Source organism: Microcaecilia unicolor, chromosome 2 (assembly GCF_901765095.1).
Source record: "Microcaecilia unicolor chromosome 2, aMicUni1.1, whole genome shotgun sequence".
In the NCBI taxonomy this organism is placed as follows: Eukaryota; Metazoa; Chordata; class Amphibia; order Gymnophiona; family Siphonopidae; genus Microcaecilia; species Microcaecilia unicolor.
The window spans coordinates 466,992,856-467,137,034 of NC_044032.1; the positions used below are offsets into that span (position 1 = coordinate 466,992,856).

General features: G+C 43.7%; 1 protein-coding gene across 3 annotated transcripts; it reads left to right on the top strand.

Annotated features, from left to right (window-relative positions):
• Positions 1 to 16,120: 16,120 nt before the first annotated feature.
• Positions 16,121 to 109,963, top strand: LOC115461288 (pantothenate kinase 3-like). Of its 3 annotated transcripts, none has more exons than XR_003940682.1 (7): positions 16,121 to 16,429; positions 38,772 to 39,124; positions 51,205 to 51,458; positions 58,100 to 58,276; positions 80,122 to 80,245; positions 92,233 to 92,330; positions 106,364 to 106,439. XR_003940682.1 is itself a non-coding variant. In XM_030191016.1 (7 exons), the coding sequence occupies exons 1-7, from the start codon at positions 16,255 to 16,257 to the stop codon at positions 109,952 to 109,954; spliced, it is 1,260 nt and encodes a 419-aa protein (XP_030046876.1). In that variant the 5' UTR covers positions 16,121 to 16,254; the 3' UTR covers positions 109,955 to 109,963. The 3 variants fall into 3 exon arrangements, 2 of the variants coding, with proteins under 2 accessions (XP_030046876.1, XP_030046877.1); XM_030191016.1 differs by lacking the exon at positions 92,233 to 92,330 and adding an exon at positions 109,904 to 109,963 and having other exon boundaries at positions 106,364 to 106,489; XM_030191017.1 differs by lacking the exons at positions 58,100 to 58,276; positions 92,233 to 92,330 and adding an exon at positions 109,904 to 109,963 and having other exon boundaries at positions 106,364 to 106,489.
• Positions 109,964 to 144,179: the final 34,216 nt, after the last annotated feature.

Here is a 144,179-nt window from a genome sequence, read left to right on the forward strand (position 1 = left end):
AATTTTCAATATGACGTCCAAAATTCAAGTGGAGAATATTGCCATTTTCAAAACAGAAAAATGTCATTTTTTTTTTTTTTCAGAAGTGGCTATTTTCTAGACGTTTTTGTGTTCTATGCATTTATCTTTTTGGTCCATTTAAAAAAAAAAAAAAATCAAGTGAAAAATGCACAAAATCAAGCCATTGGGATGTAGGAGGAGCCAGCATTCTTAGTAGACTTGGCCACATAGCCATCCCAGGAGAGCAATGGGACACCCTAGGGGGCACTGCAGTAGACTTCAAATAAATACTCCCAGGTACACATCTCACTGTTGCTCCCTTAGCTTGTCTGCTGAGCCCCCCAAAATACACACAAAACCCACTACCCCCATCTGTACACCACTACAGTAGCCCTTATGGGTGAAGGGGGTTCCTATATGTGGGTAAAGTGGGTTTCTGGTGAGTTTTGGAGGGCTTACAGTTTGCACCACAAATGTAACAGGTAGAGGGAGGTATGAGTCTGCATCCACCTGTCTGCAGTGCAATCCACCCACCACTGGACTACTCCAGGGACCTGCATGCTGCTCTAATGGACCTGAGGCTGGCATAGTGGCTGGTAATTATTATTTTAAATCACATCTTGAGAGGGGGTTAGTGAACACTGGGGGAGTAAGGGGAGATCATTCCTGGTTCCCTCCAGTGGTCATCTGGTCATTTAGGGCACTTGTTTGTGGCTTATTCATTAATAAACGAGGGCTGGACCAAAACATCCAACTTATAGCCCTGGATGTTTTAGTTTTGTTCCATTACGGCAGAAAAAAAGTCCCAAGTGTTAGGAACGCCCAGATCCTGCCCTTAACATGCCTCTGACATGCCCCCTTTTGACTTGAACACACTTCTGATGGACTTCATAGAAAAACGTCTAAAAATTGGTCTCAAATACTGATTTTTACATTTTTGTGAGAAAAATAACCAAATGCAGTTTTATACCATTTTTTGATGTTTTTCTGTTTTGAAAATGAGACCCATAGTGTAGTGAAATAGTAAATATAAGCCTAAATTTAATTGAAGTGTTATATTTCACCATCTCGCTAACGTATGAATATATTAACAATGGACTATCAACTTAAATTTTAACACCAGCCCCTTCACAGTTCACTTCCCATTCTCTCCCCCTCCCCCAAAATTTATGAGCATACATATGATCTTAACATCTCTTATCTAGTGCCTTCTCCATCATGCACACTAAAAATATCCTCCCATGCTTTAATAACCAAGCTTTCAATGTCTTCTGGAATCACACATAGGTTGTGACAAATAGCTATTGATCATGAAAGCAAAAGAGAGCATTATATAAAATGTATGTTGTATGTTTCCTCTCACTAGCAGAGCTGCTTGGTCCTATAAACTGCTATATTTTTTTTTTCTTCCTCCTCCTGACTTTAAACCTGCTCTTTTGCCTTGTGTTTTTGTACTGAAATTTCCTGGCTCTTTTTGCTCTAGATTCACTGTTCAGTGGTGGTAATTTAGTTAAAGATCTGTGTGCGGTCTTCCATACTGCTGAGCTGTAATTTGGTTTCTGTTGTATCTGGTACTTAGTAGAGACTCTGGGACTGCTTCTTGGGGAGTTGGCAATTCCTGAGAAGTAGAGTTTGGGAGTGCACGTGTGATTTGAAGCAATGCAAGACTGAAAGCTAAGCTATTCTGAATTTATATATTTTCAGATTTTATGTTTGGTTTGGTTCATAGATCCTAAATTGCTCTCTTTGTGTTCTTCTCATGCTGCTGCCCTAGAAAGTTTGCTGCCTTTGCTTTCATCTATCCTATACAGGAGAGAAATAAACCTTCCTTTCCTCTTAGTAGTAGTAGTAGTAGTAGTATATAACCTGCTATAAACCACCCTCCCCATAGCTTGCATCACCTATAGAGACCCCATTTATAATTCAAATGCCAATCATGTACGCTTTCTAATTGGTACTCTTTCCATAACACAGCTGTTCTAAACTGTAACTAATTAACATGACTTTCATTCATTGCCATAACTGTGGTGCCTTTCTCCTGAGGCAAACCATGTGGAGGCTTAGAGCTTGTCCCTTCTGTCTACAACTATCAGCTATGGAAAGAGCTTACCAAGCTCAAACTGTAATTAGCTGCAATTAAAGCAACTTCTAGGACTACACAGCATCCAACCAGTTTATCCCCACTGCCAGAAATTAAAACAAACCAAACCAAACATAAATGGACTCCAGTAGGCTTGAGTCCAGAATATGAACTGTGACAAAGAGGCATCCACCTGCCCAGTTGTTGACAATATTAAATTCTTTTGCAGTGACTGAAAACCTGGTGTCAAGAAGCTTTAAATACATAGGAAGTTAAGGCAATGCGTGAAGAAACAAAAGGCTATACTGTAATGATGACCTATATCTCTCTGTGGCAGGAAAGAGGATCTTTGCTGAGAAATTCAGACAATTTAAACTAGAGGGTGGGGATGGCCAACAGAACCAGGTAAGTTGAAGAAATCACCCCCAGCAAAAGTAGATAATCAGTGGAAGAAATAATAAAATAAACTTTCTTAGCAAATCATAAGTAAGCCACACTGGGAAAAGACGAAGGGTCCATCGAGCCCAGCATCCTGTCTACGACAGCGGCCAATCCAGGCCAAGGGCACCTGGCAAGCTTCCGAAACGTACAAACATTCTATACATGTTATTCCTGGAATTGTGGATTTTTCCCAAGTCCATTTAGTAGCAGTTTATGGACTTGTCCTTTAGGGAACCGTCTAACACCTTTTTAAACTCTGCAAAGCTAACCGCCTTCACCACGTTCTCCGGCAACGAATTCCAGAGTTTAATTACGCGTTGGGTGAAGAAAACGTTTCTCCGATTTGTTTTAAATTTACTACACTGTAGTTTCATCGCATGCCCCCTAGTCCTAGTATTTTTGGAGAGCGTGAACAGACGCTTCACATCCACCTGTTCCACTCCACTCATTATTTTATATACCTCTATCATGTCTCCCCTCAGCCGTCTCTTCTCCAAGCTGAAAAGCCCTAGCCTCCTTAGTCTTTCTTCATAGGGAAGTCGTCCCATCCCCGCTATCATTTTAGTCGCCCTTCGCTGCACCTTTTCCAATTCCACTATATCTTTCTTGAGATGTGGCGACCAGAATTGAACACAATACTCAAGGTGCGGTCGCACCATGGAGCGATATAATGGCATTATAACATCCTCACACCTGTTTTCCATACCTTTCCTAATAATACCCAACATTCTATTCGCTTTCCGAGCCGCAGCAGCACACTGAGCAGAAGGTTTCAGTGTATTATCGACGACGACACCCAGATCCCTTTCTTGGTCCGTAGCTCCTAACGTGGAACCTTGCATGACATAGCTATAATTTGGGTTCTTTTTTCCCACATGCATCACCTTGCACTTGCTCACATTAAACGTCATCTGCCATTTAGCCGCCCAGTCTCCCAGTCTCGTAAGGTCCTTCTGTAATTTTTCACAATCCTGTCGCGAGTTAACGACTTTGAATAACTTTGTGTCATCAGCAAATTTAATTACCTCGCTAGTTACTCCCATCTCTAAATCATTTAAAAATATATTAAAAAAGCAGCGGTCCTTGCACAGACCCCTGAGGAACCCCACTAACTACCCTTCTCCATTGTGAATACTGCCCATTTAACCCCACTCTCTGTTTCCTATCCTTCAACCAGTTTTTAATCCACAATAGGATTTTTCCTCCTATCCCATGACCCTCCAATTTCCTCTGTAGCCTTTCATGAGGTACCTTGTCAAACGCCTTTTGAAAATCCAGATACACAATATCAACCAGCTCCCCTTTGTCCACATGTTTGTTTACTCCTTCAAAGAATTGAAGTAAATTGGTCAGGCAAGATTTCCCCACACAAAAGCCGTGCTGACTCGGTCTCAGTAATCCATGTCCTTGGATGTGCTCTGAAATTTTGTTTTTAATAATAGCCTCTACCATTTTCCCCGGCACCGACGTCAGACTTACCGGTCTATAATTTCCCAGATCTCTCCTGAAACCTTTTTTAAAAATGGGCGTTACATTGGCCACCCTCCAATCTTCTGGTACCACGCTCGATTTTAAGGATAAATTGCATATCACTAGCAGTAGCTCCGCAAGCTCATTTTTCAGTTCTATCAGTACTCTAGGATGAATACCATCTGGTCCAGGAGATTTGCTACTCTTCAGTTTGCCGAACAAAGTGGAAGGGGAAACTATGCAAAAGGTAAGCAAATCAAAATATAGCTGGAAAGCAATGAACATGAATGCTTACAGTCTAAGCAACAAAGTGAAGGATCTGCAAGCCCTGATCTTAGAGACAGAATTAGATTTTGTTGCTATCACAAAGACATGGTTCAATGACTTCCATGAATGGGATGCAGCCGTACCGGGCTATAATCTTTTTAAGGACAGAAATGACTGAAAAAGTGAAGGAGTGAAAAATGAAATATATGTGAAAATCAATGTAAAAGCAGCTGAAATTCAGGGCAAATGAAGAAAGGAGGGAGCAATATGAATTGTCGTAGTGAAGATGGAAACTCTGTTCAAATGGGTGTCATCTACAGTCCTCCAACACAAACAGAAAATCTGGACAAAGATCTTTTTATAGATATCCAAAGGCTGGGAATGAAAGGGGAAATGCTGTTGCTGGGAGACTTTGACCTGCTGGTTGCAGATTGGAGTGTTCCATCTGCAGAAGCGGAAATAAGTAGAGAAATAGAGGATTTTCTTATTTATTTGTAGCATTTGTATCCCACATTTTCCCACCTATTTGCAGGCTCAATGTGGCTTACATTATGCCGTGATAGCGCTCGTCATTTCTGGGTACAGAATTACAAATGGTATTGCATTAAGGTGCATACATACATGGTAAAGAAGAGTACATTGTGGTATTGCATTGACCTCCTTTTCCGGGTACAAAATTACAAATGGTTTTGCATTAAGGTGCATACATATACATGGCTTTCAAAGTGCTGCTCAAGCAAATAGTGATGGAAACCACAACAGAAGGAGCAACACTCCATCCCATGCTCACAAATGGGGAAAATGTATCTGAGCGGGTGCCTTCCTGGGCAATAGTGATCCTCACACCATATGGTTTGATATAGGAGCTAAAGCTGAAAGTAGACACACAAAACTCAGCCCTGGATTTCAAACATGCTGACTTAAATGAGAGAGTATCTGAAGAAATAACTAACAGGGTGTGAGCATATAAGAGAAGTGGAAAGTCAGTGGTCCAAGTTAAAAGTTATAAAAATGGCAACAGATCTTTATGTAAGGAAAGTAAACAAAAGCAAGAGAAAAAGGAGACCAATGTGGTTCACAAACAAGTGTCTGAAGGAATAAAAGTAAAAGAAGTGGCATTTATGAAATACAGAAGAATGCAAAAAGAATACTATATAAAACTTAAAGAAGTGAAGAGAAAAATACAGCTGGTGCAGTGGCGTAGCTAGGGTAGTTGACACCCGAGGCCGGTCATTTTTTAACACCCCACCTACAAAATCCAGTACTAGGCATACCGAAAATACAAAACACTCAGGATCTCTAGAGCAATTCTACCTTACCATAAGCAGTAATTTCTACTTTTTTATTTATTTATTAGGATTTATTTACCGCCTTTTTGAAGGAATTCATTCAAGGCGGTGTACAGTAAGAATAGATCAAATATGAGAAATAGAAAATTACAGCAGTAAAAATATTCAAATAAGAATACAAAGTATGGCATAGTATACTACTTCAAACTATATAAAGACAGGAACAAACTGGTACTACTAACACTAAACAAATTCACAAACCAGTTTATATTTGGACCATTTCACTCAGTCATATAAGGAAAAGGAAAGCATCTTAAACACTAAAGTGAGCACTAGAACATCAACCAGCTTATTTTCGAAAGAGACGGACGCCCATCTTCCGACACAAATCGGGAGATGGACGTCCGTCTCAAAAACAGGTATAATCGAAAGCTGAATTTGGACGGCCCTGACTGCTTTCCGTCACGGGGACGGGTGAAATTCTCGGGGCCGTGGCCGAACGGTAGCGAAGGCGGGACAGGGGCGCCTGATAATGGAAAGAAGCAAGACGTCCCCGATGAGCATTTAGTCCACACAAAGTTGGTCCTGTTTTTTTCACGACCAAGCTTCCAAAAAGTGCCCAAACTGACCAGATGACCACCGGGGATGATCTCCCCTGTCTCCCCCAATGGTCACTAACCCCCTCCCACCCTAAAAAACAAACTGTTTAAATATTTTTTCCAGCCTCTATGTCAGCCTCAAATACCATACCTAGCTCCATGACAGCAGTATGCAGGTCCCCCCAGCAATTTTAGTTTAGTTGGTGCTGCACGGGACCCATGCAGAGAGCAAAAATCGGAAGAAAAAAAACATGCAAATGCAGTCAGGGATGCCCAAATTAAAACAACAGTAATAGGGGGATTCAAACCAGCCACCTTCTGATTATAAGACTTGTGCTCTAACCACTGCACCACTTATTCAGTTGCTTAGATATTCCTTCCCTTTCCATTAAGTCCCTCCAAGTTTCTGTCACCCAATCACAGCTCATTTACTTGACATCGGTGTCAGCTAAACTAGCTGTGACTGGCTGACAGAAACTTGGAGGGACTTAAAGGAAAGGGAAGGAGCTCTAGGCAGCTGAATAAGTGATACAGAGGTTAGAGCACAGGTCTTGTAATCAGAAGGTGGCTGATTCAAATCCCACTATTACTATTGTTTTAATTTGGATGTCCCTGACTGCACTTGCATGTTTTTTTTTTCTTCCGATTTTTGCTCTCTGCATGGGTCCCGCGCAGCACCAACTAAACTAAAATTGCTCTGCCCTATTACTATTGTTTTAATTTGGACATCCCTGACTGCACTTGCATGTTTTTTTTTTCTTCCGATTTTTGCTCTCTGCATGGGTCCCGCGCAGCACCAACTAAACTAAAATTGCTCCGGGGACCTACATACTGCTGTCATGGAGCTAGGTATGATATTTGAGGCTGGCATAGAGGCATCTCAGGGGGACCAGTGCACTACGAATGCTGGCCCCTCCCACGACCAAATGGCTTGGATTAGGTCCGTTTTTGAGATGGCCGGCAGCGGTTTTGATTATCGCTGAAAACCGCGGACGGCCATCTCTAGGTCCAGCGATCTCACCATTTGTGTCGTCTATCTCTAGAGTCGACACAAATTATGGGATTTCAGCGGGCTGAACCGTATAATCGAAACCGAAGATGGACGGCCATCTCGTTTCGATTTTACAGTTCGCTCCGCCTCTTTGCGGAGCCGTCTCCGGAGATGGACGTTTTTACACATGGGCATTCGCGTTCGATTATGCCCCTCCAATTCACCTATTGTAAAACAAAACCAGACAGACTAGTACAGATCGTCGATCCTGCACAGTCAATGCCAACTGAAAGCCGTGTCTTTTTCACAAACACAAATAAACCCTAAACCACTATAGAATAAGTAATCATAAACTTAAACTTTCTATTTAGACAAAAATTAAACTGAACCTCCAAGAGGCCAGACTGAGCATACAATGCAACACCACAGAAACAGAAAATGTCCCCTAATACTGTGCGAAATATAAAGACAGCAGATGTAAATTTGAAAAAACTAACCAATACCAACCAATACCAATCACTTTACAAATTAACAAATAGAAATAAAACAAATATAGAAAATAAAATAATACCATTTTATTGGACTAATACATTTAGCTTTCAGAGGTCAAAACCTCCTTCCTATAGTGCTGTTACAGTATCCTATCCTGACCTGAGGAAGGGGGTTTTGTTCTACGAAAGTTAGTCAAAATATATTAAAATTAGTCCAATAAAGATTACCTTATTTTCATGGTCTATATATAAGCATTTATTAACACAGCTACAATACTACGTTATCCTAAAGCAAAAAAATAAAAATATATATTTTATTTACAGTTTGTTGTCTCTGGTTTCTGCTTTCCTCATCATCTTTTCACTGTCTTCCTTCCATCCAGCATCAGCCTTCTCTCTCTCCCTGCCATCCAGTGTCTGCCTTCTCTCTCCCGTCCCCACCACCTAATGTCTGCTCTCTCTCCCTGCCCCTTCCATCCACTGTCTGCTCTCTCTCCCATCCACATTTGCCCTCTCTCTCCCTTTCATCTAGCATTTGCCCTATCTCTGCCCTTTTCATCCACCCGGTCTGCCCTCTCTCTCTCTTTCTCCCCCTTCCATCCACTGTCTGCTCTTTCACTCCCTTCTATCCACTGTCTGCCCTTTCTCTCTGCCCGATCCACCATTTGCCCTCCCTCTCCCATCCATCCAGGGTCTGCCCTCCCTCTCACTCCCCCATCCATCCGGGATCTATCCCCTCTCTCTCTCTCACTGCCCCCTAGTTCCAGCCCCACTATCCCATCAGTCCCCAGTTTCAACCCGTCACTTCTCCCTGTCCCCGCTTCAGCCCCCAGTCCCCACACCAGTCCCCAGTTTCAGCCCCAGCCCTTTTCTCCCACCAGTCCAGAACTGCAGTCCCAGCCACTTCTCCCTGTCCCCTTTTCAGCCCCCAGTTCCCACGGTTTCTGCCCCTGCCCTTTTTCAGCTCCCAGTTCCAGTCCCCTTCATGCACATGCCTTGCATTAGGGTCCCCCTTTTCAGCTCCAGCCCCATTCTCTCACCTGCTCACCTTTTCAGCCCCAAATCCATTCTCCCACCTGCCCCTGCCCCAGGCATGACCCCATTCTCCCTCCTGCCCCCTTTTCAGACCCCAGTTCCTTCCAGCTCCACGCCCCTTCTCCCATCTGTCCCCCAGACCCAGTTCCCTTCTCCCATCTGAGTCCCCCCCCGACCCAGTCCCCTTCTCCCATCTGAGTCCCCCCCGACCCAGTCCTTACCTGCCTACCCTCAGCTCCGTCCAGAATCCGCTACTCCCACCCAAAGTCCTCTCTTCCTGCTACCTCCCGCAGCCTGCCTTTAAACAGAAACCTCCAAAGCAGTGGCGAGGAACAGCGCCTCGTGTCTCAGGTAAGTCGATTGTCTCATCGGGCCTTCTCTTCCCTCACTCTGTCCCGCCCTTGCGGAAATAGGAATTTGCCTCAGAGGAGGGCGGGACAGAGTGAGGGAAAGCCCAATGAGACGATCCACTTCTTTTACCTCCAGACGCGAGGCGCTGCGCCTCGCCATCGCTTTGAAGGTTTATTTTTAAAGGCAGGGACTGGGTGCGGGGGGGGGGTAGAATGAAGAGGACTTTGGGTGGGAACAGCTGGAGAGGCACCCGCCCTTGTGCTGGCACCCAGGGCGGACTGCCCGCCCCGCCCCTGCTATGCCACTGAGCTAGTGAAAGCACAAGCAGAAGAAAAAATGGCTAGAGCCATAAATAGAGTTAACAAGACTTTTATTGGGTAAATTGGGGAAAGAAGGAAGGCTAGACATGGAATTGTGAGAATGAAAGTGGCTGAGAACTGATATATGGAGACTGAGGAAAAGGTACAAATACTTGTGTGTTCATGGAAGAAAATTCTGGAGAAGGACCTCTATTGACTGACAACGGCATACATGGGAGTGGAGTAGATATTACACAGTTCATGGAAGAAAGTGTTTGTAACCAACTGGAAAAACAGATGAAGGACAAAGCCATGGGATTGGATGAAATATAACCAAGGATACTGAAGGAGCTCAAAGAGGTTCTATCAGCTCATAAGCTCGGGATCATCTTCGACTCCTCTCTTTCTCTGCACATATTCAACAGACTGCTAAAACCTGTTCTCTCTCTATAGTATCACCAAAATGCAGGGCCGTGCCGATGCGGTAAGCGGGGTAAGCAAGGCAGGGGGGCGCTGCTGCCCTGCCGTCCCTGCCTTCCGCTCACTTGCAAAATTTTTCACCTAAAGCTGCGATCCTGGAAGTGAAAGTAACACAGCAGAATTCACTGAGGTAGGCAGGCTCTTCAAGTTATTTGAGAGAATGCAACCAGATTGCTATATATGCTTTTGTTTGGGGATAACTCCCACTCAGGGTGAGCTTCAGAGCTTGAACAGCATTCAAATTAAAGAGAACCTGAAATTTTAAAAGTGCTAAAAATAAGTTTTAAAAGTATTTGCATTAAATCTAATTGCAGAATTCAGGTGCTGGGAGTCTGTACTTGGTTGTCATATGCTCAGATTTGCTTAAATCATATGCAAATTAGTCCGTTTTTGGGAAGTTCTCATTTGCATATTTAAGGATAAAAAAATGATGGAAATGTTTACTGCCTTAATGTTAGGTCATGGCTCTGATCAAAAGTGTGAAGTTTTATCCAAAAACGAAGGGTTTATCTAGTGTTTTTGACTAAAACTTCCCATTACAGTGTCTGTATGTTAATCTGCATTCAAATAGAGCTCACTGATTGGATGATCAGCTTCTGTTAGCAATCTGCCGGGAAGGGAACAGAGTGAGACAGTAACTGACCGTCGTTTGGCCAAGAGAGACATGCAGCTGTGAGTTCCTGTGTGTGTTGACTGAAATTATAAAAGAGTGCCTGATTATGTGGTAAATGAGAAAATATGAATGAAAAGAGGTTGGTGGAGATTTAAGTTTGAGGTATCTCTAGTGAGAAAAGGATCTGAATATTTCAGGATTACTTGAAGTTTATGAAGAATAGAAAAGGGTGAATTTCAGTTTAAGAGTGTTTAAATCCTATAAGCTATATAAAGGCTAGGTAGATTTAAGTGACTGTAAGCAAGGAAACCTTAATATTTGATCTGAGAGAGTTGATCAGAGATAAATGTTTGATCTGAATTATATCCTTTGGTGCAAAGGAGATTAGAAAAAGAATCTTTGGAAACTAAGAGGACTTTGCTCACATTTTGAATTAGCATTCCTATTTTGAGTTGGAAATCTTTGAAGTGTTATGAAAATACATTTTGCTTTAATGAAATTGCTAAACTTTAGAGTCAAAGACTTATCAATGAGGGATACATACAGTGCTATTTTTTCCTGAGGTCTGGCTTACTTGCAAGCGCCCTTCTGTTCCTGCTCTGCTAGACGGGGGGGGGGGGGGGGGGGGGGGGCACCAACTGATAGTCTGCAGGGGGGTACCAGAGACCCTAGGCACGGCCTTGCCAAAATGTGTCCTTTTCTTTCTGAGCACCCTACCAAAACCCTTATCACCTCTTGCTTAGACTATTACAACTTGTTTTTCACAGGTCTCTCACTAAGCCATCTCTCTCCCCTTCAATCTGTTCAAAATTCTGCTGCACGACTTTTATTCTGCCAGTGTCGCTATGCTCATATTAGCCCTCTCCTCTAGTCACTTCATTGGCTCCCTATGCATTTCCGTATACAGCTCATACTCTTCTAATTGACTTACAAGTGCATTCACTCTGCAGCTCCTCAGTACGTCTCCACTCCTATCTCCCTGCAATCCTCCTGGGAACTCCATTCATTAGGTAAATATCTCTTATCTGTATCCTTCTCCTACACTGCTAACTCGACTCTGTTCCTTTTATCTTGCTGCACCATATGCCTCCTGAGCCAGTACATCAAGCTCCGTCTCTGGCCATCTTCAAATCTAGGCTAAAAGCCCATCTTTTTTTAACTCCAAACCCCTATTCACTTATTCAGTACCCACAGGGCTGGTCTTAGGTAGGGCCGACAGGAGTGGTTGCACAGGGCCCCGCGCTGCTCCCTCCCACTCCCTGCCATTTCCGCGATCTGACTCCTTGCCTCCCCTCCCCTAAGCCCCCCCCCCCCAAGGACTCAACTAGACCACCAGCGGCCCCTTACCAGGAGAAATAAAAGTCTGTGCACGAATATAATACTACTAGGGTGTCCTTTTAACCAGCCCCTCCAAATGACACAGATATTAACTTTTTTTTTTTACAGTATCCTCCCCACCCACAAACCTACCTATTCCATACCTCTTCCCTGCTCCCCCGAGACGCAGGGTGCCCTCCCAGCACATACCTGAAGCCACCCTGGTGGTCTAGTGGAGTCTCGGGGCAGGAAAGATCCCCAGTCTTTCCTGCCCACTGCCGGTGCTGACCCCCTTGTTGCCGAATCGCTCTTAAAATGGCTGCTGAGACTTCCAGCGGTGGCCTTGAGAGACGTCCGCTGAAGTCTTGCAAGGGTGCCATTGGAAGTCTCAGCAGCCATTTTAAAGAAGATGCGCCAGCATGAGGATCAGTGCCGGCAGCGGGCAGGAAAGACTGGGGACCTTTCCTGCCCTGAAGACGCCAACATACCATCAGGGTGGCTTCAGGTATGTGCTGGGAGGGTACCCTGTATCTCGGGGGAGCAGGGAGGAGGTCTGGAATAGGTAGGTGTGTGGGTGGGGAGGATACTGTTAAAAAAAGTAATATCCGTGTCATTTGGAGGGGCTGGTTAAAGGGACACCCTAGTAGTATTATATTTGTGCTGAGATTTTTTTTCTCCTGGTAAAGGGCCACTAAACAGACATCATGTTATGAGAATTAGGTGCTCAACATTCAGAGTTTCTATTTATTTACTTATTTATGGCATTTCATCCCACATTAAACATTAATTACATTAAAACCTGGGAGCATTTAAAATTTGTTTTCCTGTGCTTACATTAAAAAAGATGGCATGTGGGAACTTGTCCAGATTATGCAGATAAGTGACTATTCATCTGCAAACACCATAAATAGTATAATACTTTGATGCTGATAGAATATTGTGAATAAAAGCAGAAAAAGTATAAAAAGAAAAAGTTAAAAATACTTTCAACGAGTTATACTCATTGGCTGAATTAGTGCACTTTTATAATTAAAACATAGGAGGTCGGGGGGGTTTGTCTGTGATTACACAAGTCACGAATGCTAAGGCTTGTCCAGATTGTGAGCGTTAATTGTGGACATAAATAGCCTGAGTGACAGTATGAGACTTTCCCCCTTACACTCAATGTGCAATTTATAGTGAACTACACAACTGCTTATTTATTTGTTTGGTGAAGCTTATCACTTATTGGGAGTTTCCAAGACATTTTATCTTTGAAGTAATAATATTAAACATTGTCCAGTTCAGCACACTATTAGCAGCCAAGTTCATATAAAGTTAATCGTGTTCAGTGGAAAAGAAATCTGTTGGCTCAGGCTGATTGCTATGTGAATATTCAATCACTGTTTCATTATTGTATCAAGTATTACATATTAAACGGATTTGTTTTAATTCATTTATCCAGTCCTTACATGCATATGGTTTTGCTTTTTAAACTCAAAGGTTTCCTATGATAGCATTGTGCATATTTGAATTAGTTTTTCCGTACAAGTTTTGTTTGATTTGTCTTTATTTGAAATAAAAAATGTATAAACGTTGGTAGCGCTATAGAAATGATTTATAGTAGTAGTAGTATAAACACACCTTATCAACAAGGGGCGGGGCTAAGTGAGACAGGGGAGCCCACAGAACTGGTCTGCACAGGGCCCCGCAATTGCTAAGACCGGCTTTGAGTACCCATGTCTGTTTTATCATTCCCACCTTAGTAATTCCCTTATACCTTATTTGTTCTGTTTGTCTGTACTGATTAGATTGTAAGCTCGTTCAACTGTACAGCACTGTGCATCTCTAGTAGCGCTATAGAAATGGTAAGTAGTACTACTACTACTTATCATTTCTATAGCGCTACCGGACGTACGCAGCGCCTCACACTTGAACATGGAGAGACAGTCCCTGCTCAATAGAGCTTACAATCTAATTATGACAGACAGACAGGACAAGTAAGGGATAAGGGTTAGGACAGACAGGACATATCAGGGATAGGGGACAGTTGAAGGGTTAGGTTTAGGAGTTAAAAGCAGCATCGAAGAGGTGGGTTTTTAGCTTAGATTTGAAGATGGCCAGAGATGAGGCTTGGCGTACCGGCTCAGGAAGTTTATTCCAGGCATACGGTGCAGCAAGATAGAAGGAACGGAGTCTGGAGTTAGTGGAGAAGGGTGCAGATAAGAGAGATTTGCCCAGTGAGTGGAGTTCCCGGGGAGGAGTGTAGGGAGAGATGAGAGTGGAGAGGTACTGAGGAGCTGCAGAGTGAATGCATTTGTAAGTCAGTAAGAGGAGTTTGAACTGAATGCAGAAACGGATAGGGAGCCAATGAAGTGACTTGAGGAGAGGGCTAATATGAGTATAACGACACTGGCGGAATATTAGTCGTGCAGCAGAATTTTGAACAGATTGAAGAGGAGAGAGATGGTTCAGTGGGAGACCTGTGAGAAGCAAGTTGCAGTAGTCTAAGCTGGAGGTGATAAGAGTGTGGATGAGGGTTCTGGTTGCATACTCAGAGAGGAAAGGGTGAATTTTGGTGATGTTATAGAGAAAGAAACGACAGGTTTTAGCAGTCTGTTGAATATGTGAAGCGAAGGAGAGGGAGGAGTCAAAGATGACCCCAAGGTTACGTGCTGATGAGACGGGAAGGATGAGCGTATTATCCACAGAAATAGAGAAAGGGGGGAGAGGAGAGGTCGGTTTAGGTGGAAAGATAAGAAGCTCAGTCTTGGTCATGTTTAGCTTCAGATGGCGGTGAAACCTCCAGGCACCAATGTCAGACAGGCATGCTGAAACTTTGGCCTGGATGCCTGCTGAGATTTCTGGTGTAGAGAGGTAAATCTGGGAGTCGTCGGCGTAAAGATGATACTGAAAACCATGGGATGACGTCAGAGTACCAAGCGAGGAAGTGTAGATGGAGAAGAGTAGAGGTCCCAGGACAGATCCCTGAGGTACACCAACTGACAGCGGGATAGACGAGGAGGAGGATCCACCAGAGTATATACTAAAAGTACGTTTGTAGAGTTAAGAAGAAAACCGAGAAAGAACAGAGCCTTGAAAACCATGCGAGGATAGCGTATCGAGGCGTAAGCTGTGATTGACTGTGTCAAAAGCAGCAGATAGATCAAGAAGGATGAGGATAGAATAAAGCCCTTTGGATCTGGCCTGGAACAGGTCGTTGGAGACTTTAGTAAGCGCCGTTTCGGTTGAATGACGGGGGCGAAAGCCAGATTGAAGTGGATCAAGAATTGCTTTAGATGATAGGAAGTCGAGGCAACGATGGTGAACAGCACGTTCAAGCATCTTGGATAGGGATGGGAGGAGGGAGATGGGGCGATAGTTGGAGGGACAGGTAGGGTCCAATGAGGGTTTCTTTAGGAGTGGTGTTACTACGGCACGTTTGAAGGCATCGGGAACAGTCGCAGTGGAAACTGAAAGACTGAGGATATAACAGATGAAAGGGATGACAGTGGGTGAGTAGATGAGGGTCAGAGGAGCAGGTGGTTAGTTTTGAGGAGGAGAGAAGGAGTGTAGTTTCATCTTCAGTGATTTCAGGAAAGGAAGAAAAGGAGGCGGGGGTTGGGGGGGTTGAGAGAATGGACTATGGACTAGGTAGTAGAAATGAGAATAACAGTAAAGGCATTAAACACATTTTTGGGCTACATTATAAAATTAGTATGAGCAGCCAGGGGCAGAACAAGCACTAACAATTAACTTAAACTTGTCCATTGCCCCAGGTACAAATAAGTACCTGTATACTATATGAAAGCCACATTGTGCCTGCCATGAGTGGGAAAGCGCGGGGTACAAATGTAACAAAAATAAAATAAATAAATAAAAATCAGCAACACAAAGGGTCTTCAACCACCTGTATGCGAAGCATCTTTCTTATGCTGCAATGAGCAGCCTGCAAAACCGATGTTCATATATGTCATAGTAAAGGCCAACGACAGGAAGGCCAGTTTGATGTCTGACGTGCTCTTCTTCAGCAACTCAGTCACCCAGGTATAAAAATAGTTCTTTCTCCTCCTCCCACCGCACCTCAACCCTCCACCACTGTCGCCTTGGTAACGAACTAGAGCAGCCATTCAGATCCTGTATCAAGTCTCTCTTCCTTCCCTCCCCCCTCCTTTTTTTTGACTTGACGAGCTGTATTGACCCGCCCGCTGGTACTCAGCCCGCCTATTCATTGGATAGCACTGCTGCCAAGCTCCGTAGCACCCGAGCTGATTCGACGAATATTCAGAATGTGGTGACGGGTTTGGCGGGGCAGGTGGAAGCGAAGGTTTAATTTTTCATTTTATTCTTCGTACGCACCGCAAGCTACTGAAATGCTGCGCATGCGCAGTGGCAACCAGAAAATCTGGGCAGCGGACGCGGGTCGAACGACGAACGGGTTATGGGGTTGGGTTAGCGGACATCGCTGTCTTGGAGATTCAACACTCTCTTCGCCCTGGTGCAGGCGCCAACGGCGTCTTTCTTTTCCTGTGCTGCCCTTTCCTTCTGCTTCATGGCGCAGATGGGCTCTCCGAGATCCTCCGCCGCTGCAGGGGGCGAACAGGGAGAGGAGAAACCACGGCGGAGGAGCTCCGGGGGCAGCAGCAGCACCACCACAACCAGGGAGCGACCACCCTCCGGCCCACTGCTCCGCCCACGGCTTGACTCCTTGAAAAAGAACAGGCCGCGTAAGTGATGCGCTGGGCAGGGGGAGAAGGAGGTACTGGGAAGGTCGGGACGGGCAGTTCTTCTGTCTGTGGGAAGCACTTAACAGAGACGCCTCTGAATTGATCCGGCCCTCCCTTTTTGGGTCGTGTTGAGGTGGGTAGGGCTACTTCCAAATTTGTACCCCTTGGTTTTGTCGGGTAACGCCGTGGTGTGATAAATCAGTAAGCCCCGCTCCCATAGGAGCCGGATTTGCTGTAACATTTTCAGCCAATCTCCTTTTGGAAGAATCGCAGCAGAGAATGACTTCATGCTGTAATGTGTGTATATTTATTTATGTATGATGTATTTTTATCTTGTGTATTGATGGGTGAGTGTGTATGTATGTATATATATATATATATTTTTTTTTTTTAATTGGGATTTATTAACTACCTTTATGATGAAGAGATTCACCCAAGATGGTGTACAGCAGGTACAGTTTAACATAACACTTAAAATTTTGTTTTGTTCAGAGCATAACAATACAATCAAGAATAAACATAAATACAATAAATGAGGAAAATGTGAAAACAGTAAATTGAAACAGTATCAAAAATATATACATTTTGTATATGCATATACACATTCTGTGCAGAAGAGGCATGGGTGCATATAGATATTGAGAGAAGACACACATAGAGGGGTATGTATAGGTAAACATGTTCGTGTCTAACTTGCTGTTTTTCTTTTTTTGTACTGTGTGTGTATATATGTAGACATTTATACACATGGTGATCTCTGGTAACACAGAAGGTATCCTCGCATTCTGCCTGAGCAGTTAACGCTGCTGCATGAATTAGCAGCATGATCTTCTTAATACATAAAGAACGGATCTTCTGTTTGGTAAATGTGCACATAAATGGTGGGTGTGTTCAAACATAATTTGATATATGCAGATGCTAATATAACTATATCTTTGTGTTGGCATAAGAATCCAGTGTAAAATGTTTGTTATATGCAGGTTCCTAATGTCCTTGGAGAAAATGCTGCACATTACCTGTGTGCCTGGTTAATATCATCAGATGGAGTCTGGGCTGGAAAATTTTTAAACATAGCTCTGTTTCCAGGTTAATAGAGCTTTATAGAATAGTAAACTACGCATGTGCAGGGCATCTCATGTGGCCATCATATTTCTTTATTTTGTTGAGCCCAGTGGTTGTACTTGTTTCTGTAGGTATGCTTGAGTACTTTCCTTTCACATTTAAAGCTGTTTTCTTTGTCAGGACCATCTTGGTTTCACCATTTTTCCTCTCTTAGAAAAGTCCTAGTTAGGTTCACCAGGTATTTACTGTTTCTTTGAGTTTTGGCATGACCACAATTTGTACTGGCTTTACTGCATGACATGTTGTACGATTTGTGGTGAGTTTCAGTGTACTGTGGCTTTTTTTTTGCCTTAAGTTTCAAAGTGAAGATTTCTAGCAGTTTCAAAAAGCATGAGCGATGTGAATATTGCCCGCCAATATGGTCCTGCCACAAGCTTTGCATATTGTGCTTCTTGCTTGAACAAAACATCTCCAGATGCATCACCGAAGATATCTAGGGATCTTCATATTTTCAAAAGGAGCAGGAGAAGCTGTTTGGTTTGGCCTAAGTATGTGAGAGTCATTGCCCCCTATTCCCAAAAACTCTGGAACTGCACCAGACTCTGGCCATATGTAACGGGGGTGTCCTAGACGTATGTGCGAGTGTGGTGGTGGTGGGTGTCTATAGATGGATTCCTATCCCAGGGACTCTCAAAACACGTTATGTCTTCCAAACCTCTTACTTGTTTGCTCAGTGTATATACACTCTTATCCAAGGGAGCAGATTCTCCACCTCAGCGTAGTAACTGTTTTGCACTTACCTTCAGTAAAGAGAGTTGTAGCAGTTTCTCTCCTGTGAAGCGAGGGGGGGGGGGGGGGGAGGAGGGAAGTCCTTTCAAAGCCCAGCCATAGAGGGTCCTTCAAACAATCAGAGACAGATATGGGGTGCTCCAACTCTTTACTAAAGATAAGTTCTAAACAGGTACTGCTTTGATGTAGTCTTTCTGTCTGAGGCTGTACAGCATTGAATAAATACTGTAATAACCCATATGCTTTCTTAATCTTTGTCATCCATTTCAACAAAGTGTTCTGTGGGGCAAAGGGCACCCTGTACACAAGTACAAACCTATTCTTTTATAAGTAAGACACACTGTCTCTTCTTTATGGGATCCACTTCCACACAGGGACTGCTGGACTGTTTGCAGCAGATGACAATATTTTGATTTTTTTTTTTTTTTTTTTGAAAAACAAGCAAACATGCTGGCCAGAGCTAGCAAAATTTGCATGAGGGATCCTGTACATTCCTGCTATCAGGACATCTTGTAAGAAGACATTTTCTATTGCAGAAAGGACTGTGGAAGGCAGGAGAGCTAGACTGAATCCTGAGATTGTTCATGACTTATGATTTTTTTAATCTGTCGATGAATAACAGGGCATAGGGCATATTTCTCCCCCGCTAGGGCATACAGGACTGTTTGTATTTTGTATGCCTAGTCATTTTAACAGGGTCGATTAGGATTCCTTGGGGTAGTAGAAATCAGCTGTTGTTGGGGTTGGAAGGGTAGAGGGTGGTGATGGGGGAGTTATAGTTGCTCGTTATTGTTTTCTGTTTGTGATTTATAAACAGTTGCACAGCATATTATTCCTTTTTATACTTCAATAAAAAGATTTAAATAGTGTTTGAGGCTTCTGCAGATGAGGACAGGGCCCATGGGGATGGGGACGGAGATAGGGGCTGACGGGATGGAGACAGAACCTGTGGGGATAGGGTGGGGACGGAGACAACCCACTGGGACAGACTTTGTCCCCGTGCCATTCTCTAATCGTGAACATACTGTCTCCTCCAGGGTCAGGCTCTTGACTGGGGCTTCTCTTCTTCAGTTTGAGAGTCAAGCTGCTACTCCACTCCATTAACAACAAGCAGAAGGGTGGGTAAAACTTCTCTTTTTACATTCACTTCACACTGAACACACTCAAAATTCATGGGTGGCTTTATACTGGATGCAAACTAAGTAGGCCCAAATAGAGGGTGACCGAAACTGGCTGAAATCAAAATCGAGTGGGGATCACTCCTCCCCAAGGAGGCCACTAGACCACCAGGGCTTGGGGAGTGCCTACAGATGAGAGGGTGGAGTTTCTGGTCATGGGAGGGGGGTGAGTTTCGAATTCAGGTGAAAAAAAACAAAAAGCATGACTGAACCTGGATTTTGGGCCAGTTTCGGTCTGAAGCTGAAACCAAAATTTGGTTGGCCTCTAGGCCCAGAGTTTGAGCCTTATGCGCACACAATCCAGTTAAAATTAAAAAATCCACACATGGATCGAGGGGTAACTGACTTACATAGGTGAAGGCAGCACCACTGCAGGCATCCTAGAAGGGGGTTGCTGTATCCAAGTGGTATAACACATCCCCTCTGCTCAAACTTAGTATAGTCCTGAATGCAGGAGCAAGCAAGACCATCATGTCATGTCCAAAGAATGTGGATTCCACTACATTGGCACCAGCATCAAGAAATTTCAGTGCAGTGTTGACAGGTGCTGTTCATTGCCCTAGCACCAACTATCAAAATGGATACTGAGGGGAATGTTCAGCCAGTCCTAAAATTGATAGTAATGTTTGGAGGCAAGGAATTGATGCTGAGGTATTAAAGGGCTTTGGCATCAGTAACAACTGCTTGACGGTGCATTTCTAGTGCGTTAGGGAAAGAAGTGTTCAGAGCGGCACTAAAATTCAGACACCAGCATACAAGAATCATCAGAGGCCTTGTCTGTTAGCCAAGTGTATGTCAAACTTGAATTAGGTTTTGGGGATATGCTTACACAGAAAATGTCTTTTGGAGGACTTCTCCAGCAGCGTTTGTCAGGGAAATGGCTAAGATCATTCCGTTTCTAGGTTAGAGAAGGGGTTAAACCTTGGGCTCTCTCCCTAAAACAGTGTTTAAGAACAAGAATAGCAATACTGGGTCAAACCAGTTGTCCATGTAGCCCAATATCCTGCTTCCAGCAGAGGCCAGTTCAGGTCACAAGTACCTGATAGAATCCTAGATAGTAGCAAGATTCATTCAGTTGGTCCCAGGGACAAGTAGCAACTTTCCCCATGTTTGTCTCAATAGCAGTAGAAATAAAAGGTCCAAAAATTTCCACAAAAGTTCAACACAAGAGAGAAGCAAGTGGAAACACAGTTTCAAGAGATCAAGCCAGGATCAGGGGTGAGATGCTCCAAAAAACTTTATTGAGGACCCAACACGGTCCGTGTTTCGGTTTTTAAAAAAACCTTCATCAGGGGTCTAAAAGATAACAACCAAACATATATATAATTAAATAAAAACAAATTGAATCAAATACATTACAACAAATATAGAAATGTAAAAACACACCATATATAACATACATAATGTATAAATAAAAATAATTTTTAAAAAAAATTTTTTAAAAAATTTTTCATTCTTATTATGAGTCAAATTCACTGATCAAGAATCTGAAATGTCGACTGAATCAATACATATATTGTTACTATACCATCAAATGAACATCATAGGGAACAAATGGTAAATCGATCATATATAATTAAACCAACATTATAAAACCCGTTTCCAAAAATATTATGTATTAAAATAATTTTATTAAATATAAATATGAAAATAATTTTTTAAAACCCATAATACAGTATGTGAATTGTGTATGATCTATAACAGAACAGATGTCTATAGATGGAAGAACAAAAATATATATAAATGTCATGAATTTAATAGAAGGCAATAATGTCATGTATTTAAGAAAAGGCAATAATATGCTGAATGAGAAGTAAATAACAGGTAAGTAACAGAAGGTTTACAGCAGATATTTTCTTAATGCATATATATTAGATGAAAAGGAAAGAAAAAATCAATTGAACATACCAATCAGTAGTAGCACAGGGGATATACTGACAGACAAAGGAGCTTGTAAAAATGTAGTCTCTATAAAAAATTTTGGGATAAACAGAAATATTAAGTGTAGCGATAGATAAAAATCATAGTAAATATCATAATAATAAATTGTCTTAAAACGTTTAACGACCAATATTATAAAAATATTATAAAAATTTTAGTTATGCTTAAAGGATACATAACTAACATATTTGTATTAAGTATAGAAATCTGTATCATGATAACAAAAAATTAATTAATGTAAAACTAATTATCAAAAGGTAAATCATATTAAGTAAAAATGTATAATTGAAAAATATAAATCCACCATCTATAAAATCATGAAGTGAAAATTAAAAAGTATTTGAACATGTGTATCCAAATGTCGGTAATTTTATCACAACAAACATAGAGAACCTAACCTTCAGAATATAGGAGGACAGAAAGGTCTACACTTACACATCCCACAAAGACCAAAAAGAAAAAAGGAAGGCTACATGTCAATACGAATCGTAATGTGTCTTATATTTCAAAATATGCTAGCGCATGAGATATGTGTATATGTGCACATCCCTAACGATAAGAGCACCGAAGGTATTAGCAAAAAAGGAAACCACTAAGAAATATATACGTATATTCATAGTGTTATATCGATCGGTCATGGTGTTTTGTTAAAAAAACTCCGTGTATATAAATTCAGTTTGATAAGGTAATGAAAACCTGGATGCCAAGATACGCTCCATGCTAATATATGAGATATAAATAGATATATATATGTATGTACCTTACGTTTAAGGACGCCCAAAGTTCTAACAGAAAGGACATATCGATAGTAAAGCTATCATGTAGTCAAAATGAAAGCCAGCTACATATACATCAGTGGTTCCGTATCGAGTAAACATGATAAACTAAATAAAATCAGAAAAAGGAAGAATACGTTACCTTGAATGAAATAAAAGAGTGTTGCCTTGTACCAACAGGTATAATTTAAAATGGTATTGAAAAGGGCGCCAAAAAAACTTAATTTAAATAACGCTATGATGTAACGTGGAACCCGTTGATAGGATATCTCAAATTTCAAAATAAAGATTGGCACATATACTAACTAATGAAAAGCAAGTGACAGTTATATTAAACAATTATTGTAAAGGTAAGTCATGAAACGGATAGAAGTGTGGGGTGATAAATATATCACACAATTATTTAAAAGGTAATTAGATAAAAAGCTAAAAGGATACATGAAAATTAAAAAATTAAGGAAACGACTTTGAAGAGCTCAATAGGGTAATAAATTAATGAATTTATATTTAGGAAGTAGCCAAAGATAAGGGATAATAGAGTAATAACCAAATATTTAATCAAGTGATACTTTAAAAATCATTTAAACGATAACTATGTATTAATGTCAAAATTTATGAACGATATACTAATTAGTAAAATGCAGATGACAGTTGTATAAGAGAATTATAATAAAGACTGATGAATGAAGTGTATATAAATGTTGTGTAATAATTGTATCAACCAATTAGTCAAAAAACCATTGGATAATTTACTCAAATGTCATAAGAAGTTTAACTGAGATAAATTCAACTCTGAAGGGCTCGACAAAAACTATAAGTACATATTGCAGCAGTGGCAAATGGTTAAAATAATGACGTAGTAACCAAAGTATTTAATTAATTAAAAGATACTTGAAAGAGGATTAGATGAAAATTAAAAATATGGTTATCGGAGCCAATAGCTAACAAAAGAACAAGCCTAGAAATTAACTCCTTAGAATCAATAAGTAATATATAATAAGAAAGATCATTGAAAAACAAATGTTAATTAAATATTCATGATGACAGGCACATTAGGACCTGTTTGTATTACATCAAATATCTTTCTCTATTGAAAAAAAGGGGGTATAAGACTGTTAAGATTATATAATAAAAAAATAGTGATGAAATGAAAATAAAAATAAAAAAAGGTCTGTCATCACAAACGAAATAGAATTTCATTATAAGAAACATAGATCTAATCCAAGAATGAAAATAGAAAAAATGGTTTTATGCTTCTACTAAGAAATAATATTTAAAAATAATTTGGTCATATACTGCAATTGGATATTTGGATACACATGAACAGAATTATCAATAAATTACTGTTATGAAATATTAAAAAAAAATGAAAAATGGCATAAAAAATTGATACTGGTCGTAACGTAAAAATATAAATGATATCAAAATGTATATATATATAAGCTAATAGCAAAAAATGGATAAAAATAAATGATAAATTAGTGAAAAGATTTTTTCAGAGAAAATGTAAATATTCAATTTCTTTGTTAAGACCTTTTGGAGCTACACATTCAGCTTGATATATAGCACGTTGTTCTGCTCTTAATAATTTCTGGTCAATGTTTCCACCACGGGGATTTTGTTTAATAAGCTGTAATACAAAAAATTTTAAATCATCAATGTTGTGTTCAGCATCGATCCATAGACTTTTCCTCCCAGCTGTTTCTTCCAAGCTGATGAGTCCTAACCTCTTAAGCCTTTCCTCATATGAGAGGAGTTCCATCCCCTTTATTATTTTGATCACCCTTCTTTGAACCTTATCTAATTTTGCTATATCTTTTTTTTTTTTTAAGATATGTTGACCAGAATTACACACAATATTCAAGGTGTGGTTGCACCATGGAGCGATACAGAGACATGATAATATTCTTTTATCTTATTTTGTACCCCTTTCCTAATAATTCTTAGCATTCTGTTAGCTTTTTTGGCTGCCACCACACTAGACAGAAGATTTTTGTTTATTTGTCTATGATGACACCTAGATATTTTTCTTCGGTGCTGATTCCTAAGGTGGATCTTAGCATCAGGTAACTATGATTTGGATTATTCATCTCAATGTGCGTGACTTTGCATTTGGCCACATTAAATTTCACCTGCCATTTGGATACCCGGTCTTCCAGCTGGGTCATTCCATGTCAAGTGGTCTGGTGGTCCCTGTGCGACCATCACGGATTTCGATGAAATTTTCTGTGAACATTCATACGTGTCCCCAATGAACATTGGTAAAGTTGTACGTTCGCCGATGCAATACTTGCTGAGATATTTATTTATTTGCTGCATTTGTATCCCACATATTCTCACCTATTTGCAGGCTCAATGTGGCTTACATTATATAGCAATGGCATCACCATTAACAGAGTAAGAGGTTCAGCATATTGTTACAATTAATGTACAAGAATAACAGGTAGGTAGGGTAAATAAAATGATAATACATAGCAAACAAGTGAGAGTAGGAAAAAATGTAATGTTCAATAATGATAATATAATAAAATAAATCAGAAGGGATCAATATTGGTTCTGGTATAGATTAGGAAACAAGTCATTAAGGAGGATTCTTTTTGTAAGTCTTTTTGAACAGGTACATCTTCAGTAACTTCCGGAAGGTTGTCAAGTTGTGCGTAGTTTTTATAGTATTCGGTAGTTTATTCCATAATTGTGTGCAGAGTTAAGGTGCAGATTTTGAATGTAATTCGATCTTTTAATGGGAGCCAATGTAATTTTTCTCTAAGAGGTTTGGCGCTTTCATATTTCATCTTTCCGAATATGAGTCTGGCTGCGGTGTTCTGGGCAGTCTGGAGTTTCTTATTGGTTTGCACTTTGCATCCTGCATAAATGGAATTGCAGTAATCCAGATGGCTCAGTACCAATGATTGCATCAGCTTGTGGAATAAAAGGTTTCATTCTTTTAAGCTTCCACATTGTATAAAACATTTTCTTTGTAACATTTTTCACATGGCAATCAAGGGTAAGATTTCGGTCAATAGTAACACCCAGGAGTTTCAGGGTATCCGCAACAGGAAGAGTGTGGCTTGGCATATTTATATTGGTTTAATTGGTCCTGTTATACTGCGATGAAAGGATAAGACATTTCGTCTTTTCTGCATTAAGCTTAAGCTGGAATGCATCCACCCATGAGCTCATTATTTGGAAGCTGTTATTAATTTTGTCTGCAATTTCTGATAAGTTCTTAAACGAAATATATATCATAATGTCATCAGCGTAAATATACGGGTTTAGGCCTTGACTGGATAGTGATCTGGCCAATGGTAGCACCATTAAGTTAAAGAGAATTGGTGAAAGCGGCGATCCCTGAGGCACTCCACATCCAGGTCTCCATGTTGATGATATGATCGACTTAGATATCACCTGATATGTTCTTGCGGTTAGGAAGCTGTGAAACCAATTCAATACATTTCCGCCAATTCCAAAGTATTCTAGGATGTTTAAAAGAGCACCATGGTTAACCATGTCAAACGCGCTGGACATATCGAACTGGAGGAAGAGAACATTATTGCCAGTTGCAATAATTTGTTTGAATTTAGTCAGGAGTGTTATAAGAACTGTTTCAGTACTATGATTAGCACGGAATCTAGATTGGGATGAATGTAATACTGAGAATTTGCTTAAGTAATCAGTAAGCTGTTTAGTTACTTGGCTTTCCATTAACTTAACTACAAGAGGGATGGATGCAACTGGACGATAATTGGTTATATCATTTAATTTTTTCTTCTGATCTTTGGGAATTGGTGTAAGTAGTATATTACCCTTATCCATAGGAAAGAATCCATGTTGGAGCATGTGGTTTAGGTAGGATGTGAGGTCTGTTATGAAGCGTTGAGGGACAGATTTTATTAAGTGACTGGGGCATGTGTCTAGTTTGCAATGGGATTTGGTGACTCTATTGATTGCTTGGGTGACTGTGTCCTCCATTAGAGAATTGAAATTTGTCCATTTACGGTCTACTGGATATTCATCGGTGGTTGAGTCCAGGCAATCAATGAATATTTTGTAGTTAGAGGAATTAGTTGGTAAGGTGGATCTTAGTTTAATGATTTTTTCGTTGAAGTATGTGGCTAGATCATTTGCTGATGGGGTAACTGAATTAGTTGAGGTGACCGATGTAGTATCTAGGAGGTTATGAACAGATTGGAATAATTTGTGTAAATCTTTATAATCTGGTCCAATTTTGGATTTGTAATATGACCTTTTAGTCTGTCTGATAATATATTTGTATTTTCTTAACATTTGTTTCCACGCAGTGAATGTTTGTTCATTTTATTCCATGCATGTTCGCGCCTCCTTGCTTGAGTTTTTAGTTTTTTCAGTTCGTCGTTAAACCAAGGAAGTGAGTTATGTCTTCGCGATGTTTTTGTTTGTAATGGTGCTACTGCATCAAGTATGTACTTGCATCTATTGTCCCAGTTTAAAAGGTATTGATTGGAATCTGCTTGAACTGTCCATTCGTTCGCGTAAAACTGTTGCCAAATAGTACTGGATCAATTTGGCCTCTTGTGGTGAAAGATTTTTGTTCTTGTTTCTGGACCAGATTTTTTGTCCGCCATTGCATGGATATATGTAGTTTAAAGTGGTCTGACCATGGTACTTCTGTCCATTTTTTATATCTGTTATTGTAAAGGTTTGATCAGAGGAAAATTTGTATGTGAAGAGGTCGAGCGTGTGTCCTTTGGTATGTGTTGCTTGAGTATTAATCCAGTTGAATTCCCATAGTTTGAGAAAATCCTTACATTCTTGTGTATTCCTTGCACTGAGGTCTTCTAGATGCAAGTTTATATCTCCCAATATAAGAAGATTAAAGTTAGACACGCAAGCATTTGAGACGAAGTCCATGAGATTTGGCTGGCATTCTTTCCAGTTTCCTGGTGGTCTGTAAAACAAAATGTTTAGATTGTCAAGCAAGGTAGAATGATTAATACTAATTGAGGCAATTTCAAGTTGTGGTGTCATGGATTCAGCTATGGTTGTTACTGTAAGATGGGATTTGTAAATTAATGCAATGCCTCCTCCTCTGTCTTCATTTCTTGGCCACTGAGTAATTTTGTAGTCTGGAGGGCAGAGATCTAGTAAAATTGGGTCATTGTGACTATGAATCCAGGTTTCATTAATAATTAGCAGATCAAGGTTGTCGTCGGTAATCCAGTTTGTTAATGTAGCCTTGTTGACAGCTGATCTGGCATTTGTATATCCTATTTGGATTATTTGAAAGGGATCAGTTAGATTGGGGGTTATGTTGATTTTTCTTAGTTGTCTGTTAACTAGTAGTGAAGATTTATTATGCCCATTTTTATTATTTTTATTTTATTTTATTTATTATTTTTATTATTATTAAGATTTATTATGCCCATTATAGTAATCTGTTTGACCCCATACTGCAGCCTTCTATGGTATGACTCTGAGATTTCTGCAACTTTGAGACACTATCTCCGGCAATATTTTGTTGAGAGAAACAAAACTTGGCCATCTTGTACAACTTTTTGCGCTCTATTAAACAAAATAATAAAAAAATCTTCATGAACGATTTCTAATGAAAATGATTAAAAAGAGTTTCCAGAAGGTCTTTTTTTGTAAAAGTGGGCTAAAAATACCCTATTTTTTGGCGTTTTTGCAAAAATCATCAACTTTACACTCAATTTGTGAAGTAATGGAAAATATTAGGAGAATGAAATTTTATATTCGAAAACCTTGTGTTGATAAGTTGTTGTGTGCAAAGTTTCACGTTTATCACACCTTTAATTCCAGAGATATAAAAAGCCAAACTTTACAATTTTTTCGTGCCGCAAATTTTTTGGACCAAGTTTGCTCCAAGTTTTCTTCATGGAAATCGCTCGTGAAGATTTTTTTATTATTTTGTTTAATAGAGCGCAAAAAAGTGTACAAGATGGCCAAGTTTTGTTTCTCTCAACAAAATATTGCCGGAGATACAGTGTCTCAAAGTTGCCGAAATCTCAGAGTCATACCATAGAAGGCTGCAGTATGGGGTCAAACAGATTACTATATCTCAGCAAGTATTGCATCGGCGAATGTAAAACTTTACCAATGTTCATTGGGGACATGTATGAATGTTCACAGAAAATTTCATCGAAATCTGTGATGGTCGAGCAGGGCACTTCTCTGAAATCAGACCACTTGACAAGGAATGACCCGTGTGGAAGGTAAGCCTATCTCTGGACAGCCTTTAGTTATTCGCTTCATGAGAGGTTTGCTTTTGTCAAAGCCCCCTGTCAAACCTCCTATGGTGTGATGGGATCTCAACGTCGTCTTCACCCAGCTGATGAAAGCTCCTTTTGAGCCACTGGATTCCTGCCATCTGAAGTATTTGACCTGGAAGGTCATTTTCTTTGTGGCTGTTACATACATACATAAGTAATGCCAGACTGGGAAAAGACCAAGGGGCCATCGAGCCCAGCATCCTGTCCACGACAGCAGCCAATCCAGGCCAAGGGCACCTGGCAAGCTTCCCAAACGTACAAACATTCTATACATGTTATTCCTGGAATTGTGGATTTTTCCCAAGTCCATTTAGTAGTGGTTTGTGGACTTGTTACTTCAGCTCGTAGAGTCAGTGAGCTTCAAGCCTTGGTAGCCCATGCTCCCTATACTAAATTTCATCATAACAGAGTAGTCCTCCATACTCACCCTAAGTTTTTGCCGAAGGTGGTGTCGGAGTTCCATCTGAACCAGTCAATTGTCTTGCCAACACTCTTTTCCCGTCCTCATACCCGCCCTGGTGAACATCAGTTGCATACATTGGACTGCAAGAGAGCATTGACCTTCTGTGTGGAGCGGACAAGCCCAACAGACAGTCCGCCCAAATGTTTGTTTTTTTTTCGACCCCAACAGAAGGGGAGTGGCTGTCAGGAAATGCACCATTTCCAAGCTAGCAGATTGCATTTCCTTCACTTACGCCCAAGCTGGGCTGACTCTTGAGGCTCATAATGTTAGAGCCATGGCTGCGTCAGTGGCCCATTTGAAGTCAGCCACTATTGAAGAGATTTGCAAGGCTGCGATGTGGGCATCAGTCCACACATTCACATCTCATTACTGCCTTCAGCAGGATAGCCGACGCGACAGTCGGTTTGGGCAGTCGGTGCTGCAGAATCTGTTCGGGGTTTAGAATCCAACTCCACCCCCCTAGGCCCATTTTTATTCTGTTCCACGCTGCACTCTCAGATGTTTCTTTGTAGGTCAATTTTTGTTATGTCCTCGCCGTTGTGAGGCCCAGTTGACCCTGTTTGTTGTTTTTGAGTGAGCCTGGGGGCTAGGGATACCCATCAGTGAGAACAAACAGCCTGCTTGTCCTCGGAGAAAGCAAAGTTACTTATCTGTAGCAGGTATTCTCCGAGGACAGTAGGCTGTTTGTTCTCACCAACCTGCCCACCTCCCCTTTGGAGTTGTTCTTTTCTTTTGCTTCATAAGTTGACTGAAGTGGGACTCTCGCGCTATGGGCGTGATGATGGCCGCGCATGCACAGTGCGTGCGCCCGCGCGCTCGAAGGCTCTAGCAAGCTTTGTTGCTAGTAAGATTTTCTGGACCTGGGGCTGCTGTGGACATCACCCATATGTGAGAACAATCAGCCTGCTGTCCTCGGAGAATACCTGTTACAGGTAAGTAACTTCGCTATATACTCTTAAAAATGAGGTTTTTCTGAGGTGCGATTCGACTTAAAATCTTGGGGGGAACAGTTGAGGGCCGGAGAAGCTCACACTAGCTGTTTTCTTCGAACATGGCGTCACATGACTTTTATTTTCTTAAAGATTTTTTTAGTACTTAAAGATTATACATACTAATGATAAATTAAATCCTTAAGTTAATGAAGCAGTCAAATCCAAACAACATGAAAAAATCCACAGAGATACAACACACACACACACACACACACCCATAGACAGTGCTTGTTACCCTCTATCCTTCCAAAGTAACTAAACCCTTGGTATTTACTCCTAGTCCTCAAGGGCCACCAACTGGGTCAGGTTTTTAGGCTGATGTAATGAACATGTGAGGTTCTGCTGCCAGCTGCAGGGAGCTCATCACCTGGGACAGTTTTGTTGGGGTGAACTTCAGATCTCCGACTGTTGGTATCAGTGTGCCTGCCCACGCAGACTGGCCATGTTCATACCATGGCTACTGTTTCCTGTCCTATCTGGACTCCTGTATAAACATCACTGATTTCCTTGCCAAATCTTGGTCTCTACCTCTTATCTTGTGCTTTGGCTGGCTACTTCTCATCAGAGCATATTATTTATTTATTTATGACATTTATATCCCACATTACCCCAGCATCTGAGTTCAATGTGGCTAACAATACAGTGAAATCACATCATACATAATACATTGCAACAAAAAGAGAAAAAGAGAGCAATATGTAACAATGAAAACAGATTCAGCAGAGTAGAAGAGTAAACAAAAGTGACTAAACATGGAGATCGGGGTCCACACCTAGACATTTTCCAACTTTATTGCGCTCTCTTGAATCTGTCCATGGACCAAGATTTCTGAGTACTTTTGGGTCTTCTCTGCTGAAAAGAACCATCACAGAATACATGCAAGAGATTTGCATATAATTGTGGTAATAAGTGCACAAATATTTTCTCGTATATATTCATTAGGATATCCTGAAAACCTGACCCATTGGCAACCCTGGGGCTGTGAGTGAATACCATTAAACTAAATGAAAACAAGAACATCAAAAATACATATTACAATTAAATGCTGACATTTAAACAAAATAAAACATGAAAAGAAAATAAGATGATACCTTTTTTATTGGACATAACTTAATACATTTCTTGATTAGCTTTCGAAGGTTGTCCTTCTTCCTCAGATCGGAAATAAGCAAATGTGGTAGCAGATAGTATATATGAGAGAAACATCAAAGCATTACTTTGACAGTCTGACAGAGTGGGAGGGTGGGGGTATGCATGGGGACATCAAAGCATTTCATTGATATTCTAACAGAATGGATGTTGGTAGGTGAGAGGAGGGTAATAAACAGAGAAATAAACAGAGAAATACAGCTTTATGTTTTATGAGTTAGAAAACCCAGATCCTTTTTAAGTCCTGTTTGTTGGGTGTCAAAATATTCAATCATTCTTATTTCAAAGGTCTTACGTTCCTGTATTGTTTTAAAATTACCTTTCAGTATTCTTACTGTGAAATCACTGGTGCAGTGTTCTGGTCTTGTGAAGTGTTGGCCCTGACATTTGAAACTTCAGCTGAGATGGGAACTGATGTCAACCAAAGAAGGTTTACTTCTGATCTGAAGATATATTTTTAAAAGTGAATTCAGAGAGCTGTAAAGGATACCAGAAGGCGTACCCTAAATCATAAGTACCTTTTTCCTTGTCGTCAGCAGCAGATGAATCCATTAACTGATGGGTTATGTCCGCCTACCAGCAGGTGGAGATGAACACTGAAAAACCATAGTGCTCTATGGACGGCTAGCTCCATCTGCCTTCAGTATTGCTGTATCTCCCAGCAGGTGTGGACGTAGCTTGATCAGCTCCTGGAAAAATTCTGCCTGGGGTGGCTCTTGTGCTTTTGCCAGTTGAAGCAGGGATGTTGTGGCTGGTAGTGCCCACTTTGAAGGCATATAGGTTCGCCCTTTCCCTGCCTTACCCATCCCCCTGCCTACCGGAGTACCTCTGTTGCTGCCTGCCTCCAACTTTCCTCACAGCGTTTAAAAAAAAAAAAAAAAAAGACGCATTGGTTCTGCGTGGCTATTCTGAGGCTATTTTCCACGTGCAGCTTAACCGGAGCTCGTTTGACTCGGTCTTTTGAGGTGAGAGTGGTGCCCAGCTCCTCCAGAGGAGGTCCCGCGGACGCCATTCCGATTGGGGTAAGTTTGGGCGCAAAGCCGCCATTTTACTTATATAATTCCGTCCAGTCAGATGATGGCTGCTGAAGCAGTTAAACGCTGCTCCCGTTGTGGTAAACCTAGATCAGCAGCGGGGTTCTGTAAGACATGCTCTTCAAACGCTAGAGCTGGTACGAGCATGGCCAGCGATGATTCTTCCCGCTCAATGGAGCTGGCAGCGGGCGCCATTTTGGAAGTGACGCACGCCTCGACCCTCGCTGTTGCAGAGGAGTCTGAGTGCAGGGGGATGCCTCGGTTAGAGGCTACCAGAGGAGCTCCCGTTCCCGTTTCTCCTGAGTCGGAGACGGAGGGTCAGGGTTGAGTGTTTCTCCCCGGAGTTTGTGCTTTTAATGCATAAAGCTTTCATGCTGAAAAGAGCTCTGTCGCACGTGTCTGACACTGCGCTGCTGCCTGTTTTCCCCCCTGGGTGTTGATAGCCCGGGGCTGGCTGATTCCCCTGAGCGTTGGAAGGACGCAAAACGCAGACGGGTAAATTCCCCGTCGGAGAGTGGCACACTTCCCCCCCCCCCCCCCCCCCCCGTGGTCAGGTGGTGTGGATTCTGAGGGTTCTGGCAGGGCCCCTTGGTCTGAAGAGCCAGAGGAAAGTGCCGGTTTGCCACTGGATCTGGACGATTCCAATGCGGTGAGGATTTTCCACCGCGATGAGCTGCCAGCGCTCATTTCGGACGCCTTGCAGGCCCTCTCGATTGATGATCCTGCCAAGGGCGAGGCGTCCTCTGGTAATCCGAGGATGGCGAGTACTAAGAAGCCTGCTCGAGCCTTTCCTGTGCATGACTCCATCCAAGAGCTTATTTCAGCTCAATGGTCTGAACCCGAAGGGCCTTTGAAAGTGGCCAGGGCTATGGGTCAGATTTACCCTCTAAGTGAGGAGCACTTGGTGTCACGTCTGTGGCCTTGACCCCTCTCAGACTCACCTTATTTCCTGTGGTCAGCTTCTGAGCTGGGTTCTGTCTGTTCTTTGTGAGTTAGTTCTGTCTCTGTCTCTGTGTGTTGGCTGTATTAGATTGTTGGTATGCTGTCTCCCGTTCCAGATTTCAGCACAGTCCAGTCCGGATCTTCCAGGCTGCCCGACCCTTAGTTGCCTGGTGATTGTTGCACCTGAGTCTCAGCTGCCTGCTGGATTTATTAGCCCTTTGAATCCTCCCTGCCTTTGCCTTTGCATTGCGTCTAAGGCCCTGGTATGTTGGTGCTTGTTGCACTTCTGCTAGTCCAGTGATTTGTCTGAGATTCTTGCCTTGATTCTTGCCTGTTTCTAGTTAGTCTGTGTTTGGTTTAGTTTGGGTTTTACTTGTTTTCCTAGCCTTGTTTCTTGTTTGTATCGCAGTGTTTAGTTTCTGTTTGTGTGCTGGCTTTGTGGCTGCTTGCAGCTTTTAGTTCTGTGTCTTGTTAGTGTTTTGTTCCCTGTTTCAGTGGCTGCTTGCAGCTTCCAGTTTCTGTCCCCTAGCTTGTCCTGTCCCTGCCTTGTGTTGTATTGTCTAGCCCAGTTTCCTGCCTTGCTGCCCATGTTCCTTCCTTTCCCCTCTGACACTCAGTCCCTGTGCTGCCTTGCTGTTATCCAGTCCTGCCCTGTCCTGCAAAGTCCTGTCGGCCACCTGAAGCTGGGAGCTCAACTCCTGGTGGAAAGTGGCCAAGTGCAGGTGAAGCCTAACTGTTGTCAGAGTTCTGCCTTGCCCCTGGTGTGGGGTGGTTTTGCCTGCCACTGCTGCTCCTCGGCGGTGGCCCAAGGGCTCACAAACCTAGTTTCCAGTGAGAACGTGACACTTGGCCCCTTTGGGGATGCCTAAAGTGGACGCCTTGGTCCCGACGGTGACTAAGAGGACCACCCTCCCCGTAGAGGGAGGGGTTGCCCTGAAAGACATACAGGACCGGCGGCTTGAATCCGTGTTGAAACAGTCATTTGAAATCTCGGGCCTTGCTTTAAGGGCGTCTATATGCAGTTCCTGTGCTGCCCGAGCCTGCCTTTCTTGGATACAACAGGCAGTGGAACAGCCCGCGGATGGTGTGGAGTCTATCGCTGAGGTTGCACCGCAGATGGAATTGGCCCTGTCTTTTTTGGCTGACAGCCTCTATGATCTGGTCAGAGCTTCGGCTAAACAGATGTCTGTGGCGGTTGCGGCCCGCCGCCTTCTATGGCTACGGCATTGGGTGGCTGACATGGCCTCTAAGCACAGGCTGGTGAAGCTTCCCTTTCGGGGCCACCTGTTATTTGGAGAGGAGCTAGAGAAGATTGTGAATGACCTGGGGGACACCAACCCCTAGCACTTACCCGAGGATAGGCCGAGGCCTTCTTCCAAGGGTTCTGTGTGGCCCTCCACTTCCAGACCTCGCTTCCGTGAAGCTCGCAGGTATCGCCCGGGGCGCTCTGCTGGGGTTTCTCAATGTGCCCGTTTTCAGCACAGGAACTCCTTTCGCTCGGACAAGTGTTCCGCAATGGCCGGTTCAAGGCCTGGAGTTCAGGGGTGGCCCCCTCAATGACGGGGCGCTGGTCAATTCCTCGATTCCTGCAGTAGGAGGACATCTTTCCCTCTTTCTCGAGGAATGGACCAAGATTACCTCCGATCAGTGGGTCCTGGACCTGATCAGAGAAGGTTACCAATTGGAATTCAGCGCCCCGGTGAGAGACGTGTTTGTGGAGTCCCGATGCAGTACTGTCGTCAAATGGGCGACGGTAGAGGAGACCTTACAAGTCTTGTTGCACCTTGGAGCGGTGATCCCTGTGCCTCCCGCCGAACGCGGCTGCGGTCGCTACTCCGTTTACTTTGTGGTGCCTCGAAAAGGCAGGTCTTTCCGATCGATCCTCAACTTAAGGTCAGCCAACGAGGCTCTAAGAGTGCGTCATTTTCACATGGAAACCCTGCGCTTCGTCATTGCGGCAGTACAGCCAGGAGAATTTCTCATGTCTCTGGACCTAAAAGAAGCATACTTGCACATTCCTATTTGGCCCCCGCATCAATGGTTTCTCCAGTTTGCGGTGTTGGGAAAATGTTTCCAGTTTCGGGCCTTGCCTTTTGGCCTTGCCACAGCTCCCCACACCTTTTCCAAGGTTATGGTGGTGGTAGCTGCTTTTCTCAGGCGACAGGGTATCCGGGTTCATCCGTACCTCAACGACTGGCTCATCAGAGCGGATTCGGCAAACGAAAGTCGTCTGGCCACAGCCAGAGTGGTCTCAGTACTGCAATCTCTGGGCTGGGTCGTCAGTATACCCAAAAGTCACCTGACCCCCTCTCAATCTCTCGAATATTTGGGGGTCCGGTTCGACACGGCCTCAGGGTTTGTCTTTGTACCCGACCAAAGGCGGTGCAAGCTTCAGAATCAGGTCCATCTGCTTCTGAGGATGCGTCACCCGCGAGCTTGGGACTTTGTCCAGCTGCTAGGGTCGATGACGGCCACTTTGGAGGTAGTGCCATGGGCGAGAGCGCGCATGAGACCTCTGCAGATTGCCCTGCTTCAACGATGGTCTCCAATGTCCCAGGATTATCAACGCAGACTCACGTGGCTCCCTGTGCCCCGGCGCTTCCCTCTTGGTGCCTGGTAATAACTGATGCCAGCCTGGTCGGCTGGGGAGCACATTGCAAGGGAAGCTATGCCCAGGGCCTGTGGACACACGTGGAATCGGGGTGGTCCATCAATCGCTTGGAACTGAGAGCGATATTCCAGGCTCTTCTGGCCTTTCACAAGACTCTGGAGGGGCTGGACAACACGACAGCTGTGGCCTACATAAATTGACAGGGCAGCACTCAGTGCAGAGCACTGGCCACAGAGGCCACTCAGATTTGCCACTGGGCTGAGCTACATCTGCAGCTTCTGTCGGCAGCTCACATAGCAGGTCAGAGCAACGTGTAAGCCAATTTTCTAAGCAGGCATCAAATTGAACCAGCGGAGTGGGAACTGGCAGACGAAGTGTTTCTTCAGATCTGTGCCAAATGGGGAACGCCTGTAGCGGATCTAATGGCATCAAGTGCAAATGCCAAAGTCCCGTCCTTTTTCAGCAGACGGAGAGATCCTCGCTCGGCGGGGTTGGATGCCTTGGCTCAACCCTGGCTTCCGGGCCTCCTGTATGTGTTCCCTCCTTGGCCCTTGATAGGGCGAGTCCTCCTGCGAATTTGGCTACATCAAGGAGTGGTGATTCTCATTGCCCCGGATTGGCCCAGGCGGCCGTGGTACGCGGACCTCCAGCAGATGCTGATGGAGGCCCCTCTTCCTTTGCCTCTGCTGCTGGACCTGTTGAAGCAGGGGCCGGTGACCATGGAGGATCCCTGCCGCTTTGGTCTTACGGCATGGCTCTTGAGAGGGCGCAATTGAGAGACAAAGGCTATTCTAACAAAGTCATCTCCACTCTCTTGCAGGCCCGCAAGCAGTCCACTTCCGTTGCTTATGCTCGGCATCTGGCGCCAGTTTGAGGTGTGGTGTGTTTCAAAGGCGGTCACACCCACGAGGGCTACAGTCTCGCCAATACTGGAGTTTTTGCAGGATGGTGTACAAGAAGGCTTGGCCTACAATTCCCTGCGAGTGCAAGTGGCAGCATTGGCATGCTTTCGAGGGACGGTCTCTGGCCTTTCCCTGGCTGCTCATCCGGACGTTGCCCGATTTCTAAGAGGGGCGCTCCGGCTTCGCCCTCCAGTGCGGCTGCCGTGTCCGGCTTGGAACTTGGGGCTGGTGTTGAAGGCACACCAGTGTTCGCCCTTCGAGCCGCTGAGGCGAGCGTCAGAGAAGGATGTGACTCTAAAGACAGTCTTTTTGGTGGCCATAACTTCGGCGAGATGTGTGTCTGAGCTCCAGGCTCTGTCCTGTCGAGACCCCTTTCTGCAATTCTCAGAGTCCGGAGTTATGGTGCGTACTGTGCTTTCCTTCCTGCCTAAGGTGGTTTCAGCGTTTCACCTAAACCAGCCCATTTATCTGCCCTCCTTTACTAGGGAGGAGTTTCCGGAACCATTTGGGCAGTTACATCTTCTGGATGTTCACAGGGCTCTATTGCAGTATCTACAAATGTCAAATGACTTCAGGACCTCTGATCACATTTTTGTATTGTTGTCAAGTCCTCGAAGAGGGTCTCCGGCGTCTAAGGCCACTATAGCCCGTTGGCTCAAGGAAGTCATTTTTTCTGCGTATCTGCTGTCAGGGCGGTCTCCGCCTGATGCATTTAAAGCGCATTCCACGAGAGCGATTTCCTCTTTGTGGGCCGAAACAGGATTACTCTCTTCAGGAGATCTGTAGTGCGGCTACTTGGGCTTCTAAGCTCTCCTTCGTCCGGCATTACAGGCTGGATGTTGCAGCAAAGCGGGACGTGCAGTTTGGAGCGCAAGTGCTTGCTCGGGGAGTGACAGATTCCCGCCCTAACTAGGGATTGCTTTTGTACATCCCATCATTAATGGATTCATCTGCTGCTGATGACAAGGAAGGGAAAATTAGGTTCTTACCTTGGTAATTTTCTTTCCTTTAGTCACAGCAGATGAATCCATGATCCCTCCCTATCTGTTTATTCAGTTGTTTCCTGCAGACATGTTCCCTCATTGGGAGAAGTTGGAAAACAGTCTTCAGGATTTCTGTTCTGTTACAGGAGGTTGAGATCGTCCCTCCTTTGTGTGATTATTGCGCCTGTTCTGGGGCATTCGTTCGCTGTGAGGAAAGTTCATGTTATTCTACTTTGAGGATACACTCTGCTTTGGACGTTTCGAATACTGAAGGCAGATGGAGCTAGCCGTCCGTAAAGCACTATGGTTTTTCAGTGTTCTCTATCTCCACCTGCTGGTAGGTGGACATAACCCATCAGTTAATGGATTCATCTGCTGTGACTAAAGGAAAGAAAATTACCAAGGTAAGAACCTAATTTTCCCATATTTCATATCTCAAAACCCATAGTCCCTACTTTTAATAACGGTGATTTCAATGCCAGAAAAAAAACCCTTCCTTCTATCTTGCATCATGCAAATACATCTAGGTATAATCTAACCTTACATTCCATAAATACATTTGAAAAAAGTCTCATAACCCATTCTTCATTAGGTTCCAGGACAAATGTAATCAAAATCTCATGTTTTTGAAGATGTTTCTAGGTGTTTGTATAAAATTGTGAGGTGCTATTTATGTTTAGCTTTGGAGCTGGAATGAATGAAAACCAACCTTTAATTACAAAATTGTTGGCCACTAATGACTGTACAGATCAGTATTTGGTTGGTAGACTGGCAAGAGTTTGGAAATGTAAGTATGCCATCCTATATTGACAATACAGGCATAATTTTAAAAAAGTAGCAGTGAAGTATTTGACTGCTGTTTGCTAGTTTTGGGAGGTTTTTTTGTTTTGTTTTTTTAAAATAATGTTCCTTTTTTATGCCTGTATAGCCAATATTGAACAACCTATTGTCTTTGCCTTATTGTATAATTTTTGCCTTTGATAAAGATCTCTGTATACCATTGATAACTTGGAACTAAGTTTTTACTATATTTGCTGTACTGCTTTTCCACAAAGTCAGTTTTACAGAACAATAATAAATGAGTGAAGGATAAAAACAAGAGGACAGTGTTATAAAAGTTTAAAATTCAAAAGGTTATAATCTGAAAGTGAGAACCTAAGGAAGCATGGCCTAGGAAAGCAGCATTTAATGTTTTATTTTCTCCTGACTGCTGTGGAGATGACTACAATGAGTTCTGTTTTTTGTTCTTATTAGCCTTTCCATGGTTTGGCTTGGATATTGGAGGGACTCTGGTCAAACTTGTTTATTTTGAACCAAAAGACATCAGTGCTGAAGAGGAGCAGGAGGAAGTTGAGAATCTTAAGAGCATTCGAAAATATTTGACTTCAAATGTAGCCTATGGACGCACAGGTATTCGGGATGTACATCTGGAACTGAAAGACCTTACCTTGTGTGGTCAGAAAGGCAATCTGCACTTTATACGTTTTCCTACTTTTGACTTGCCTGCCTTTATTCAGATGGGTAGAGATAAGAACTTCTCAAGTCTCCATACGTCTCTGTGCGCTACTGGAGGTGGAGCTTACAAATTTGAAGAAGATTTTCGCACAGTATGCATTTTTATTTACATAAAACATGTAAAACTTGAGTAAATTTCAATCATTGTGAAACTGGGCTAAAGCATTTCCAAATCATTTAAAACTAATGAACTAACTGCTGGAGCAATTCCAGTTACAGTATTTCAATGTTTTATGAACTATTTTATATAATGATTTTTCTTTTCCAGTTCAGAAGTGTGCTAGTGACATTATTAGGCAGTTAAACTGTTTAACAGCAAGGAGAGAGCCATTGTGCAAGATTTTAGAAGAAAACAAAATCCCTGTTCCAGTTGTTCAGATGAGCTAACTAGGGGAGTCTCTCTACATGTGGTGATAGCAGCAACTGGAAAAGACCCTGAATATGCATTTTGCCGCTTGTGTACTGCCTTATTTTTCTCACCAAAGAAAGCTGAGGGTGAATCTTAAATTGAAGTTGTTTGTCAGTTATGGGTCTGCAACCAGTGATGCCTGTAGCTCAATCACATGAGCAGCTGGAATTGTCAGAACACTTCTTAATGTTTGTATCCTGCTTGTTTTTGCATTCTGGACTTCGTTGGGATGGCGGCATATCAGCAGTGACCTCTACCTAATTTTAGTCCTGAGTGTGGCTAGTGGTGTTATGTCAGCAGTGTCCCCTACCTAATTTTAGCCCCGCGTGTGACTAATGTTTTATTCTTGGGGGGATTCTGTGCTACTACGCAATGCAAAATTTGTGCAGAATTCTGTGCAGTTACTGTTGCAATGCAAGCACTGGACAGATGCTCTTTTTCTGGCTGGCTTCCTCCCTGTACACAACCTACTCCAGTGTGGCAAGAGAAGGAACTCCTTCCATCATCTCTGCTGCCTTTATCCCCAGTGGATCTTTTAAGCTGCACAGCTCAAAGGAACAGCCATGCCCAGGACAGCAGAGGAAGAGGAGGAGCAGCCCGATGTGTGACTGTGTTGCTGCTTATCTTACTGTGCTGGAGTAGGGTGTATACTAGGAGGGATGGGATGCCTGGAATAAATGTGAATGGAGTGTATCTGTTGGGGAGGGACGGCTGAAAAAAGATGGATGGAATGTGTAAAGGGGGGCAGGAAAAAGATGGATGGAGTGGGTAGTAGAGGGCTACAGGAGGGTGCATCGGGTTGTGTATGCCATGGGAGTGATGAGTGCTTGGGGGGGGGGGGGGCTGGAGAAAAATGGATTGTGTGTATGTGTCATGGATGGTTGTTTGGAGAAAGGTGGGTGTGAGGGTGTGTGTGTCATGGAGAGGGGGAAGAGATCTTGGGGGTGGACAGAACAGGGGTCTTACTGGGAGTTAGGGAGCGCATAGGGAGGGTAGTGAAGGCTGAGGGATGGGTAGAGGGCAGAGTGCTGTTGGAGGGTACAGAACAAACAGAAAAGAGGGAGAGAAAAACTGGAGGTATTCACCCTGGAGAACATAAGAACGGGTAGAGAAAGCTAGGGACTGAACTTACTAGCAGAAGGGATACAAGCTAAGAGAAATGGAGAAGGTGGAACCTGAGGAGGGAAACTGCTGTAGTGGTGGTGGGGGTATTTCATGCCTGGTGGGGGGTGAGAGATAAGCCAGCCAGCCTTTCTAATGGGAGAATTCTGTACAAGAAAATTACAAATCGTGTGCAGAATTCCCCAAGGAATAATGTTTGGAGGGTAAGTAATATTGCTTTCCTTATAATTTACAGTCAAAAGGAAAGGCTTTTGTATTTGATATATTGTCTTTCTGTAGCTATGATCAAAGCAGTTTACATATTATATACAGGTACTTATTTAGTACCTGGAGCAATAGAGGGTTCAGTGACTAGCCCACAGTCACAAGAACTGCAGTGGGAAATGAACCTGGTTCCCAGGCCGCTACACTAACCATTAGGCTACTCCATGATTTTGAGAAAGTAGGTTTAAAGGAGTAATTTTTCAATAGGGCATCTTACTGCAAAAATAAACCCAGCTGATTTTCAAACACTGTAATTCAATTTAAAAAGTACATTTGCACAGTATATAGTGTGATATAAGAAACACCAAATGTACACTTTGACATCTCAAACATTCCCCTCTCCTAGCATGCTCTTTGTAATGCAGCTGAAGCTATGTATGTTGAAGTATGTAAATAATTCAGGGTGAATAGCTGAAATCATTTGTGAAGTTTTAGTTCACTCGTGTTAAGTTCTGCTTGCTTGGATCCCAACTAAGCCTTTGAAAATTTACCCCCCAAAATGTTCTATAATGTGACTTTTAATTTAATACTATGGTTTTCCCCTTAACCCATTAGTGCCCAATGTTCCCATATTTGTTCCCACATATGGGAACATTGGGCACTAATGGGTTAATGCAGTTATGCTGCGAGTTTTTGTGTTGCCTTCAAGTGGATGATTACAAATCATTAGCTTCCTTAGCATCAGTAGCAGATGAATCCAGACACTTGTGGCTGTGACAATTTACAAGCAGGTAGAGATACGATATTTCTTCTGGTTATTCAGTATATCTCTATCTCCAGCAGTCAGTAGACAGTTCTTCATAAGCTCCTTGTTTCATCGTTCATTTCCAGCTCCAGTTCTGGGTTGCCCGGTTCTGTCGAGCTTAGGAGTTCCTGAACTGTTCGCTGCCGGCTTTAGGGGGTACACCTAGTGATGCCAGGTCCCTCCCCCACCCTGTACTCCTTTCCAGCCGCTTTCTCTTCTTCCTCTCAGAGAATTAAACAAAAAAAATTTGGTTGAAGAGAGACATCTTCAGTGTTGAGCGTCTGTGGCTGTGTTGTGGGGAGGACTGATGGTTAAGCTGCCGTAAAGGGCACTGACTGGAGCAGACTGGTGAATTTCTCTGTGGCCCTCGACATGGGTGAGTTTCTTTTTTTTACTTTAATTGGGCGGTTTCAATTTCTCTTTTGGGCTATGGCAGCTGAAACTGTCAAACACTGCTCCTGCTATGGGAAGTAGCAGGCAGCGTCAGATAGGTGTTTATGGGGCTGTTCAGACTGCATTTTGTCAGAGAGAGGCCTTGTTTCGAGGAGCCGAAGTTTCCTCTGTGCACTCACTTCAGCTTTCGTGCCCTGACACAGGCCCTGCTCTGTACTCAGCTGCAGCCACAGCCATCTTGCCTTGGCAGCCAGCATCTCCCACAGGTGATGTGCTGGATTTGCAGTGTCTGTGACCTCTTTCACTCAGGCTCCGCGGCTCTCTTTCCCTGTGCCAGCACTTCTCACTGGAGAAGTCAGTGTGTCTATAGAACCCTTTGTACCTAGAAACATAGAAACATGACAGCAGATAAAGGCCATATGACCCATCCAGTCTGCCCATCCTCTGTAACCCCTAATTCTTCCCGTTCCTAAGCGATCCCACATGCTTATCTCATGCCTTTTTAAATTCTGGAACAGTCCTCGACTCCACAACCTCCACCGGGAGCCCATTCCACGTCTCCACCACCCTTTCTGTGAAATAGGACTTCCTTAGATTACTCCTAAGCCTGTTCCCTCTTAACTTTGTTATATGTCCCCTCATTCCAGAGCTTGCCTTCATTTGAAAAAGGCTCTCTTCCTGTACATAAATGCCCTTGAGATATTTAATCGTTTCTATCATGTCTCCTTTCTTCCAGTGTATACATGTTGAGGTTCATAAGCCTGTCCCTATAATTTTTGCATTCAAGACCACTTACTAATTTTGTAGCCGCCCTCTGGACCGACTCCATCCTGTTTATATCTTTCCGTAGGTGCGGTCTCCAGAACTGCACGCAGTACTGCAAATGGGGCCTCACTAGAGACTTATACAACGGCACTATCACCTCCTTTTTCCTGCTGGTCATGCCTCTCTTTATGCACCCAAGCATCCTTATGGCTTTGACTGTCGCTTTTTCTACCTATTTGGAAGCTTTAAGATCATCAGACACAATCACCCCCAAGTCACACTCTTCCTTCATACATTGAAGCACTTCACCCCCTATACTGTACCGTTCCCTCGGATTCTTGCGACCCAAGTGCATGACCCTGCATTTTTTGGGATTGAACCTTAGTTGCCAAATATCAGTCCATTCCTCCAGCTTCGCTAGGTCCTTCCTCATGTCATTCACACCCTCCAGGGTGTCCACCCTGTTGTAGAATTTAGTATCATCCGCAAAGGGACAAACCTTTCCAGACAGCCCTTCCACAGTATCGCTCACAAAGACGTTAAAAAGAGCCGATCCTAAGACTGATCCCTGCGGTACTCCACTGACGACATCCTTTTCATCAGAGCAAGCTCCATTTACCACTACCCTCCGTCTCCTACCATTCAACCAATTTTTAACCCAGTCAGTTACTTTAGGTCCCAAACCGAGGGCACTCAATTTATTTATCAGTCGCCCGTGCGGAACCATGTCAAAGGCTTTGCTGAAATCTAAATATACCACAAGAAGCGTCCCTCCCATATCCAACTGTTTGGTCACCCAGTCGAAGAAGACGGTCAGATTCATCTGACACAACCTGCCACTAGTGAAGCCATGCTGCCTCGGGTCCTGCATTCCATTTAGTTCAAGAAATCTCACAGTCCTCCTCTTTAGAAGCGTTTCCATTAGCTTACTCACCACCGAGGTCAGACTGACAGGTCTGTAATACCCAACCTCCTCCTTACTTTCACTCTTGTGCAAAGGAACCACATCTGCCCTTCTCCAGTCCACCGGGACCACGCCAGTTTCTAAGGAAGCATTGAAGAGGTCCGTCAGCAGAGCTGACAGAACTTCTCCGAGTTCCTTAAGTACCCTCAGGTGTATCCCATCTGGCCCCATCGCTCTGTCTACTTTTAGTTTGGCAAGCTCCTCACGAACACAGTCCTCCATAAACGGGTCTTGGTCTACCATAAAGCCATCCCCTTTAGCCTTTATTTTCTGTAGCCCTACCCCCGGTCTTTCATCCGTGAACTCAGAGCTAAAATAATTGTTAAGCAGTTCAGCTTTATCCTTATCTTCCACATATTTCTCTCCCTCAACTTTGAGCCTCACAATGCTATTATGGCACTTCCTCTTGACACTGTTCCTCATAGGAGGCTCTTAAATAAATTTGACAGGCTGAAGTTAGGACCCAAAGTGGTAAACTGGATTAGAAAACTAGTTGTTGGGCAGATGCCAGAAGGTGGTGGTCAATGCAATTCACTTGGAAGAAGGAAAGATGAGTAGCGCAGTACCTCAAGGATCGGTGCTTGGGCCGATTCCACTCAATATATTTGTGAGCGACATTGCCGAAGGGTTAAAAGGTAAGGTTTGCCATTTTGCAGATATCAAGATTTGTAATAGAGTGGACACCCCGAAGGGAGTAGAAAACATGAAAAGGGTTCTGCAAAAGTTAGAAGAATGGTCTAATGTTTGGCAATTTAAAAATTAATACAAACAAGTGCAAAATGTAGTTGGGGAGTAGAAATCCAGGGGATGTGTATGAGAGGCTGATACGCACAGACAGGGAGAGGGACCTTTGATGATGGTGTCCAAGGATCTTAAAGCAACAAAATTGTGTGATAGGATGGTGGCCGTAGGCAGAAGAATGTTAGGCTGCATTGAGAGAGGCATAACTAGCAGAGGAAAGGAGATGTTGATGCTCCTGTTCAAGTCTCTGATGAGGCCCCACCTGGAGTATTGTGTTCAGTTTTGGAGGCCATATCTTGCTAAGGCAACAAAAATGATGTGAGGCTTGCGCCATAAGACGTATGAGTTGCATGGGGACAGAAATCTAACCCATCCCTGCCACAAGTAGCCTCCTCCATTCCCACCCCTGTCCCACCCAGCCCTGCCCCCGCTGCACTGCATTGCACCTCACTGCACAGTCACCTTGACAACCCCCCCCCCCCCCCCCCCAAGAACGCCAGATTCTATAAATACTGGTAAAAGTAACATAAATGCATTTTCTTCCATACTCTGCTTTTTTTGGAAACGTGCATCTTTTAAAAATTTTTATTTAGCAAACATACATGTGCAGCATGCCCCTGTTTCCTTTTCCCTCCCATCCATGAGCAGCATGTCCCTCCCCCCCTCCATTCTCTTCTATCCCATGTTCTCTATTTTCCCTGCCCCGCCCTTTCCATGTACGTCCCCTTACCAAAAAATATTTTACAGCCCCCTTGCTTTTTTCACACCCATGCCCCCCATGCATGACTCCATCCATCCAACCACACACCTTGACGTCTCGGCAGCCATTTTAAAGAAACAGTGGCAGTGGGCAGGAAAGAGTGGGGATCTTTCCTGCCCGTAAGAGGCCACTAGACCACTAGGATGTACTGAGGTACGTTTGGGGAGGGCACCCAGGGCTGTAAAGGAGGGGGAGGCAAGACTGGATTTGCCTACACTTCCACAGGGTTCCTGCAGGACCCGGGCCCATCCCCGCGGGATTTCTGCTAGCTCTGTTCCCATGCAGCTCTCTAATGAGAGGATACTCGAAGACCTGAATATGTATAGCCTAGAAAAAAGAAAGAACAGAGGATATAATACAGACGGTTAAATACTTGAAAGGTATTAATATAGAAACAAATCTTTTCCAGAGAAGGGGAAACTGTAAAACTAAAGGACATGGACTGAGATTGTGGGGTGGTAGACTTTGGAGTAGTCAGGAAACTTTTTTCATAGAGAGGGTGGTCGATGCCTGAAATGGCCTTCCGAGGGAGGTGATAGAGACAGAATTCAAAAAGGCACGGGCTGAACACAGAGGATCTCTATTTATAAAATAGATGGTGTTAAAAAAAAAAACCCAACCTTAAATGGCTGCATGCGTGTGGATGTGCGAGTGACATTTGGAAGGTGACCCCAGCTGTGAAGAGCTAAGGCCGGTGCCGGGCAGACTTTGTCTGTGTTGTATATGGCAGACCAGTTTAGGATGGGCTGGAAAGGGCTTCAATGGCAACTTCAGTAGCTGGAACTGAGGACACTTCTGGGCAGACCTTTTTTATGGCCTGGGTCCCGCAAATGACAAGACTGATTCAGATAGGCTGGAGTGGGCTTTGACGGCAACTCCAGTAGTTGGAACATAAGGATAGTGCTGGACAGACTTCTACAGTCTATGCCCCAGTGGCTTTAATTGCTGTACCTGGTGCAATAGCACCATGTCTGGCAAAGACACCCACTCTTGGTGTCTCCAGTTTTGGGGCCTGAGCATACCCCTGTCTTCTGTGTCTTTGTATGAAGAAAAGAACACAGCCAGAGAGGCTCAAAGAAAAACTTTTTGGAGCCAGGTCTGGACCTTAATATCAGTGTCTGCATTGGGTGCGTCGAGACCCTTAGATACCAGGAGTAACCGAGCATCGAGTGGGCCTACACCTGCCTCAGTGTCAACAGCCTGAGCAGGGTCATACAACTGCATGAGTGGTCACTCAACATGGGCGTTGTCCACGAGGTCTTCCAAGTATGGGGCACCCCCTCGATGGATCTCTTTGCCTCTCAATCCAATCACAATGTCCCCTCAGTTCTGCTCTATGCCCATGACAGACTAGCATCGGATGTATTCCTCCTTCATTGGAGGTCAGGTCTTCTGTACCCGTATCCTTCCCCATAGCTCTTGTAGGGAAGACTTAGTTGAAATTCAAGCAAGACTGGGGGACCGTGATTCTGATAGTACCTTATTGGCCCTGACAGATCCTTTCTTCTGGAGTTATCCTCCGAAGAACCATGGAGATTGGAGTGTTTTCTGACCTCTCATCTTGCAGAATGGGGCATCTCTTCATCCCATCCTCCAGAATTTTAATAAATGTACAGGTCCTGTGTACATTGTTCAAAATATCAATTTACTTGTTTTTATGAATTTATGTATTTTTGTATTTGGTTGTCTTTTATTTTGCAAAAGAAAAAACTTCAGTTTTTGTTATCAATATGATGCTTTTATTTGGTTCTGAAAAGCATCAACATAAAACAATTTTAACTTAGGAAGAGGCATCTGTTGCTTTTTGAGGATTATGAAATGTTTAGGATGGCGAGTCATTCTGTGTTTCAGAATCCTCAATGGGCAGCACTGACTAGGTGAGAACCTCAAATTGGAATTATATATTATTTATATATACATATATATATAAAAAATAAGCTTTTTTTTTTTTTTTGGGGGGGGGGGGTGTTATGGCTTTTTTTTAATGTTCTAGTTGATTACCAATACAACATTAAGGGGTCCTTTTTACTAAGGTGTTCTAATGGATTTACTGCATGCTAAATGATAAGACGCCAATTATATTCCTATGGGCATCTTATCATTTACCATGTGCTAATCGTTAGCGCACGCTAAATCTGATAGCACACCTTAGTAAAAAGACCCCTAAGGTAGGCAAAATAGAAATACAGAAAATAAAGGTAACACAAATGATTGTGAGAAATCCAAGTAACCTTGTTTTAGAGAACACATTTTTTCCTCTTTGTGTTGAAGTGTGCCTTTTTCTGATGGGATGAATATGACTGCAATGACATGACTCCTTAAATGCAGAACTTCATGAGCCACTGTCTCCTTTAAAAAAAAAAAAAACCCCAAAACTACAAAATTCAACTTTTTTTTTACTTTACATTTATGGTAGAAATAAGTAGGAGGTGCATTTATAAACTTGAAACATGTTTTCTTAGGGACCTTTTACTAGGCTGCAGTAAGAAATGGCCTTAGCAGGTTTTTCTTGTGCACTAAGGCCATTTTTAGCAGCCATTAGCACATGACCAGCTTAAAATTACTGCCAGCTATTTTGTAGATAAGAGCCCCCATGTTAATCTGTGCACTAACCAGTTAGCACATGAGTGTAGTTAGTGTGGTTAGAGCAGGATCGCCCACTCTCCACCCCTGACATGCCTCCTCAAAAAATAATTCCAAAAAAATGTTTACTTCATGGTTAGTGTATGGCAATGCAAAAACTAGCACATGATGCTTTGCTTGTTTCTTGTTAGGCTATTTTTCTTTTTACTGCATTATGAAACAAGGGAATTGAAATGGATTTATGTAAATTCTCATCCAGAAAAATACTTTATTAATAGTACTACTTTGTCAGCAGATTCACCACTTCTGTTCTTTGTCCTTTTACACCCAAAGGGCCTGAATAAAGTGGCACATCATTTCACTTTTTAAAAAATGCAAGTATCTTAGTTGATAATTTTTGAAGAATTTCCATAGATTTTATTTTAAGCACCCTAATTGGAGATCATGGTTTTATCTAATACTCCTTTTAAAACAATCATTTTTTTAATTATTTGTTTTTCAGTATTGTCCTGAAAAAGTAGGAATTTGGCTTTTGTTTGGTATCATTGAAGTCTCCCTCTATTATAGTACTGTTTGGATTCAGTTCCAGGTACTATGCTTAAAAAAAATACTTTGTTTGAACTTGCTATACATACTACTTACATGTACATCAAAGCTGTTTCCAGATCTGGTAAATATAGAGAGAATTCTAGTTAAAATACAATAAAAGAGTTGTGGATAGCAAGTACTACAAGGAGTATTGTATATTGAATCTGTTGGCTTCAGTGGGCAGAGTGTTACCTAGAGAACCTGTGAGAGGTTTCAGAAGATTCCATAAAACCTGGATAATATAAGAAGACAACTGAAAAAATGTAAAGAATTTTGGGGTCCTTTTTACTAAGCTGCGGTAAGTAGTAATGCGTGCTTACCATTGCTTAAAATCCAGTACCGCAGGGCACACTCGGGTGTCCGCTGTAGTTTTGTGTTCACCATGCGCTACCTGCATGCTAAAAACTAGAAGATATTTTTTAGCGCTGGGGTGTGTTTGAGGGCAGAGAGTAGGTGTGCCCAGCTGCATTGCCATGCATTAACTGATTAGTACATGGTTAGCATGGGAGCCCTTACCACCTAGAAAATAGGTGGCGGGAAGGGCTCCCATGCTAATGGCTATATGCTAATTGGGGAATTAGTATGTGGCCATTAATTGAAGAAATGGGAAATGCAACCGTTTACAGCCGCACTGAAAGTAGCCTCAGAGCACAGAAAGTGGAGGAGTGGTTAGGGTGGTGGACTCTGGACCTGGGGAACTGGGGAACCGAGTTCGATTCCCACTTCAGGCACAGGCAGCTCCTTGTAACTATGGGCAAGTCACTTAACCCTCCATTGCCCCAGGTATAAATACCTGTATATGTAAGCCGCATTGAGCCTGCCATGAGTGGGAAAACGCGGGGCACAAATGTAACAAAAAAAAAAAAAAGCCCCACACTACTGATGATACAACTTAGTAAAAGGGCCCCTTTGTTATCTATGAAGAGTCTGTTTAATATGTGGCCAAAAATGAGGTACTAATGAATTCTGTTAGAGCAAAAAATTTGTAGAACAACAGTCCAACCCCCATCCTTTCATGTTTTATGTGAAAAAAATAAAAAAAAGTTACAGAAGTTCAAACATGTAACTTCTGCAGACTGCTTATGAACCCATGACATGAAAATTCTACCATTCTCGACATTTTGGATCTGCTACCTTACCTGCTTATCCTGTTTTGTTAGACCAGTACATGTGGAATTCAGTGATGTTTTAATTGTATAGCAGGCCCCGAGGAGTACTAGCAGGGGACCACCCACTAGGGGGTGGGCAAGGCTCATGTTTGGGGCCTTGGATGATTTTGCTCAGCCAGGTGCTCGATGGGGACTCTTAGGCTCTGATAGACAAGAGAAAAAGGGGCCCTTCTGTGGGCCTAAGATGTCTGGGGGGACTCAGGTTCCTCTGGCATGATGGCTGCCTTGTTGACATGCTGTTTCAAATTCTTTAATTTGTAATTTTTCAATTTGTATTTGTTATGTTTAGATTACATTTTATTTTTACATTTCTTTTAGGGCTGCATTTCTATTAAAATGTGTAATTGCAATTAATCGCACGATTAAAGGTATGTTGTGTTTTCTGTTCTCCCTCCCCCCCACACACTGCAGCCTTGTGACTCTGGGCAATTGAGGGTTAAATGTCTTGGGCGTGGTCACAAGGAGCTTCAGTGTGTGTGTGGGGGGGGGGGGGGGGGAGGGGGGACCATACCTTTTAATCGTGTGATTAATCACGATTGCAAATTTTAATCAAAATGCAGCCCTACAGTATATTTTGTTGTCTTCGTAAGTATATATGACTGTGTTGAGAGTAATGGAATGAGAGGGCATTGATCTGTTATTTCTTAGCGTCCTTGCCAAACCAGTTGGATCATTGGATTGTGTCCTTTTCCTACCAGCAGATGAAGAGAACCAAGTTTTCTAGTGACATCATCAGTATATTGGCTGGTGCCTCATGGAACGCTCTCTTTTCTCTACCTCCAGCAGATGATGCTGTTGTTCAGGCTAGTGCAGCAGGTCCTAGTTTAAATCAGTGCTACTGTTCTATACCAGATTTGCTACTTGTATGTCGAGTTAGGATTTTTTCAGGTTTTGTGTTATTTCATAATGTGCCTGGTAGTGGAGACATTTATTTCACTATTATTGAGATGATGTGAGAATAGTTATGATCTGCACCTGTTGTTGTGGGGGAGATAAGGTTCTCGTGGATGCAGAGCATGTTTACATTTAATATATAAGAACTGACCAAGGTCCATGAGGATTGTGTGCAGTGTGTAATGGATGCAAGCACCATCCATCATGTGTGTCCTGACTGAAAAAAAGTTGAGAACCACTGGCCTAGGCATCACTACGGGGTCACATGGGGAGTTGCACAACATGCAATCCAACATTTCTCCCTCTTTCCCTTGTCCTGCGTAGTCCTATATCTCTCTTGGCCTTTCCTCCTCGGTGAACCTCCAGTGTTTCTATGCCTGCCGGCAGCATCGTCAAGTAAAGTAAACTGCCTCTGGCTGGCCCCACAAGCAATCCCACAGCTCTGGCCAGTCCCGGGACTTCTGCTACCTCCTGCCTCCTGATGTAACTTCCAGTTTCTTTGTAGGTGGGATGCAGCAGAGGCAACTTGCATTAATTATTGCCGGCCACAGTCACTTCACCTGAGCAACATTATTGGCACTGCCGCCTGTCCGACCAGCACCTAATTTACTGACCAGCACCTAATTTACAAAAGTCTGCTCCCCCTGATATCAAAACCTGGCTACGCCTCTGGCGGGTAGGAAAGGTATACAACCCAATTGTTCTGACTGGTATGGTAGGACTCAAGGAAAGGAAATTAACAGATATGACTAAATTTCACCTTTCTTGTTACTAGGTTGGCGACCTCCAGCTTTGCAAGTTGGATGAGTTAGATTGCCTTGTTAGAGGAGTGTTGTATATTGACTCAATTGGATTCAATGGACAATCAGAATGTTATTATTTGGAAAACCCAACAAACCGTGAGAGGTTTCAGAAGATTCCTTACAACCTGGAGAATCCATACCCGCTTCTTTTAGTAAACATTGGCTCTGGAGTTAGCATCTTGGCTGTGTATTCAGAAGGCAACTATAAACGGGTGACTGGTACCAGGTGAGTTCCACATGTTCTGTGTCATGATGTATTTAGAATACTGGGTGTTTGCAGAGCAAACTTGGTTTATTTGTAGATTCTGTTGTGTCCCTTTCACAGTAGAGGAGTAATATGTGCTACAAAATTAATAGATTTATAGGAATCTGACAGGGGCCACGATGGTCTGTGGAATTGGGCTGACACCATTATCTCATTTCACAAAGAATACTTTGATTCCCTGCTAAGCTGAATTGGTCATTGAGAGGTGAATAGTGCTCTGATTCTGATGATTGGTTTTAAGTAATCTGTTCTGGTAGATACATTGAGATGCTTGCTCTGAATGCTAGATGGAGGAGATCCGATATATATCAATTGTAGTTTTTTTCTGTGTTTAAGTAAATTTAAGTGTGCAGTAGAGTATATTAAAATGCTTTGGTGTAAGTCACTATGAACATCATTTGGAAAAGTGGACTAAAAATTCAAATTTTATAATCATTAGCTAAATTTGATAAGACATTTGAGTAGAACATCTTTTCATGTTTTCAACCCAACTATTTAGTTTCTGATATGCCTTAATTTTAGCAAACTACAGTTGGCACTTTTCATTTGAGCCAATCTTCCCCTTTTGTAAGCATTTGCGGCTGTTTTTGTCCTGCTGAGTCAAACATCAGTAACTCTCAATGTAGTACTGCTGGGGCTGTAGAGTATGGTTTAGGAAAACTAAACAGTAGAGAAGCCCTGTTCAGCAGTGATTAATGTGTAACATGTTTATCTCCTTAAGAAGAGAGCATAGAAATAGTTGAAAAAAAGAAGTGGGCAGAGGAAAAGAACCTGATTTTTTTTTCTAAGCCATAGTTTATCCAAAAGCCAAGATGATATAAAAAAAATGGGGTACATCTGAAGAAAAAGTACTGAACAGTTGCCACAATAGCATTTGCTATTTTCTGATTTTGGCTGTATAGCAAACCCTAGTGAGCATCTCCATTTGGGTGGCCAATTTTTCAGTATTTTGAAATCCGCAGAGAGGAATCATTTTTATGGCGTATTCCTCATCTCTGCTATATCTGTCTGAACAAGTTGATTGTGTTCCTTTCATTCCAGAATAGGGAGTCAGAGATACTGATTTTTCCAGTGACATCACTGGTACATAGGCTGTTAGCATCTGGAATTCTCCAGTATTTCTCTATTTCCAGCAGTTGGTAAGGTTGTGCAGGCCAGTGCTGTGGGTCCAGGCCTAAATCCCCCGAGCGCAGCTAAGGCCCACTCCTTGTGGTTGAGCCTAATGGCCTTGCTCCTAGGATTTGGTCCAGTAGTGCATGAAGTTTGTCTCTGTAGCCCCACATCAACACCTTTGAGTGCTAGTTGGCATGGTTCCATGCTCAGCGATCCTGTTCCTCAGGGCTCCTATGCAGCACTAGGCAGCTTTTGGGGTGGGAGTGGAATTGGAATTCATCTGGCTGCTTAGCAGCATTATTCCCCTGTTTAATAGGGGAGGAAAGCCATTTAAAAAAAAAAAGAAAGAAAAGAAAATGAAACTAAACACACCCAGAAAAGCAAGCAGGAGGGACCACAGGGAGTCTGATGAGTCTGGGGCCCCTTTCCTTATACAGGCAGCAGCAGGCGGGCACTTGCAGGCATGCCTCCTAACTGGCACTGCACTGTCTGGTTCCCACGGTCTTACCTGTGATGGTCTGATTCCGACTGTGTAGCGCTATAGAAATGCTAAGTAGTAGTAGTAAACTGCTGTGTAGTGCTTGGGAGGAGGGGGGGAAGCCAGATTGGAGGATCCCTGATATGAATGGTGTCTCAATCATGGAACCCACATTCCCAATGGCTTTGGTTGGAGCAGCAGGTGTGTGTTGGTCAGGTCTGCGACAGCAACAACAGCGATCACAGTTGGACAGGTGGCTTTTGCAGCCTTTTGGCAGGAGTTGATCATGAGGTAGCAGCTCTCCTGAACCCAAATCAGACAGACAGGCTGTTGGAAGAGAGGCAGTTCTTGGCGCATTGCTAGATATTGGAGGAGAGGCCGTATCAAGAGAGAGAGCACCAGGTGTTCCTTAGCACCCCCCCCCCCCCCAAGCTCTCCCATGTGCTGTCTGATGCCATTTTGGGTTAACCTTGACTTTCGCACCACCCTTTGAGGAATAATGTTCCCTCTTAGCTGTGCAAGAGTCCTCCAGCCTCATTCCTGCCAGTTGGGATTGATACTTCAATACTGTGTTTTTAATCACTAAAGACAGGTGAGTCCTGCAGACCTTGCCTTTCCCTTGCTAGAAAATGTGATATTGAAACAGCACCACCACTAGCAGGAATGACTTCTACCAGCTTAGAGGGAAAATTGTTTGCTTGGCAGGAAGAGCCACCACAGATTTTGCCAGTGCAGAAGGGTGATCGCAGGGGCCATCAAACTTCTAGTATGGTGTTGGGTCCCTGAATGTGCAGTTCAAATCTGCAGTAGCTGGTACTCTGCATAGGGTTATAAGGTAGGCACAACATCAGACCAGATGCAGTGATGAATTGATGTGCTATACTAGCCTCTCTTTGAACGGTAGGAGTTCACCCCACCCCCCTTGTCTTAGTAACTGAACTTTGCAGGTCCGGGTGAGGACCTGTGTGGCCTTCTGGAGAGCATAAGCTGGTAGGAGGCCTATCAAGGCCCCATAGACTTGGGGAGAAGTATGAAAATAAATGGATGTGAACCCCAGAGGGTCCTGGTCCAGGTTGGATGCCTGGGTCTGTGTCTTTCTGGTTGCACCTGGTCCCATTTGGCCTTGGACACTATGTAGGCTTAGCTTTGTTTAGTAGCTGGTCAGAGGGCCACCTGGAACTTCTTAGGGCTGAGGTCTCCTCATAGTGTCTACCCTTGGATGGTAGCCCAACAGTCTGGGAGCATTGAACACTCAACCACACACAGTGGGCGGGGAGTTCCAGTTCAGGGCAGTGGTACCGCCTTCCTACCCTGGAGAGCTTATTCAGAACCTTGGGGGGGGGGGGGGGGGACCTGAGAGCCACTCCAGCTAGAGAATTCCAGGGGTCTGGAAGAGCGGGCTATAGTCTGAACAGGGGCTGGCCCTAGAGAATTCGTGTTGTACCCTGGTTCAGATCTGGGCTGGTCAAGACACTTATTGTTCAGAAAAGATCTCTTGTTCATAGGCAGATTAGTTACTTGACACTCCAGATGGAGATACACAGTCATTGTCTCGGTGTATCTGGGCAAGTTCTTTATCTCCGTAGACTTGATATAGGCTTTCCTCCACTTTCCCATCAGACCCATCCATAAGTGTTTTCTGTGTTCTGAGCAGGCATTTCCTATTTTGGGCATTAGCTTAGTTTCACAGCCAAGAGAGTTGGGCCACTCTTATTTCGACAACTGGCTGATCAGGATTGACTTGGAGGTAGAACCAGAATGGTCACAGTCCAGGTAATTTGACTGTTGCAGCATCTAGGCTGGTTCGTCAAGTTTACTAAAAGCCTTGTCCCAGAGTGGTGATGTTCACTGAGGAGCGAGTGTATAAGTTGTGGGACCAGAAATGCAGGTTGTTTTCTCTGGAAGCCTCTCAAGCATGGGATTATCTGCACCCCTATGCTCCATGGTGGCTACTCTGGAAGTGTTTTCATGGACTGGTCCCAAATGTGGTGTTGCGTTCCAAGGTCACAAGACTTTGAGGTTCATTTGCCTCTGCTTCCTGTGGTAGGAAGGAGTCTGTCCTGGTAGGATAGTTCACAGCATCTCTTGAAGGAGTTCTTGCTGGATTCCCCTGAATGGATTTCAGCAACCACTGACACCAACTTTCAGGGCTGAGGTGCCCATTCCTTGAATGGCAAAGTGGCAGTGATCCCCTCTGGAAGCATCCTTGGTATTCACTTGGCTAGAAACAAGAGCGATCTGGCTGGCTGACTGACTGAGTTCCTCCCCAGGTTGTGAAAAGTGGCTCATGTGGTGTCTGATGGAAGTGCCATGACCGTGACATATATCAACGAGCAAGGGGAGCCAAGATCTAGACAGTGGCTCAGGAGGTGGGGAGTATTTACCAGTGGGCTGAGAAGCATGTCTGCTCTCAGCAGCCCATGTTGCTGGGAAGGGCAATGTTCAGGTGGACTTTCTCAGTCGTTCAATTTTGGATACAGGAAAGTGGGAGCTGGGCCTAGCAGCCTTAAAGTTCTCCAAGATGGAACATTTCTTTAGCTGCAGGAGGGTGGCCAGCTTGGCCAGCATCAACGCCCTGGTTAAGCGGTGGCTCCAGCAGAAGCCACTGTACATCTTCCCCCATGGTCCCCATTTGGGAAGGTCCTGCACAAAGTGGTGTGCCAGCCATCCCTTATGCTTCTAGTAGCCCCAAACTGGCCATGAAGGCTGTGGTTCGCAGGTCTCAGTCATCTGGTTGCAGAGCCTCTGCTACTTCTGCACCCCAGAGATTGAGGCTACCTAACGTAGGGCCTGGTGGAAATGGAAGATCCCAGTCCCTTCTGGCTTATGGTTTAGTCCTTGAGAGGCAGTGCCTTGTGGGTTGGAGGCTCTCTCCCTCCGTGATGACCACCCTTTTCGAGACCCATAAAACACTCAAACAAGAAGTGGACCATGAAAATGAATGCTAGGATGGCCAATGGCTCAATTTATTCTTCCAATAACAACATAAAAATTAAAAATCAGCAGTTTATTCTTGTCAAGAGGGCAGATGCCACTGACGCTATTTCGCTTTCCAGTCTAAGGTTTCTTAATAGGACCCCTCAGGAAGGCCGGTCTTATTTGTCAACACATCCTGTATATTGTAATTGAAGAAGTAACTGCTGACTTTTTAATTTTTGTTGATAAAATAAATTTGAACCATTGGCCGTCCTGGCATTCAGTCATGGTGTCTTCCACTTCTTGTTTTTGTTGTTGTTGTTTTTTGTTTGTTTTTCCTGTGTTTTGTTTTTTGTGCCTATAAAACACTCCACCTCATTAATTGTATGTCCAGGTTTGGAGAGTCTGAGTGGCAGAAATCAGTTCCAGAGTTTCTCCAGGAGAGGTTTGAGCAGGGGTTGACACTTAGCTCCTTGAAGGTTCAGGTTGCAGTCCTCTCTTGTTGCAGAGGAAAGAATTTCCTTGGCAGCACATGAGGACATTATACTTTTTTTTTTTTTTTTTAGGGGAAGGTTGCACACCTGCACTCCCATCAGGCTGACCCTGGCCTCATGGGGTCTCAGTTTGGTCTTCATTATGCTATCAGGTCACCCTTTGAGCTGTTGAAGGTGCCCTCCTTGAAAGATCTTATGCTGAAGACAGTCATCTTAGTGGTGATCACATCAGGCTTGCAGCCCCGATACCCTCCTCGCCGGTCTTGCCATGACTCGTGTCTCTCCTTGGAAGACTTATCTTGGCAGTTCCCTGCTTTCTACTGTAGGTGATTTCCCTATTCCACATGGATCATGAGGTGTCTTTGTTCTCCATTCTAGAACAAAGTTCAGAGGCTCAGGTCAAAAGACCCAAAAACTGGATATTTTTATTTTATTTATTCATACTTGTATCCCACAATTATCCAAAAACGAATTTTGGTTTATTGTGGTTTACATTTAACAGTTGTTAGAGATTACATTGATTCAATTACATTTACAAGGTTGTATGATGCTGTGTTTTACAGTGGTTTTATTTATTTATTGCATTTGTATCCCACATTTTCCCACCTTTTTGCGGGTTCTGTGTGGCTTACAATATGAGTTAGATATTGGAAATACAATTTGTTACAGATTGGTTATGGATTACATAACTGTCAGTGGATATGGAATATCCTGAGTGTTCTACTCTATTTAAAGGAAACAAGTTCCTCTGCCTCACATCATTTGTTCATGCTTTTCCATGGTCAATGGAAGAATATTCCAGCCTCCAAATCTTCCATTGCTTGTTGGATCAAGGTGGCTGATGAGGCGGTTTTTATTTGTCAGATCAAGCAGGTGCCAAGAGGCTTGAAGGCTCACTCAACTGGGGCACAGGTGACTTGAATGGAAGTGCAGGTGGTCTAACCTGAGGCTGGCTGTAGAGTGGCTACCTGGTTATCGCTATACTCCTTTGTGAACCATTACAGACTTAATATTCTTGCCAGAAGCAGAGCAGTTATTCAGGAGGCCTTGTTTTTTCCCTTCCCACTATGATTCTGTTTTTGTACATCTCACTTGTTCAGACTGGTATAGCAGAGATAAGGAAGGTGAAATTTAGTTGTACTCGTTAACTTTATTTCCTTGAGCCCTGCTATACCAGTCTGGGAACTAACCTGGAAGGCTTTGGTTTTAAGGGTTGAGTTCTTTGCATTTTCTCTGTCTAGTGTTGTATATAGGTATGCATTAAAATTTTATGTTGCAATGGTCCGATGACATGGGGTGAGGTACATGGGACCTTGTCTACTGTTGTAGGGGCATGCCAGAGAATTCCAGAAGGCACTAGCTTATGTACCGATGATGCCGGTGGAAAAATCAATACTTCTACCGCCATCTGCTGGCAGGAAAGGAACACAACCTACTTTTACAGGACTCGAAAGAAATTAACAGGTATGATTAAATTGCACCCTCATCATTCTGTTACCATAGCATTTAGTAAGATCAAAAATGTGACCATTGTAAACAAGTAATAGTAAGTAATGGATGAAGAAAATAGATACAAAGAAATGTCTTGTTTTGTACCCCAGCCTTGGAGGAGGAACATTTTTTGGCCTCTGCTGTCTTCTGACGGGCTGTTCAACTTTTGAAGAAGCTCTTGAAATGGCATCTCATGGAGATAGTACTAAGGTGGATAAATTAGTGCGTGACATTTATGGAGGTGACTATGAGAGGTTCGGACTTCCTGGCTATGCTGTAGCATCAAGGTAAGTAATGCAAAAGACATCAATAATGGGTTTGAGCAATTAAGTTATTAGACATAGGCACTAAGTTGTAAGATCTGTATACATTTTCCATGGATTCATACTAATTAGTTATGTGACCAGTCAGTCTGCCTGAAAAAGATTTTTGCAGTTCCAAAATTTTAAATTGCTTAGGTCAAGTCTGGTGGCTAGGAACTGCAAATTGCCTATGTGGAGAGGCCTGAGTTTGACTCCTGGTTTGTCTAGTTCCTGGGTTTCCAGAAAAGATGATGCAGCAAAGGCTGTGTTCAGCCCATTAAGTACATAAGCATTGCCATATTGGGACAGAACAAGGGTCCATCAAGCCCAGTATCCTGTTTCCAACAGTGGCCAATCCAGGTCACAAGTACCTGGCAAGATCCCAAAAGAGAAACAGGTTTTATGCTACTTGTCCCAGGAATAAGCAGTGGAATTTCCCAAGTCCATCTTAATAATGGTTTATAGACATTTAGGAACTCCAGACCTTTTTCAGACACTGCTCACTAACTGCTTTTTCTACATTTTCTGGCAAACAATTACACATTGGGTGAAGAAATACTTTCTCTGATTTGTTTCAGATTTACTATGTAGTAGCTTCATTGTGTGCCTTGTAGTCCTTTAATTTTTGGAAGGAGTAAACAAGCACATGTCTACCTATTCCCCTCCACTCAATATTTTATAGACCTCTATTAGATCTTCCCCTAGCCATATCTTCTCCAAGCTGAAGAGCCCTAGTCTCTTTTTAGCCTTTCCTCATAGAAACGTTGTCCTGTCATCTTATCATTTTCGTCGCCCTGCTCTGTTCCTTTTCTAATTCCGTTGCATCTTTTGTGGAGATGCAATGACCAAAATTGCACACAGTATTTGAGGTACAGTTGCACCATGGAGTGATAGAGGCATTATAATCTATTTTGTTTGATCTCCATTTCCTTTCCTAATAATTCCTAACATTCGATTTGTTTTGTTAGCGACCACTGCACAGAATGTTTGTGTATCATCGACAATGATACTTAAATCCTTTTCAAAGGCGGTGTCTCCTAATGTAGAACCTAGCACCATGTAATTATAGTTTGGGTTTCTCTTCCCTACATGCATGCTTCTACGATTGAAATTTTATTAAAATGTGGACTGGCATTATCAAGTTTAAACAATGTTGAAATTTGGATTTTTTTTTTTTGAAATTATATTTATTGAAATTTTTGAATAACAATATATAACACTTGTCATGGCATAATCATATGACACATATATATAACTTCCATAACCAATAACAGGAAAATGAACAAATTCCCTCCTCCCTCCCTACCCCTCTACCTAACATGAGAAACTCTTACTCATTAGTGAAGGTTAGTCGTATTATGGTCGATTATTCGCTTTCAGAGTCTAGGAACAATCAAGTGGGGCGCATCAAGATCTATCCCATTGTGTCCTCTCCATGTGCGATAGCGCTCCCATAGCAAGTTAAATTTTGTTATATGTCCCGATTTCAAGGCTGTCAGTTTTGACATTTGGTAGAGGTAGTCCATCTTATGTATCACCCGGATCACCGGTGGTGCCATTATACTTTTCCATGCTGCCGCCAATGTTATTTTCCCAGCTATAAACCATATAGAAGTAAGTCTGTGGTCAGCAAGGCGCACTCCAGATGGACGAACATGTAGTAAGCATATCTCAGGCTTAGCTGAATATCGCACCCCAGTCACTTGAGCAAACGTATCAATCAATTCCGTCCAATATATTCGGATCTTAGGACAGAACCACCAAATATGGGCCATGTCCCCCACCATTGTACATCCTCTCCAACAGTGATCAGACCCCTTCCCATACATTTTTACCAATCTCTTTGGAGTATAGTACCATTGATACAATATTTTATAGCTATTTTCAGTGAGAGAACTAGATACAGAGGCATGTAACATGTGTTCTAAGGCTTTTTCCCATTGGGTCTCATCTAGAGTTATCTGTAGATCTCGCTCCCAGCGTTGTATATAGTATTGGATTGGAGCCTGATCAGCAAGCAGGGCCCCATATAGGCGAGACACACAACCCCTATGGCTACCCGCCCTCATTGCTCTTTCTATATCTACCTCCTCCCGAATCAGTTCTATCTTTGCTTTCTTGTTTATATAATCTCTATATCGTTGGTAGTGAAATAGGTGAGAGGTTGGTAATCCATAGTCCTCTTGTAATTCTTCAAATGGGGTTACTTGGTCATCTTCCCACAGTTGACTTAGCGTGATAAGACCCCTCCTTTCCCATTGGCCATAGAGAGGATTGTCTACCCCCAACGGACATCCCGGGGCAGTTTTTATTGTCATCTGTTGAAAATGTAGTCTATTGGGTAGAGTCCTTTGCCTGACCGCCCACCATGTCTGCAAGGGGTGTTGCACTGCTATTGGGGCTTTCCTAATATAAGACTGGAGTTGGCTCTTTGGTAGCCACAGTATAGAGCGTAAGTTTGCTAATCCCATCCAGTGTTGTTCCATCTGAACCCATGATTTAGTTCTACCAGTGCTCCACTCTGCTAATACTCGTAACTGTGCTGCTTGGTGGTATAGAGCAAAATTTGGGACTCCCATTCCTCCTCTTTTTTTTGATTGGTACATAACAACCGCTCGTACCCGTGGTGGTTTGTGTTGCAATATATAGGCGAAAACCTTTCTGTTAAGCTGTCGAAAAAATCCCTTCGGTACTGGTAATGGTAATGCGAGGAACAGGTATAAAAGTTTGGGCAAAATCATCATTTTTATGGCTGCCACACGTCCCCAACCAAGACAACTCTAACCCCTCCCATCTGTCAAGATCTCGAAACAATTCTTTAAGTTTCTGGGGATAGTTAACTTGATGGAGGTCCGACAATTTGGGTGTTAATTGAATGCCTAGATATCGGAGGGACCGCTGGACCCATTTGATCTGGAATTGTTGTCGCAGTGAGGCTTCGTCCCCTGCCGCCAGTCCCAATCCCAGAGCCTCAGATTTATCTATATTCACTCGGAACCCGGACATGGTGCCGTATTGATTCAATTCTTGTAATATATATGGTAAGGACTCGCCTGGATTAGTCACTGTTAATAAGATATCATCGGCGAATAGCATGACTTTGTGTGTTAGATGCCCCACCTGGAGACCATGTATGTGTGGATGTTGTCGTATGCATTTGGCCAGGGGCTCCATTGTTAGTGCAAACAGCAGTGGGGACAGGGCACAACCCTGGCGGGTCCCACGTTCTAATGTTATTGGGTCAGAGTTGGTTCCATTGATTCTCAGTATTGCTAATGGCTGGGTATATAATAATTGGAGCCATACTATAAACCGTCCTACAAATCCCATTCGCTTTAGTACTGCAAACATAAAGACCCAATTGACCCTATCGAACGCCTTTTCGGCGTCTAAAGACAGGAGCAACATTGGCTGTCTGGTATTGGTTGCCTCCTGAATCAAGTGGAGTGCCCTGCGAATGTTATCTATTGCTTGCCTTCCCATGATGAATCCCGCCTGGTCCTCTTGTACCAGCTTCGGCATGAGTCTTTGTAGTCTCTTAGCCAATATCTTAGTAAAAAGCTTGTAGTCCGATCCCAACAAGGAGATCGGACGGTAGGAACCACAGTATTGTGGATTCTTTCCGGGTTTAGGTAAAACTACTACATTTGCTATCCGCCAGGTGTAGGGTAGCTCCTCTTGGGTATCAAGCTCATTAAATGCTCGGACTAGTAAAGGGATTAAGAGCTTGCTATACCGTTTATAAAATTTGTTTGTGAATCCATCTGGGCCCGGGGATTTACCGTTAGGCATATCGCTTATGGCCCACGCCACCTCATCTACTGTGATCGGTGCAGAGAGCGCTTCCGCTTCTACCATTGTCAATGTGGGTAGGGCCGCCTTTGCAAGATAATTCTGGGCTTCCTGCGCATCTGAAGTACCCTCCATTTTGTACAGGGCCGTGTAAAAGTCTGAGAAGACTGTCCTGATCTCTTCTCCTGTTATACATAGTTTCCCCTCCCTATTGAATATGGAGGGCACTTGTGTATGGGTATAGTGCTTTTTTAACTTAAATGCTAATAGCCGTGAAGCTTTGTTTCCAAATTCGAAATGAGCTTGTCTCACTCTTTGGAGGTGCTCTGCTATCTCTGCCATTTGTATTTCCCTAAGCTCTGTCCGCAATGCGTGTATTCGGTGGTTTATAGCTCCCGCCCCCGGTCGCCCTGCACAGTTTTCAGTGAGGTCTCTTAATTCCGCATGTATTTGTTGGGTCCTCGCTCTTACTTGTCGTTCTAGGTGGATTTGTAAGGATATAACTTTTCCCCTGAGCACGGCCTTACATCCTTCCCAGAGGATCCCAGCTGATACTTCATTATTATCATTGATGTCAATGTACTCTCTAATATCTGCTTCTATCCTGGCGGCTATGATTGGGTCTGCTAATAGTTTGTCACTAAAGCGCCACTGTGGCATTCCAGGGCTCATTACCTTCAATTTCAGCTCAAGGACTACTGGGGCATGGTCTGACCATGTCCTCGGATATATCTGAATATCCACTGTATTTGTCATTAATGTCAAGTGCCCCATCCAAAAATCTATGCGGGAATGAGAGTTGTGTACAGCCGAGTAAAATGTATAACTTTTAGTTTGAGGGTTTCTGTGCCGCCAAATGTCTACTAATTGCCATTGTCTCATGAATTTATGTAATTGGGATCGATCTGCTTGTGAGTAGCGTATCCCTTGCGTAGAATTATCTAGTGTTGGTTGCAGTGTGAGATTATAATCACCACCCATTAAAAGGGTCCCTTCAACATGTTTAGAGAGGAGCACTGATAGGTCTGAATAGAAGGCACCTTGTTGGTCATTGGGGGCGTATATATTTAAAAGTGTCAACACCTCTCCTTCCACTTTTACAATCATCAATAGATATCTACCCCCTTTGTCCCTTACTATCCTTTGCACTTGCCAGGGGTATTTATTGGATAATGCTATCAGGACTCCGTTTTTTTTCCTTTCTGTGAGACTTGATGCAAAAAATACTTGCTGTGATCTCATGTTACTACACAGCCGCTCTGCCTCCTGTAGTAAATGGGTCTCTTGAATAAACGTTATATCAGCATGGAGGCGTTTTATCTCCTGAATCATAAGATGTCTCTTTCCTGGGGAATTAAGTCCCTTTACATTAAGGGTCATGCATTTAACAATACTCATCTCAACTGTGTGACAATCTCTTTTGTCCCTCTCCTATTCCCAATCCTCTGGTCTATTCCCTCTTGAAAGTCCTGCTCTCTAACCTTCAGGTAATGTCGAATCTGAACTAATCTCCCCCCAACTAGAAACTCTTTTACCCTCCCCTCCCCCTTTAAGACATCCTCGTATCCAAAGCACAAGGGTGTCATAGAGGGAAGTGACCCACCCACCCACATATTATCAATTGACAATTTGGGCCCCACTGCTTTGGGCAAAGTAATGTGAAGTGCTAATTGCGCAACTGAAAGGCTTTTTTTTTTTTTTCTTTACATATTAAATGTCATCACCTTACACGATTCAATCTTACAATCAGTTTCTTGTAACTTATGTTTGGAATCCGCTTTTGTTGCGTCCGTTCCTCCAGTCACTTCTTTGCTTTGTCTTCGGGTCTTCGTAGCTGGGTATCAGAATGTTGTCGCTGTAGTCGTCCTTTTCCCGCTGTGACCCGCTGCCATCTTGGTCTATCTCCAGTTGATGGTATACGTTTCCTGGGAGTATTAGTGTCTCCGCTGGGGCCTGCTTCCGGAAAGATATGCGTTGCCTCTGCGATATCTCGTATTTGGCATTGCTTCCCCTCCTTGTAAAATCGCAGCACAAAAGGGTGGCCCCAGCGATATTTAATCCCCTTGTCTGTCAAAAATTTCGTGAAGGGTCGGAGTTCTGCCCTTCTTTTCAAAGTAGCCGCCGCCAGGTCTTGGTAACATTCAATATGGTATGTGTCCCATTCAAATCCTGGTGTGGAGCGCGATGCCTGCATGACCTGTTCTTTTAATTTAAAATCGCTGAAGCATGCAATAATATCTTTTGGGCGGTTTGATGTTAGAGTTCCTAGAGCTCTGTGGGCCCTCACCAGTTGGATTGTAGCAGGGTCTCTTGTGATTTGAATGTTCTGGAGCAGCGCACTCACAATTTTTTGAACTGTCTGTTCACAATCTGTATAGTGTGGTGTGTCTGGCAGACCCCTAAATCGCACATTGCATCGGCGGCTCCGATTTTCAAGATCTTCTATTTTGTCCCAGACTTGCTGGGTGTCTTGTCGGGCCTCGCGGTGCTGGGAGTCGAGTGTCTGGATTAAGTCTGTTTGTTCCTCCAGGCGGTCTTCTATTTCAGTTACTCGTAGGCCCAGCGCGCCTATTTCTCCGCGTAGCTCCGCCCCCATCACGGCGATGTCTGCCCGCACTGCCGTTATTATTTCCGTTTTTATCTCCTGCAACCAGCCCCGTATTTCCTGCATATTTGTATCTTCCTGGATCCGTCCCTCCCCCGTAGTGAATAGCGACGGGGAGAGCGGCGGGGGACTCCCCCCTCGGGACTCAGATTGGCGCTGTTCGAGAGCTGGCGTGTTTGAACTCGCGGCTGGGCCCGTATACGCGAAGGATTGTAAGTCGACTGCTGGGGCTTTCGAGGTCAGCATCTTTCGCTTACCCTTGGTTTTAAATGCTGTTTTCTTGCGTTTCCCAGTCGCGTTTGCTTGTTTTTCATGCAGTGGGTTTACTGATTGTTTGGGGCTGATCGGAGCTCGTGGCTCAGGCAGCCATTTCAGGTGGTGACGTCACTTCCTCCTCTTGAAATTTGGATTTTAATGTTTGAATAATACATTTCACACTAATATTTACAGAACCGAGTTACCTCCGAGTCTCTGTTAGTGTGTGATGCAAGAGTTCAACCTAACATATTTATAGATTTTTTGCGTTGAGATTTTTTTAAATACATCAACATGTAAATTAAATTTCAATCGTAGAAGCATTTTTTTGTTGTTGTTGAGATTGTCACCAACACGGTTATGTTTCGATAATCCTGCATCAGGGTGAAAGCCCTAACAAAAATGCCAGAGTTTCCACAGCATTACATTACTTCCAAAATGGCTTGCGCTATTAATACATCAGTTTGTTTTGCCCCCGCATTCAAGAGAACTTTTGGAATTGTAATTTGTCACTTTGCACATGGACATTAAATATCGTCTACATTTGGATGCCCAGTGTCCTAGTCTCATAAGATTCTCTTGCAATTTTTCAGTGTCCTCTTGTGATTTAACAACTTTGAATAACTTCTGTGTTGTCGGCAAATGTAATTAGCTCACTCAGTCCATTTATAAATGTTAAAAAGCAGCTGCCCTAGGACAGATCCATGGGGAACCCCACTATTTACTCTTATCCATTGAGCATATTGACCATTTAACCTACTCTGTTTTCTGTCTTTTCTTTCCTTAGCATCAGCAGCAGATGAATCCAGAGATGTGTGGGTTGTGTCCATCTACCAGCAGGTGGAGATAGAGAGCGCTGAATTATACTGTCTTATAGGACGGAATGCTCCTTGATCAGTCAGTATTCTCTATCTCCAGCAGGCGGATGGACGGTCTCTTAAGAGTTTCTGGATTCATCTGTTAGTAGCTCTTGTTCTGGTTCTCTCAGTTCAGTAGAGCTAAGGGTGTGTGGCTGAGGGGGTCCACCCTTAGGGGATGCACCTGGCCACCCCAGGTCCCTCCCCCCCACCCTGCTGCCCTCTCCAGCCCTTCTCCTTTCTCCTCCCTTAAAAAAAGCAAAATGAGTTTTACAAATTTGGTGTTTTGGGCCTTCTATATCACCCACTATGGCTTCTGGAGAGATACTGTGCCCAGTATCAGTGCTGAAAGTGGAGAGAGGGTTACTAGATACCTCCAACGAATCTGGCTTAGCAAGCAGCTCTCCCGAAGGAACCTTGGGGTGGGGTGAGTTAAGCTGCATTTCTTTCTGTGTCACTTCCTATAGTTGCAGGTTTATTTCATTCTGTGGGAAGGTAGCAGAACCTGCTGCCCTGGCTGTGGATGGTGGTGACCAGTGCTGGATCTTGGTCCTGCTGATGGTATAGGCTCTCTTTGGCTTCCAGAGCCACGTTTGAGAAGGCCTGGTTCTTTCCCACACACGAGTGAAGCATGGGAACTTCATCCTTATGGTTCTGACAGGATTCCTGCGGCCATTTTGTTCAGCACAAGCCAGAGGTGGCAGTGCCGATGGTTATTTCATCTTCCTTTCTTTGGCGTTTTTCCCTTCCTTTCTTCAGTTCTGAGAGTTGCACCAGGGAGGGGAGTCTCCTTCGTTCCCCCGAGTTCTTGGGTTCCTGTGTGCTGTTTTTTAATTTTTTTTTAAAAAGGTGCTGGTTCTCCACAGACAGGAACCTTTTGGGTAGATTTTCCCTTCTAGACTCACCACTCGGCGTTTTTCTCGAAGTGGGGAGGGGTCACTGGTTCATTTCCTGTCTTGCCCTCAAGAGCCTGTTTGGCTGGGCAGTCTTATCGCTACTGCTGATGACGCTGTAGTAGTTTGAGCGACTCTTCCAGGCAGGTATCAATGAATCCACTGTGGCTAGGTCAACAAGCCCTTTGCGAGCTTGCGGTCTACTGTGATCACCCTGTTTTCTTCTGCCTTGGTGTTTCCTGATGGTGTGTGCTAGATATCTGCCTACTGAACTTTCCAGCCTCACGGCAGTGCATTGCAGGCATCTTTCATCCGTATTCCTGCCTTGACTGGGACGGCTGAGTGGCCTGTGTTGGCTTTGGTGCAGCAGCAGTCTTCCTCTGTCTATGCTGCCTGGGGCGAGTTTGGTTGTGAGCTGAAACACAACAGCAGGGCGAGTCCCCTGTTGGGCCTAGTTGGTTCATCCTGCTCTGATTTTGTTTTGGAGTCTCCTTGGTTTTTGTTTTTAGCCAGCTGTTCAAAAAAAAAAAATCTGATCATGTCATTCCTGCAGTTTGGTGAAGCCTTTGTTTTTGCTGGGGGCACCAGGTGTCAGTGAGCCATCTTGTCTTGTGAGACCTGGCATGCTGTTCACATGGACCTCCTGAGAGTCCATGGTATTTGTGGCAAAGTGGAAACCTCAGGGCTGTCTTTTGAGATTTTGCCTCAGGTGCAGTGCTTATGGTGATTCTGAAGCAGATGCTTGTTCTGGGCAGTGACTGGCCGGTAGCATGTAGGTCTCAGGTTCAAGACTGGTTTGGGCATATTGGAAATCAATGACTCTCCACTCTGTTTCAGAGAGGCATGTTCTACTTTTCCACCTTTTAAGGGCTTCCTCTTGCTGAGCTGTACTTGCCATGCCCTTGAGGGCTTCCCTTGTTGGGCTGCACTTCTCTTGGCAGGATCAGTTATGCTACGTCACAGTTCTAAGCTTACCTGGGCCGGTTTTCCGCATCAGCCCTCCTGTCTGAATTTGGTTCTGACACTGGGTCCGCTATTTCATGATAGCTACAGCCACCGCTATTTTCAGCGACACCACTTGTTTGCTCTCTCAGTGCTTCTCTTGGCATTATGGTGCACTCTGTTCTCATACTCTAGCTATCTCTGCCTCCAGTCCTGCTCAGGAATCAGCAGTGGCGTTGCTTTCTGATTATATTCTCATACTCCAGCTAGCTCTTCTTCCGGTCTTGCTCTGGAATCCGCAGTGGCATTGCTTTCTGCACAGTCTTCCATCCAATTCCGGTGCACAGCCACTCCAGACGTGGTTTGGCACTCTCTTTGATATGTTGGCTCTAGCTTATGCATTTGTCAGCAGCTGTAGCGTCTGGTTGCAGTTGGCAGGCTCCCATTTTTTTATTTTGAAGGTTACCTTGAGAGAAACTCGGGAGCAGTTGGTTGGAGACCTAGGGTTCTTGCAGCCAAAGACTACAGCTCGGACACAGATACCTGCCCGAATTCGCTCCACCAGTGGCAAGCCTTCTGCATCTTCCCCTGCTGGGAGTGAAGTTCACTCCTTGGCTTTCATAATGGCAGGCGTACTCTCCGTGGGGAGTGGATCTACCCTTCTGCAGACCGCTGTGTCTTGATCTCATTACACTGGATTGCAACAGCAGTTCTCCACTTGCATGACAAATTGTTCTTGATCTCTCCATGCAAGCTATGGCTCATATGTGGAGTAGTGCCAGTCCCCTGGCGACCACTCCTTCATTTAGGTACAGTAGAGTCTGTCCCCAGAGGAGATTGTGGCACGAGTAGTTTGTTATTGGACTTGCGATTCCGAGGACGGGGGTTTCCGTCTGTAGGAATTTGGGCCTCAAAGAGTCCCAGCTGGGGAACAGTGCAATTTGGCACCATGTTGCCATTTTGATCTGTGCTAGGTTGGTACCACGGGGATTGTTCAAATGTCCCTGATTCTCATGGAAGACTCATGGAAGACTGTTCCTTTATGCGCAGATGTCCTCCCCACTGGGGATTTCTTGACCTTTTAGCCTTTGGGGAACATTTTTCCTGTCTGTACAGGCCATATAGACTTTCTGCTTCTACAAGGGCATACTTGGTCAGGGTCGTGGTGGTGGCATTCATCCTTTGCATGGATGTCTTTTAGGATTGGAAAACAAACCAGCAGATCAGTATAACATCCAAAAAAACTTTATTGAAGATACCGTGTATGTCTTTTAGGATTGGCCATACCTCATTAATGGACTCTGGTGCGTCTCTTCATATTGGATGAGTCTGCAAGTTTCACCCCAGAGGCTTTTCTTCTTTATGCCTTGGGCTTTATGTATAATTTCCCCAGTCTCGGTTGGCATGTATACAGAGGATATTCGCCCTGCGCTTAGGAAGACATATCTGAGTTGGAATCTCATTTCCCTTCCCTGTTTATGGGTCAAGGAAGATATTCAAGTTCTAGGTGCAATACCTACTGTACACCACTTTGGGTGATATCTTCATAGAGGCGATTAATAAACCCAAATCCATATATCCTAAATCTTTCAAGCGTTGTTTCATGAACTGGCTTCCATCTCGGACCTCTTCGGTGATCCCATCTCTGCTAAGCATGTGGGATCATTCCAACATAAATGTTCCCATGCTGGGCTAGTTTGGAGGTCCGTCTTGTCCAGTGTTAGGTTCCGACACTGTTCATTTTAGGCTATAGGGAATGTCTCCCTGACAAGATTCCAACCAGTACAATCGATTTTAGATTGCTCATCCCAGGAATCGGCAGTGGATTTCCCAAAGCGCACCTTTTTTAGGGCTTATGTCTTTTCAGAAGTCTTCCTACTTCTTTTTGAACCCTGTGACCCTTCCTACTCATGGTTCATCTCCCTTTTGAACCCTCCAAGACAGTCAGTTTCACTGGGTGGATTCAGGGCAGCCTTCCACACAACTCCAGCACAGTTCGCTCTCCAACTCAGACTGCCTGCAGCTCGTCAGCTGCTAGGGCATGCCTTTGTTGGGCGTCACAGATTTCTGATTCCTTCCAGGGGTCTGACCATCTGTCCACTGTGGCGCTTCCAGTTGTGCAGACAGGGTTGGCATTCAGTGAATTTCTTGTCTTCCTTGGTTTGGGGCATTGACCGGGCTCATGTCTTTGGTAGTCAGCCTGTCATTTGAGGTAGTTGTACTACTAGGCGATTATTGTGATCAGTTTGGCAGTTCTTGGTTTGGCACTTCTCCCTCTGGGAAAGGAGAAACGTTATAATTCTGTTTCCTTCTGCTTTGTTGTGAGATATGACTGACCAAGGAGCATTCCGTCCTATAAGGCAGTGCAGTTCTATCTCCATCTGCTGGTAGATGGACACAATTCACACATCTCTGGATTCATCTGCAGCGACTAAAGGAAAGAGAATTATCAGGTAAGAAACATAATTTATTGATCTTCTAGCCCATTCTTAATCCAGAATAGGACACTGCCTCCTATCCTATGACATCTTAAAAATGTCTTCAGGAGTCATTCATGGGGTACTTTGTGTATCTGAATTTTCAGAAAGCATTTGACAATATCAACTGACTCGCATTATTCCACATGTTTGTTTACCTCTTCAAAGAACTTTTACAGATTGGTGAGGCAAGACTTGGCTAAATCCATGTTGGCTTTGACCCATTATTCCATGCATATGTATATGCTGCTTAATTTTGTTTTTTATAATAGTCTCTACATTTTGGCCTGGCACTCAGGCTCACTGGTCAATATTTGCCTGGGTCACCCCTGGGACCCTTTTTAAAAATGGACATTAAATTGACCACCCTCCAATCTTCTGGAACCATTCATGATTTTAAAGATAAATTACAAATTAATAATAGCTCTGCAAGTTCATTTTTTTAGTTCTGTCAGTACTGTGGGATGTATACCTGATGATTTGCTACTGTTTATCAGATTGCCCCATTACATCTTCCAAGTTTACAGAGATTTGTTTCAGTCCCTCTGACATACTGACATGGGTGTCTCCCCTACACCGAAGCAAAGAATTCATCTAGTCTCTCTGCTATGGCCTTGTCCTCCCTGAGTGCCCTTTATATCCCTCAGAACAAGAAGGTGCCAAGAGGATTGAAGCTCACTCATCTAGGGTAGAAGTGACTTCTTGGGTGAAAGCCTGGATGGTCTAGTTTAAGGATATCTGATAGGTGGTGACTTGGTTATTGCTACATTCCTTTGTGAAACATTACAGACTTGATATTGCCAGAGGGAAGAGTCATCATCGCTGCACAGTATGGTGATAACCAAGTGACCAGATCTAGAGATCATGATTACAGACTTATTGAAGGAGTCCTAGCTGAGGAGTTTCAGTACAGTGGCTGAAACAAAATTAGTTTGAGTAGGAATTTTAAAATAAGGAATATGATCCCTGGGTAGTTGTCAGTGAGGGCTGATGGTGCAAGATACCAGCTCTGGTTCTGATTTGGGGATGATTTAGTTGCAGTGTCTGCCAGAGGCCCTGTTTTTATTCCTAATGTTTATTCCTGGTTGTTTTTCAGCACAGATATTTACATAAGAATCTGTAGGACTGAACTTGGGAGTCACCATCTTGTATACCTAATTCAGTCCCACTGGTCAAGGGAGAAAGTTGTTCTGTCTTGGAGGCCGATGTCCAAAACTAACGGCACTAAAATGGGGTTGTCAGCTTAGCACTCACGTTAGCACAGGTGCTGAAACCCATTAGCGCAGACCGCATTTAAATGTGGTCATTACCGTAGTTATCTTGAACCAATGCATTTTAACGTGGGAAATTTGCAAATAGAACCAGGGGCAGGGTTAGAAAGGTTGGTAGAATGGTGTCCAGTGGCATCCCTTCTCTCCCTCCAAGCCAACCAACCTGCCCCCCCCCCCCCCCCCACTAAAAAAAAAAAGGTCCTGACAGGAAAGTTAACCCAGAGTTCTAATCAGCAGATTACTCCCATGATTTTAACCTGGCATTAATTTGCATGCTCATTACTCTGAGCATACCACAACAATTTTCATGTGCCATGTTCATGGTAGAATTTTACTGTACAGCAAACCTTTAAGCATTGGCCCCTTCAGTCCCACCCTACTTCAGGACTGCTTTTCTACATCCCACAAATCTCTGGATTTGTCTGCTGCTGATGCTAAGGAACGAGAAATTATATCTTACCTGATAATTTTCTTTCCTTTAGTTGCAGCAGATGAATCCAGAGTCCCACCCTGGATCGTTTTCAGTGATTCCTCTCGGATATTGCTTATTGGTTGAACCATGTTTCTCCATTTTACATTTTAGATGGATTATTGTACTCATTTTTCATCTGGGACATTCTTGTTGATCATGTTTCCCAGTGGGGAAGGAGAAGTGTTCTAATTCTCCAAAGACAAGCAGGCTGATATTCTCACAAGTGGGTGACGCCACGTCGGCCCCGGAGGATTTTAAAGCAAAATCTCTTTACGGCGTTCCGTCGCGCGAGCGATCGTACTGCGCATGTGCGCACACCTATTCCCGCTCGCCGAGCGGACACGCCCCTCAGTTTTTCTTTTTCCGCGTCTGAGGAGACACGGAGTTCGTTAGGGCTTCGTGTTTTCTTCAGGTCTTCGGAGTAAATCTCTTTTTTATTTTTTTATTTGTACTTTTTATGGCAAGGCTCATTGTGGCTTATATATACAGGTATTTTTTGTACCTGAGGCAAGAAAAAATTTAAGTAATTGCCAGAGTCACAAGGGGCTGTGCCTCAACGAAGCATATAAGCTTCTCTTTTTCTTTTTTCTTCAAAAGTGCTGGTATATTGTTATCTGTGGGCTAGCCAGCAAATAAAACAAGCCCACATTTTTTGATTTCTACTCTGCCAGGGATGCCCAAAGGACCGGATCATCTCCCTGTGAAGCGCAAGTAGTGTCTCAAAGTACCGAGACGTATTCTACTCTGCCAGGGATGCCCAAAGGACCGGATCATCTCCCTGTGAAGCGCAAGTAGTGTCTCAAAGACGAGACTTCTGCTACTTGTCAGGGATGCCCAAAGGAGTTTCTGGAGTCCGACAGAGACCGATGCACGCTGGGTATAGTTATGCATCGAGTAGGTCTCCACCTGCCTCGGCGCCTCCTGCTTGGCAGGTCATTCGGGCGCATCAGCGGGTGTCGGTACCATCGGTGCCCAGAGCTTTGCTCCCTCTGTTATGGAGGTATTCGGGCTTCAGACATCAGTCGGTGCCGAGAGCGTTGCTCCCTCTATTATGGAGGTATCCTGGCATTGGACGTCGATACACCGCATCGCGGGTGTCATGGGTACCGTCGGTACCGAGTATCATCGGTACCGGGTGTCATGGGTACCGTCGGTACCGAGTATCATCGGTACCGGGTGTCATGGGTACCGTCGGTGCCGAGTATCATCGGTACCGGGTGTCATGGGTACCGTCGGTACCGAGTATCATCGGTACCATGGGTGCCGTCGGTACCGAGTATCATCGGTACCATGGGTGCCGTCGGTGCCGAATGTCACCGGTGCGTCGGTACCGAGGAGTATCGGTACCGGGAACATTGGTACCATGGTCGGTGCCATGGGTCCCGTCGGTACCGGTACCATCGGTACCATGGATTCCGTCGGCACCGGGTATCATCGGTACCATGGGTACCATCGGTGCCGAGTGTCTTCGGTGCATGGGCACCGTCGGCACCAGGTATCACCATCGGCATCAGATATCATGGGCACCATCGATCACAGGTATCATCGCCCATCGGTACCGAGTATCACGAGTACCATCGGTATCGGGTATCGTCGGTACCATGGATAGGTATCATGGATACCGTCGGTACATGAGTACCGTCGATACAAAATATCATGACCAGGTACCATCGGTACCATGGGTGCCATTGGTACCAGGTGTCTTGAGCACCGTCGATACCATGTGTACCATAGGTACCGTCAGTGCTGTTGGTGCCGAATATCATGGGTACCATCGGTACCACATGTCAAGGGTCCCTTCGGTACTAGGGTATCATGGGTACCATCGATACCAGATATCATGACTATCATCGGTACCAAGTACCATGGGTTCCATTGGTACCGGGGGTCATCGGTCCATGTGTATCATCGGCACCGTCGGTGCCATGAGTACTATCAGTACCATCGGTCACATCTCTGTTATGGAAGTCATCTGGCAGTCTGGTTTCGATTCCCTTGCATTGCCAGATGTTGTCCTTGGCTTCGAGACCATGGGTACCATTGGATGCCATGGATGCTACCGCCTCCCGCGGCATCTAGCTTTTCAACTGGTCTCCTTCACCGATGCTGCCTCTGGTATGGGTGTTCGCTCGTAGAACTTACCGCGCCTCCATACCTTGGCTTCCAGGCCCAGAAATGCATGTTAAGAACAGCCATTTTGCTACAGGAGAACATATTTTTCCATAGCTGTTCTGTAGAATTGTATGTATGACAGTCTAAGAACTTGCTTCGGCGCCCCCGAGGCCAGAGCATACATCCTTAGCCTCCTTTGGAGAATGGCGTACCAGGCTGGCATGATCGCGTCCAAGACCAAGTCCTGCCAGATCTTTATGAACATTCCCACCGGAGTAGGCTACATCTTTTTTCCAAGTGTCGCAAGTTCCTGTCCAATGGCGTTTTCATCACTTGTATTGTAACACCTAGATTTCTGCTCTAGGTATGGTGATGCGCAGACTCTCATGACTGTGTGCCTCTCACCTGGAGGAGGAGACTCAGCAGAAAATTGTTGATATGCTGTGCATACACTTCCTCATCTCGGAACTTCTTTAAAGATATCAGCACGCTCGTTCTAGTCAGCGGCGTGCACCTAATCAGGCTCCTGCAGCTATTCCGCAGGAACCAGAGAGGGGTTTTGGAGTGGCTCCAATTCAGCATAGCCACTATATAAAAAAAAAAAACAACAAATGTCCGTACCGGCCAATCTGCCTGTCGGGGGGAAGTTCAAATATTCTCCACCACAGGTGACTTCTATATCCTCCAACCGGGGTTTTTTTTTTCAAATAGTCCGGTTAGGATACATTCTCAATCCGGAATCAAACCCTCCACATTGTTCATTGGAAGTTTAATCCTTTAGCTTCCATCAACAGTGAGTACTTGCAGAGGAACACTCTGCCTTTCTCAGTACCAATGCAGTCGAGCCTGTTCCACAAGGGTAAGAAGGATTGAGTTTCTATCCCAGGTCCTTCCTTGTGGGTTCCGTCCCATCATAGACATAAGAGGCCTCAACAGATTTCATTCAGGATGATTTCCCTGGGCATCCTTCTTCCCATACTTCAGGAAAACGAATGGTTATGCTCTCTGGGCTTACAAGATACTTCTACTCACTTTGCGTCCAGAGTAGGTTTTTCCTAGTGCCTAGCTGTTGTTGCAGCGTATCTTCATGGACTGGGAGTGTAAGTGTTCCCTTAACACGTTGATTGCCCGTCTCAACAGATTACAGCACAGTAATATTGAGACTTCTAGATGCTCTATACTGGTCAATGTTTGCATCTGAGCTGCTCTGTTTGAGTAGTTGGCTCAGTTCAATGATGGTTCATCTGATGAACATGAAGGTCATAGGGTTTTCTCTGCTGAGAATCCTCTAGATCCTCTATTTGTCTTGACACATTACAATGGAGATTGTCAATCAGCGCATGGCTTCCACAGTTCACGTCACTCCCTTGACACTTTTGCACATCTAGAGGATGTAACCCAACTGTTCGCCAGTCTTCGGAATTCCCCTCAGAGGTGGTTAATTCTCTCCATTTTGATTCTGAGGTGTCCAGTCCACCTTACTCAGTCAAAAGCTGCTGACGAAGGTTGCATCCCTCCTGGCTATCCAACCTAATTATTTTAATCAACCACACAATCGGGTTGTGATGTACTCGATAACAAAGGAGTACTGGATCTTGTCCTCTGAGTCAAGATGCCATGCAGATGTAGCGGTGGGCTCGCCAACGCGGCTTGTTTTCTCCAAGCCATTTATCTAATTGGCGTAAACAGCAGTCTGGCCGACAGGCTGAGCAACTTAGTTCAATCACAAAGTCCCTCAGTTCTGTTCCAGGCTGCAGGTTCACGGCAGACTACCATCGGATGCCTTTCTCCTTCTTTGGGGGACAAGTTTTCTGTATGCGTATCCTACCATACATCTGGTGGAAAAGACTTGCTGATTCTCAAGCAAGATTGTGGAGCCATGATTCTCATTGCTCCTTTCTAGCTACGTCAGATACGATTCCCTCTTCTTCTGGAGTTGGAATGTTTTCCAGCTCTCATTTCGCAGAACGAGGGGGCACTTCTACATCCCAACCTCCAATCTATGGCTCACACGGTCTGGATGTTGAGAGTGTAGGTTTCGTTGACTTTTCCAGAAGAGTGTCTCCCGACTCTTGCCTACTTCCAGAAAAAGATTTCACAAAGAGGTGTTATTCTTCTCATGGAAGAGGTTTGCCGTCTGGTGTGACAGCGAGGCCCTAGATCCTGCCTCTAGTCTTATACAGACCTTGCTTGAGTTCTTTCTACACCTGTCTGAATCTGGTCTCAAGACCAACTCGGTCAGTATTCATCTTCGTGCAATAAGAGCTTATCATCAACGTGTAAAAGGTCAGCCTTTAGCTGTCCACTTCATGACGTTTACTTCTCCCACAGTATTGAGAGAATTCCTTGTATGTGTCTAAGGGGGATTATTTCTGTTGGGCTTAGCACCCCCAATAATTTTTACAGTTGGCTCTTATGCTTCGGTCAGAGCCCCTATCACTCCTTATTCAGTATCTTGGGGTCCCAATGTCGTTTTCATCCAGCTGCTGCAAGCTCAATTCGGGCCACTGGATTCCTGTCATCTGAAGTATTGGACCTGGAAGGTCATTTTCCTTGGTGGCTGTTCCTTCAACTCGAAAGGTCGGTGAGCTTCAGACTCTAGTAGCTCAAGCTCCTTACCTTACTTCTCATCTTAACAGAGTAGTTCTTCGCATGCAGCCAAGGTTCCTACGGGCGCTGGTATCAGAGTACCATCTGATCCAGTCAATTGTCTTGCCAACATGCTTTCTCCCTCATCTTACAAGCCCTGACGAAAGCAAGCTGCGCACTTTTTGCGTGGAGCAGACGAGCTCCCTCGCAAGGTCCGCCCAGTTGTTTATTTCTTTTAATGCCAGTTGCTGTCGGAAACCGCATCATTTCTTCTTAACTGGCAGATTGCATCTCCTTCATTTTTGTCCAAGCTGGACTGACTCTAGAGGGCCATGTCACGGCTCACAAAATTAGAGCCATGGCTGAATCGGTGACTAATCTAAAATCAGTCACTATTGAAGGGATCTGCAAAGCTGCGGCGTGGTCATCAGTCCACACATTCACATCTCACTACTGCCTTCAGCAGAATAGCCGACGCGTCAGTCGGTTTTGGGCAGTCGGGGCTGCAGAACTTCTTTGGGGTTTAGAATCCAACTCCAACCCTCCTAAGCCCATGTTTGTTCTGTTCCAGGCTACACTCATTTAGATGTTTCTTCTTTTCAGGTCAATTTTTATTCTGGCCTCGCCGTTGCGAGACTCTATTGACCACTGTTTGTTGTGTAAGCCTGAAAGCTTGGGATACCCCACTTGTGAGAATATCAGCCTGCTTGTCTTTGGAGAAAGAGTAGTTACTTACCTGTAACAGGTGTTCTCCGAAGACAGCAGGCTGCATATTCTCACAAACCCTCCCACCTTCCCCTTTTGGAGTTGTCTCCTCCATCTTTTGGATATAACTGAGGGGCGTGTCCGCTCGGCGAGCGGGAATAGGTGTGCGCACATGCGCAGTACGATCGCTCGCGCGACGGAACGCCGTAAAGAGATTTTGCTTTAAAATCCTCCGGGGCCGACGTGGCGTCACCCACTTGTGAGAATATGCAGCCTGCTGTCTTTGGAGAACACCTGTTACAGGTAAGTAACTACTCTTTATGTTCCTTCTGCTTTGTTATGAGAAATACTGGTTGACCAAGGAGCATTCCATCCTATAAGGAGGTGCAATTTAGTGTTCTCTATCTCCACCTGCTGGTAGATGGACACAACCCACAAGTCTCTGGATTCATCTGCTGTGACTAAAGGAAAGACAATTATCAGGTAAGATACAATCAGTATTAGAGGGACCATCAGCCTCACTTTCAGTAACATAGTAGATGACGGCAGAAAACGACCTGCACGGTCCATCCAGTCTGCCCAAGAAGATAAATTCATATGTGCTACTTTATTTGTACTGTCCTCTTCAGGGCATAGACTGTATAAGTCTGGCCAGCCCTATCCCCGCCTCCCAACCACCAACCCCGCCTCCCACCACCAGCTCTGGCACAGACTGTATAAGTCTGCCCAGCACTATCCTCGCTTCCCAACTACCAGTCCCGCCTCCCACCACCAGCTCTGGCACATTCTTTCTATCTCAGCAGGTGGATAGACATACCTGTGCAGCTCTCTTAATGGTGCTTGCTCATTGCCTGTGCCCTCAGGTTTAGTTGAGCTGGGGGTCTTGGCTTTTCTCTACCGGTCTGTTGGGGGTATACCTGGTGGTCCCTCCCCCCCTCCCCCCACTGCCCTACCTCTCTGTCCTTTCAGTATGGCTATGCTATGGAGGTTGTTGCCTTCTGGGGCAGTTTTGGGTCAGCCACTTGGTGCAGATGTAAGTTGAAATACATCAATAAATCAATAATGGACATAAATAGCGCACATCTTCCTGCAGAGACATGGCCTCCTTCCTTGTACTCTGTCAGATTTTTCTTGTCATACAGGGCACCTTTGACCTTTCTGGGAGTCTCTTCTGAGGCTTTGTGGCTGGATTTGATTCTGTGCCTATCGTCTCTGCCTTTCCAGCATGCAGGGACCCTGAGCGAGTTGGGTTGACCCTCCTTGGTGCAGCTGTGGCAGTGTTCTTGCCCCTCATCTCAAGTGCCGGGAGCTTATTCTCATATCAAGCCTTTCAAACTTGAAGTTCTTTGCCAACTCTAGTGAAATCTCATTTACATTACTTATGCTTTTGCAAGCTTTTAAAGACGAATATGTTTAGAAAATATGTGCTTTCTAATTAATTGTCAATGCTATGTTTTTCTTTATATTAATCCAACTATTATATTGTGAGCTCCCAGTTTTGTAGACTGGTTTTATTTCAAATTGTAATCCACTCCAAACCTATTTTTTAGGTGTTAAGGGGAATATAACATTAACATTATCGATGTTTTCTTATAGTGCTGCACTAGTTGGTAGTAACATAGTAGATGACGGCAGAAAAAGGCCTGCATGGTCCATCCAGTCTGCCCAACAAGATAAACTCATATGTGCTACTTTTTGTGTATACCCTACTTTGATTTGTACCTGTCCTCTTCAGGGCACAGACCGTATAAGTCTGCCCAGCACTATCCCCGCCTCCCAACCACCAGTCCCGCCTCCCACCATCGGCTCTGGCACAGACTGTATAAGTCTGCTCAGCACTATCCCCGCCTCCCAACCACCAGCCCCGCCTCCCACCACCGGCTCTGCCACCCAATCTCTGCTAAGCTCCTGAGGATCCATTCCTTCTGAACAGGATTCCTTTATGTTTATCCCACGCATGTTTAAATTCTGTTACCGGTTTCATTTCCACCACCTCCCGCTGGAGGGAATTCCAAGCATCCACTACTCTCTCTGTGAAAAAATACTTCCTGACATTTTTCTGAGTCTGCCCCCATTCAATCTCATTTCATGTCCTCTCGTTCTACCGCCTTCGCATCTCCAGAAAAGGTTCGTTTGCAGATTAATATCTTTCAAATATTTGAACGCCTGTATCATATCCCCCCTGTTTCTTCTTTCCTCCAGAGTATACATGTTTAGGTCTGCAAGTGTCTCCTCATACGTCTTGTAATGCAAATCCCATACCATTCTCATAGCTTTTCTTTGCACCGCTTCAATTCTTTTTACATCCTTAGCAAGATACAGCCTCCAAAACTGAACACAATACTCCAGGTGGGGCCTTACCAACGACTTATACAGGGGCATCAGCACCCCTTTTCTTATGCTGGTTACACCTCTCTCTATACAGCCTAACAACCTTCTAGCCACCGTAGCTAGACCCCCCATTAAAAACTTACTTCCTTGACTGTGGCTTCCTGTTGGTATTCTACATTTGGACTATACATCCTATAAGGTTTAATTGTGGGGCAGAACTTACAATTAAACCTTATAGGATGAATAGCCCCTTTGACGGCAGTACAGTGAGCCAAACTAGTCACTGCCTTTTTTTTGCCGGGGGGGGGGGGGAGGGGGTGGATGCATGTGGGAAATTCATGCACATGTTAGAGCAATCTAGCTAAGTCCTCCAACTCAACATGCAACCTAACTCGTGACCCATCCGCATGGCTCTTTGTACTTTTGCTAGCAGAATTGGTAAGCATTTACCTTTTATTGTACTTTGTTTTCCAGTCTTGTGTTTACTGGACATCATGCATTATATAATTTCTTAATATTTTCTCTGTAGTTTTGGAAACATGATGAGCAAGGAAAAGCAAGAATCGGTCAGTAAAGAGGACCTGGCCAGAGCAACTTTAGTTACCATCACAAATAACATTGGTTCCATAGCACGAATGTGTGCACTTAACGAGGTCAGAAATATTTTTTTTGTTTGTAATAGAGCACAATGTGAACAAGTATTGATTTGTTTTGTAAAGTCTGTTCTAGCAGAATGCAGCCCCCCCCCCCCCCCCCCCCCCCGATAACTTAACTTGCAGTTGCACTGGTAAATTGCTTTTCTGAGGAAGGGAAAAAGCTGTGGAAGATACTTCGGCTACTTCACAGCTAACTGCTATTTGTCATACAAATGTGTTTGCAGTTTCTTATCCCGATTTTGTGTAAGTTTATGCACCCTGAACGCTCTGAACTGTAAAACATGAGGAAATGTGTATACATCAGGATAAAATAAAATTAAAATACATTAAATGCACTGTAGATAGAAATATACATTTTCACTTGAGGTTTGCTTATGAAATGTTTAGGAATATCTCCTAGAGTGCGCTGATATCACATGCAATATTATTCATTCTTTTTAGTGAAGATAAAAGTATTCCCGCTAAAAAAAAAAAACAGGTGGAAGGCTGGTAATTACAGAACAGTCAGTTAGCCTGTCAATGGTAGGGAAGTTTCTGGAACCACACACACAAGAATTAATTACTAATTGTTTCAAATCCTATATCTTTTGGGATTGAAAGTGCTATGAAATCATTGTGAGAAGGAGTTCAGGTGTCCTTTTTTTTGGATTGAGAGAGAAGGATATTAAATCATGAGTGAATGGGGTCACGTGTCGCAATGCTATGAGGCAGACGCTGAAAAGCAGAGCTCCGTGCGCACCTCCTAATAACCGGCAAAATATCAGCTAAATAGGGTAGGAATCTCGAGAGACTAGATGCGATAGCTGTGGAGTCAGTTACCCCACCGGAGAACCAGGAAGATATAGCATAAGCATTGAAATAACGATGAAAACGGTGTGGAAAGACAAGGAGAAATCGAGGCTGTCTGAAAACAAAATGGCCGACCCACACACCCCACGGGAGACAACAGTTTGTTCGGTGTGGGTGGCTGAAATTACAGCTGAAGTGACAGCGGCGGTAGAGGCAGCGCTAGATAAAAAGCTGCAACAAATATATAATCAGGCAGAGGAGGCACATGAGCGTATAGATAATGTATGTTTGGAGCTGGATTTGGGACTGCAGCGCACTGCTGACTTAGAAGAAAGTACAACGGCGCTGCAAGAATCACATTTGAAATTGAAGCAGAAGGTGGTGGATTTAGAGGCCAAATTAGATGATCTGGAGAACCGCAGTAGGATGAACAATTTGCGCTTAGTGGGACTCCCGGAAACACTACCGGATAAAGATGTGTGGAAGAGTGGATTCCTCGGGCGCTGCAGCTTGGAGATCATCTTCAGCATTTCTGTGTGGAAAGAGCACATCGGATTGGACCGATTAGATCATCGGCGAACCGACCAAGAGTGGTAATTTTTAAAAGCCTGAACTTTCAACATAAAACAGCAGATTTTGAATGAGATACAAAAAGGGTGCCAGCTTACATATCAGGGACACAATATACTGTGCTTCCAGGGTTATTCTCAGCACACGCAGCAGTTACGAAAAGCTTTCACGCCGGTATGCACCGAATTATACAAGAAGAAGATTCGCTTTGCACTCCTGTAATTAGCTAAATTGAAGATTACGGACCATGGCACGACCAGACATTTTGACCAGGTGAATGACGCCAGAGCTTATCTGCAGCAAATGAATACAGAGGCGAGCTAGGAAAACATCGGGCTGAAATTGCTGCAGAGGCAGTAGGACTGTATGAAACTACATTCGACTGTTGGGCCTTCAGAAGAGGTGGTGAGGTTGCTGATTATGACGGGGAATAGTAAGGCGGGAAAGTTTGATTTCACGGCTAACTACTGAGTTCTGTATTAGAAGAAAGACATATTGTGCTTAGTCTTTAAGGGGATTGGACCAATGGGTTAACTATGGAGTACCACAGTGAGGGAGTTGAACATGTATGATTCTGAAGAAGATATAGAAGGGGAGGAGGTGTGGGCGACGGAGGGTGACATCCTGATGGAGGAAGGGGATAGAAAAAGGGATGGGAAGGGGGGAGGGTGGGCATAAGATACAGAGCAAAGAGATTGGCACAGAGGATGGATGATATGCAGATTCGGGTTATCTGTGAGAGGGATCATGGGAAGAAAGTGTTCTTTGGCTTTATGTGCGGGGATGTTGAGGCTGGGGCAACATGCTCGCTTGATGATGATATATATACTGTTAAGAATCAGAGTGTGTGTGGCGATAACGTAATGGGACTGAAAATATATTCTTGGAATGTGGGTGGTATATCCATCGCCCATTAAAAGAGAGAAAATACTTCATAATTTGAAGAAAAAAGGGGCGTCAATAGCTTTGTTACAGGAGCCGCATTTAACATCCCTTGAACATAAGAAACTACAAACTTGGTGGGTAGGCAATATGATAGAGGCCCCTGCGGTGGGGAAAAAAGCAGGGGTAGTGATCTTATTCCACAAGTCTCTTCAGGTGGAAAAACAGCATGTGTACTTGGATCCTGAAGGGAGATATATTGTGGCTCGAGTATAAATGGACCATCTTTTCTCCTTGTTAATGTGTATGCCTCCAATGTGAACAATAAATGATTTTTTAGGAACATTATTAGCAAGTGGCAGTCTGCTAACCACACGGAGCTGATCATAGGAAGAGATTTTAATATAGTGGCGGACCCAGTCATGGATAGATCTCACAACGCTCATAGAACATCCATTGATATCACAAAGGGAATACCGCTGCTATGTGATGTGTTGGGGGTGGTGGACGTATGGAGGCTGTTGCACCCGGAAGTTAGAGATTATACTCACTACTCCCGGGCACATCACATGGGATGGGATCACAGGACAAATCCCTCCTCTCAGTACCCTTCTCCACCACCACCAACTCCAGGCTCCGCCCATTCTGTCTCGCCTCACCCAATGCGTGGAATCTACTTCCTGTGGCCCTACACCAAGCCCCCTCCCTACCCATCTTCAAATCCTTGCTCAAAGCCCACCTCTTCAATGTTGCCTTCGGCACCTAACCTTAGACTGCCCCAATTTGACTGCCACTACTTGATTGTCTCTACATTTGTCCATTAGATTGTAAGCTCTTTGAGCAGGGACTGTCCTTCTATGTTATATTGTACAGCGCTGCGTAACCCTAGTAGCGCTCTAGAAATGTCAAATAGTAGTAGTAGTAGTAGTAATTGTACCAGAGGGATATATAGAATATTGGTGCAGTTCTTTTTGCCATCAGAAAATGTTCAGATTACAGTCTTGGCGATGTATAGAACTATAGTCATGGTGAATCCACATTGAAGCTACGGGGATATTGCGCAGAAGTGGACAGCTGAGTTGGGGGTGGAAATCCAGGATGGGGACATATACAAAATCTGAAAGAGAGAGATATGCACATACATATAACGCAAGGCATAGAGAACTTCAATTTAGAATTATTACTAGAGCATACTTTTCCCCCAAACAGGCATATTATGCCGGATGTTTAGAGGAGCCCAAATGCTGTAAATGTGATTATATGGGCATGTCATTGCTTCATGTAAGCTCTATTGAGCAGGGACTGTCTCTGTCAGGTGTTCAGCGCTGCGTGTGTGTGGTAGCGCTATACAAATAATAATAATATGCTTTGGACATGCCCATATATAAGAGATTTCTGGAATAAGATAACGAGATACTGCGGGCACTTATTGCATAGAGAGCTTCATTTGGCACCCAAGGCTATTGTGTTAGGAATGGTGGGGGGGGGGGGGGCAGGAGTCCTCTTAGACAGGTAGAACGATCGTTGATCTATAAAGCAAATGTCATAGGGAAGCAGTGTATCTTACAATATTGGACACAAGAGGTGTCGCCCTCCTTTTGGCACTGGAGGAATGCTTTTCATGCTTTGGTGGTGGTTGAAGCCCGAGATGCCTGGTGCACATTTAATCAAAAGAAAAAATTTTTGGGCAATCTGAGAACCATATATCCAATCGCTGCCAGGACGAGCACGTAGCCTGATTCTGAACTCCATGTCACTTTAAGACACAGTGGAGGAAAGGGTTTAGATCTTTGCTTAGGGGAGGGAATGTGGGGGATGGGAGGGGAATACAGGGGGAGGTGATAGGTATTGGGGGTAGGTAGGGAACCATAAGAGTCCAGGTTCCCTCCGGTTTGTTTGAATGAGTGTTTGTTTTGGGAATGGGAGGGGTTGGGGGGAAGGGAGTAGGAATGGGAGGGGTTGGGGGAAGGGAGGTGAAAGGGAGGCTGGGAGGATCCTGGGGGCAGAATGGTGAGAATGGATATTGGGAATATGGCTCAATAGATGTAAGATTCACTACCTGCTCTATTGATACGGTTCTCTTTAGAGTTTAATGTAATGTGGCTGTTAGGTGTGTTTATGAGTTAGTAAAAGTTATGCTCCGGTGGGTTGGAGGGGATCACATGCATTGTTAAATGATGAACAATTACAAATAAGTTTTTGTATCTGTTATATTATCGGTTCAATAAAGATAATTAAACATAAATCATGAGTGAACAGCTGATGTATACCATTACATAACAGTATTCTTCTATACCATTGATACCATCATGTTCTTAGCGGTTTACAATAATTAAAAAACCAAGACAATCTCTTAGGAAACAAAAAACAGAGAATCTTATTCAAGAACTAATTTTAACAAACTTCTTAAATAGGTTTTTAATATTTTTCTTGAATAAGAAAAAAGATAACTGAGTAGCAAAACAAATATTAAAATCACACCAGGACCTCGATGGTTAAACTTCAAGAAGTCTGTCGAACATTTTAAATCTCTTTACTACCTTAATACATGGAAGGACAAAAAGTGAATTGAGAAATGATCTGTCCTACTACTACTACTACTTAACATTTCTAAAGCGCTACTAGGGTTACGCAGCGCTGTACAGTTTAACAAAGAAGGGACAGTCCCTGCTCAAAGGAGCTTACAATCTAAAGGACGAAATGTCAAGGTGGGCAGTCTAGATTTCCTGAATAGAGGTATAATGGTTAGGTGCCGAAGGCGACATTGAAGAGGTGGGCTTTGAGCAAAGATTTGAAGATGGACAGGGAGGGGGCTTGGCGTATGGGCTCAGGGAGTTTATTCCAAGCATAGGGTGAGGCGAGGCAGAAAGGGCGGAGCCTGGAGTTGGTGGTGGTAGAGAAGGGTGCTGAGAGGAGGGATTTGTCCTGTGAGCGGAGGTTCTAAGTAGTTAACAGAAACAGTCAACTGCCAAGAGGGAAATGGGCACCTGGAGTGAATATATGAACAGCTTCTGTCACAATACCACAATTGTTAGCAACTCTGTTTGGAACAATATGGCAGCAGCAGCTCTATGGGTAGAATAATCTTCCACACTAGACTAATAATAGGAGATTACTGGCAAACATACCCAGCTCACTGACTACCAATCTGCTATATGAAAGTATGAACACTGGACAGGGATCAGACCTGGGCCCCAAGCCCTTCTGTAGTCTCCATTTGCACCATAATGACTAAAGGAATTTTTGCTAAAGTCAGTCTCCAGAGCTCAGGTTAACAGTAACTGGAAATCTACCGATTGCAGTGTATGCCAGCTGTGGATCTTGGCTCTGACGTGCAGTATGTGGAATTCAAAGTCCTGCACTGTGCAAATCCAAGTTGCATTTCACATGGTGATAGATGGGCAGCCTCTGTTATTGGAAATAAATTCCATATGATCCATTATATGAATTGGGCATTCACCATTTAGGATCTTATATAGAAAGCAAAAGAATTTGAACATAATCCTTGCCTCTGTAGGCAACCAGTGTAATTCAACAACATATGAAGAAATTGTATTCTGCTTCAGTATTGAAAAAAGATCAGATTGCAGTGTTGTGGATTGTTTGCAATCCTATATAATAATTCTCACCACCAACGTTCTAATGTGTTACTGCCTGTGTCCGTGGCTCCTTCGGAGTTGCTGAGCTGGACTCTGTAGCCAGGCTGACATCACTCACAGCTGATCCTCCCCCCCCCCCCCCCCCAACACTGGCACGCGCAAATTTGGCATCAAACGCAGCAAAAAAAAAAAACAGCCTTGCGCCCATCAGCTGTCGCGCACCCTAACTGTCAGAGCTGCACGGGCTACAAAATGGAGAACTGGGGAGCGGATCGAGCATTTTGCCAGCCCTTCCCCGCTGAGCTAGAAGAAAGGCTTCAGCGGACTGTCAGAAACCGCTCACCTGCTCTCCCTCCATCCACAACTTGCTGACCGGCAGAAGCACCGCTGATTGATGACCAGCGACCCTCCTCTCCCCCGGCCCCCCCTGCAGACACCCATGTCCAGCGACCCTCCTCTCCCCCGGCCCCCCCTGCAGACACCCATGTCCAGCGACCCTTCTCTCTCCCCTGCCCCCCCTGCAGCCACCCATGTCCGGCGACCCTCCTCTCTCCCCTGCCACCCATGTCCAACGACCCTGATCTCCACCTGCCCCCCTGCAGCCAGCCAGGTTGTGTAGTTAATTCTTCGGGGCAGGCAGGAAAGATCCCCAGTCCTGCCTGCCTGCCTGCTGCTGGCGCTGGCCCTCCCCCGCTGCCGGATCGCTGTTCAAAATGGCCACCGAGACTTACAAGGGCGGACTCCAAAACTTCAACAGAAGTTTCGCGAGTCCGCCATTGGCCATCTCGGCAGCCATTATGAACAGCGATCCGGCAGCAGGGGAGGACCAGCGCCAGCAGCGGGCAGGCAGGACTGGGGATCTTTCCTGCCTGCCCCGAAGAATTAACTACACAACCTGGCTGGCTGCAGGGGGGGGTAGGTGAGAGCAGGATCGTTGGACATGGGTGGCTGCAGGGGGGGGCAGTTGGAGAGGAGGGTCACCGGACATGAGTGGCTGCAGGGAGAGAGGAGGGTCGGTGGACATGGGTGGCTGGAGGGGGGGGAGAGGAGGGTCACTGGACATGGGTGGCTGGAGGAGGGGGGAGCAGGGGAGAGGGAGGGGGTCCTCAGACCAGAGAGGTGGGGGTGGAAGGGGGTCCTCAGACCATGAAGGGGCGGGCCTGAGAGAAGGGGGGTGGGGCACACACTCTTTCTCTCACATACACTTTCTCTGACACACACACAGTCTCACACACACAGACACTCTGCCTCTCACACACTCTCTCTCTCTCACACAAACACACACACACACACACACTGTCTCTCTCATTCTCTCTGTGACACACACACTCCATCTCTCACAAACATACACTCCGAGGAAAACCTTGCTAGCGCCCGTTTCATTTCTGACAGAAATGGGCCTTTTTTTTACTAGTTGCCAGATAACTTGTCTAGGTGCACCGAAATAGATAAGATTACAGTAGCCTAATTTAGACAGAATCAATGCCTTTACCAATAATCTGAACTGCTCAAACACTTGTCCTTGATTTCAGGATGTGTGTGAGAGATTTGCATGCTATCTGTCTCCATTGTATGCAGATCTCTCTTGCTTATTTATTAGAGAAATCTAAAAAAATCTTGATTGATTTGGGGCCCTTGGGGCCAGAGTTTGAGACCCTAATGCAATGATTCCCAAACCTGTCCTAGGGGAAACCCAGCCAGTCAAGTTTTCAGGATATCCACAATGAATATTCATGGTCAGTTTGCATATATCTCATACATATTCATTGTGGATATCCTGAAAACCTGATTGGCTGGGGTTCCCCCAGACAATCAAACAGCAGCAGCAATCCAAGGAAAGACAAACACAGCAATATGTTTTCCAAATGTCAACTTGAATGGAAACAGGACTTAACCTGACCAAGTTTTGGAAAAACCTTCGTCAGGGGTCTACAAACAATAAATATAAAAAAAATCAATAAGAGATCATCATTAAAATAGATTACATATATAAAAATGAAAATAGTAGGAATGCAAACTTTACCACATAGGTTTTCCACAATACATTCACAGATTCAAAACATGTACTGCAATACCCTGTCAACATAGTAAAAAAAAAAAATCACATAAATATCATTATTACTGCCCATAATGTATAGCTTCAAATAAGGTAGATAAAAACCCTAACCATATAGAGCCTTTATTAAAATAAAAATCTCAACAACAATATTTATATTATATGGCTTATAGGGTGAAAACAATGCTAAGCATATTTATTTATTTATTTATTTGTTAGTTACATTTGTATCCCACATTTTCCCACCCATTTGCCGGCTCAATGTGGCTTACATAGTACCAGAAAGGCGTTTACAGGTTCCGGTGTGAACAAATACAATGTGATGTTGTGGTAAGATGAAGTTCATATGGCAGAGCCACAATAAGGATCATAGAGCGGAAGAGTACGGTTATGTTCATATGGACAACGACTATCACTTTAACTTAACAGACAAGTATATAATCCATCAGATTAGCATAGTCCCAAAAATAAGTGAAGAAAGGACTCCAGAATAAAAATAAAAAGTTTTAATGCAATTCAAAATAGACATCAAGCCAAGGGATATATTATATTATAAATGTATAAATAGTAAAGGTCCTCCATATAATATGTCATAAAGAAAAGAGGGGGGCAATAATAGTACTAAATCAATTTGCATCTCTGCATAAAATTATCAAACAAAATTAACGTCACTTCAGTTGACTTTAAAAACAAACCAAAAAAGCAATTACTGGTATCATGTAAGCCACATTGAGCCTGCAAATAGATGGGAAAATGTGGGGTACAAATGTAACAAATAAATAAAAAGAACACAGCATAGATGTTGACAGGATATTGCAGTACATGTTTTGAATGTGAATGTATTGTGGAAACCCAGGGCCGTGCCAACACGGTAAGCGAGGTAAGCATGGCAGGGGGGCGCCGCCGCACCATGCTCACCTCGCTCGCCCTCCCCCCAACATCCCTTTTTTTTTTTTCCTTTTTAAATGTACCTCCGTAGCGGTTCCGGCAGCGCAGCGTCAGTGAAGGAGGTGGCGCTCCCGACGTCGCTAGCCTTCCCTTCGCTGTGTTCCGCCTTCTTCTGACGTCATTTCCTTGACGTCAGAAGAAGGCGGAACACAGCGAAGGGAAGGCTAGCGACGTCGGGAGCGCCGCCTCCTTCACTGACGCTGCGCTGCCGGAACCGCCACGGAGGTAAATTTAAAAAGAAAAAAAAAAGAAAAGGGATGTTGGGGGGAGAGAAGAGGGCGGGCAGTTGAATTGAACAATGGGAGCGGGAGGGCAGGGGAGAGACGAGAGCATGGATGCGAGGGGGGGGTCATGGAAGGGAGAGAGGGGAATTGCTGGAAAAGGATGAATGGAGGGGGCAGGGGACAGAGGAGCATGGATGGGCATGGATTGGGAGGGCAGGGCTCAGGGAGAGAGGGGAATTGCTGGAAAAGGATGAATGGAGGGGGCAGGGGACAGAGGAGCATGGATGGGCATGGATTGGGAGGGCAGGGCTCAGGGAGAGAGGGGAATTGCTGGATAGGGATGAATGGAGGGGGCAGGGGACAGAGGAGCATGGATGGGCATGGATTGGGAGGGCAGGGCTCAGGGAGAGAGGGGAATTGCTGGAAAAGGATGAATGGAGGGGCAGGGGACAGAGGAGCATGGATGGGCATGGATTGGGAGGGCAGGGCTCAGGGAGAGAGGGGAATTGCTGGAAAAGGATGAATGGAGGGGGCAGGGGACAGAGGAGCATGGATGGGCATGGATTGGGAGGACAGGGCTCAGGGAGAGAGGGGAATTGCTGGATAGTGATGAATGGAGGGGGCAGGGGACAGAGGAGCATGGATGGGAGGGCAGGGCTCAGGGAGAGAGGAGAAATTGCTGGACATAGAGGGGAGGGATGAAAGATGAAGGAGATGAAATGAGGGAAAAGGAAGAGAGGAGAAAAACTGCACATGGATGAAGAAAATAGGCAGAAGCTGAGGACCAGAAATGAAGAAGAAAGGAGGAAAGAAATAAATGGAAAGGAAGCCCTGGAAACGGAGTTAAGAGGACAGATAGCAGCAGAATCAGATACTGGGCCAGCATGATCAGAAAAAGAAAGTCACCAGACAACAAAGGTAGAAAAAAATCATTTTATTTTCATTTTCGTGTTTGGAATATGTCCACTTTGAGAATTTACATCTGCTATCTTATTTTGCAATGTATAGCAATTTGTTTCTAAGAATATTGCTGACAATTCCTGTCAGTGTGGCAAGTGGTGAGCGATCATTTTCATGGGGGGGGGGGGGGGGGGGGGGCGCGCCGCCCGCCAACTGATAGTCGGCAGGGCGGCGCCAGAGACCCTAGGCACGGCCCTGTGGAAACCTATTTGGTAAAGTTTGCATTCTTACTATTTTCATTTTTATATAATTTATTTTAATGATGATCTTTCTTATACATTTATTAATTTTATTATATTTATTGTTTGTAGACCCCTGACGAAAGTTTTTCTGAAATTTGGCCAGGTTGGGTCCTGTTTCCATTAAAGTTAACATTTGGATAAACTCTTGCTGTGTTTGTCCTTCCTTGGATCGCTGCTGCTGTTTTGTTGTTTGTTCTGTTTCTGCGGTAGACTGTCTCTGTTTGTTTCTTCTTCATTGGGGTTCCCCCAGGACAGGTCTGGGATTCACTGCCCTAATGTATACTGTTTGAATTTCAGTTAAGGCCACCTTAATCATTTTTCACAACAAATAATGTGAGACTGACTGACAAGCCAAGCAGTTTGAGCCTATGTCGTAATGTGAAGAGCTTTGTTACTTTATCCTGAGAAAAGGAAAGTGTCTGTATGATGCTATATCTGTACTACAGAGATACTAGATATGATAGTATGTAGTTTGTTTTTTTCCAAATTCTTCTTAAGGTCTGCAAGATGATGTGATCATATTGAGGATCTTGAGATGTTTCACAATGTGACAAGGTTGTGGGAAGAATCATTGAGATGTTAGGTTATATGGGGTGAACTATATCCTATAGAAAGGAAGAGGTGGTGATCTCTACAATGTGTCCAGTTCTGATTGCTACATCTCTGACAAGACATAGCTGTGTTTTGGATTATGAATTTGATTTCAAGTTTGCATCCTAGTTCCATTTATAGGAAGATTTTAGAGGAGGGGGCAGGGAGGCTGGAATTGGCAAAGGATTATAGAGCCATTACCTCTAGGTCATTGTTGAGAATCCAACTTTTGCAGATATGGGCTTAAAAAATTAGTTCTGTGTGCCATGAACTGATACTTTTTTAAAGTGAGCTATTTACCTCACTAAAACAGGCATCACTAATTGGTACCACTTGTCGGTTTCTATAGAGGCCATAGAAAATGAATTGCCAGTCATCTCTTTAGATAGGTTTGAAGCACTTTATCGGGACAGTGTGGTAGAGCTTGCAGTGCTGCTGCGTGGAGAAGTGATTTTCAGTGCATTTCAGTTCAACACTTTCCACGGTCAGTAAAAGAAAAGGATCACCAGAGAACAAATTTCAGGAATAATTGTTGCTTAACCAGTTTAGGTTAATCTAATAGAATTTACAACACTGAATCAGAAAGTAACCTTGCAATATTTGTCATGCAGGGTTTGGCTGAAATGTGTACTTCACTGTCCACATAGAACCAATGCGAATTAGCATAATTATTTCACAACGTTCGCTGTGATTGTCAATTCAGCATGTCAACATTGTTGTGACTGATTTGCATTTATATTCAGTGTTAGGAGCTTCTCTGATTAAAGTCCAACAGTAATCAGCCAACATGCTTGGACTCCACTTCCTGGATACCAGTTTTTCATTGTTGCAATGTCCTGGTGAAACTTCTCACAGTGTTCATCACTGACGTCTCCAAGATTGGCATGTTGTCATTGAGTATAGTATAGTTCGAGGCCTTGTTACCCAGAAAGATTTGCACTATATCCTTCATAGACGTCCATGCCACCAGCTCAATATTGTTGAAGAACTGCTCAGATTCACTGTCTTTCATCGCTTTCCTGATCTGAGGACCAACAAAAATGCCTTCCTTAATTTTGGCATCACTAATGCATGGAAACTTCTCTTTCAGGTTTTTAAAATCCTTTCTCTTCCTTGTTCATAGCTTTGAAGTTTTTCATGAGTCCCAGCTTGATATGAAGGGGTGGCAAGAAGACCTTCATTGGATCTACAAGTGGCTCATGCGCTACTTTTTCTGGCCAGGTAATAAGCATTTATGGAGGTTCCATTCCTTCTTGATATAGTGTAAATGTCTCACTCACAAGTGAAACAGTACTTAGTATATCTGAGGTGCAAACCAGGAAGAAATGCACCAACTTTCAGATCACCACATATGTTCCAGTTATGCTTGGTGTACTGTATGGATTTCAACAAAAGTGCCATATTTTTATATGCCTTTCACATGAACAACATATCCAATTAGTATTGATGGATAAACATTTCCATTATGTAACAATGAAACATGTATACCCTGGAGGAAAGGAGGAACAGGGGTGATATGATACAGACGTTCAAATACTTGAACGGTATTAATCCGCAAAAAAAATCTTTTCCGGAGATGGGAAGGCGGTAGAACGAGAGGACATGAAATGAGATTGAAGGGGGGCAGACTCAAAAAAAGATGTCAGGAAGTATTTTTTACGGAGAGGGTGGTGGATGCTTGGAATGCCCTCCCGCGGGAGGTGGTGGAGATGAAAACGGTAACGGAATTCAAACATGCGTGGGATATGCATAAAGGAATCCTGTGCAGCAGGAATGGATCCTCAGAAGCTTAGCTGAAATTGGGTGGGGGGAAGAGGGGTTGGTGGTTGGGAGGCTAGGATAGGGGAGGGCAGACTTATACGGTCTGTACCAGAGCCGGTGATGGGAGACGGGACTGGTGGTTGGGAGGCGGGAAATACTGCTGGGCAGACTTATACGGTCTGTGCCCTGAAAAATACAGGTACAAATTCAAGATACGAGTTTATCTTGGGCAGACTAGATGGACCATGCAGGTCTTTTTCTGCCGTCATCTACTATGTTACTATGTAAGACAGCCTTGGATGAATCAATGAATAGGTACCATTCTTGTGGGTCATACTCAGCGCCAAGAGCCTCAAACAGTCCAGTGACAACACTGGAGAAACAAAGATCTTCATCCTTCAGAAAAAATTGGGTCAGATCTTGCTGCTTACAAAACAGATTTTCATTCCAGATGCAAGTGGATTCTATTCTTGAAGTCTTGAACCAAGTAGCGGTGATTAGTTCTTTGATAAACTTAAGTCTTTCACTAAGTCATTGAATTCAAATTGAGTTATTGTGATGGCTGAAAATCTGGATCATTTTCACTTTTGAAGTCTATTGTCTCATCTGCTGCTTTGTCATCATCATCAATGTCTAAGGTATACTTGTCTGGTGGCTTTGGCACAGGAAGACTGTTGTCACCTTGTGGCCCTGGTCTCAAAGCTGATGGAAGATTAGGTTATGAAATTGACTTTTTGGTTTTGGAAGAAAAGCCTGAAACATTTGTCAGCTGTAAAATGATCTTTCTGTTCTCTCCATTTCATTGGGATGGAAAATGGCATGGTTGGCTGTGAACCTGTGATCCAAGAGCTCAAATTTAACTGTGCATGATGCACTACAAATATGGGGAGTCCATGTTTTGTCTTGATCACCAACTATATTTTTAATGTACAGTTCATAGACTACTGTGATGGCTCTTCATTGCACCTTCAGACAGAATTCATTGCAAATGTAGCAGAAAGTGTAGGCATGATTAATAAATTCCCTTGACATTTTCAGTTTTAGTTAAACATCAAGTCATGCAATTCGTTAACTTCTAGAAGAAAAACATAAAAATAGGGCTAAATACTCTGTAAGCCACATTAAGCCTGCAAAAAGGTGGGAAAATGTGGGGTACAAATGTCATAAATAAATAAAAAATAAACTGAATAGAAATGTATTTACTAGTGATGGTGATAACACATGTCATAACATTTATGTAAATATCTGGAAAGCTATACATTATAGAAAAAGTTTGATGTAATTTCTGAGATCAGCATCTGAAAATTGACAAGAAAAACTCAGTCTCAGAGAAACAAACATCAGGTTGTCCAGTGATAGTTTACCCTAAAAGAGAGGAGGAAGAATGGAGGGGAATGTATGATGGACATTTGAGTACTTGAAGGATATGAATAAGAGGCAAGCGTTTTTAGGGGGGGAAACAGGTTTAATCTAGACCAGGGGCCCACCCGACAATAATAGGCGTTGCAAGGACGGCCGTTCTCGGCCTAGTCCCGATCGCCATGCCAATGTCCAGTGTTATCGCTGCCAGGTTTAACAGTTTATTTACCATTCTTGTTGGTGGTATTTTTGATAATACTCTGTACTTTCAGCTTCTTTACGGTGCTGCCTTGTAGGATTTATGTCAAGCAGCATTGTACAGGGCTATGAAAGAACTGAGATCTAATCATCGTCATCTTTTTGATACTAATTGTATTTGCACAAGGTAAGGTCTCCTGGAGCAGCAATTTATCCGTCATTATTTACTGATAAAGCACCTGTAATAAATGTAACCTTGTTACTATGTTATATTTACTTTTTTTATTTTGTTCTCATTTAAAACAGATCTTTGTTAACATTTATCTAGTGTGTTGTCATAGGATATTATCAATTTAGATCTTGTGAAGGTGGTCTGAATTGAAGAGCACTTTTCCAGAACTCACTCAGTCCATTTTTTTGTCAGTTTTGAGTTATGTGATTTCGTTCATCAAGGCAAGATCATTCTTATGCCAAAGTCCATGGTATTTTAATGACTTTGTGTTGAATACTCTATGCAAACTCACTCAGTCCAAAAGCGGTTACCTATTTTCTCAAAACTGCTGCTGATGGACTGAGTTTTGGAAAAGTGCTCTTCAATTACTTTTGTTAACATTAACACAAAATTAAGGGACCTTTTTTTATTAAGGTGCAGTGAAATCTGGGCTTAGTGAATTCTAGTATGGGAAAGTTTTGCAGGTCAAAAGTGCGCCTGTGTCCAACCCACTGTTATCTAGTTAGCGTGCATTAATCCTAACACACTAGCTGGATATCATGAGAATATCTGGGATTAACACTGTTTAGTAAAAGGGCCCCTAAGTCTTGGATGCATGAAACAAATTCTCTTTATATGAATACAGACTCTTCCTAAGAGAGGCTGCTAAGTTAGGTTGTATTAGCTTTACTTAAACTTACTTTCAGTACTTTTCCTTGTTGGTAATGAAAACAATGTACAACCACCTAAACTTCCGGAAATCACTAAAAACCAACCTGTTCAAAAAGGCATACCCCATTGACCCAACATAAGTGCCTAAACCCTGCAACACAACGATACCAAAGCTTGTAACAGACTATTCATAACTTTTCCTCTCTATGATTCCCAATGTGTCTCTAACACATGATCCTTATTCGACCACAGTAACTCCATGTATTTGTTTCTATTCATCGGTACAATATAAGCCTGCAAATAGGTGGAAAAATGTGGTATACAAATGTAACAATAAATAATAATAAAAATAATTTTGTCTGTGCCAGACCAATCTAGACAAATGGGTAATATCTTCCTGTCAGTAAACCATTCCTCTCTTTAAGAGAAAAAAGTGTCAAGGTTAGTGCAAGGGCAGGAGAGAACTTGGAGAATTTCTTGAGCTCCAGTAGTGGTTCTACTGTTTTTTTTCCTCTAGGGGGAGAGGAAGTCTCACAAGAATAGGTGAGATGAAAGAGTGTTCCCAAAACAATACAGTACATTTTATGCTGCTGTATCCTATAAATAAGCAGTGGATTTTCCCCAAGTCCATTTTAATAATGGCTTATGGACTTTTCTTTTAGGAAGCTATCCAAACCTTTTTTTAAACCCCGCTAAGCTAACTGCTTTTACTACGTTCTCTGATAGAGAATTCCAGAGTTTAATTACATGTTGAGTGAAGAAATATTTCTCCGATTCGTTTTAAAGTTACTACTTTGTAACTTTATTGCGTGCCCCCTAGAATTTTTAGAAAGAGTAAACAAAATGATTCACGTCTACCCGTTCCACTCCACTCATTTTATAGACCTCTATCATATCTCCCCTCAGCCATCTCTTCTCCAAGCTGAAGAGCCCTAGTTGCTTTAGCCTTTCCTCATAGGAAAGTTGTCCCATCCCCTTTATCATTTTTGTTGCCCTTCTCAGTACCTTTTCTAATTCCACTATCTCTTTTGAGATGCTGTGACCAGAATTGCACACAATATTTGAGGTGTGGTCACACCATGGAGCGATACAAAAGCATTATAATGTCCTCATTTTTTTTTCCATTCCTTTCCTAATAATACTTAACATTCTATTTGCTTTCTTAGCCACTGCCACACATTGAGCAGAGGGTTTCAATGTAGCATCAGTGATGACACCTAGATCCCTTTCCTGGTCGGTGACTCCTAATGTGGAACCTTCCATCACGTAGCTGTAGTTTGGGTTCCTCTTTCCTACATGCATCACTTTGCACTTGCTCACATTAAACATCATCTGCCATTAGGATGCCCAGTCTTGAAAGGTCCTCTTGTAGTTTTTGCAATCCTCTTGCGATTTAACAACTTTGAATAACTTTGTTTCGTCAGCAAATTTAGTTGCTCCCATCTCTCTAGATCATTTATAAATATGTTAAAAAGCAGCGGTCCCAGCACAGACCCCTGGGGGAATCCCACTAGCTACCCTTCTCCATTGAGAATACTGACCATTTAACCCTATTTTCTGTTTTCTATCGTTTAACTAGTTTTTAATCTACTGTAGAACACTACCTCCTAACCCATGAGTTTCCAGTTTCCTCTATTGGCTCCTTATTAGTTTAGTATGTAAAGGAAGAGATTGTGAAATGTCTCAAAAAAATTCTTTATCAACATTCCCTGTCATAGAATGGAAAATCAGAACTTGTTCTTTTTGTGAACAGCCATCTGTATGGCAACAACTGGCAGACAAGGCAAGGATAGATGAGGGTGATGGGAACCCTCTTGGTGATTTGCTCAGTAATTTTTGGGAAAATTTGAAAAAAATTTTGATCTGGACAAATTTTTTAATGCTTCAACTCCCCTATGCTTTGCAAATCTATCATCAGTGCTTCTTGATTGAAAAGACTCTAATTTGGCAATTCTTGTATCCAAAGTCATCAATTTGTTATATCAGTCTGCAAATTGAGTAGTACTCATCAGACAAAATACAAATTTGCTCCTTTGTGACTTGATAAAATTGAGTTGTCATTTTACCAAAAGATTTTATTGCCATCCATAAAGAGTCCAGTATCAGTTAAGCATGAAATCAGTAATTATTCCTGTTGGTGGTTCCTCTTTTAACTCACCAGGCTTCTCAATGAACCTGGTAACAGTGTCCTATTTCCTCCAGGTCTCTGAGATACCTATTATATTTACCTCTACTATAAAGTCTAGCTGCCCTATCTTATTTTTTTAGGCTTCTAGCATTTGTATGCAGACACTTCAAGGTGTGTGTGTGTGTGTGTTTTTTTTTTCCCTTGCCATCTACAAATTGCTTTGAAGTTGACGGGGATAATTTGCAACCTTTGCTCTGTTCTACCCTTAAACATTCCCAGGTTTCTTTCACCTTTGTTGAAACCTCTCTATTGGGATTCCCTAAATGTCCTGTTATATTATCCTTCAAGGATACCTCACTCTGAACCATATGGTCCTGAGCGCGGCTCTCCCCCCCCCCCCCCCCCCAAAAAAAAAAAAAATTCTAATTTAAAAGCTGTTCTAACTCCTTTTTAAATGTTAGTGCCAGCAGCCTGGTTCCATCCCAGTTAAGGTGGAGTCCATCCTCTCGGAATAGGTTCCCCCTTCCCCAGAATGTTGCCCAGTTCCTAATAAATCTGAATTCTCCTTTCTGCATTCTTGTCTCATCCACCCACTGAGACTTAAGAGCTCTGCCTACCTCTTAAATCCTGCACGTGAAATGGGAGCACTTCTGAAAATTCTACCTGGAGATTGTGGATTTTAGCTTTCTACCTAAGAGCCTAAATTTGACTTTCAGAACCTTCTTTCCATATTTTACTGTGTCATTGGTACCCATATGTACCAAGACAGCTGGCTCCTCCCCACCACTGTCTAAAAATTTATCCAGGTGATGCATGAGGTCCGTCACCTTTGCACCAGGCAGGCAAGTAACCAAACAACCCTCATGTCCACCAGCCTCCCAGCTATCTACCTGCTAATGATTGAATCTCCAGCTAATAGAGCCATCCAATCCCTTCCCTTCTTGGCAGAAGCCCCTGGAGAGACCTGCTTGGTGCAAGAGGATATTGCATCCCCAGGGGGGCAGGTCCCACTCCTGCCTTTCCAAGATGATGCTTTCCCTTGAGGTGACCTTTCATTCTCCATGGCAGCACAGAGGTTGCCAGACTGTAGGTGGGACTTCTCTATTATGCCCCTGTAGGCCTCCTCTATATACCCCTCTGCCTCAGCTTCTCCAAGTCTGCTACTGTAGCTTCCAGGGATTGGACACATTCTTTGAGTGCCAGGAGCTCTTTGCACTGAGTACACACACATGACTTCTCACCAACTGGGATATAATCAAATGTGACACAGTGCAAAAGAGTGGGTAGCCCGTATCTCGCTGCTGTACTGCTGTCTACAACTTATTGTTAATTTCTTAATTAAGTTCTAATAGAGTAGGAATTTGTTGACTGAAGTCCCCTACAATTGTTAGTTATATTCTAGGCTATGCTAACATTTAGGGGTTTTAACATTATTTTTATTATTTGTATTGTTATTTGTAGGTTCCCCTCTATAGACTTAAATAGACTATTTCTAATAGTTAATTACTGGCTGATAGAGATGCCCTAAGTAACTTTCTAGCCTTCTATTTGGTTCAGGAGCCTATAAATCAGAGATCTGGCCAGGGGTGGATGGTAGGTAATTAAACTGAGGTTTCCTGTGACTATCAGCTCTGTCTACACTGATGCTATGGTAAACTCTCGAATAGTCCTTTAACTGCTAGACTATGGAAGTGTAATAGAGACTTTAAAAGCTAAACCCTTAAATTGCCTTTGCTAAATAAGCAGATTATCTTAAAAATAGACATTGAGATTACCTATTTAACTTCAAGTCTACCTTTCCCCAAGTTTAAAAGCAATTTCCCAGCAAATAACTTACCAATGAGGTTCTGTCCTGCTCTTGAAATTCTCACAGCACCTCTTCTGTATGCAGTGGAGGACCAGTGGGTCTAGATTAGAGACCTGCATGGGAACGGGGATCACGGGAATCCTGCGGAACCTGCGGGGACGGAAGCGATTCTGTGGGGATCCCGTGGGGTCAGAAGCAGTTCCTGCAGGGTTTCAGTGGGGGTGGAAGCAGTTTCTGTGGAAGTGTATGCTGCATTTGCTCCAGCCTCTCACCTACTAAGTACCAAGTTCTTTGAGTGCTGTCTCTTCCTCCTCCTCCTCCTGATTGCTTTAACTCACAGATGCGGAAAGTCTCCATTAAGGAGATGGTAGAGACACAAATGGTGACGAAATTCAAAAAGGCATGGGATGAACACAGAGGATCTCTAATTAGAAAGTAGATGTGTTGAGTGACGCTTAGATGGCGACTCTAGCTGTGATGAACTAGGGCCAATACCAGGCAAACTTGTACTGTCTGTGTCATATATAGCAATCTGGTTTAGGATGGGCTGGAAAGGGCTTAGCAACTTTAGTAGCTGGAACATGAGGACAGAGCTGGACAGACTTTTGTGTCCCGCAAATGAGAAGATGAATGGGCTGGAGAGGGCTTTGAGGGCAACTCCAGCAGTTGGAACATAAGGATAGGGCCAGGCGGACTTTTATGGTCTATGTCCCAGAAAGACCATAATCAAGTATATAATATCACATTCATTGTTGATTGGGCAGACTGGATGGACCGTTCTGGTTTTTATTTATCTGCTGTCACCTAATATGTTACTATTAATCCTCTCTACTCCTGGGCTGATGTGCAGTTCTGACAGGCACGAACATCAGATGTCACCTGACCTACTGGCTCATTCATGTGGCGACCTCTTAGCACACAGTGCCATTGAATCAGAGACAAGTTTTAAATGTGTGCACCAGTATGTTCCAACTTCCGTTCCTTCCTTGCCTGCAGCGCTGCGGCTCAAACCCAGAAAGTCTGAGAGAGCCGACTGGAATTTTTTATGTACCGTTAAATTCTTGTGGGACTGGGTTGGGGACAGGTTAAATTCTAGTGGGGATGGGTGGAGATGGACAGGAACGGGTAAGATTTCTATCCCGTGCAACTCTGTAGTCTAGATCAGACTAGTCAGCTGCTTGACATTACAGTAGCCCTGCCACTTAACACAGGAGAAGGCAATCTAGGTGGAAGCGGATGGCGTGTTGATGTTGCCAGGGTATCCCTCAACTTAAGTGGGCTGTCATTGGTCCGAGATCGCTTGCAGACCCTGTCAGCAACTCACATAGCAGATGTAATCATCTTGCAAATTTATTTTTATTTTTTTTTATTTGTTACGTATCCCACATTTTCCCACATAGGCTCAATGTGGCTTACATAATTCTGGAGAAGTGGTTACAACTCCAGTAAGACAGATACAAGGCTGTTGTTGATTAGTTAAGTGAAACTGAAGTGGGTTAACCATGTGTGAGACTGAAGTTATGAGTTATGTTCCTGTTGTGTTCAGTTATGTTTCAGTAATTGGCGATTACGTCTGATCAGTGGGCTATGCTTTTTTGAAGAGATGTGTTTTCAGGTTTCTGCAAAATGTTAGGTGATAGTTTGTGATTTTCAGGGCTTTAGTTAGAGCGTTCCAAAGTTGTGTGCAGACATAGGAAAAACTGGACGCGTCTGTTGATTTGTACTTCAGTCCTGTGCATCTTGGGAAGTGGAGGTTTAGGTATGTTCTTGTTACCTGGAGGTCTGTAGAATAAGACACAGTTCAGATGGTGGTGGAGGGTTTTGTTTTGAATCCTGATTGAGGCAATTTCGAGTTGGGGTGTGATGGATTCGGCAGTGGTTTCTGTGATAAAGTGAGATCGGTAGATTAGGGCAATAACTCGCCTCTCTTTTCCTTTCTGGTCCAGTGTGTGATTTTGTATCCAGGAGGGCACAGGTCCAGGATTATTTGATCCTTTTGGTCGTGGATCCATGTTTTTTGAATTTTGAGCCAACATTCTTGGGACCCAAATTGTAAGGGCTGATAGAACCATCCTTCACACAAGATTCAAGAGAGGCATTCTCCAGATTGGACATCAGATAAACCTGACAAACCTACAAATTGAGCAAGTTCATGGGTTGAAGATCAGGATGGCAAAACTTGGGGATCCAGAATAGAATCATTCGGGCATCTAGTTGCTTGCACACTTTTCTACCAAAGGCCAGGACATTTCTTGGAACTGATTATCCCCTTTTCTGCTGGTTCACTGGTGGTCTCTCTACCCCCCCCCCCCCCCCCAGCACCACCATCCTTCCCCTGAACTTATTTGTCAACCTCTCACTTTCCACTGCAACAGTCCCTACTGCCTTTAAACATGCTGTGGTCACACCTCTCCTTAAGAAGCCTTCACTCGACCCTACTTGTCCCTCTGATTACCGACCCATCTCCCTCCTCTCTTTTCTCTCCAAATTACTTGAGCGTGCTGTTCACCACCGCTGCCTTGATTTTCTCTCCTCACATGCTATTCTTGACCCACTACAATCTGGTTTTCGCCCTCTCCACTTAACCGAAACTGCGCTTACTAAAGTCTCCAATGACCTATTACTGGCTAAATCCAGAGGTCTCTATTCCATCCTCATTCTTCTTGATCTTTCCGCTGCTTTTGACACTGTCGATCACAGCATACTCCTCGATACCCTGTCCTCACTTGGATTCTAGGGCTCTGTCCTTTCCTGGTTCTCTTCCTACCTCTCCCTCCGCACCTTCAGGGTTCACTCTGGTGGGTCCTCTTCTACTTCTATCCCTCTGCCTGTCGGCGTACCTCAGGGTTCTGTTCTTGGTCCCCTCCTCTTTTCTATCTACACTTCTTCCCTTGGTTCATTAATCACATCCCATGGCTTTTCCTACCACCTCTATGCTGATGACTCCCAAATCTACCTTTCTACCCCTGATATCTCTGACATTGCTGTCTGGATGTCTCAACGCCACCTGAAATTAAACATGACCAAAACCGAGCTTCTCATTTTTCCCCCCAAACCCACCTCCCCACTCCCCCCGTTTTCTATTTCTGTTGATGGCTCTCTCATTCTCCCTGTCTCCTCAGCTCGAAACCTTGGGGGTCATCTTTGACTCTTCTCTCTCCTTCTCTGCTCATATCCAGCAGATCGCCAAGACCTGTCATTTCTTTCTTTACAACATCGGTAAAATCCGCCCCTTTCTTTCCGAGCACTCTACCAAAACCCTCATCCACACCCTTGTCACCTCTCGTTTAAACTACTGCAATCTGCTTCTTGCTGGCCTCCCACTTAGTCACCTCTCCCCTCTCCAATCGGTTCAAAACTGTGCTGCCCGTCTTGTCTTCCGCCAGGGTCGCTTTACTCATACTACCCCTCTCCTCAAGTCGCTTCACTGGCTCCCTATCCATTTTCGCATCCTGTTCAAACTTCTTCTACTAACCTATAAATGTACTCACTCTGCTGCTTCCCAGTATCTCTTCACACTCGTCCTTCCCTACACCCCTTCCCGTGCACTCCGCTCCATGGATAAATCCTTCTTATCTGTTCCCTTCTCCACTACTGCCAACTCCAGACTTCGCGCCTTCTGTCTCGCTGCACCCTACGCCTGGAATAAACTTCCTGAGCCCCTACATCTTGCCCCATCCTTGGCCACCTTTAAATCTAGACTGAAAGCCCACCTCTTTAGCATTGCTTTTGACTCGTAACCACTTGTAACCACTCTCCTCCTTCCTGTACACATTAATTGATTTGATTACTTTATTTTTTGTCTATTAGATTGTAAGCTCTTTGAGCAGGGACTGTCTTTCTTCTATGTTTGTGCAGCGCTGCGTACGCCTTGTAGCGCTATAGAAATGCTAAATAGTAGTAGTAATTAGGTAATATCATTTCACCTATAGATCCTTTTCGCTATTTAGGTATTATTCTGGTTTCACAACTGACCTTTTTCTTGCAGATTTCTAATCTATGCAAAACTAGTTTTTTTTCATACTTCACCAACTTTGGTCCGTCAGAAGATACTTTTTAACATGATGCATTCCATTCTTTAATTCTTTCTTTACCAGATTGGATTACTGCAATGTAGTCTATACAGGATGCACCTGACTGAAGTTGCTCCAGAACACACCTATCAAATTACTCTCGCGTGCGGAAATATGATCGTTTCTCCCCTATTCATCAAACTACAATGGCTGCCTGTTGAGACATGAATAATCTTTAAAACTCTCACACTTGCTTTTAAGGCTTCAGATTTGGTCTTGCTCTCTACTTATCAATTTCACCATTCCATACTTCCCAGTTAGGCTACTTCATTCTATCAGTGATCACCATTTGTCTCCCTAGCCCTAAGTTAGCCCAACTACAATTTAGGCACTGTGCCTTCTTTTTTTTCTTACTCCTTCCCTCTGGAATTCCTTTCCTCTCTTTATCTTGGCCGAACCTTCCTTCAGTACATTTAAAATTGCCTTAAAGACCTGGCTGTTTTGCCAAGCTTTTAACTGTTTAAGGATACTCTTGGTTTGTGCCACAGTTACTCCTACTGCTTAGCTTCATGTATTTGTTTGACACAGATTGAATGTGTCATTCTTTTTCCTATCAAGAATTGTAGTTCTTTTCATTTTTCTTGTTTGGTTTTTAGAGTGTTAACCGCTGTGATCTGCTAGTTATCTAATGATGGTATAGCAATTTTTAATAAACTATATAGCAAGGGTACTGAATGTTGGTAGTGTGGCCTTTGGTTGGCATGAAAGTGGGTCATTTATTCAGCCTGTGTTTGGTGTGTTTGTGGTTAATTTTACAGAAAAGACCATATTTACCTTGGAAGGATCCATCTCTTCCTCCAGAGGGGATGAGGCAAAAGGCATAACATGTAGGTCTGACTTGCTACAGGGGATGTGAACAAAAATTCTCTCATTGCTCTGCCAGAGGGAATAAACTCTACTAGAGAATCAAACATACATTACCTCTTCTTTGAGCTGTCTACTTTACTTAGTGTCTGAGCTATCATCCTCTCACTCTTCATATAGTAGCATCTCTATATAGCTTATAGTTAAGATTGGCCTCCTTGGTGTCGTATTAATTTCTAAGAGAAGGGGTATCCCTGTATCCAGTATTCTTCTTTTGAGGTAATGCCTTCTGTTGGAATCAGGCCATCCCTCTTCCAGTAGTTAATGTAGGCTAGGGCAGGGTCAGCCATTCTTATAAGTTGTAGGCTGCCTTTGAAATGTATCTAGATGGTTAATTTCTTCTGTTTCAGATAGATTTGGTCTATTAATAAGGCACCAGTTCCTGAGGAGTTAAGGAGACAATTGCTTTGGCCTTTCCCAGCAAGAATTGCAGGTCTCGGAGGGCCCGCAAGCTCCCCCAAGGGCACAGAAGCCCATTTAGGTAGAGTGATAAGCTGGCCCCTGATCTCCATTGCATTCCTGTTTTAAGATTATCAGCATGGGTGTGCAGGCCAGGAGATCCAGTATAGCTATGCAGAAGTCCTGAGAGCTGTTGTGACATCTTTTTGCTTGCACTGGTTAGAGCTTCAGTATGTCCCACAAATCTGAACTGGTCTAGCACCAGCAACAAGGATGGTGAAAATTAAACCTGCCTGTTAATTTCTACCCAGGGAAGCAAAGGTGATCAAGGGCTCTCAAATAGTCAGGTTCAGAAAACTAACCGTGAGTGAGCTGTTACCCCTTCTGAACATATTTAAGCTGCTCATACCCTTGGTGTGGGGTATTTCATCTTTGGGTCATTGACCTGGAATGTGTTTGTTGTTTTAAACTTCATCTGGGTTGATTTTTGTGGTGGTTTTGAAAGCCCCAAGCCAAAGAAAACTGTTGCCTTTGATTTCCTTAGCATCAGTGTAGGATCCTGCAGAGCCATAGGCTATCCCAAGAGGGAAAGGGTGGTAAGTGAGCTGAGCTCTAAGCTTTTTTTTTTTTTCCCTCCATTTTTCCATCTACTGGCTGGAGGATGTAAATTATTTTTCTAGACAGGTCTGATAGAACTAAAGAAAAAATGAATAGGTAAGTTTCAGTTTTAGCTTCTTGAACTACTGGTATTCACTGACCTTCTTAATTAAAGGTATCAGCAAAGAAAGCAAAAGAGATACCTGTGGCACAGCTATTATATCTTACATCTGGAAAAATATTTAGAAAAATTGGATACCAACCAAAAAAGTTTTAGCATCTGAGAAGCATTTTTATTTCTAATTTACCTTAGAATTTGCATGTTTTACACTTTTTTGTTGTTCTGTATTTTGTTCGTGTTGCTTTTTATTTTGTACTCTTCTTGCCTGATTCCAGCCTGTGCTTTTTTTCCCCCCTCCCTGTAGCTGTTTTTCTAGTTGGCTTCTCACTGTGTTTGTGGCTGTTGTATTTCCTTGACTGTGTGGTCCACCAATAGGAACTAAGTATTAAAGGTTCCCTTCTTAGACTTTATTGCCAGTGAGACCACTAATACAGGTAGCTTTTTTTTATTCTGGTTTAGTTCTGTTGTACTTTGCTACATTTTTCTTTGATAGCTATCTCAGTAGCACAGAAAAAAAAATTATTCAATTGATAATTTGACAAAAGCTGTCCTGGGTCACAAAAGAATCTAGTTAAAGGCCCTTCACCTTGGCACTGCCTCCTTCCTCGCCGCTCTCATTTCTCTCTACACCCTGTCACGGTCCCTTCACTCCTCTGCTTCCCTTCTTTCCACCCCTGCAGTCCGCCTTTCCCGCCTAATGTCTACTCATCATTCTTCTTTCTCTGACTTGGTCCCTTTCCTCTGGAATTCCCTTTCCACAGTCTTCCTCAGTTTAAGTCCTTATTGAAGGCCCATTTGTTTACAGCTGGTTTTCATTTTGCAGCCTCCGTTGGAGACCCTGAACTGCATCCTACCTTGTATGATGGTCTTTCCTTTCTCCTGTTCCTTTTCTATCCTGTTCCAGTGCACGTTGTAGTTCCTTTCTTTGTTCTTCTCTGATGCATTGTGAAGAGCGGTATATCAAATGTTAATAAACTAAATATTGAGTTGCCTAAACTGCAGTGATGTGTTGGGTTCATGAAATCAGTATAAAGATTGACAATTTTTTTTCTCTCTCTCTTCAGAACATTAACAGAGTAGTTTTTGTTGGTAACTTCTTGAGGATCAATACTATCTCCATGAAGCTTCTGGCTTATGCTTTGGAGTATTGGTCCAAAGGCCAGCTGAAGGCACTGTTCCTAGAGCATGAGGTAAAACGGCTTAAAATAGTTTTTATTACTTTACTGTTGCTCTTATTTGTTTTGCAAGAAAAATTAGCAGTTGTAACAATTGTAGTAAGTGTTTCTAAATCAAAGTGGCTTAAAATGTATTTGGCTCCTTTTGTCTTTGTAGTATCAGTAATTGATGGAAAGAAACTTATTTTAGTTTTTCCAAAACACCAAAGTTTGTGTTTGTTTTATTAAAGTATCTCTACTGCATTATTTGTTAGTGTACACAGTTTCCAAGAGAAAGAATTTAAAGTTGTGTAGTCTGCAATGTTGTGTAGTGTACAATGTTGTGTAAACACAAAAGGACAAGAGATGATAGCTTCTCGAGAGAGGCAGTGGTCTGGATGAAATATGGTGGTGATGTGGAGAATGGATTATGATGGTTGCAGCACTGAGTAGAAGAAATTCATTTCTCATGAGGGGCTTTGCATAGTTTTATTTTGAGCTGGAATTGAAAAGTAACATAGTAATTAATGGCAGATAAAAACCTGAACAGTCTATCCAGTCTGCCCAATAGTCACATTCATTATCCAGTCATGATTAAACCAACAATGAATATGATATAAAATACTTGATCATTGTGGGACATAGACCATAGAGGTCTGCCCAGCCCTGTCCTTAGGTTCCAACTACTGAGTTGCCATTGAAGCCCACTCCAGCCTATCCTCCATCTTATTTGTGGGACACAGACCATAAAAGTCCGCTGGCACTGTCCTTGTTTTCCAAATTACTGGATTTTCTGTTGAAGCCTCTCCAGCCCTTCCTAAACCAGATTGCCATACATGGGACGATCTCTTACACAACTAAGTAGATACAGTAAATGTTAGTGCTTGACTTAGGTAATCTAATATTGACAACAACACGCACTAGTTAAGAAAGCATTCAACTAAAGCTGTTATTTTATTATATAGGAGAAAAGCGCTCAGAAACCAGATGGATGACAATCCTTGGTTAAACCCGGTCTCACTTTTAACCGGTATTCAGTTTCTGTTATCGGACTAAAACTCCGTGTTTTTTTGTTGTTGTTGTGCTAACGTTTATAGTGCATCAAAGTTCTAGCATTAATTGTGGATTAGTGTCCAAGTCATAAATTCATTGATACTTGACTTCAATTTTTACATACTGAGAACATTGTTTATAACAGTCAAGTTAAGTGCTGTTTTAAAAGTGAGACCTGGTTTAACCAAGAATTGTCATCCATCTGGTTTCTGAGAGCTTTTCTCCTTTATAATAAAATAACAGCTTTAGTTGAATGCTTTCTTAACTAGTGCATGTTGTTGCCATACATGGGACCCAGACTGTACAAACGTGCACAGCATTGGCCTTAGTTCTTCACAGCCAGATCCACCATCTAAGTACCACTCGACATGGAAACATAAATTCAACCATTTAAATTTTGTTTTTTATACCATTAATTTTCTAATTAGAGATCTGTGTTCATACCATGCCTTTTTGAATTCCGCAAGCCCCATTTTTTGTTGCCTTCCTCTGGACCGTTTCATCTTTTTACATCCTTAGCCAGAACAGCCTCCAAAACAATTCACCAAGTGGGGCCTCACCAACGACTTGTACAAGGGCTGGTTATGCCTCTCTCTGTACAGCCTAACATCCTTCTGGCTATGGCCACTTCATTGTCACACTGTCGCCTTCAGATCATCAGATACTTTCACCCCAAGGTCCCTCTCCCTGTCTGTGCGTATCAGTCTCTCACCTATCACATAATACATCACTCTGCACTTCTTTGCATTAAATTTTAATTGCCAAACATTAGGCTATTCTAGATCCTTTTTCATGTTTTCCACTCTCTCCGGGGGTGTCCACTGTCACAAATCTTTGTATCCTTCACAAAAAAAGGCAGATCAAGATTTGTAACAGAGTGGACACCCTGGAAGGGAGTGGAAATCAATTAGAGGGGGACTTTCAAGAAGATGATTTGTCAGGAGTGAATTGTGACTAAATCTTGCCTGAGTGGAGAGGGAACTTGAGAAAGGGCTTTTGATGATCAATCTTTAAAAACTCTGAATTGAATATGGAAGAAGAAGGTAAAGTAGATTGGAGAACAAACTTAGGGTTAGAGTGTGCCATCACATTAAAGCATTAGAATGTGCTATTTACCATATATCCAATGTTGTGCAGTGGGGCCTAATAATTAGTAATAATACCCTTTTACTAAGTTGCATTAGGTGCTAACGCGCACCTAATGCAGGTTGCACTAAATTGTCATGCATTCGTTTTGTCTGCAAACACTAAGTGCGGCTTTTATTTTTTGAGGGGGGGGGGCAGGGAATGGGCAGAGAGTGGTTGTGGAAATCAGTTAGTGTGTGCACATTAGCACGTGCGCTAACTGGTTACTGCAAAGTTAATGGGGCGGAAGTGCTCCCACGTTACCTTTTTTAATGGCCTTGTGCTAATGGTAAAATTAGCGCATGGCCAGAAATGAAACAGAAAAAAGGCAGTTTTACAGCCACACAAAAAATGGGCTTAGCTCACAGGAAAGACCCATATAAGGGTGCACTGAGCCCATTTGTTAGCACAGCTTAGTAAAAGAGCCCCAGTGTGTGTTTAATGGTGTGCTATTGCGATAGTGCAGTTCAGTAGCTTTAGCCCATAATCTGTGTTATGCTTGCTTACCAAAGTTTGAGGCATGATTTCAGTATTTTTTCTCAGAATACAAAAGGGGAATAATCCTTGATAGATCGTGTATTTGGTACTTACTGCTTATAGGTAATATCAAACATATAAATGGCAAGTGACCGTACTCACCCGCAAATGCGCAGTAGAGACTTCCCTCTCTGTCCCGCCCCCGCGTCAATACGTGATGACGGAGGCAGGACAGAGAGGGAAACTGCGCGAAGGGGAGGGAGGGAACCGCCGATGTTGCCGCTGCCCCCCTCCACCCGGCCCGAGCACTCTCTTCTTCGGTATTGAACTTACATCGCCGACACGCAGCAAGCAGATCAGCTGAGCTCCCGTCGGCCTTCCTTCCCTGCCTGTGTCCCGCCCTCGCCGACATTATGTCACAGGGTGGGACACAGGCAGAGAAGGAAGGGCAACTGCAGCTCAGCTGATCTGCCCTGCTGAGTTTTCGGCGATGTACATTCAATAGTGAAGAGAGGGCCCGGGCCGGATGGAGGGATGGCGGCGGTGACTCGGGGGAGGGGGGGACCGGTAGCGGCGACCTCGGGGGCGGGGGCCTTGGAAAAACCCCATACTAGCCCGTTTTAACGGGCTCAACGGCTAGTTTTCAATAAAATAACTGTTTATACTTCACAGCACATTTATTTTTTTTATGTAGTAATAAAATACTGGTATTAAAAATAAATATAAGATTGAAATTGACATTTATTAGTGACTGTAAAATATATGAAATACTCACGCATATATTTTGTTTTCAAGGGTTATTTTGGAGCTGCCGGAGCTTTTTTAGAGCTTTTGAATACTTCGTGACTCTTTAAATAAAAAAAAAAAAAAGAAAGCTGGATCAGAGTAACATGGAAACCTTTACTGTTCACAAAAAAAAACATACCTAGCCTTACATTTTTTTCACTTTCCAGCAATTTTTATTGAAGTGAACATGGACACCATATTGAAACAGGATGAAAGGACATAGCTGCTTTTGTAAACCTGTATTTTTTTTTGTGAAGGGAGTTGAAATGAATATGGCGAAATATAGGATAAGTCGCGTGCATAGTGCCAGCCAAGAAAAAGTAATCCAACAGTTGGCAGTCTCTAAAAGAACTACTTTGATACCAGAAGGAAAAGGCATTCAGCTACGTTAATGACACTGGTACATTTCATTGATCAGCACTGTATTCTTACCTATATATGTCATTGTATAAATATATTTACACCTAACACAAATTAGATTTTTATGTGTAAGAAAAAGAGGGTAGTAAGAGAAATTACATCTTTATTAAGCTAACTGTTTTTAGATGGCAGACTTTCAGAACCTTGATCTGTCAGCAGTGTATAAATATATTTAAAAGTGAGGTTCCTGTATCATATGTGTGTGTTACCCATATCACTTCAGTAATAGAAAAGTTTTCTTCATTATCCAAGAAATAAACTTACAGAAGATATTCTGTAAATATTTTTTGTACAAAACAAATGAGTGAAATGGAGCATTGTGATTTGTCATACAGCATCACGTGTTGAAATTCTAAAGTGCACACCAACCATATCATGTGGCTCCAGCCAATGAAAGACAGCTTTAACGGTGCTCAACGACTTCACAAGAGTACTTTGATCTCACTGCAGTTTCATTTGAAATATAAAAAAAGAAAAAGTTGTTATAGAATTATAAAAGTACATTACTTCTTGATCCTGGTTTACTGGTGTAAATGTGTCAGTAAATACCTTGGCGCATAGTAAAGGATTTTGCTGCATATCCAGGTTGTACCCAGAAAATGTTATAAAATCTTTAATACAAACCTCTCTTCATGATGCTTTTCTGATTTTAGAGCTTTCAGCACTGCTGTAGAACTGGAACGTAGTGATGCAATAGGCCATTTTTGGAACACCCTTTGGGCCATTGTTCTTGATTTGTAAAGCGTGGACGCCAGTGGTTGCTTTGATAATTGTGGCTCTCTGACTCACTTCCCTCAACATGCTCCCCAACTCTCTCAGCTGGCAGTACATTGTATCTGCTGTTCATTTTCTTCTTTAATTGTGTGGTTCACAGTGATTTTGAGCTGTGTGGTGCCTGAACTGTTCCCATGAGCCTGAGAATTGAATGCTTGGGATATTATGAGAATAAGAGAACAGTGTGGAATTTGAAGCACCACATGGTTCAAACTCACTGAGAGTCAGCAGTTCTGCAAGAAGCCAGAGCAGTTGTTTAGAGGCAATGCAAAAGCAAAATCTTCAGAGAGGCTGTGAGGGAGATTAACAAACTGGCGAGAGAACTGTCTTGAATGGGATAGAATGGTGAAGGCTGACTGGTGGGAGGAGGTGGCTTGGATAGGGCTAGGGAAGAGTTATTGGGGGGTGTAGGGGAGAAGAACCAGGTAGAGATGTTGGGGAAGATGTGGGAATAGGCACAGGGAGAGAGTGTAGGGGAGCAGACTTAGTTTTAATTATGAGCTGCTCGTTCTGTTTGAACAGTTAAACTGACTGCATCATTGAAGGGGGACTTCTTATTGTGACTTTGACAGTCTTAGCTCTGACGTAGACTTCCCCCCCCCTGTAAAGCGGCCCCGTTTGAAAAATAGTAAAGATCATAGAGCTTGGGGTGCTCCAAGGCTTGAGAAACACTGCAATAGACCAACTCTTGGGACCATCCCCTCTCTGTAGCTTTAATAATGGTTGATGTGATTGCAAATTTACTGCAACAGTTACAACCAAGGAAACCTAAAACTGCCATAAAAAATACACATGTGGTTGCCTGTTTTTAGACAGATTTTGTTTGTACTATTCACTTATAAGAGAGGTTTCAATAAATAACTTATGACTTGGCTCCATAATGGAAATGATTAAAAAAAAATAAACCTTCCGTCACTCATGATCAGTGAAAATTTAAACCAATATCTCTTGACAGCTCTTATGTTTTTGTTACACATTGGGGGGAATTCTGTTAGAATTGCACTTTTTTCAGCGCCATATATAGAATTAACCCTATCAGCCACGCTTAAAGTTATGCACAATTTATAGAATAGTGCTTATGCCTGGGAATCATGCCTGTCTTTAGGCACAGCCATTTGCAGCAACTGAAACATGGTGCAAATGTATGCACCTAAATTAGGCACGTATCCCCTCCCCCCATGTTCTATAACAATGCACACAAATGCTAGGAATGCCCCCGTTCCACTCATGACCCATTTCTGTGCACTGTTTTTTTATGTGTGTAAATTTCAATTAAATCTTTAGTTCCAATAGTTATTAAAAAGCCAGTTGGTGCTAATTAGCTCTAAAGTGCACATGCAAATTGGGCGCGTGCCCAAATTTGTGCACACAATTTTTGGTGACTTATAGAATCGGGGATTATGTGTATGTTTGAGAGATTTCATTGAATATTGGAGTGCTACATAAGAATTGCCAAAGGTCCATCTAGCCTAGTGACCTGTTTTCAACAGTGGCCAATCCAGGCCACAAGTACTTAACAGGATTTCAAAAAGTAGATAGACTCCATGCTTCTTACCGCAGTTTATTTCCTCAAGTCTAGCATAGCAGTTTATAGAGTCTATGAAAATAAAATCCATATCTCATGAACAACTCTTGTATTTTCATTAAGTATTGTGTGTTCGAAAGAGATTTCACTGAATGCACGGGTACTACAGAAGACTGTGAATAATGTAAGCTGCAGTTGTAGAAATGTCACCTTTGTTGATAGCTTTATTATATTAACTTGATTTTTTCTATGATCTAGCTGTTCCTTTTTTGTCAGCTTTGGTCTAAAAATGTGTAACTGTTTTTTTGGCCTTTCAGTACAGTAAGATGCCATTTTGCTTTAATTGAAACTCATTGTTTGAGTATTGCAGTGTATTTGATCATCATTTGGTGAGCTAGAAATACAAATGTTTTTAAGAAACTATAATTACATTTTTGCTATTGTTATAATAAAATAATTTTGAATGGGTTCTTTAACTGCAGACTCCTTTATTATTAATTATGTATTATTTATTTTTTTTACCTTTGAAAAATCCCTCGTGTCACCATAAATGCCAGTTTTTGAATGAGTGTATTTAAATGAAACAATAAGTTTGCCTAACTCAGTACTTTTATTTATGTATGTAAAAGTGCATGCTTAGAAAATAGATAAATTGCGGAACTTTACCATGAGTGCCTGGAGCTACATAGATCTGGACTGAGTATCAGACTTAGGTCAGGTTTTCTGTGTCTAGTAAGTTAACTTCAGATGAAAATGGTGACTAGTATTGGTGAAAGTAACAAATTAAGGGGCCCTTTTACAACGCGAGGGAGGGCTAATATGCGGGTAGTGCGCACCCAGTTGGTACTACCACTGGGGTAGTACATGCACCTGGTGATAATTCCAATTTTGGCATACATCGAATCCCGTGGTAGAAAATATATTTGCACGTTGGCGCGCACTGCATGGTTACCTCGTGGGTGGTTCATGAGCCTTACCCGCTAGGTCAATTTGTGGCAGTAAGGGCTCAGGCCGTAAATAGGTGCATGCTAGTTTTAATATTAACGTAGGCCCATTTCCCAGCACGTTAAAAAATTGCATTTTTCCCAGCCACGGTAAAAAAAAATAAAATGGCCCAGCGCGCTTAAAAGATGCACCCACACTACCGCAGACCACTTTTTATCACGGCTGTATAAAATGACCCCTAAATTATAATATAGTTTTAGTTATTTGTACCATGAGTTTGTTTGAATGTTTAGACTAAAACTGTATGTGGAAATTCTGGTACTGATGGAAAATCATATACAACATATTACCAACCAGAGAAAGTGGTTTACATTTTTGTTTCAGTTAATAGTAAATTGTAGTGGTGGGTTCAGTGATACTGAGTAATACCAGGAAAATTTTAGTACAGTGATGTTACAAATTTTATACATAGAAGGGGCATTGCTGAAAAGTTGTTTGTCAGAATTTGGATGTCCTACTGATAGTGTCCAAAAAAAATCTATCTTGTAGCTACTTTCAAACTGGAAAAAGTCCAGATTTTCTGTTTGAAAGTGGCTGGCAGATGGATGTTTTTGTTCTGAAAATGTCCAGAATATCCATTTTCCAACATGAAATGTCAGACTTACAAATGGCAAGAAACCAGGGATAGGGACATCTATTTGGCATCATTTTGAGGAAAATGGCCCCACAGATGTCCTGGCAGAGCAGAGGAGTAGCCTAGTGGTTAGTGAACTTAAATCAAGGGACCCTACTTCAAATCCCTCTTTAACTTTTTTTTATTAATTGTGAGACCTGCAGAAACAGAAAAATACCTACTGTGCCTGAATATACACCAATTCAATAGCCTTCAGGGTTGCAGGTGGTTTTACTCGGTTTTTATTGGTGGTCATGTTGCAGACTTTCAAAAAAAGCAGAGAAAACAATCAAAAATACCGGATTTGTATCCGTGTACATAAGTATTATACTCATCACCATTTTTAGCACCCCCCCTTGCAATTGTCCTCTAGGATTGGCGTCAATGGAATTGAGAACTAAGGGTCATCAAATATCTTCCACCAGTTCTACACTCGATCTGACTAGGGAGCTTTGGCTTTTATAGCTCACAAGGCTAACACCCATCAGCCTTCTGTATTAACTATCCTAGCAACCTCTCCAACCCCCCCCCCCTTTGTTCCCAAAATAAAGGGTTGTTAATACCTAATTGTACTAAGACACGAGGTAACCTGTAAAAGCATGTTCTAGAAGGGAAATCGTCTAGTTGATTTAGTATATGACTTCTCGTGTTTGGAGCCAAAGACTGAGTATAAGGCCATCCTCTTGTGTCCAGTATTTTAATACATATTTCCCAAAATACAAGCCTCCGATGCCCAAACTTGGCTACCCCTGTCCATTAATCCCAAAGTAGAGGTCTGACCCAAAAGATACCCCTAAGAGTAAATGTAGTGTTTTCCTGAAGTATACATTCTAAATATCTTGTTAGGGCCCTCCAAAAGGTAGGTATGTTCACATCTCCAGAACACATTTAAAAAAAGTATTGGTGTGTCTAGAGCATGTCAAACATAATGGTGACGCTCTTGTTTCCAGTATAGCCTTGAATGGGAAATATAAGCTCTTAAAAAGACCCTATACTGGCACTCTTGTAATTCTGCACATCCCACCTAGGAAGGTAGGATTCTAATTAATCTCAACAGATCTTTGGAGCCTACATGGTGGTATAAATCTTCAATCCAATGAGCGGCTAGAGCAGATAAGTCTTGCTGGGGTCTGCAAGCTAACACATTTTTATGCAGTATAGAGAGAGTCCTCAGAGGGCATGTCAAATAACTCTTGACATTTAGAATACACATCAATACTTAATAAAGAACTATTCAAGGATTGAATGTAATGTGATGTTGTTGGTATGCAAACCTAAGTAGTCTTGCATTTTTCCATCTGGTAATAAAATAAAAAAAAACTGTTTAACATAAGCCCTTTGTCCATCCATCTGGCCATCCAAGGATTATCCAAACCTGGCTTGAAATCTGCATTCCCATGTAAAGATAATAAGTACATAAGTAATGCCGTACTGGGAAAAGACCAAGGGTCCATCGAGCCCAGCATCCTGTCCACGACAGCGGCCAATCCAGGCCAAGGGCACCTGGCAAGCTTCCCAAACGTACAAACATTCTATAAATTACTACAGCTTGGATCGAAGGCCCACAATCTAGCCATATCTCTCCACAGTGTTCGGAGTAGCTGCATTATAGCACTAGAATGTAAATAATCTAGAAGTGACTTGGTTTTGGCATGTAAGATATAATGATGCTTTTTCCATCCGCACCAGAGTGTAATCCTCTGTATTGCAAAGCCAGTTGCCTAGATGCCTAAGTAAGTAAGCCATATAGAATTTAATATCTGGGATTCCCAAACCACCCCATTTCCAATTACCTATTAAATTGGAGAACTTTATTTTTATTTCTTTCCTCCCCAACAGAAGTAAGACACTGTACTATAAAGATTTTTGATAATCTTTTTGTTTCAGATACAAGGGAAGTGTTTGTAAGAAATATAGCCATTTAAGGAAAATATCATAGTGAATAAACTAATCCTCCCCATTAAGGCCAAAGGGTGTGCAGACCACTGCTGTAGGAGGTGTTTAGTAATAGGTAACAATATCGTAATATTTATCTGGTATAATCAGAAAGTATCAATGCATAATTGTATATCCAAGTAAGTAAAGGAATCCTGGGCTTGTTTCAACAGACATCCCTGACTCATCCAACTCCCAGGGCTGCCTCTTTAAGAATTCTGATTTAAAGAGATTTAATTTAAAACCTGGAAAATCTTCTCCAAACTCTGTGATATTTTCCAGTAGCGTCGGTAAAGTCTGTTCTGGGTCCACTATGTGAACCAGAAGGTCTTTTGCAAAAAGCAGATATCTTGATTTCCTCCCTAATCTGTATCCCCTGGACCTCCGAGTTGACTAAGATGTCTCTAAAAGATCCAGAATAAAGACAAAAAGAAGGGGTGAGAGGGGGTGCCCTTGTCTAGTACATCTTGCTATTTCAAAAGACTTTGAGGATACCCCATTGACCCCTATCTCAGCTATCGAGGAAACAATATAAAGCCTGGACTGCTGACAAAAAAGACCCTGTAAGACCATTTGTTCATAATACTTCATACATAAACTACCAATTAACACTGTCAAATGCCTTCTCTACATAAAAACTGATGAGCAGAGAAGTTGTCGAACCTAGTCTCTCCCCATTTAAAGCTATCATTTGTTATAAAGTTTTTGCCACCTGCCAAGAACATACAAATCCTACCTGATGCTCAGACAAAATGTAATATTTGGGCCAACCTATTAGCCAATATGTTGGCAAAAACTTTAGCTTCATAGTTATGTGATACTGGTCTGTATGAATCTGCCAATTGCAGATCTTTACCTGGCTGCAATAGACCACTATTAGAGCATTATATAAAGAGAAAGGCATAGTCCCTGTAGCTATAAGAGTTAAACTGTTGTCAAACAATTGGTAATTTCAGGACGTAAGAATCTTATAAAATCTGGAGGAGAGACCATCCACTCCAGGTGCTTTATGTAAGGGACTTTTATAACATACTGCACCTCTTCCTCCGATATAGGGCATTAAGAAGAATTCTTTAGGAATCATCAAGTTTAGATAGATGTAGATCAGAGAGATACATGGTTCTGTCTTAATACCATATATCCTTATGATGCAGGTGGCTTATATATTTAGGTATAGTAGATATGTTTCTGGAGGGCTCACAATTTAAAAACAAAGCTTGAATTAAAGTGGAATTTGAACCAGGTTCACTGCACTAACCAGTAGGCTACTCCAGAGCTGCCAAGGGGACCCAATTTTTGAAAGGGAGATTTTAGTACATGCCCCCCAGCCCTGTCCCACTCTGCCTTGGCTCCACCCACTATACATGGCTCTGTTCCCCTGACACACCTCAATCCCAGAGTCATTTCAGAAAATATTTTATTTAATAGCTAATACCCTTTTCAATTAGCTTTCAGAGGCCAAAACCTCCTGCCTCAGGTCAGGACAGTTGAATGCTGTTACAGTATCCTCTCCTGACCTAAGGAAGGAAGTGCTGGTCTCTGAAGGCTAGTCAAAAATGTTTTAAAATCGGCGACGGTATCTCCTTATTTTCTATTTTGTGTTTTATTTGCATTTATTAACCTTAACTAACACAACTACCACATTACTTTATCCTAAATTAAAAATAAAATTATTTTCTGTACCTTTGTTGTCTGGCCATTTACAGTGGGGGAAATAAGTATTTGATCCCTTGCTGATTTTGTAAGTTTGCCCACTGACAAAGACATGAGCAGCCCATAATTGAAGGGTAGGTTATTGGTAACAGTGAGAGATAGCACATCACAAATTAAATCCGGAAAATCACATTGTGGAAAGTATATGAATTTATTTGCATTCTGCAGAGGGAAATAAGTATTTGATCCCCCACCAACCAGTAAGAGATCTGGCCCCTACAGACCAGGTAGATGCTCCAAATCAACTCGTTACCTGCATGACAGACAGCTGTCGGCAATGGTCACCTGTATGAAAGACACCTGTCCACAGACTCAGTGAATCAGTCAGACTCTAACCTCTACAAAATGGCCAAGAGCAAGGAGCTGTCTAAGGATGTCAGGGACAAGATCATACACCTGCACAAGGCTGGAATGGGCTACAAAACCATCAGTAAGACGCTGGGCGAGAAGGAGACAACTGTTGGTGCCATAGTAAGAAAATGGAAGAAGTACAAAATGACTGTCAATCGACAAAGATCTGGGGCTCCACGCAAAATCTCACCTCGTGGGGTATCCTTGATCATGAGGAAGGTTAGAAATCAGCCTACAACTACAAGGGGGGAACTTGTCAATGATCTCAAGGCAGCTGGGACCACTGTCACCACGAAAACCATTGGTAACACATTACGACATAACGGATTGCAATCCTGCAGTGCCCGCAAGGTCCCCCTGCTCCGGAAGGCACATGTGACGGCCCGTCTGAAGTTTGCCAGTGAACACCTGGATGATGCCGAGAGTGATTGGGAGAAGGTGCTGTGGTCAGATGAGACAAAAATTGAGCTCTTTGGCATGAACTCAACTCGCCGTGTTTGGAGGAAGAGAAATGCTGCCTATGACCCAAAGAACACCGTCCCCACTGTCAAGCATGGAGGTGGAAATGTTATGTTTTGGGGGTGTTTCTCTGCTAAGGGCACAGGACTACTTCACCGCATCAATGGGAGAATGGATGGGGCCATGTACCGTACAATTCTGAGTGACAACCTCCTTCCCTCCGCCAGGGCCTTAAAAATGGGTCGTGGCTGGGTCTTCCAGCACGACAATGACCCAAAACATACAGCCAAGGCAACAAAGGAGTGGCTCAGGAAGAAGCACATTAGGGTCATGGAGTGGCCTAGCCAGTCACCAGACCTTAATCCCATTGAAAACTTATGGAGGGAGCTGAAGCTGCGAGTTGCCAAGCGACAGCCCAGAACTCTTAATGATTTAGAGATGATCTGCAAAGAGGAGTGGACCAAAATTCCTCCTGACATGTGTGCAAACCTCATCATCAACTACAGAAGACGTCTGACCGCTGTGCTTGCCAACAAGGGTTTTGCCACCAAGTATTAGGTCTTGTTTGCCAGAGGGATTAAATACTTATTTCCCTCTGCAGAATGCAAATAAATTCATATACTTTCCACAATGTGATTTTCCGGATTTAATTTGTGATGTGCTATCTCTCACTGTTACCAATAACCTACCCTTCAATTATGGGCTGCTCATGTCTTTGTCAGTGGGCAAACTTACAAAATCAGCAAGGGATCAAATACTTATTTCCCCCACTGTATTTTTTTCTAATTGTGTTGGTCCCAGTCTCTTGATTCTGCTTTCCTTCGTCTTCTCTTAACTGACTTGCCAGGGTTTCCTGTCCGTTTGTCATTTTTCTCTCCTTTTCTATGTTTTCTTCAATTTATTTTTCTGCCTCTCTGTCCAGATTTAATTCATTTGTACTATCCATTCTTTAATTTCAATCTTTTTACTTTATCTATGGCTTTTCATCTTTTCTTCACTTTTGTTCTCCCCATGCCCCTTACAATTATTCTCCGGTCTTTCACTAACTCTATCCTCTCCCCCTTTCCATCCAGCATCTCCCCTCTTTCTCTTCCCATTCTTCCAGTGTCTCCCCACCACTTTCTGCGTCCTTCCACCCAGCGTCTCCTCTTTCTCTCCCTATCCTTCCATCCAGCACCTTCTCTCATTCTCTCCTAATCTTCCATCCAGCGTCTTCCCTCTTTCTGTCCCATATTTCTAGCATTTTTCCTCCCCCTCCTTTCATCCAGCATTTCTCCTCTTTCTCTCTCCATCTGACCAGCCAGGGTCTCCTCCCTTGCTCCCCTTCCTTCTCCCCAACAGCTTGTCTCTCCCCTGCCCTTTTCCATGTCCCCTCTTTCTCCAACCATCTTTCCATTCATCTTTCTCTCTCTTTGTACCCCTCTTCTATATAGCATCCCCACTCTTCTTTCTTGCTATCCAGCTTCTCCCCTCTCCCTTCCATCCAGCATCTCCCCTTGCTCTCCACATTCTGTACAGTGTCTCCCTCCTTTCATCCATCTCCTCTCTCTTCCTCCTTTCATCCAATGTCTTCCCTTTTTCTGTCCCCATCCAACATCTTTGATCTCTCTCCCCCCTCCATGTAACATATACACTGACACACTCTTATTCCTTCTCCCCTTCCAAAAAAATTTTTTTCTATTCTCCTCCACCCCAGCATTTTTTGTTTCCCTGTACCTTAGTTCCCCAGGCACCCAAACGACTGCTAACTCCTGTGATCAGCCAGGGAGCTCAGCTGAATCCCTTCTATATGCTGCCACTGTGAGAAGCCTCAGAAAATGAAGCATGGGGCCGCAGTAGCCTTCAGGCATGCGCTATCGGTCTGCCGGTCCTCTGCCCCTGGAACAGGAAATTAACGTCAGCGGGGGTAGAGGATGGCAGAGCCGACAGCGCATGCCTGAAGGCTGCTTTAGCCCCGCGCTTTGTTTTCTTTTTTTTTTTTTGCTGAGGCTGCTCACAGAGATGCAGTGGCGGCGGAGGATTATATCAGCGGGAGACTTTCCCGCTTTGGTGGGAGTGCGGGAGATGACCCGCCAAAGCGGGAGTCTCCTGCTGAATGCAGGAGGCTTGGCAGCTCTGCTACTTCTCACACTTGCTTCCTCCTTTGTTCAGAATGCCTGTACTATCTGAGGCGGTCATACAGCCTGGTTTTCCTTTCCAGTTTCACTTTCAGAGGAGAGGGAGATGGACAGTAACCAGTGGGGAATTACAAAGGGGTCATGCTTTAATCCCTTTAGTGGTTTGCTGCTCAATCAGAGTACCCTTTTTTTAACCCTAGATGTCTAACTTAAGGCATCTAAATCTAAGACGTTTCTTCCTGTTTGATTATCGCTGTTGGACATCCTGTATTTGGGCCCTCCCTACTCATGCCCAAAACACGTTTCCTACCTGCCTCCTTTTTGTTTGGATGAACTGCAGTGTTGGATGTGTGTTTTCTGTGTTTCTAAGGCATTTTGAGACATCTGTGTGCTTTGAAATGAGCACCATTGTATTTCAGAAGTACATATGACAAATAGTATTGTCCTTCAGCAAGCAGGATTGAGTCAAAAGGAGGAAGTGACATCATGGACAGAGATGGCAGCATAATCCACAAGCTCTTCTGAGGTGTGCCCCCCCCCGCCCCCAAATATCTGAAGTTAAACATTGCATATTGAACCATTGCACAACCCCATAGAGAAGAAAAACCCTTAGTAATAGAGGAAGCCACAATGGCACATAAACAGAAGGCAGTCTCCAATAATTTTCTTATGGCAGGGTCACAATGCCAGATAACTAGGGAGGCACTGTTGTCTTGGGGGCGGGTGAGACACGAGAAGCTGATTAAAGGCGCTGACTCTGAAGAATTAGTATTTCTGGGTAAGCTTTAATGCTGGCATCAAGATTTGAAAGAAGATAATAGTGGCAGTGAAATCGGAGTTTCTCAGAGGACAAGCAGGCTGCTTGTTCTCACATGTGGGTCAACGTCTGAGTCGGCCCAGGAATCGGACGGCATTTTGCAAACGTTTGGCCACAGTCTTCTGGCACATGTGTGCAGACTGATTTCCTGACTGTCGCGTGAGTGTGCCTCTCAGTTTTCTTTTCTCCGTGTTGAGGTGCGATAGTTTGTTCTGTGCTCCTCTCAGGCCCGGGAAGAGTCTTCGTCTGTTTCGTGGCTATTTTGCCTTATTTTTCTTATCTTTGAACAATTTACTGTTTAAAAAAAAACAAAAGGCACCCGTAGTTTCATTTATATTTTGTCCCCTTTTAAAGTTTCTTTTGTTTTTTGACATGGCCGGCTTGTTCCCTTCTTTTGTGCCCTTTTTTCTTTTAACAGGCACAATCGCGTCTTTTGATTTCGCCAAAGCCGTTTTTCCTTCCATGTCATTAAAGACACCCAGTGGCTTCAAACGTTGTACTCAGTGCAACCAGACCATCTCAGGTACCGATACCCACGTCTGGTGTATCCAGCGCCTTCGGCCCGACCATAACCCAGCCGCTTCTAGTCTGTGTCTTCGTATGAAGAAACAGACCCAAGCGCCTCGAGAAGCCCAGCGAGAAAAGCTTTTGGGGGCTCGGTTTGGTCCTTCGACATCAACATTGGTACTGAGGTCAGCGGCGTCGACATCGACTTTGAGGGAAGCATTGACGGGAGCAGAGGTAATGGCTGCTGAAAGACCTATTCGCGCTGGGAGCAGTGAGGCATCGAGTGGGTCTCCACCTGCCTTGAGGCCTCCTGTTATGCAGGCCCCCCGGGACCGACCGTTGGACCCGGCCCCGAGGAGGCAAGAGGATTCCACGTCCTCATCGGAACCGAAGAGTCTCGATGGGCGTCGAGTGAAGGCGAAGAAGCACCGTCATCAATCTCCTTCGACACACAATGCCGGGAGCTCCGGGACGTTGAGGGAATCGGCACCCGAGAAGCGTCGGCGCCGAGAGGATCGCTCCCTCTCTATTCAGGAGGTGCCGATACGTTGGTCTTCTGGCAGCCCAGTACCTGTTCCTGAGCCTCGACAGATTCTGCCACCGGCTCCTGTACTGATCCCGCAGCCTTGTCCGACGGCGGCTCTCAACGAGCGTATCAGTGCCCTGCTTCCAGAGCTTCTGGAAGGATTGCTGCGCCAGTCTGCTTCGGTGTCGGGGGTGCTTGCGCCTTCTGTACCGTCTGCTGCAGCAGCGTCTGGCCCTTTGGCTGTGGTGAGATCCCTGACCTCGGTGCCGCCTGCCACCCAGGTTGACTCCCCTTTGACGTCGGTGGAGGAAGCTTTGCTGGAGTCCAGGCAGGCGTCAACTTCTCGGCACCACCATCGAAGATGTTGTTCCTCGGCATCGAGGCAGGCTCAGTTTCGGACTGCTCTGAGGGATGTCTTGTCCGATACCGAAGATGAGCGTTCGTGGGAGGAAGAGAAGGATCCCAGGTACTTTTCTTCTGACGAGTCCTATGGGATTCCTTCTGACCCTTCTCCTCCAGTAGGAGACTTTCTTCACCGGAGAGTCTATCCTTTATCTCCTTTGTCCGGGAAATGTCTGCGGCTATTCCCTTCCCTATGGAGGTTGAGGATGACCCCCAGGGCTGAGATGCTCGAGGTCCTGAATTATCCCTCTCCGCCTAGAGAGGCTGCAACGGCTCCTTTGCATAATGTACTGAAGGAAGTCATTATGTGAAACTGGTCGTTCCCTCTGTCTAATCCCGTGATCCCGAAAAAGACTGAATCCCAATATCGGATCCATGGGGAGCCTGGATTGATGAGGTCTCAGCTACCTCACAATTCCATGGTGGTGGACTCTGCTCTCAAAAGAGCCAAGAGTACTAGGGACTATGCCTCGGCGCCCTCAGGCAGAGAATCTAGAACTTTGGACTCTTTTGGGAGGAAGGCGTATCAGGCCGCTATGCTCGCTGCCAAAATCCAGACATACCAGCTCTTCGCGAGCATCCACTTGCAGAACTCGGTGAGGCAACTGTCTAGCTTGGTTGATGCACTCCCTCCGGAGCAGGCCGAACCTTTTTGCCAGGTGGTCAGGCAGCAGAAGGCGTGTCGAAAATTCCTGGCCAGGGGTACGTTCGACACTTTTGATGTAGCATCCAGGATCGCTGCCCAGGGTATATTGATGCGCAGATTCTCATGGCTGCGTGTCTCTGACCTGGATCATTCGGTCCAGCAGCGGATGGCGGATGTTCGTTCATAGGGGGATAACCTTTTTTGGTGAGAAAGTAGAGGATCTGGTTGAACAGCTCAAGAAGCACAATGATGCTATGGATTCTCTCTCCTGCCAGGCATCTTCTGCTACTACCTCCTCATCTAGGAGGTTTTTTGGAGGGAAGAGGAGTGCACCCTATTCCTATGCTAGGCGTAGGTACACTCCTGCTTCTCGGCAGCCTGCTCAGGCTCAGTCCCAGCACGCTTGTTCTCGTGAACAGCGTGCGCCTAAGGCCACTGCAGCTCCCCAGGAAAAGCAAGGGACGGGCTTTTGACTGGCTCCAGTTCAGCATAGCCTCAGTAAACGTTTCTGTACCGGATGACTTGCCGGTTGGGGGGAGGTTAATGTTTTTTCACCAAAGGTGGCCTCTTATAACTTCCAACCGGTGGGTTCTTCAAATTGTCTGGTTAGGATACACCCTCAATCTGGACTCCAAGCCTCCAAATTGCCCACCAGGAGCTCAGTCCTACAACTCCCAGCACAAGCAGGTACTTGCAGAGGAACTCTCCGCCCTTCTACAGGCCCAAGTGGTCGAACCCGTTCCACCAGGGGAAGAAGGGTTGGGATTTTATTCCAGGTACTTCCTTGTGCAAAAGAAAACAGGGGGGGATGCGTCCCATCCTAGCCCTAAGTGCCCTGAACAAATTTCTTGTCCGAAAAAAGTTCAGGATGGTTTCCCTAGGCACCCTTCTTCCCATGATTCAGGAAAACGATTGGCTATGCTCTCTGGACTTAAAGGATGCTTACACACACATCTCGATACTTCCAGCTCAAAGAAAGTATCTTCGATTTCGGCTGGGAACACAGCACTTTCAGTACTGTGTACTGCCTTTTGGCCTGGCGTCTGCGCCCAGACTATTTACTAAATGCCTAGCTGTAGTCACAGCGTCGCTACACAGACTGGGACTGCATGTGTTTCCTTATCTCAACGATTGGCTGGTGAAGAGCACCTCGAAGAAGGGTGCTCTGGAGTCCATGCGAATGACTATTTAGGTGCTAGAGCTACTGGGGTTCATCATAAATTATCCCGTCCCATCTCACCCCAATCCAGAAATTGGAATTCATTGGAGCCCTGTTCAACACTCAGACAGCTCGAGCTTATCTTCCCGAGACAAGGGCGGACAACCTTCTGTCCCTGGTGTCCATGGTTTGAGTGTCTCAGCACGTCACGGCTCAGCAGATGTTGAGACTTCTGGGGCACATGGCCTCCACAGTTCATATCACGCCCATGGCACGTCTACATATGAGATCAGCTCAATGGACCCTAGCTTCCCAGTGGTTTCTAGAGGACATAATCCAACTGTCCACAGACTTCGGAGTTCTCTTCAGTGGTGGACGATTTGATTCAGTTTGACCATGGGGCGACCTTTCCAAGTTCCTCAGCCACGAAACGTGCTGACGACGGATGTATCTCTCCTGGGGTGGGGAGCTCATGCAGATGGGCTCCACATGCAGGGAGCCTGGTCCTTTCAGGAAAGAGGTCTGCAGATCAACCTCCTGGAATTAAGAGCGATCTGGAACGCTCTAAAGGCTTTCAGAGACTGGCTGTCCAACCAAGTGATCTTAATTCAGACAGACAATCAGGTTGCCATGTTTTACACCAACAAGCAGGGGGGCACCGGATCTCACCTCTGTGTCAGGAAGCCGTCCAAATGTGGCTTTAGGCTTGTCATCATGGCATGTTCCCTCTTCTTCTGGAGTTGTCCTCCAAAGAACTGTGGAGATTGGACTGTTTTCCAACCCTCATCACTCAAAACGAGGGGTCGCTTCTACATCCCAACCTCCAGTCTCTGGCTCTTACAGCCTGGATATTGAGAGCTTAGAATTTGCCTCCTTGGGTCTTTCAGAGGGTGTCTCCTGAGTCTTGCTTGCTTCCAGAAAAGATTCCACGAAGAAGTGTTACTTTTTCACATGGAGGAGGTTTGCCGTCTGGTGTGACAGCAAGGCCCTAGATCCTCTTTCTTGTCCTACATGGATCCTGCTTGAATACCTTCTACACTTATCAGAGTCTGGCCTCAAAACCAACTCAGTAAGGGTTCATCTTAGTGTGATTAATGTTTATCATCGCTGGACAGCCTTTAGTTGTTCACTTCATGAGAGGTTTGCATTTGTCGAAGCCCCCGCCCTGTCAAACCTCCACCAGTGTCATGGGATCTCAACGTCATTCTCTCCCAGCTGATGAAAGCTCCATTTGAGCCACTGAATTCCTGCCATCTGAAGTACTTGACCTGGAAGGTCATTTTCTTGGTGGCTGTTACTTCAGCTCGTAGGGTCAGTGAGCTTCAGGCCTTGGTAGTGCATGCACCTTATATCAAATTTCATCACAACAGAGTAGTCCTCTGCACGCACCCTAAGTTCCTGCTAAAGGTGATGTCGGAGTTCCATCTTAACCAGTCAATTGTCTTGCCACATTCTTTCCCTGTCCTCGTACCCGCCCTGGCGAAAGCAGTTTGCACACCTTGGACTGCAAGCGAGCATTGGCCTTTTACGTGACGCGGACAAAGCCCTTTAGACAGTCCGCCCAGTTGTTTTGATCCCAACAGGAGGGGAGTCACCATCGGAAAACGCACAATTTCAAATTGGCTAGCAGATTGCATTTCCTTCACTTACGTCCACGCTGGGCTGACTCTGGAGGGCCATGTCACGGCTCATAATGTTAGAGCCATGGCTGTGTTAGTGGCTCACTTAAAGTCAGCCTCCATTGAAGAGATTTGCAAGGCTGCAATGTAGTCATCAGTCCACACATTCACATCTCACTACTGCCTTCAGCAGGATACCTGATGCGACAGTCGGTTTGGGCAGTCAGTGCTGCAGAATCTGTTCGGGGTTTAGAATCCAACTCTACCCCCCTAGACCCGTTTTTGTTCGGTTCCAGGCTGCACTCTCAGTTAGTTGTTTATAGTTTCAGGTCAATCTATGTTATGTCCTCGCTGTTGCGGGGCCCAATTGACCAATGTTCGTTGTTTTGAGTGAGCCTGGTTGCTCGGGATACCCCACATGTGAGAACAAGCAGCCTGCTTGTCCTCGGAGAAAGCGAAGATACATACCTGTAGCAGGTATTCACCAAGGGCAGCAGGCTGATTGTTCTCACAAGCATGCCCACCTCCCCTTTAGAGTTGTTACTAGTTTATTATGCTTTTTGATTTAACTGAGAGGCGCGCTCGCGCAATGTGCGGGAAATTAGTCCACACAGGCACGGTGCGCGCTGCACCCGCACCAGAAGACTATGGCAAAACTTTTTTTTATATTTTGCTTGCAAATTGCTAGCCGATTCCCGGGCCAACGCAGACATCGACCCACTTGTGAGAACAATCGGCCTGCTGTCCTAGGAGAATACCTGCTACAGGTATGTATCTTCACTTCACTGTAATGGCTGGAGACTTCCTGAATGGCATGGCCAAGATAAGCTGAGACCCAGAGGAGGTGGAGACCTGAATGAAACAGTAAATGGAGGCATTCTTTGATACAAAGAAGCAAATACAAGTTCTGGAGCAAACTAACAGTGTTCTTTTCTGACAAACTTGAAGACTTAGAAAATCATACGTGGAGAAACAACTTGTGGTTCAAAGGCATTCCAGAAACTCCAGATTATGAAAACTGCTTCCATGTGATTAAAAAAAAAATTGACAATGATTCTGGGATGGCAAACCTGAGCAGAATCGCATAAACTGGACAGAGCTCACAGGCTGCTAGGCCCACCTAAATTGTTTGTCACAAGACATTGTAGCATATTACTACAGCTATGGCATAAAGGAATGGGAGACTTCAACAGTAGAAAAAGCTAAAGAGATGATCTAGGAGACCCATTGGATTGAACTGTTTGATGACCCCTCTCCAGAAATACTTTGAAAATGAAGAGACCTTTTTGTCAAACATATTTTATTATCAACGCAAACAGGATGCCAAGAAAGCAAATAATAACTTTCACGTGTACAACAAAAGAAGAACCAGAAATGATGACAATATTTTACAACACAATCCCCCCCAATCCCTCACCCCACCCTAACTACCCTGCAAGAAGTCCAGAGTCTGTCTTGAATGCAATTGAGTGCCATCCTACTGTAATTAAATGAACAGTGTATTAAGAAATGCAGAATGGACTTTAGAGGGATAAGTTTGTAGATATGGAGTTCAAATGGTAACAGAACATTTTTTTGTTTTCACACCCCCCCTCCTCCACACTAAAATGCTCGATAGTGAGTAGTTCATGCATAAGATTTTTCCATTGCATCAGTGTTGGAGGAGTTGGGTATATCCACTGCAACAAGATGCAGCGCTTGGCCATCAAGGCTGCTTTTACACAGAAAACAGTGCAATTTTCTGTGTACCCTATACAACACCTGTGATGTCATCCGGAATACACATTTGTGGTGTTTTATCCAATTTTGCCAATACAATGTACTCAGCTAAGCCCAAAGCTTGGTCCAAAAGACAGCAATGGATGGACAATCACCCACCACATGACAATATGTAGCACCAGAATGTCCACACTTTATATAATCCCCTGTCACTGGCATGCCCATCTTCTTTGCTCTGGAGGGGTGAATATACATATGTAACAAAAACTTATAATGCAATTCCTGTAAGTGAATACTTCCAGCCAATCTTGGCACTTCATTCAAACTTAGTAACAAACACTTCATTGTATATTCCCCAAAATCTTGTTCCCAATGGGTCACCACTCTAGGCAAAGGTATTCTCCCCAGTACTTTCTTTACTATAGCAAAATAATGGCTGGTGAGTCCTTTATGAACCGCAAATAGGCCAAATATCATCACAATCTGACTTGGTGAAATCTATTGGATTAATTTGTAATAGGCTTTTGGTATAATGCTGCAATTGCAAATAGGGGTACCAATCAGTGTCCTGCAATTGATCATATGACAGCATCCTTGGTTCGTATTCATCTACGACATGTTGCAGCAAGAAAACTCCCCAAGTCTGCCATCAAAGGAAAGCCTCCGATGCAATCCTGGTGGAAAATCTGCACTTCCCTGAATCGGCAACTACCAAGAGCAATGCAAATGCAAGACAAATTTCTTTCAAAACATGGTCCAAGCCTATCTCACCACACATACTAAAACATGGCGCTGCAAATTTGGCAGAAGGCTAGACGCTTTTGCATGTAAAACATAAGCCAAATTATATGGGGCCACTATCTCCGATTCAATAACCAAATCACAAAATTCTGACGTATGATATACCCAATCACGAGCACAATACAAATGACTAGCTATTGCATAGGCTCTTAGATCAGGGAGACCCATCTCATTTAGATAATTGGAACTACTTAAGGGAGGCTCTTGGTCTCTTATTACCCCCACAAAAATGTACTAATAGTCCTATTTCAGAGGGCCAGATCCTGAGTCTTCAAACTAAGCAGCATGTGCTGCAAAGGGTACAGCCATTTAGGTAAGAGTACCCTTTTTAAGAGTTGAACTCTACCCCACAGGGATAAAGGTAAATCTCTCCATTTGGCACACAAGGACTTAGTAACAGACAGCAATGGAGACACATTTAAAACATATAGCTGGCCATGATCTCTAGGAATCCACAAATTCGCTCACTTTAAAAGAAAATGCACCAGCTAAGTATGGACCAAATCCTCATCCACACTTAGGCTTCTGATTTATCATAATTAATCCAGAGGCCTGAACACTGACCAAAAATATGTAGAATATCCAAAGTTCTAGGTAATGACCTCACTGGATTGGTAAGAGCAACCAACAAATCATCCGCAAATAAGGCCACCTTAAATTTATGAAGAGACTTTTTTAATGTAACAAGAAAGTTGCAGGAGGAAGGCCTGAAGTACTCTGGTTATTCCTTTGTGTCCCTGGCCTTCGCTGTAGAGGGAAAGACATACAAAGCCAGAGCCCAAGAGGCAGAACTGATCCGTTTGTACTGACTTGTAAAGTGCCAGTTAAGGGCAGAGTGGAAAGAGGCAAAGGATGGTTATGTAATCAATCTGGTGCATCTGTCCCATTGGACAGCAGTGGAGCCAAGACTGGTATGATGATAAGGGACTGTTTATAATGTATAAAGTTGATTTGGTCTCCTTTGGCAGAGCAAGGAGGGACTATTGAGACTGCTACAATATGGATGATTGGGTACAGAATTGTTGATAACATTTGAAGGAGAAAGGAGGTTGATGAATGAATGATTGATTGATTGAAGTGGACAGAAATGCCAAGAGTGGAATGTTGGTATGGAAAGGGGTAGAAGAGGGTATGGTGTGGTTGTTGGGATATTCATACTCAGAATGGGGTGTGGTTTAGGGAGTGTAATAAAGTGACCTGTGAGAGGGGGTGACTGGAGAGTAAGAGAGAGAGGGGGGGGGGGGAGTCTGAAGATTTTTGGAGCAAGACAAGATAGTGGGGTCTTGGGTCCTTTATGAGGTAATGTTAAAAGATGAATCAGGCTGATGGGGGATGATAATGCTGGGTTGATATCCCTTAACATTAAGGGGCTGAACTCACCACAACAAACAGTTTCTGTTGCTTACGAAACTGTAGTATCTCAGAATCACTATAGGCTTCATGCAAGAGATGCATCTGTTAAGGAAGGCTGAGTGCCTCCTGCGCTCCCCTAAGTTCCTGGTAGTTATTGTGCCTCTAACATAAGGGAGATAAAAAAGGTAGGGGTGGCTATCCTACTTGCTAGTGTGCATGCACAAGATGATGGATCCAGAGGGAGGTTCCTAAGCGTGAAAATGTCACATAATACCTAATGAATATCTATTCCCATGAACACAGATCAGAGCCTGTTTTGCAAGGCTGGAGTAGGAGGTGCTGGGAATGAGAGAATGCAAATGAGTTATTGAGAGGAGGGAAGATTTTAATGTCACTAAACCCTACAATCAGTGGAGTGGAGGAGTGGCCTAGGCCCTAGTGGTTAGAGCACCAGTCTTGTAATCGAGAGGTGGCCAGCTCAAATCCCACTGCTGCTCCTTATGATCTTGGGCAAGTCACTTAACCCTCCATTGCCTCAGGTACAAACTTAGATTGTGAGCCCTCCTGGGACAGAGAAATATCCAGAGTACCTGAATGTAACTTACCTTGAGCTACCACTGAAAAAGGTGTGAGCAAAATCTAAATAAATAAATAAAAATAAACAATTTGAGGAAAGCATTTAGAATGGGAGACACTACAGGAAGATGCTGAGAGACATAAGATGTTGGGACTGGTGGATAGTTAGTGAATCCTCTTCACAATCTTTTTTTCTTTTTTGTCTCCCCCTCTTGAAATTCTTACTCAAGAATAGGTCGCTTAGATAACTGGGGAGTTTGTTTAGTAGTTTGGGTGAGGATTGATAGAATAACCTGGTCTGATCATAGCCTAGTGAAGGCAATTAAACGATAGCCTCTTCCAGGAGCAGGATATAGTGTGCAAGATGGAGAAAGCTATCTGAGAGTATCTTGAGCTGAATAACACTGGATAGATCTCCCAAACTCAGGGAGCCTTTGTTGTCTTTTTTGGGTGGGGCAGAGGGGAAAGTCTGTAGGGGGAGAGTTGACTGTAAAGGAGTTGTGATATATGATGGAAATTTAAAATAATAATTTTTAAAAAGCAAAGATTGAGTCAGGCATACAAGTTGTGACCTCATTGCACAGTGCCAGAACAGAACAACTCTCCCAAAGCTCAGAACTGAGCATATGTAGCCCTTCCTGCATGCAACAGTCTTCTCTATATCTTGGTTTTGTTTTTTCTGCTCTGCTGAACAGATGTGAAAACATAGCTCTTCTAATTATCCTTCAGAGATTCTTGTAACGTTTTTCCTCTTTTTTTTCAAGACAGTTTGTGCCTATTATTCTTTTTGTGCAAGTTTTAGCCAGAGGCACAGGGGTCTACCCATGTCCTGCAGAACTTCTATCCTGCGTTGGCTTCTACCAGTGCAAACCTACTTGTGAGAATTTTGGTCATATCTCTCTATGAAATCAGGGGGCTTACAGCATCTGGCTTCAGAGCCATCAGGAACATAAGACTTAATAACTGGAGTGCAGTCACTAAGAAAATATATAGCAGCAGCATTTAATTTTCAAAAGGGTAACAATGATAAAATGAGGAAAATTTAAAAAAAGACTGAAAGGCTCAGCTGCAAAGAATAGGACTTTAAACTGGGCCTGGACATGGTTTAAAAATACCATTTTGGAAGACCAGACCTAATATATTCCATGTATTAATAAAGGTGGAAAGAAGAGCAAATGACAGCCAGCTTAGTTAAAAGGAGGATATTAGACCAAAAGAACATCTTTCAGAATATGGAAAAAAAAAAGATTTGAATGAAGAAAACAAAAAGCAACATAAGCACTGCTAAGTTAGATGCAAAGCATTGATAAAGAAGGCTAAAAGAGAATACAAAGAGAAATTTGCCTCAAAGTCAAAAGCTCATAGTAATAACATTTTCAGGTATATCAGAAGCAGCAAGCCTGTGAGCGAATCCAAGGGAGCATTAGATCATCAAGGATAAAAGGGGCACTTGGAGGACAGGGCCATAGCAGAGAGGCTGGATTTTTTACCTCAGTCTTTACTGAAGAAAATGTAAGAGATCTACCTTTACTAGACATGTTTTCCATGGTGAGGCAGCAGAGGAACTGAAAGAAAACTCCGTGAGCCTGGAAGATGCACTGACCCAAATTTACAAATTAAAAAGTAGTAAATCACCTGAACTAGATGGTATACACCCCAGGGTACTGAAAGAACTCAAATATGAAGCTGCAGATCTGTTAGTGATCTATAATCTGGTGTTAAAATCATCCATAGCACCTGACCATTGGAGAGTAGCCAATGTAACACCTATTTTTTAAAAAGGGATCCAGGGGTGTTGGTTTGGTGAACAGTCAGGAAGAATAAAGACACAGAAAATGGGAAATTGCATTCATAGTGAGGGTTTGGATAGGGTCATGGGGGGGGGGGGGTTAATAGATGGTTACTAAATTAGGGTGGAGTGTCATCAGAGTTCAGGCACTCTGCTAGAGCAGCGACTTTTAAATACTGCTGTGATAGTTGAAGGCTCCACTATTTATGTTTGTGATGCAGCATTGCAATATAGTTTTATGTTAGAGGGTCATAAATGGACTTCAATATAATGTGAAAAGCAGTTTATGAGGGACTTTTGGGAGGGGGGAGGAGAATGCTGGGAGAAATGTTTGATGGCAGATTGTTCTATTCTATGAGAGTGGCATACACATTTGTACTGTATGTCTTATCTCTATTTGTTACTTGAAAATGTTCTTTCTGAAGTACCATTAATAAACTGTTGGAGACTTTGGGGGGGGGGGGGGGGGGGAGGAAGGGAGGGAAGAAAAATGTAAAATGTTCTTGGAGAGCAGAGGTAATTGTTCTATTTCTCTGTGTTAGTTGCAAAATGGAAGTTGTCTCTTCAATAAAATATATTTAAACATAAAAAAGGGATCCAGGGGTGATCCAGGAAATTACAGACTGGTAAGCCTGACACCAGTGCCTGGCAAAATAGTGGAAGCTATTATAATGAATAAAATCACTGAACACATAGACAAACGTTTACTAGGACAGAGTCAACATGAATTCAGGTCTTGCCTCACCAGGTTGCTTAATTTCTTTGAATGCTTGAATAAACATATGGATAAAGGTGAGCTGGTTGATGTAGTGTATCTAGATTTTCAGAAAGCGTTTGACAAAGTCCCTCATGAAACTCCTGAGAAAATTCAAAACCTATGAGACAGGAGGCAATGTTTTGTTATGGATTAGGAATTGGTTGATGGATAGAAAAGCGGGTAGGATTAAATGACCAATTCTCTCAGGAGGGAAAATAATGGAGTGCCCCAGGGATCTGTATTGAGACTGGTACTAGTTAACATATTTATTAATTATCTGGAAATGGGAACGACGAGTGAGATGTTCTTAAAATACATACAAGTTGTGAAAAATTGCAGGAAGACCTTAGGAAGTTTGAAGATTGGGCATCCGAATGGCAGATGAGATTTAATGTGGACAAGGGCAAAGTGATGCACGTTGGGGAGAATAATCCATATCATAGTTATTTAATGCTAGGTGCTGTCATCATGGACAATACACTGAAATCTTTTGGGCAGTGTGTGGCACTGGCCAAAAGTGCAATCAGAATGGTAGGAATTATTAGAAAATAAGATAAAGAATATTATAATGCCTCTGTATTGCTCCATGGTGTGACCACATAAGTACATAAGTACATAAGTAATGCCATACTGGGAAAAGACCAAGGGTCCATCGAGCCCAGCATCCTGTCCACGACAGCGGCCAATCCAGGCCAAGGGCACCTGGCAAGCTTCCCAAACGTACAAACATTCTATACATGTTATTCCTGGAATTTTGGAGTTTTCCAAGTCCGTTTAGTAGCGGTTTATGGACTTGTCCTTTAGGAAACCGTCCAACCCACCTGGAGTATTGTGGGCAATTCTGGTTGCTATATCTTAAAGACATAGGAAAATTAGAAAAGGTTCAAAGAAGGGCAACCAAAATGATTAAGGGGATGGAACTCCTGTCATATGAAAAAAAGCTAAAGAGGTTAGGACTCTTCAGCTTGGAAAAGAGATGGCTAAGGAGGGATATGAAGAGGTCTATAAAATCCTGAGTGGTGTAGAATGAATAAACATAAATCAGTTTTTTTACCCTTGCAAAAAGTACAAAGACAAGGGGAGATGCAAGGAAATTACATGGTACTACTTTTAAAATAAACAGGAGGAAATATTTTTTCTCTCAATGACTAGTTAAGCTCTAGAACTTGTTGCCAGAGGATATGGTATCAGCTGTTAGTGTAGCTGGGTTTTAAAAAGTTTTGTACAGGTTCCTGGAGGAAAAGTCCATAGTCTGCTATAGAGAGAGAATGGGAAAAACCACAGCTTGTCCCAGGGATCAGTAGCATGAATCTTGATACTATTTTGGATTGGGTCAGGTCCTTTTGATCTGAATTGGCCACTATTGGAAGCGGAATACTGGTGTAGATGGACCACTGGTCTCGCCCAGTATGGTTATTCTTATTTTCTTAAGCAGAAATTGTTCTTTGGGTTTGCTCTGTGCAGAAATCAGCTGCCTCTATCCCTAGCAACAGATACTCCCCAGTAGAACTTTCATCCACGTCCCTGCATTTTTGACTTCAAAAATCCAGAGGCAGAGGAGCAGTGTTGGAAGTCTGTTCTGAAACTTATCATTGAGTGGGTGGTCAATGCCTGGAATGCCCTTCCGTGGGATGAACACAGAGAATTTCTACTTAGAAAATGGCGCCAAAACAGTGTGACAAGGTGGTCGCCATAGCCAGAAGGATGCTAGGCTGTGTAGAGAGAGGCCTAACCAAAAGTGTAGATATCTTCAGATGCTCATACAGGTCTAAGCTCATAGAATTAGGGCAGTAGTTCACTGCAATTTATTGTGCTATTAAAAGTAATTCTCTCCCCCCCCCCCCCCCACCCACCTCCCTCCCCCCTCCACCCTACTGCAGCTCCTCATGACTCTGGGCAAGTCATTTAACCCTCCATTGCCCAGAGTCACAAAGAGCTGCAGTGTGGAAAACAAAAACATACCTTTAATCACACAAGTAATTACAGTTACAAATTATAAAAATGTAGCCCTACAAAAATTAAAGAATAAAAAGTAATGAAAAGAAAGAAATGCCAAATACATATTGAAAAATTACAAATTAAAGAATCTAAAACGGCATTCAGAATAGCTATAAAGAACCTTACAGTTTTTACAGCCTGCTTCAGAAAAGCAAGCCTTCCTCTGTGACCCCCCTCAGAAGCACATTATGGTCATAGCCCATTCTGCGCTGAGACTTCCAAGTGCTGTGCTGTTTGTGCAGTTCTGGGCAATTCACTTTCTCCATGGCCACACAGGGACATTACCAACATAGAACTCCTTTTACTAAGTGGCAGTAAGACCAACACGGGCTTACCACTCGCTATACAGGAAGTACTGCTAGGCTACTGCAGCAGCCCGGCGATACTTCCCACCCCTAGGGTGCTGTCATTTCCGGCGCTACAAAAATGTATTCAATGAGTGATGGTAAGGGCTTCCCCTGAAATGGCCATGTGGCAAGTGCTTTACTTGCCACTCGGCCATTTCCTGTAGGAAAGCGAGACTTCCCTTTTACCAGCTGTGGGAAAAAGAGGGCCTCGGTACGCATGTAAAACACGCACCAGCGCCTGCCCCCTTTTGCCACAGCTTGGTAAAAGAGGTCCATAGATTGTAAGCCTACCATGGATACAGAAAGTACCTGTATATAATACATATGAACCACTTTGGTTGCACCACATAAAGGCAGTAGATTAAATGGCATTAGCCCATAATGTTTCCTTTGTCTCAGGGGCGTAGCCAGACAACAGATTTTTGGTGGGCCTAAGCAAGAATTGGGTGGGCACCAAGTGTTCTCCCCCCCCCCCCCCCCTCCTCCAAAAAAAAAAATCTCAGCTGGTGGGAAAACACTTCTTTTTACCTTGGCAGCAGTATTGCACTGAAAACTGAGAATGCGCAGGTGCCAGTGTCGTGGAGAGTAGCGTTTTTGTTACCATCAGGGGGAAATCTTCCGCTGGCAGAGCTTGGGATTCCCACCAGTTACCACTAAACATGTGCTACTGTTGGGTGGGCCTGAGCCATAGATGGTGGCCTCTTTGAGTGCAATCTTCCCTGTGGAGCATCAGTGCCGTTACTTTCTCTTCCTGCAGCCAAATGCAGGTTTCTGTTTCAGGTACTTCCTGATCGCCAAGATGACAGGATTATGCCTTATCCTGCATCTCAGGGACTTAATCCTTTGCCTCTATTTAGAAAAAAAAAGAAGAAGAAGAAGAAGTCAAAATGGACCATTCTTCCTTCCATTCTCCCTTACTTGCAAGAAGCAGACTAGTTATATAAATGTAGATCTAAAAGATGCATACACATGTTTTCTAATCTATCCACATTATTGTAGATACATATGATTTATTCCTCATTTGGCCCATTATCAAGTCATTGTCCTTACTTTTGGTCTCTCTTATGTGCCAAGAATGTTCTTCAAGTGTCTTGTAGTTATAACCCACATATGTGCACAAATTGGATTACCTGGTGTTTCTTGAACTAGATGATTGTTTTATTGCAGAATCTTCAGGTCCTTCACCCTTCTGGATGGGTCCATGACCCTGGATGGCTTAAGAGACCTAGTGTGTGTTGTAGCCTGTTGACTCTCTCCCAATCAGGGTGAACAAACAAATTCAATATCCAACCGTCAGCAAGACACTGTATACTTTAAGATTAGTTTGTAAGGTCCACAAACTAAGCTCCAAACCCTTGGATTCTTCCACTAGCAACTTATAAACCAAGGATTCTAACTTTCCACAAGCATGCAAATCTGGTCTGGAAAAATCCAGTACCACCTTTAGTTTCTTCCTTTGTTTGGGCTCTCCCAGCTTTATAGGAGACCCCTGACAGGTCCTCCCCTTGGGACAGTTTTCTTACATAAACAGGAACTATTCCATGCCCCATAGCTACCAACCAGAAGGTTGTAAATTGTAGCAGGTATCTGAGAATCCCCTTTTCTCACTCACATTTCCATACTTTGGGGTTCTACCCAATTGACTGTATCGGAGCAGTCCATAAACTCTGCTTTGGACATTTGATCCTCCCCTCAGGCCCCTCCACTTCCCTTTCCCTCATCTCCAACCATGTGCATCTTCTTCTTTTTACTTTCCTCCCCTCCATCCATGTCCAGCATTTCTCCTCTCTCTTCCCTCCCCTGTATCCATATAAAGCAATAATTCTCTCTCCCCTCTCCTCCATCCAAGTCCAGCGTTTCTCCTCTCTCCCTGCCAACTCCTCCATCCATCCATGTCCAGCAATTCTCCTTTATCTCCTGCTCTCCTCTCTATCCATTTCCAGCATTTCTTCTCTCTCCCCTGCCATCCCCTCCCATCCATGTGCATCTCCTTCCTGTCTTCTCTCCCCTCCATCCATGTCCAGCATGTCTCCTCTCTCCCCTGCCCTCCCCTCCCATGTCCAGCGATTCTCCTTTATCCCCTGTCCTCCCCTTCCATCCATATCCAGCAAATCTCTCTTTGCTGACGTTCCCCTCCCATCCATGCCCAGTATGTCTCCTCTCTCCCCTGCCCTCCCCTCTCATCCATGTGCAGCGATTCTCCTCTGCCCCATGTCCTCCCCTGCCATCCATGTCCAGCGATTCTCCTCTCCCCTGCCCTCCCCTCCATGTCCAGCGATTCTCCTCTCCCCTGCCCTCCCTTCCATGTCCAGCGATTCTCCTCTCTCTCCTGCCCTCCCCTCCATGACCTGCAATTCTCCTCTCTCCCCTGCCCTCCTCTCCCATCCATGTCCAGTGATTCTCCTCTGCCCCCTATCCTCCCCTGACATCCATGTCCAGTGATTCTCCTCTCCCCTGCCCTCCCCTCCCTTCCCCTCCCATCCATGTCCAGTGATTCTCTCTTCCCTACCCTCCTCTCCCATCCATGTCCAGCATGTCTCCTCTCTCCCCTGCCCTCCCCTCTCATCCATGTCCAGCGATTCTCCTCTGCCCCCTGTCCTCCCCTGCCATCCATGTCCAGCAAATCTCTCTCCTCTGACCTCCCCTCTCATCAATGTCCCGCGATTCTCCTCTGCCTCCTGCCCTCCCCTGCCATCCATGTCTAGCGATTCTCCTCTCCCCTGCACTGCCCTCCCCTCCCATCCATGTCCAGCGATTCTCCTCTCTCCCCTGCCCTCACCTCCCATCCATGTCCAGCATGTCTCCTCTCTCCTCTGCCCTCCCCTGCCCTCCCCTCCTATCCATGTCCAGCAATTCTCTCTTCCCTGCCTTCCCCTCAAATCCATGTCTAGCGATTCTCCTTTCTCCCCTCCCCTCCATGTCCAGCAATTCTCTTCTCTCCCCTGCCCTCCGTCCCCTCCATGTCCAGCGATTCGTTCAAACTCCAGACCCCCTCCCCACCCTCCCTCAGCTCCCCGACTTTCCTTGAAATCTTTAATTTACCCGAAGTCGCATTGAACCGGCAGTAAAAACAGCTGGCAGGCAGGCTTGCCTCCTCATCGCTTCCCTTCCCTCTCAGCGCATCCCACCCTCGTGGAAAGGAAATTACATCAGAGGAAGGCGGGACACGCTGAGAAGGAAGGGAAGTGACGAGGAGGCAAGCCTGCCTGCGTGCCAGCAGCAGTTTTTACTGCCGGTTTGCCGCAACTTCAGATAAATTAAAGATTTCAAGGAAAGTCGGGGAGCTGAGGGAGGGCGGGGGGAGCTGAGGGAGGGAGGGGGGGCAGCACGGGTGCACAAACGGAAGGGAGAGGGCAGGTGAGCCAGACCTCACAAAAAAGGTGCCGGTATGCTGTACTGGCGCATACCAGCACAAAAATAGAACTGGTTTCACCTGAACCAGTACAACTATTAGGCCTTTACCTAACTTGAGTAAGAATTTTGCTTTAAATTATCTTTAAGATTCTCTAAATGCTTCAGGGACCCTTTTACTAAGCCGCGTAGGCGTCTACGCGCACCCAATGCTCACCAAAATGTAGTTACCACCTGGCTACCACATGGCTCATGCGGTAATTTCATTTTTGGTGTGTGTCCGATACATAATTTTTGTTTTCGGACGCGCGCCAAGTGGCATTTGATGTGCATAGGTCATTTTCGTCAAAAATGTTTAAAAGGCATTTTTTGCAGGTATGCTTAAAAAATTGTTCTGCGTGCACTCAAAACACGCATCTACGCTACTGCAGGCCATTTTTTAGCGCGCCTTTGTAAAATGGCCCTTCAATACAGTATTTATAAATGACTGGGTATAACCATTTTAAAACAGTATAACGAGTTCACTTTTATATATTTTACCTTACTGGTATGTATTTATTCTGATGTCAATAACAATAAATATAGCATTACCCAGTTAGATACCATTCCATGTTAGGGCATTTGTGTCTCCCTTTGAAACACTACTACTGCTAAAGCCTTAAGTATTGCCTATGGCCGCTTAGGGAGGAGCCTAGATGAACAAAGATGCAGTGGCTAGACACACACTGGGTATGAGGAGTGAGAGAGAGCTGCAAGAGAAGGAAAGAGGAGGAACAAGCCCCAGTGGCGTTCCTTGGTCGATTGCCACCCGGGGTGAATCTCCACTCTGCCCCCCCCTGGGTGCAATGTCGTCTGTCCCTCCTGGGTGCAGCATCCCCCCCCCCGGTGTACCACTGCCCCCACAGCACATCACCTCCAAGCCCCCCCCCCCCGGGTGCATTCTTCTTACCTGCTGGAGTACTGGGAGCAGCCGCGCAGCTGTTGGGCCCTGCTACCTCTGCCCTGGAAGAGGAAGTAACAGCAGAGGGAGCAGGGAACCAGCGGAGCCAACAGCTCCGTGCAGTGGCGTAGCAAGGGCGGGGCGGTCCACCCCGGGTGTTAACGGGTGGGGGGGTGCATCCGTCCACCCTCCCCCCCCCGACACGGTCCTCACTTGCCTATGAGCTCCATCCATCTGCAGCGCTGCTGTAAAGAAGAAATCGCTTCGTCGGCCCTTCCCTCACTCATTGTGTCCCGCCCTTGAGGAAATAGGAAGTTAAGTCAGAGGGCGGGACACAGTGAGTGAGGGAAGGGCCGACGAAGCGATTTCTTCTTTACAGCAGCGCTGCAGATGGATGGCGCTCGTAGGTAGGTGGGGACCGTGTCGGGGTGGCGCTATGCCAGGGGGGGTCCACGCCGGTGGGGGGGTGTCGTGTTGGTCTGCACCCGGGGGGGTGCAGTGGTGATCCACCCCGGGTGGCAGCCGCCCCCGCTATGCCACTGGCTCCCTGCACCTCTCCTCAGCGTGTACCCGGGATAGACCGCCCCCACCTCCCCACCCTCGGTACGCCACTGACAAGCCCTGGTCTAGGTGGCAACTAGGAGGCCCAAAAAAATCAAGGGAGAAGGTAAAAGGGAGTGGAACTTGTTTCTGGCAGAGGAGTAAGGAAAAAGGGGATCAGGCTTATCCCCAGTGTCATTTTCTGCTTGCCTATAACAGTGCTTCCCAACTTATTTAATTTTAGGCTTGATCCTTAAGGCACACAGCAAACTAAGGGTTCCTTTTACAAAGCAGAACTACTGATTAGCATGCACTGAATGCAAAGAAGCCCATGCTGTACTGCTCAGTGTTGAGTGTTTGTTTCTGCCTAGGCATAAAATGTATTTTAAAAGTGAAAATCTGCCTTGTGCTATATTTCATGTGGTAATGGTAAGTGATCTTCAGACTTGATGTATTGATATAAGACTGGAAAAACTCAGACAGCATTAATAAAGAACTGGGTTATGTGGGGAGTTGTTTTTTGTTGTTGTTGTTGTTGGTTCAATTACATAAAAAACAGGGTTTATATCTGACATAAATCTTTCTGATATATGGTTACCAAATAAAAGGCCAGAGAGAGTAGAGGGTTTTTCCCCACAGTATGTGCCTGGAATGAGAGGCTTAGAACCTCTGGCCTAAAATTTCCTGGAAAAAAACATGTATATATGGAGTTCCCCAGATTTCACAAAAGTCTGTGCATGCAGGTTCAAGTTCAACTAAAATGGATTTTCCCTGTGTCTGGCCACAGAGGGTTTAAGCATGACATGAAGGAAACATTTCTTTGGCAAACTGAGAACAAAAAAGTTCAGACAAAAGGGAGAGGGTTAAGGTAAACACTGGAACTTGAAACTCCCCAGAAAGTGGCTTAAGAAACAAACCAACCCAACCCCCCAAAAAATCCTGTGATAAAAGAGAGCTAGAAGAATGCATACTTAAACAATTAGGAGGTAATCTTGTACATGTTTATGAATAACTCCAGATCTTAAAAATAACAGCATTCCCTGAACATGCTGCTATTGTGTGTACTGAATAAAATAATGCATAATATTGTCAGAGAAATTCCAGCACTGGGGCTTAAAAAACAAGCCACCCAGAAGCAATGAAAACTTTTGTTTTACGATCATTCCATTCAAGGTGCTCATCCCAACCTCAAACCTTTAAAGCAGTAGCTTATATCCACTAAATGACATTAAAAAATGGGGTGTTCTAGACAGACACTGAGGTACAGGAGGAAGGAAGATTTAGGATAGCTATTCAAATCCTTGGAGCTAAAAATCCTTGGAGTCACCATTGACCGACACCTAACACTTGAGAATCATGCAAAAAACATAACTAAAAAGATGTTCCATTCAATGTAGAAACTAAAACGAGTCAGACCATTTTTCCCAAGGAATGTCTTCCGATACCTGGTACAATCACTGGTACTTAGTCATCTGGACTATTGTAATTCACTCTACGCCGGCTGCAAAGAGCAAATACTCAAAAAACTCCAAACAGCCCAGAACACGGCAGCCAGACTTCTATTCGGCAAACCAAAATACGAAAGCGCAACACCCCTTCGTGAAAAACTACACTGGCTCCCACTCAAAGAATGCATCACGTTCAAACTCTGTACCTTGGTCCATAAAATCATCCATGGCGATGCCCCAGCCTACATGTCGGACCTAATAGAACTACCACCCAGAAATGCAAAAAAAATCCTCCTGCACATTTCTCAATCTTCATCCTTCCAAATGTAAAGGCTTGAAATACAAATCAATGCATGCATCAACCTTTTCCTATACAAGCACACAGCTCTGGAACTCACTGCCACGTAACCTGAAATCGGTCTACGAAATGACCAATTTCCACAAACTCCTGAATACTTATCTCTTCGACAAAATATATCATAAAGAACAACACGCGTAACTCTACTTTCTTTAAGATATCCAGAAATGTTCTTTAATGTTTTTTGCTTTCACACTATCATGCACCTAATGTCTATGGCCTTAACACTATCATGTATTTCACCATCATGTAACCAAAACTTGCTGTAAAACCAAATGTACATTCTTTTCTATTTCCAGTATCCACGATGAATTGTAAGCCACATTGAGCCTGCAAAAAGGTGGGATAATGTGGGATACAAATGTAATGTAATAATAATAATAAATACTGCAAGGGTGTAACTGACATCTAACAGATGAGTGCTTTTTTGTGGAAAAGATTGTCTAGAACAAAGAGCAAGGAGGGCTGGAGGACAGATTTCAAAGCCTTTCTTCACACATCTAACCATGCTGTTATTACATGTCAACTGCCATAGGCTTCATTGCTCAAAATGGGCCTTGCGATAGTGTGCGCTAACCTTTAGTAAATGACCCCTTCAGAATGCTAGATGCTTCTCTATGAAGATAGTATCAGAATTCAAGAAAGAATGGAACAAGCAGAGAAGGTTCTTAAAAGTGGGGAAGTGACCCTAGAGCCATACTTGGTGCTGAATTGCCCAGCAGGCTACAGGTTTATTTGGACATAAGCTTCTCCTGCTCCCACAGGTTGACTGTTGTATAAGCAGTATTACTAAAAGCAGAAAGAATAATTGTTGCAGTTTGTTTGGTCCATATACCAGATATTATTTTATTTATTTATCATATTTATACCCCACAATTTTCCCACGTTTGCAGGTTCAATGTGACTTACAATAAACCAAAAAGGCTATTGCCAATCCGGTAGTTATATAAATACAATAGATTGGTTTCTCTCTCCTACCTGATACTTATAATAAACAGTATTTTCTTTTACCTGCACCTGTTGTGTGGCTCTAGCTTGACTTCACCACAGGCCTGCCCTCGCTCATGTTACCATATTAGGCTATAACCTATTCAGGAAGGACATGATAGGAAGAAAGAGAGAAGAGGTACTATATGGATAATGCCACTGAAAATTAACTCTGACCGCCTCAGTGCTATTTGGACAGTTCCAGGACAGACCTGGGGTGGAGCTAAGGTAAAGCTGGCAGTTGCCCAGTTAGCTGTGATATTCAGTTGCTAATCAGGTAACTGTTCCCATAGGGCAGTGCAAAGACTGGGTTAGTTAGTCAAGTTCTGGTCCAAATATCGCTGGTATTCAGATTTGCCGATGCTCACTTTATATCCAGATATTCAATGCTAGTATCTGAGTATGGCCCAGTGCCAAATATCCAGCATTTAAAAAACTTCTGACAGTTGCGAGTGAATATTTGTTTTTTTTTTTGGGGGGGGGGGGGGAGGGGGAGGGCAGTGTATGATTCTCATAATAAGACAACCATTTATTAAGAAATTTGCTGCCTATCTGAAGACTTTTTTTCTTTCTTCTAAAAGAGTTTGTTCATTTATTTTTTGATGTTAATGATTACAAGTATAGAGTCCTCTATATTCTTATGTGATTTTGGAGGAAAAGACTTCAGTTGCTTGACTTTATTTGTGTATTGTTACACTTTATCTGCCGGGCGAGCTTCCGCATTAGTCAGAAA

What these genes read in the sequence shown, in the direction of transcription:
- LOC115461288 (XM_030191016.1), top strand. Translation starts at nt 16,255, where the DNA reads ATGGCGCAGATGGGCTCTCCGAGATCCTCCGCCGCTGCAGGGGGCGAA. An exon ending in AAACGGGTGACTGGTACCAG is followed by an intron (nt 51,459 to 58,099) that starts GTGAGTTCCACA and finishes TTTGTACCCCAG; the next exon opens with CCTTGGAGGAGGAACATTTT. An exon ending in CACTGTTCCTAGAGCATGAG is followed by an intron (nt 106,490 to 109,903) that starts GTAAAACGGCTT and finishes TTTGTTTTCAAG; the next exon opens with GGTTATTTTGGAGCTGCCGG.